At 43.2% G+C, this 121,896-nt stretch overlaps 3 protein-coding genes across 7 annotated transcripts; all 3 read left to right on the top strand.

The window, feature by feature from the left end:
• Window positions 1–13,860: 13,860 nt before the first annotated feature.
• BCL7A (BAF chromatin remodeling complex subunit BCL7A) lies at window positions 13,861–27,798 on the top strand. Of its 4 annotated transcripts, none has more exons than XM_072143711.1 (7): window positions 13,861–14,114; window positions 16,559–16,640; window positions 18,184–18,246; window positions 21,389–21,485; window positions 22,241–22,405; window positions 23,275–23,393; window positions 24,213–27,798. In XM_072143711.1, the coding sequence occupies exons 1-7, from the start codon at window positions 14,023–14,025 to the stop codon at window positions 24,285–24,287; spliced, it is 693 nt and encodes a 230-aa protein (XP_071999812.1). In that variant the 5' UTR covers window positions 13,861–14,022; the 3' UTR covers window positions 24,288–27,798. The 4 variants fall into 4 exon arrangements, with proteins under 4 accessions (XP_071999812.1, XP_071999820.1, XP_071999839.1 ...); XM_072143719.1 differs by having other exon boundaries at window positions 21,392–21,485; XM_072143738.1 differs by lacking the exon at window positions 18,184–18,246 and having other exon boundaries at window positions 13,864–14,114; window positions 21,392–21,485.
• Window positions 27,799–40,200: 12,402 nt separating this feature from the next.
• On the top strand, window positions 40,201–82,207 carry MLXIP (MLX interacting protein). Its single transcript, XM_072143750.1, has 17 exons — window positions 40,201–40,984; window positions 60,179–60,285; window positions 62,040–62,125; window positions 63,313–63,402; window positions 63,855–63,896; window positions 65,585–65,744; window positions 65,929–66,018; window positions 66,774–66,883; window positions 68,407–68,995; window positions 71,392–71,513; window positions 71,716–71,896; window positions 72,731–72,843; window positions 73,916–74,017; window positions 74,505–74,632; window positions 74,815–74,938; window positions 78,212–78,341; window positions 78,433–82,207. Exons 1-17 carry the CDS (start codon window positions 40,557–40,559, stop codon window positions 78,540–78,542), a joined length of 2,712 nt encoding a protein of 903 aa, XP_071999851.1. The 5' UTR covers window positions 40,201–40,556; the 3' UTR covers window positions 78,543–82,207.
• A 6,287-nt stretch (window positions 82,208–88,494) lies between these two features.
• LRRC43 (leucine rich repeat containing 43) lies at window positions 88,495–120,410 on the top strand. Of its 2 annotated transcripts, none has more exons than XM_072143769.1 (12): window positions 88,495–88,649; window positions 89,004–89,252; window positions 93,921–94,031; window positions 94,122–94,261; window positions 101,159–101,397; window positions 103,254–103,429; window positions 104,562–104,622; window positions 105,818–105,954; window positions 108,024–108,113; window positions 109,399–109,596; window positions 110,994–111,084; window positions 119,486–120,410. In XM_072143769.1, exons 1-12 carry the CDS (start codon window positions 88,563–88,565, stop codon window positions 119,587–119,589), a joined length of 1,683 nt encoding a protein of 560 aa, XP_071999870.1. In that variant the 5' UTR covers window positions 88,495–88,562; the 3' UTR covers window positions 119,590–120,410. The 2 variants fall into 2 exon arrangements, with proteins under 2 accessions (XP_071999870.1, XP_071999863.1); XM_072143762.1 differs by having other exon boundaries at window positions 108,024–108,131; window positions 119,486–120,409.
• Window positions 120,411–121,896: the final 1,486 nt, after the last annotated feature.

Genomic DNA, 121,896 nt, shown 5'->3' on the forward strand with positions numbered 1-121,896 from the left:
TGTTCCCGCTCCTGAGTCCTGTGTTACCTGAGTTCCTCCGTGTTGCTGTGTTCCGTGTGCCTGTGTTCTCGTTCCCACCTGCCTGGACCTCCTGTTGCTGACCCCGGACTTGGACCTGACGTTGCATCTCTGCCGCCTGCCCTGACCCTGTGCCTGGACCTGTCTACGAGATTGTCATCCGCTAAGGTACCTCGACCTCGGCTGCCACCGTGGGCTAGTCACACCTGGGAACGACCTAGTGGTATCCTGCCGCAGCAAGTCCAACCCGCTTTGCGGCGGGCTCTGGTGAATACCAGGTGCCGCTTGGCTCCGGTTCCGGGTGTTGGCTAGTTACATCTCCCGCGGTGGCCCAGAGGATCCACTGATCCTAACAGTAAGATCCGGCCATGGATCCCACCGAGGTTCCGCTTCCCACTCGACCAAACTTTGCCGCCATAGTGGTCCAGCAATCCCGGGAGATTGCCGCTCAACGCGAACAGCTGGATCAAGTCACCACCATGCTGCAACAGCTGCTAGCCGCCCAGCAACAGCAACAGGTTCCCGTGTCTGCTCCCGTGGCTCCTGCAACCCCGGTCTGCCTTCCTGCTGCTGAACCACGACTACGGCTGTCTATGCCCAGCAAATTTGACGGAGACGCCAAACAGTGCAGGGGTTTTATTACTCAATGCTCCCTACAAATAGAACTTATGCCTTCGCAATTTGTCACGGAGCGTTCCAAGGTGGCATTTTTCGTCAGTCTTCTCTCTGGGAAGGCCCTGGCCTGGGCCACTCCTCTTTGGGACAGAGGCGACCTGGTCACGGCTACTCTTGCGGCTTTTCTGGCGGAGTTCCGGGCCGTTTTTGAGGAACCAGCACGGGCTTCTTCTGCCGAGACTGCGTTGTTGAACCTGCGCCAAGGCAACTCATCTGTTGGAGAGTATGCTGTTCAGTTCCGCACCCTGGCCTCTGAACTTGCCTGGAACGATGCAGCTCTCATCGCCACCTTTAAGAAAGGACTCTCGCCGCAGGTCAAAGATGCGCTGGCGGCTCGGGATCTACCGTCAACTCTGGGTGGTCTCATCACACTGGCCACTCGGATAGATGTCCAGTTTAAGGAACGCGCCGAGGAACTTCGCTCTGAGCATCCTCAAGCTCAGGTAAGACGTTTTCCTCGCCTCGCACCTGCCTTCCAAAGACCGCTCCAGCCTCCGCCTGTATCGTCTGCAGAGGAACCCATGCAGGTGGACAGAATCCGGCTCTCTCTACAAGAGCGTTCCAGAAGACGAAAGGAGAACCTTTGTCTGTATTGTGCCAGTCCAGGGCACTTCATCGGGACTTGCCCTGTTCGCCCCCAACGTCCGGGAAACGCCAGCACCTAGGGCTCTTGGGAGAAGCGTCCCTAGGTGTGTGCCAAGCTTCTCCACGTCTGATTATTCCTGTGCTCCTCAGCGTAGACACCGGCACCCAGATTCAAGTTTCTGCTTTCCTGGATTCAGGCTCTACAGCGAGCTTTATGGACGCAGCCCTGGTCTTCCGGCATCACTTCCCAGTGGTTCGTCTTGAGAAACCATTGTCCATTGCCTCAGTCAGTGGCCAGATTCTTACGGTGCCCATCCGGTTTCGCACGGAACCCCTGCTTCTGCAAGTTGGAGTCTTGCATAAAGAAAGACTTTCTTTTTTTGTATTACCCCAAAGCACTTCCACCCTCCTGTTGGGTCTCCCCTGGTTGCAGCAACATGCCGCTGTGCTGGACTGGTCCTCTGGGGAGATTCTCCGTTGGGGCCCGGCTTGTTCTTCTCATTGTATGGATGTCCCTCATCCGCTCCCTGTCTGGACTTCCACCTTGTCTCCCAAGCCCCTGGAGGGGCTCCCCGCTCCATACTTGGATTTCGCAGATGTGTTCTCCAAAAAACAGGCAGAGACTCTTCCTCCACATCGTCCCTATGATTGCCCCATCGACTTGCTGCCCGGCTCTTCTCCTCCACGGGGTCGGGTGTACCCGCTCTCAGTACCCGAAACAGCCGCCATGTCTGAATATATTAAGGAAAATCTGCAAAGAGGTTTCATACGTAAATCCTCCTCTCCAGCTGGCACAGGTTTCTTTTTTGTCACCAAGAAAGATGGCTTTATTCGCCCCTGTATAGACTATCGCGGTCTTAACAAAGTCACTGTTAAGAATCGCTACCCCTTGCCGCTGATCACGGAGTTGTTTGATCGTCTATGGGGCGCGAGAGTCTTTACCAAGTTGGATCTTCGTGGTGCCTACAATCTTATTCGCATCAGGAAGGGTGACGAGTGGAAGACTGCCTTTAACACCCGTGATGGGCATTTTGAATATTTAGTTATGCCCTTTGGACTTTGCAATGCACCAGCCGTTTTCCAGGAATTTGTTAATGATATCTTCAGGGACTTATTGTACAGCTGTGTTGTGGTTTACCTGGATGACATCCTCATGTTTTCTGCTGATCTCGAGTCCCATCAGTCCCATGTACGGCAAATGCTCAGTCGCCTCAGGACTAACCATCTCTATGCCAAACTGGAAAAATGCCACTTTCATCAAAGGAACCTTCCATTCCTTGGCTACATTATTTCCGACAGAGGCCTGCAGATGGATCCGGCTAAACTATCTGCAGTTCTTCAGTGGCCACGCCCAGTGGGACTGCGTGCTATCCAAAGATTCCTGGGCTTTGCCAATTATTATAGGCAATTCATTCCACATTTTTCATCCCTGGTAGCTCCACTGGTGGCACTAACAAAGAAAGGTGTCAATTCTCGTCTCTGGCCCCCTGCGGCTGAGGAGGCCTTCACGAGATTAAAGACTGCGTTTTCCTCTGCATCTGTTCTTACCAGACCTGATACCGAGAAGCCATTCTTTCTGGAAGTCGATGCCTCTTCCGTAGGAGCTGGAGCGGTTCTTATCCAGAAGGGGCCTAGGGGCCGAACTCTCTCCTGTGGCTTCTTCTCCAAAACATTTTCCTCCGCAGAGAGGTATTATTCTATAGGGGATCGTGACTATCAAGCTTGCCTTGGAGGAATGGCGTCATCTGCTGGAGGGAGCTCGATTTCCAGTCAGTATTTTCACGGACCACAAGAACCTCCAGTACCTGCAGACAGCTCAACGGTTGAACCCACGTCAAGCCCGGTGGTCACTATTCTTTTCCCGTTTTGACTTCCAGATCCATTTTCGCCCAGCCGAGAAAAACATTAAGGCTGACGCCCTGTCACGTGCTTCCGATGTTATGGGGGAGGACTATGCTCCGAGACACATCATTCCTCCAGAGAGGCTTGCGCTGGCAGCGCCGGTGGACCTTCGGCAATTACCTCCCGGCAAGACTTATGGACTTCGAAAGAGGATCCTGACCTGGGGACATTCTTCTCGAGTGGCTGGGCACCCTGGGGTGCAGCGCTCTGTGGCCCTGATTTCCCGTTTCTATTGGTGGCCTGATTTGGTCAAGGACGTTCGGGATTTTGTGCGGTCTTGTGCCTCTTGTGCTCGCAATAAGCCCTCACGACAAAAACCAGCTGGTCTTCTGTTGCCGTTACCCGTGCCTACCTGTCTGTGGTCTCACGTGGCTATGGACTTCATTACTGATCTGCCGCCATCATCTGGCAATACCGTTATCTGGGTGGTAACAGACCGCTTCTCTAAGATGTCCCATTTTGTCCCTCTACCAGGTTTGCCTTCAGCCCCACGTCTTGCCAGTCTCTTCTTCCAGCACATCTTCCGGCTTCATGGCCTTCCCCGGCACATCGTTTCTGATCGAGGTGTTCAGTTCGTGTCCAAGTTCTGGAGATCTCTGTGCAATCAGCTGCAAGTGAAATTGGACTTTTCCTCTGCCTATCATCCTCAGTCCAACGGCCAAGTAGAGAGGGTGAATCAGACTTTGGGGTGCTATCTCCGCCACTTTGTGTCCGCTCGTCAGGATGACTGGGCTTCTCTTTTACCATGGGCGGAGTTTTCCTACAATTCCCTGGACTCCACTTCTGCTGGTTCTGCTCCCTTCTTTATTAATTACGGACTGCACCCACGGCCTCCTCTTCCGTTACCTGTGTCTGCAGATATTCCTGCTGTGGAGGACTTGGTACAGGATCTAAAAGCCATCTGGGAACAAGTCCGTACCTCATTGCTCCAAACCTCTGCCAAGACCAAGCATCAAGCGGACAAGAAACTTCGGCCTTTTCCAGTCTTAGCTCCTGGTGACAGGGTCTGGTTATCCTCAAGGTACATCCGACTGAAGATCCCTGGCTACAAATTGGGACCCCGGTTCTTGGGTCCATTTGAAATCCTCAGTCGCATCAACCCGGTGGCCTACAAATTGCGGCTGCCTTCTAGCATGCGCATACCCAACTCCTTCCACGTTTCCCTCCTCAAGCCAGTCATCTTAAACCGCTTCACCCGACAAGTTCCTCTCCCTCCGGCCCCACAAGCGGACTCTACTGATGTCTTCGAGGTGAAGGAGATCCTGGATACTAAGACAGTGAGAGGTAGGCGGTTGTTTCTGGTAGACTGGAAGGGATTTGGTCCTGAGGAAAGATCTTGGGAGCCAGAGGATAACATCTTGGACAAGAGCCTGCTCCAATGTTTTCTCAGGCCCAAGAAGAGAGGGAGGCTGAAGGGGGGGGGGGTACTGTCACGGGTGCTCCCGCGATCCCTGTCTCGGATCACGGGCGCATCCGTGCTCCCCCGTTTGCCCCCACTGCAGGCCGGTCTCTTCACTCACCTCTCCCGGCTCCTGCTCTTCCCCGGACTGCCGTGCGCGCGCGTCCCCGCCTCCTAGGGCGCGCGCGGCTCCTGCCGAAAATTTAAAGGGCCAGCGCACCGCTAATTGGTGCACTGGCTGAACCTCACCTTTAAGAATCCTGCCTCTTCCTGTGTCCCCTGCCGGATCTTTGTGCCTCATAGCCTTAGAGAAAGCTTCCAAGCGAGTATTCCTGCGTTCCTGTTTATTTCTGCGTATTCCTGAATTCCTGTGTGTTCCCGCTACTGAGTCCTGTGTTGCCGTGTTACCTGAGTTCCTCCGTGTTGCTGTGTTCCGTGTGCCTGTGTTCCCATTCCCACCTGCCTGGACCTCCTGTTGCTTACCCCGGACTTGGACCTGACGTTGCCCTGCCCTGACCCTGTGCCTGGACCTGTCTACGAGATTGTCATCCGCTAAGGTACCTCAACCTCGGCTGCCACCGTGGGTTAGTCACACCTGGGAACGACCTAGTGGTATCCTGCCTCAGCAAGTCCAACCTGCTTTGCGGCGGGCTCTGGTGAATACCACATACAGGATGCATATGGTGATCAGCCTGGCAGCTTCCATGACATGAAGAAGCAGGGGACATGCACAGGACACATTCAGGATGTTTATGGTGACAGCCTGGCAGCTTCCATCACATGAAGGAGCAGGGAACATGTAATAAGTGGTAGAAATCATTAGTACATGAAGTCTACGCCTCTGCTGTGAAAATTTGTATACTCCAGTCACACTGTTAGTGTTGCAAATTGTGATTTTTATTGTACAAACTTTCAAACATGATGTTTCGGTCAGACAATTGAGTGACTGGAGTATACAATGGAGTATATAGGGTGACTGGAGTATAAAAATTTTCCATACACTAAGGGAATGGGACCCTCTCCAGGGCACCTGTGATACTCTACTTAACCAGTGTGCAGCAGAAATCCTTCCTTTACGCCTGTGCTCTGTGACCACTACGGGTTAATAGCTTATCTACACAGAGCTGATACTGCCGATGACAAAGTGGGGAAAGTGAGAAGCATAAGGAGAGGAGAGAGACAGACAAAGTTCTCTTGAATCACAGACTTGGAGAACAGAAACAGGGAGATCTTGTACCTCACTATTCTGTGCAGGAGACATTTGCATTCACAGATCCAGCTATGCTTCATATACTGTCACATGACCTCCTCCCCTCCCATGAAATTGACTCAGAAACAAAGTGTAAACAAAGTACGGATTCATAGGTCTTATCAGCACATGGAGAGGAAGCAGACATTGCAGCTCTGAGGTAATCTGAGGGCTATAGCAAAGAAACTACTGGATATAGCTAACAAAGATAATAGGCAAAGTTGATTACTACTTAAATGCATCATAAAAAGACCTCCAGTTTCACAATAAAATTCTTCAAGAAATGTGTAATGCATGCTCCCCTAGAAGTGAGTAAGACTAAAAGCAGGTGACAGGTCCCCTTTGAATTATCATAAGTCATGTTACACATGGTGCATACATTTCTCTGCATGTACAATTATAGCTACAGTGGCCTGATGTATGATGGAAGCCCCGTCCCTCCAAATACATCAAGAGACTTAGGCCTCCTGATGTTCCTGAGGATGGGGGGTGGGGGCCAAAGCAGCTGCTATAGTTTTGCATGAAAACCATGCAAACGTTCAAGGTGAGTATTATTATTTTACCTAGGGCTGTATATAGTTAAAGGGGGCTGTATATAGTTATAGCTGGGGTGTATATAGTTTTTATAGGAAGGCTGTATATAGTTATTATATGGGGCTGTATGTAGTTATTATGGGGGGGTTGTATATAGTTATAAGGGGCTGGGTATATTTATCACAGTGGGCAGTATATAGTTATCATTGGGGGGTGTATATATATTTCTTATAGGGAGGCTGTATATATTTATTATTGTAAGGTTAAAGTTATTATGGGGGGAGCTGTATATAGTTATTATAGTGGGCTGTATATAGTTACTAAAGGCAGATGTATATAGTTATATGGGGGGCTGGATATAGTTACCACAATGGGCAGTATATAGTTATCATTGGGGGGTGTATATATTTCTTATAGGGAGGCTGTATATATTTATTATTATAAGGGGCTGCATATAGTTATAAGGGGGCTGTAGAAAGCTATTATAAGGGGGCTATATAAAGTTATGGGGGGGCTGTATATAGTTACTATAGGGAGATGTATATAGTTATATGGGGGACTGGATATAGTTATTATGGGGGCTTGGATATAGTTACCACAGTGGGCTGTATATTAATATATATACACTCACCGACTTTATTAGGTACACCATGCTAGTAACGGGTTGGACCCCCTTTTGCCTTCAGAACTGCCTCAATTCTTCGTGGCATAGATTCAACAAGGTGCTGGAAGCATTCCTCAGAGATTTTGGTCCACATTGACATGATGGCATCACACAGTTGCCGCAGATTTGTCAGCTGCACATCCATGATGTGAATCTCCCGTTCCACCACATCCCAAAGATGCTCTATTGGATTGAGATCTGGTGACTGTGGAGGCCATTTGAGTCCAGTGACCTCATTGTCATGTTCAAGAAACCAGTCTGAGATGATTCCAGCTTTATGAGATGGCGCATTATCCTGCTGAAAGTAGCCATCAGATGTTGGGTACATTGTGGTCATAAAGGGATGGACATGGTCAGCAACAATACTCAGGTAGGCTGTGGCGTTCCAACGATGCTCAATTGGTACCAAGGGGCCCAAAGAGTGCCAAGAAAATATTCCCCACACCATGACACCACCCCCACCCGCCTGAACCGTTGATACAAGGCAGGATGGATCCATGCTTTCATGTTGTTGACGCCAGATTCTGACCCTACCATCCGAATGTCGCAGCAGAAATCGAGACTCATCAGACCAGGCAACGTTTTTCCAATCTTCTACTATCCAATTTCGATGAGCTTGTGCAAATTGTAGCCTCAGTTTCCTGTTCTTAGCTGAAAGGAGTGGCACCCGGTGTGGTCTTCTGCTGCTGAAGCCCATCTGCCTCAAAGTTCGACGTACTGTGCGTTCAGAGATGCTCTTCTGCCTACCTTGGTTGTAATGGGTGGCGAGTCACTGTTGCCTTTCTATCAGCTCGAACCAGTCTGCCCATTCTCCTCTGACCTCTGCCATCAACAAGGCATTTCCGCCCACAGAACTGCCGCTCACTGGATGTTTTTTCTTTTTCGGACCATTCTCTGTAAACCCTAGAGATGGTTGTGCGTGAAAATCCCAGTAGATCAGCAGTTTTTGAAATACTCAGACCAGCCCTTCTGGCACCAACAACCATGCCACGTTCAAAGGCACTCAAATCACCTTTCTTCCCCATACTGATGCTCGGTTTGAACTGCAGGAGATTGTCTTGACCATGTCTACATTCCTAAATGCACTTAGTTTCCGCCATGTGATTGGCTGATTAGAAATTAAGTGTTAACGAGCAGTTGGACAGGTGTACCTAATAAAGTGGCCGGTGAGTGTATGTATATATATTTTACAGGGACGGCTGTATATACTTATTACTAGAAACATTTACTGTAATGTGGGAAGGGTCCCTATTGGTTAGCGCCCAGGGGGCACCCAGGGACCCTTAATCCGGCCCAGAGTGCTGTCATAGTCAGTGGTAATGGGCCCACTGAACAACCGTGAGCGATGACGTAAGCCAACACCTGGGAGTGGAGTCTAAGTGGCACCTAATTTTCAGCAGAGACCGCCACGAGGCAGGTTGGACTTGCTGCAGCGGGATACCGCTAGGTCACCCCACAAGTGTGAAATTGCCCATGGCAGTGGCCAAGGCAAAGTGCTGAATCGTAAGGCAGAGACTGAGTCAAGGCAGGAGGGCTGGCGGCAGAGAATTGAAGTCAGGAACAAGATTCAAGGTCACAATGAGAAATCCCAATAAACGCAGGAATATCACAGGGAAGCTTACTCTGAGGCACAAAGCACAAAGATCAGGTAGGCGACACAGGAAGTGTACGGCAATTTATCAGGGCAGGCGGCTGACCAGTGACAATCATCGGCGGGCTGGCCCTTTAAATCTTACAAATCCGGTGCACGTGCTGGAGCACGGGGACCACCACTGGAGCGAGGGCAGGTGAGTGAGGCTGCGGCTGTGCTCCAGTAGGACAGAGGCACAAGGGTGCGCCTCGACCAGGGACATGGGTCACAGGAGCATCCGTGATAGTACCCCCCTTCAATCTGCCCCTCTTCTTGGCCTGAAGGAAACTCTGCAGGAGACCACGGTCCAGTATGTTGTTTTCGAGGTCCCAAGACCTCTCCTCCGGCCAGAACATCTTACAGTCGACAAGAAAGAAATGCTTTCCTCTGAGCGGTTTCATACCCAGGAACTCTTTTACTTCAGACATTGGAATCAGCCTCAGCAGAAGGAGGATGACAGGCTTCAGGTGGTAGCAGGTCGAGACGTGCCCTGCAACAGGTCTATAGGGCAATCGTAGGGGTAGTGCGGTAGCAGAGTTTCCGCTTGCTTCTCTGAGAAGACATCAGCACAGTCCTAGTAAGAAGGGAGGAAGCCGGAAGACTCTGAAGAAGTCGTATGAGATATGGGATGAGGTACCACCAAACAGCGTCACTGGCACTCAGGTCCCCAGTGAAGAACATCCCTGTCTGCCAGTAGAGCACGTGTGCGTGGTGCTGAAGACCCAGAAGGACGGAAGACGTGGACCGAGGTAGCACATAAAATGACAGTCTTTCTTTGTACAATGCCTCAAATTGCAGACATAGAGGCTTGGTGCGGTAACGGACTGGATCTCAGAGGATCTGCCCACTGATGGATAAGATGACCAGCGGCTTCTCAAGACAAATTACAGGAAGATGATGCTGGGAGACCAGGACAGCATCTACGAAGTTTCTTGCAAAGCCGGAATCCAGGAAGGCTGAAGCACAAAACTGGATGCTTGTTCCTGAGCTAAGTAGGACTGGAATATTCAGGCGAGGGGAAGCTTTATTCTCACCTAGGGACGCCACTTCTAGAAATTCTAGGTGCGTGCATTTCCCAAACGCTGTGGACGGAGTCCCGAGAAAGTGCTCCAGGCCGGCACATAAGAGACACAAATTCGCTTGTCGTTGTCTGGAGCATTCTTGGGGAGTCAGACGCGCTTATCCACCTGCATGGCCTGCTCTGGAACAGACAAGGAGGACAGCTGTGGTGACCTTTGAAAGACTGGTTCCAAGCAGGGCAGTCGACGGGTCTTGAAATGTTCTTGTTCGAGATGCTGCTCCTCCAGATGCTCTGAGAATCGGATATCGATCCGAGTGGCCAGGGAGATGAGGTCACTCAAAGAAGATGGCAGGTCTCATGCAGACAGGGCGTCTTTGATACGACCAGACAGTCCTTTTTTAAAGGTGGCGACCACGGCAGCTTCATTCCAAGCAAGCTCAGAAGCTAGAGTGTGGAATTGAACTGCATAGTCACCCACAGACAAGTCCCCTTGGCACAAGTTCAGCAGGGAGGTTTCAGCAGATGACGTAGGGGCTGGCATCTCAAATATGGACCGGAACTGAGCAAGAAATGTTGTGAGGTTAGCCGTGACCAGATCTTTACTGCAGAGGGAAGTGGCCCAAGCCAGGGCTTTCCTGGAGAGAAAAAGGATTATGAAAGCCACCTTGGACCATTCTGTGGAAAATTGCGAAGGCATCGATTCAATGTGCAAGGAGCACTGAGTGATGAGTGACAAATGTGTGTAGAGCTCATGTAAAGGAGATAATAATGACAATGCCAGGCAGTTCGCAAGCCATTGCAACTATTTCAATGCTTCTACACCAGTGTGATGATGTAGAAGCACTGATAAACGGCCCTGGGAGATTCTATTTGGAAAATTCTATGGATTTTGGTAGGTCTCTACCACAACAGAATTGCCCTTGGGTCATTGAAAAAATAAAAGTTTCTTAAGTAGTTTTTCAGCCATATAAAGCTATAGAAGAAGTATTCTTACTGGAGTTATTCCTAGATTTGGCTAAACAAATGACATATATCAGAAACAGCATCACACTATAGGCTTTGTCTGGTATTACAACACAGCTCCACTGACATCCTGATGGCCTTCTATAACCTACCTACCTACACATTGTGCCATTGCATTTTAACTGATTTTAAATTGTGGAAAGATATCTCCACTAATTTTACATACCACAAGCTTAGTTTTCAAAGATTTGTTTGTTCAAACAACAAAATACACATTTTAGAAGACATCAGATGTTATTTTTTTGTTATCATAAAACTTGTGGTAGAAATCCAAAGAATGAACCTCCGGTTTCTGCAGCGGGTCAGTGCACCGATTAGCCCCATTTAATGTGTGGCCACCACTGCAGCTGCAGCACTGTAACCATGGCAACACAAGCCAGGATGCTGAAAAGAGAAGCTGCCGTCTCCGACTTCCATTGAAATTAATAAAGGACAGATTCTAGGAGTTTTTCCATGCATATTTTCTGTGCAAAAGCTGTGTGAACATGTCCTTAGATTGTGTTCTTATCTGTGTTAAGGATACCATTTTTAAGGGTTTTTTTTGTTATATCATCAGTAACATCTTTATTTACATACACATAACATCACCACTGCCTTACTGCAGAACATCAGTGATGGTCTGCCTGCTGTCTCTAACATCATGTCCTCTCTCTTCATGAAACTTTCCAAATTGACTAAACCCTGACCTCCAGAAAGGGAGAGGGAAAGACAGCAATCCTAGGTAATCAGGATTTGAGTGGTGCTCGCAGCTGGGGATCCAGTGCTCAGAGTCCCATAATCAGCATAAGGAATGGAGAGAGCCACAAAAAGTCTTTATTGTAACATCATCCAAGCATAAAAATTGCAACGTTTCGATTCCAGTTGAATCTTTCCTTAAACCCTGACCTTTTCATTTGGATTAATGGTATCACCATAACTCCGAGGCATAAAGCCACCGTCTTGGATTAGTGCTCGACTGCAACCTCTCCTCTGATGGTACCTACAATCACTTGCATGCTCTAGCCAGATGGACGTCAAAAAAATTTCCAGAATCAGCCCCTTTCTGACCACAGAAACTGCCAAAACACTACATGTGGCTCTGATTCACTCTCGTCTCAGTCGTCCCTACAAAACTTTCTCCTTTGCAATCTATACTTAATGCAGCAGCCAGCCTGGTCCTTCAATCCTCCTCCAGTATGTGCCAGTCACTGCACTGATTTCAATCAACTTCAGAATTCAATTCAAAAGAATCCCTCTCATCCACAAAGCTCTGCACCTACCTCTATACTCTCATCTCAGTCTAGACCCTGCTGTCTGGTCTGACAGCGAGCTAATATTATTGTCTGCTTTAATTTGACTTTCACTATTGTCTCCAGAACTTCTCGCAAACGGCGCTAATTCTCAGACAAATGGCCAACATGAATGCCTAACTACCAAAGCTTCAATCGTGTTCTAAAATATCTCTCTCTTCAGACAGAAATCTTACACTTTGTGACTATCACCTTGTGTGTAACTTTTACTTTCACTAACCAATAAGTACCCCATCTATGTAATCCCTCAGCACTTGATACCATTAACCCGTCCATGCTCTGTGCCGTAGATGTACGTCACAGGGGTGTATGAAGAGGGCTTGTGGGATGAGCATATTGCAGTGAACACCCACCGAAAATACCCACGGTCGGTGCTTGCACCGATCACGGGTATTAACTCTTCTGATGCCGCCGGCAAAGCAGCCAGCTGCATTTAAAGGACGTAGGAGCGTGGGCGGCGCCATCTTGGTTCCGATAGGGCCCCCCCCGAACGTAATAAAACCTACATAAATTTGGTATCACCATGATTGTACCAAACCAAAAAATAAAGCGCAGGTGTTATTTGGAGCGCACAGTGAAAGTCGGAAAAACTGACCCCCACAAGAATGTGAAGCAAACGCTTTTTTTTCAATTTTTACCAAATTTGGAAATTTTTTCCCCGACTTCCCAGTACACGGCATGGAATAATAAATGACACCACAAAGAAGTTAAATATGTTCTGCACAAAATAAGCCATCACACAGCTCTGTACATGGAAAAATGAAAACTTTATGGATTTTTGAAGGTGGAGAGCGACAAATGAGCGAAAAAACCCTGCGTCCTTAAGGGATTAAAGAAAACCTGTCAGGTCAATTTGGAACCTTAAATAAATTACGGGTCTTTATGAATGTAGAATCCATATCCAATGTGGAAATAAAATGCAGTGCATTGGTTAGTTGAGTATGAATTACACCTTTGTATCCGTCTACCACCGCTTGCTGAAATTACAATATTGTGGTGGCCTTATTTGGCATTTGTATATTGATATTGGGGAGTTCCTCGATATGAGGAATCAGAGTAAAAGTTATGTTTTAGAAATCTTATTTCTACCTTGCTTATAATATACTATAAGGCCCCATTCACACAACCATCTGGGGGATGTATTTGCAGCTGTATATACGCCTGCATAGAGTGCAATGGCAGCCCGTCGGCGGTGTGGCAATGTTCCGCGACGTACATGGGGAAAGACGGTGCATGCTCTATCTTTCCCTGTGTGCACATCCGTATGGGGCTGTTTTCTATGGATAGGTGGAAATACGTATGCGGTCAGGTCAAGGCCCACCCCGGGCGCCTGTGTTTGTAATTGCAACGCACGTGCCACATGTCACCACACCTTAGGTCTACGTTTACACTATATTGTGAGGGTGTGGAGGTTTACTTTTGTGACTGCCTGAGCCAAAAACACTGACAGGAATAGGACCTGCTACAAAATTTGTGGCCCTGCAGCCGCAGACCAAATCCCCAAACTCCCCTGTTGTGGCTTTTTGAGCTTCAATGGTGGCTCCAATATAAATATGTGATAACCTGCCATCTACGACCACACACAGTGGAAACGCTATCACCCTGTATGAATGTGGCTTCTCTATTGCCCTGACGAACATTGGACATTAAAGACATATCCATTTTTCTGGACCAAGTGAAAACTTTTCATGTCCATTCGCCGACAGCTGCTTGTGTGAGGTGACCCACAGCCACAGTCTATGCCAAGAAGACATTACACACGTTCTACGTTGTGGTGTAAGCCGTTTTTCTCTGGTAATAAGTGTGAATAGCCGGCTAGAGAAGTGATGCATTGTGATTGTGGGTGTGCAATGCTTCTGCCTTCCTTTCCCATCCCCCCGCTGCGAGTCCCGGCAGGCAGAGGACTGCGCCTGCGCGTTGTGCCTGAGCTCGGCCGTATGTGTGGATGTGAGTGTGTGTGAGAGCAAAGAAAGCTACAAGTAACCGGCGGCGACTCTCCCTCCTCTCCCCCTCCCTGAGAACCCGCTGCAGCCATGTCGGGACGTTCAGTCAGAGCCGAGACCCGGAGCCGAGCTAAAGATGATATCAAACGGGTTATGGCCGCCATCGAAAAAGTACGGAAATGGTAAGAAAAAAGGACAACAAAGGAGAGGAATGGAGGGAGGTGGCGGCGCCGGGGACGGACGGGAAGCGGCGGTGAGAGGAGCCCCGAGCCTCCCCGCGCCGGACACAAGGCACAGCCGCTCCCGCCAAAGCCGGCAGCCATGTCAGCAGCTCCGTGCGAGCCCGGGAGCCGAGGCAGGAGCGGAGCCCATTGTGGCGCCTGGCCGCAGCCTCCTCCCCCGGTCACTGCGGAGCTGCTCTTATTGATGTCCCTGATCAGGGGCTCATAGGTTTCTTTTAAATTTAGCGCTTTGGCCCTGCGGCTCTGAGCTCCCTCCTCCCCCGAAGAAACATGGGGCTGGAGGAGGAAGTGCGGCTTCATGGCTCCCGTCACGGCGTGGCCCGCACGGTCCGTGTTTACACTCGGTCGCCGCACGTGCGCTCCGGCGGCGGTTGCGGATGAGCGCGATCACACGGAGACGTCTCTTCACACTCTGACTTCCTTTGTCTTCCCGCACACGGACGCCTCGGCCAGAATCGCACCAAACCTTTAGATCTTTCTAAGGTCACGGCGGGGACGCCCGTGCGACACTTCTAACGCCGATCTTACAAAGTTTTATCAATGGTGTTTTCCTGCGCTATTTATTGTGAAACGGACACCTCGGTCAGACTTACAGGAGCCAATGGGAAGCGGCTGTCTTATTGTGGGATGACCTGAGCTGCTTATTGGACAGGCGTTTAAATGCCCAAGAAGTTTCTGTGCCAAGAAGGCATCTGATTATAAAATACACGAGGAAGACACATCTGATCAGAAAAACGCACAAGAAAGATGCATCTGCTTATGAAACACGCTTCTGATTATGAGATAAATGAGAAAGAAGAGTGATGCAGCTAGTTTGAGGCAAAGTTCACATGTTGTGTATGGGGTGATTTTTATTTTGGAATACAATGGATGCACAGCTGCGAGGAGTGTATTTCTGCGTTCACATGCGTTTAGACCTAAACGCTTGCAATAAGGAGCTAGTAACATATGTTTTGCATTGGGAACTGGCAAAACACGTGTTGCCTATTCTCCGTGGCAAGCAGATAGACCATGTTTTTGATGCGTTTTGAAATTCACCGCAAGTACTGCAAGTGGGAACTAGCCCGATGACAGGTGCGTTTCTAGTGAAATGCTTGTGATTGATAACAATTGGCATGGTTTCCAAACAAATACATATGCTGCGTGTGCACGTGGCCTTTGCATTTTGATTCCGTTTTCTATCGGAATCAAAATGCGCTGGGCTGCAGCCAATCATATGCCTCTGCATACAAATGTATATGCGATCTGCCCAGCCCATGATGAAACTCTTGACGTACCGGCTACCAGTGCAAGATGTGCCTTGTATACTAAGAGGCTCAGGATGAATTCTATGCCAGGTCCTGCCCAGAGGTGTATTAAGACTGCCATGGTCCCTGGGCTGTATTTAATTAAACCCCTTACAAGTCTCAAATTCACTTCCTGCATATTGTACTAGAATCAGCTTCTTGAGGAATGGAGCATGCGTCCCTACTGTCTGCTTTCAATGTACGGTTTCATGGCATTTGGAGGACTTTTAAAGGTTCTGAAATGGTACATGTGTGTTGAGAGGAGGAACTGACGTATGAGTATTTCATGGGTGATTTCAGTCTAAACTTTGGGTGGCCATTGGCCCCCTAGAAGGCTAGTTCCCCAGGCTGCCGTCCACCTATATTATATTCCACTACTGGTCCTGCCTGGTGTAGAATTTGCTTTACTATGCCTTAATGCATCCAAGATTAGGGTCTCAAACCTTTTTACCTTATCAGTGTTGGTAAGTACATTCCTGAGATTCAAGGTGGTAAAGGCATAAGGGTTGCTTTGGAGCCCCAGCACATGCACACTAAAGCCGAAGTCAATAAACCTTGCTTAACCACACATATAACATTTAATGGGATTTTCGTGAAAGACCTCATTATAAAGAAAACTAAACAAGCTTCTTGTTTCTTTGTACTACATTTTAAGACTGTTACATATCCTAAATAATAAAATTATAATTAAAAAATGATATAAAATGATGAACAGTTGTCTGGTGGTGGATCCCATCCTGCCCGACTCAGCATTAATGCCAGCCTGCAGCTCCTTCTATTTTGGACCATTTATAAAGCCATCATTTTGATTGTGCTGGCAGTGTCTTGGCATATACAGTATATACTGATGTCTCCACTCCACGGGCCGTTGACATAACTTCACTGCTGCAGCCAAGGACACCAGAAATGAGAGTGAAAATACAGGAAACTATAGGAATTTTGCTTTATTTTATGGCCTCACATGCTTTTGGTCACAAAATGGTCCATCCAGGAAGCCCCTTTTATGAAGAAATAGTCAATCCAATGACAAATTCTAGAACATATGTGATGTGGACAATAAATGTGTAGATGTAAAAATTGTTATATTTTATGTTTCAGGGAAAAGAAATGGGTAACTGTTGGAGATACCTCTCTTAGGATTTACAAGTGGGTGCCAGTGGCAGAGCCGAAAGGGGATGATGTAAGCTTTTATTAGTTTATCATTTTAAAAAATGTTTTATTCAGAACTGAAAATGTAGTCATTACAAGTTGTATGAGAGGGTTACCAGCAAGCCATTCTTTATAGTGACTTTCTACAAGTGGTAGCTCTAGTTGCAGCAAATACTAAATCTGAGATGTGTTATTGTAACAGGAAGGCTTATCTGTAGGTTATATTTGTAATTGCACCTGACCTTCAGGCCATGTTGACATGTTGTGTTTTTTGCGCATTGGAAAAGAGGCATCAGTTTCTCTTCCATTTAAACGCATGTCTTTTCGGCACTTCTGTCTTGTATGTTGCATTTTTGCTTTTGTTTTGCATTTTTTGAAAAGAGCACAAACTTCTAATTGCGTTGCACAGCGTTTCGTTGTGTGATACGTTTTAACATTTCGTTTTGCCGGAAGCAGTTGTCCTTAATTCAAAGTCCCTACTTTTAATGCTTTTTTTCCAAGGGTGGAGAAGACAATTGCTTTCAGCTGATTAGGATTATGAAGCGCATTTGCAAACTTTGGCTGCATTGAAAACGCAACAAAACCGCAATGTGTGAACACGGCCTTACTCTCTGAATGGAGAGGTGGCTACATGTGTGCACTGCTCTACTTCCAAGGAAGCTCTAAAAATTGGCTTAGCGGAACTAGCAGTTGTTAGAGTAAAAATCCAGCATATTATTGTGTTATGACCTTTTGAGATAAGTTAATTATTAAAGGATTTTAACACTAATGTATTTACATTGGTATACACAGACAACCCATTGTTTTCAATATACATTTTGATATTCATGTGCGGCACTGCCGGAAAATTTGACAGGTACCAGATTAAGACAACAATACTGCAATTGAATATTTATTTGTCTCCTTAAAAGGAACCTGTCATCAAAATTTGCCTGCTATACCACTACCAGTATGTTGCTGAGCAGCTTCTAGATGATGTTTCTTTCACATCCCAATGTGGTGGCATCCAGAGAATCAACTTTGAAGTGAGATGTGAATTGGTTTTATGAAATCAAGGAGGCGCAGAGTTTAACACTTAAGTCAAGCGTTCCCTTCCTTAGAAAGCCCCCTCTGCTGCAAATATGGTCCTGCATCCAGGGACATCATCAACCAGATCTTCAGAAGTCCAGAGCATGTTGTTAATCACAGGTAGGTAGAGCTTGACTTCAGTGTTCTCCCTACCTCACTGACAATTAAGATCTCAATCCAAAGTTGTTTTTCTGGATGATGTCACCAAGCTGGAACATGAAAGAAACGTGATCTAGAAGCTGTTCAGCTGCTTGACAACATACAAACATACAGGCAGTGGTTTATTAGGCCCATTTCTGATGACAGGTTTCCTTTTAAGTATTTAAAGAGACTGTGTATTATAATAGCATAGGTGGAGAAGAGAAAAGTGCTTTAACATTTGGACATTATATGCAGGATGTTTTTGTTTTTGGTGAAATAAATTACTTTTATTTTTTTACACAAATCCATTGCACTGCAAATGTGCATCCAGTCATTTTATTTCTGTACATTTTTTTTCCCTTTAGATTGAGTTGAAAGTGACAGATGAGAATTCGGGACTTCTGAGGCGACCAAAACCTTGTGGAAAAGTCAGATCCTGTCTTTTCTACTATTTGATTTTACTGTTGCAGGGAGTGGGTTCAATACTAACAAACAAGCATGATAGTTTCTACACTACGCTAACATTAACTCTGGATTTGTTTCCTTTTAATGATGAAAGCTGAAGTGCTAGTGAAATGTAAAGTTCAAGTACGTTTTTTTGTACGATTTGTAGCAATGGCCTGCAGGGGACCTAGAATCTTAAGCTTTATGCACATGAACATGTATTTTGTGTAGCTGGTATTTCAAGGTCTTTATATCCATGGATTCAAGCGCCCGGCTGAGGCTTCCATGTCCCTGTGTATAAGCCAACTGCCTGAACTGAAAAGTAGGAGCAGGTCCTGTTCCCTGGACCATCCTTTTCTATTTTCTTAGCGAGTGAGTGTACTTCACATGCTGATGACTCGTCTTTCAGCTTTCATCACGTTCTTCATTGATGTATTTCATTAAAGGGTTTCTAGACTGCCCATAGGCAGTCAGCAGTCAGGTTCCAGATCATTAATCAAAACTTTCATGGGATATTACATATACCTAGTACCCTAGGTGCAAGGAGCTAGAACCTTGACAGAAGTCATTTTGGGAAGTGGCATCTGTCTTGAATGCTGTCTTAAAGTGCAGTTCTTGGTACATGTCCACTTGCGCTTACAGCATCAGATAAGGGTCTCTATACCTTCATTAGTGACCAAACCAGTTATTTCTCCTGAATTCTCCTTATTTCTCCTGCACATTAACCTCTACGCGCACCTAGACAGTATAGTATGTTCCCTACAGCCTGCCCCCAGTAGTATACAGCACTGCCCAGCCGGCCCCCAGTAGTATACAGCACTGCCCAGCCGGCCCCCAGTAGTATACAGCACTGCCCAGCCGGCCCCCAGTAGTATACAGCACTGCCCAGCCGGCCCCCAGTAGTATACAGCACTGCCCAGCCGGCCCCCAGTAGTATACAGCACTGCCCAGCCGGCCCCCAGTAGTATACAGCACTGCCCAGCCGGCCCCTAGTAGTATACAGCACTGCCCCGCCGGCCCCCAGTAGTATACAGCACTGCCCCGCCGGCCCCCAGTAGTATACACCACTGCCCCGCCGGCCCCCAGTAGTATACACCACTGCCCCGCCGGCCCCCAGTAGTATACACCACTGCCCCGCCGGCCCCCAGTAGTATACACCACTGCCCCGCCGGCCCCCAGTAGTATACACCACTGCCCCGCCGGCCCCCAGTAGTATACACCACTGCCCCGCCGGCCCCCAGTAGTATACAGCACAGCCCAGCATTAAAAAAACAATAAACTTATATACTCACCCTCCGGTGGCCCCGATGTGCAGCGCTGCTACCCCGATGTCCGCGCGGGTCCTCTTCTGGCTTCCGCGCCGTCTTCTACCTGCTGTACATCGCGCTGGGTGCCGCCATTGCTCTCTCCCGGCTGCTGACGTCATACTAGTGGCAAAAAAAATAAATAAAAAAATAAGCCCCTATATGTCCACATTAAATAAAGGAAAAAAAATAAATATAGCCTGTACAATGTGACATAGCAAATCTGATCTGGATGGCGCCTCCTTCCCTTCTATGCCCGGCCGTGCGCCCATACAGCAGGTTGCCACCACATATAGGGTATCAGTGTACTCGGGAGAAATTGGGTATCAAACTTTGTGGAGCCTTTTTTCATTTAGTCCATTGCAAATGTTTAATTTTCCACCCAAAATGAACGTATTGTTAAAAAATATTACAATTTGTAGAACAAACGTCCATTTTTTTTTTATCCCCTATAAAGCACCAAAGGGTTAACAAACTTCTTAAAAGTGGTTTTTCATACGTTGGGGGGTGTAGTTTCCATAATGCGGTAATTACGAGTCTAGCTATTATTTAAGCCTCTAACAGTCAAGTAGAAGTTGAGCAGGTCCATCTAAATACAGGTTTTGGTGATTTTTCCCAAAAATGTTAAAAATGGCACCCAAATTCTGAGCCTCACAACATTCTAGTAAAATATGTGGAATCTTAAAAAAACCATCCAACATAAAGCAGACATTTAGGAAATGTAAGTTATGAATTTATTTGGGTGCTGTGACCATCTGCATCAAAAGAAGATAATTTTTCCAAATTTTTTCCAAATGTTTTTTTTCATAACTAAACACAAAAGATATCAGCCAAATTTTTATACTAATTTGGAGTACAATCTCAAAATCCCTTAAATATATTATAGCGTTCCAAAGCTATAACCACTTATAGTGACACAGGGCTGCGTCCTAAATGCCAAAATATGCTGAGTCCCGAGGGTTACTACTCGGACTGGCTGTGTATATTTGCGGTTTGAATGAAGAGTGGCACAAACTTCTACCAGACAACTTTAGGGTCGCTCAACTCTAGGTAGTATTGGTTGTTGAAACTTCTCATTGTTGACCCTTTTTTTTTTCCCCCGTGCATCAGTTTTTGGGATGTCTGCTATAGTTGCTGAAAACTATGTGTTTGTTTGGCCTTTTAGATGATTATCATTTGCACAAATTAGAATATTAAAGTGTTTACTGCTCCAAAATTATATTAAAATAATAAATTAGAAGCCTGAATGTTAGGAATGTTGTATATACAACTGTGGTATTTAGAAGGGTTTTCCCACAAAACAAGTCAGGCCCTAGCCACAGGATAGGATGCAACAATGTGGGTTTCACTGTTGAACCCCTTTGTTGCTCCCCAAATTGAGCAGAGCAGCCGGTCGCACATGCCTGGGCTGCCCAGTTCATCTCTAAGGAGCTGACAGAGATTGCCGAGTACAGTGGATCGGACCCACGATCAGCAAGTTGGGCCTTTGCTTTGTATAGGGCCTAACTTGTTTTGTGTGAAAACCCCTTTACTACGTTTTTCAACATTAAGAATATTTTCTTTGTTGGGGTAATATTTTTTTTTTTTTTATAACTGTATCGTCCTTAGAAGCGACTTCACATACTAACCTCCACTTGTTTGTGCACAGGGTGATCTGTCTATGGATTGTTTCTTATAATTGCCTTTGTCTTGTTAATTTCCCTTTGAACATTCTACCGTTGCGATTTGAGGTGCAGTGCTGGTTGACATAGAGGTGTTTTTTTATTTTTGTTAAATTTTGCTGTTTTTTCTCTTTTATGTCTCCCCTCTGCTTGTTATTCAGAAGACTAAGAACAAAAAGAAAGCAAAAGATGAGAAATGTGGTTCAGAACTGACAACCCCAGAAAATAGTTCTTCCCCAGGAATGATGGACATGCATGGTGGGTATGAGGAGAGAGCTACAAATAATGTATTTAGACACCGTTGATATCAGCAACATGGCTGGAGGAGTAAAAAGAAAACCCCTCGGAGATGTCAACTGGCGACTGGCAGGACAAGATCATGGCACAAGTTTTAAACTCCAGAACCCTTATCAGTAATGCAATAATCTTGAGGCAATATGAAATGCAATTTAAAAAGACTCCGTTCCCACTGTGCATTTTCATAGAACTTCGAAACTGCATTTTCCAAATGTTTCATTTAACTTGTGTTTTAATATGTGTTTTTTATTATCAATTTATTATGCTTCGATTACTTGGAACACTGTAGTGCCAGACATGCAAAAGTCCACATTTGTGGAGCACTAGAAATTACCTTTTTTGAGGGGAAAGAAGGGACTTTCCTCATATATCACTGTGATCACCACAGTTCTCGGGCACAGTGTTGGGTCTTTGGAAATCTAGTCAGTGCATGGTCCGTGATTCATGGATCGACCATGCCTGTCTGCTTCTAGCCTGAAGTCATTAGAGACGAACGTGGAAAAAGAGGGACCTGGAGCATTTTCTTCAATTAAGGATATTACAATTACGAGTTTACAATTCTCAACTGCTGTATTTAAGGGGAAAAGCAGCATCTCAGATTGTGTCATTTTCTAGATTTTATTTTAAATAGAGCCTGTTAAAAGTAGCATAAAAACAAAGTAAACACATTGTATGTTTTGGGCACAGAAATAAATGATGTCTTTCTACCTTTTCAGATGATAATAGCAACCAGAGTTCAATAGCTGACGCATCCCCAGTAAAACAGGAGAACAGCAGCAATTGTAGCCCTGCCCCTGACAACCTGAACATACAGGCAGACAGTACTGAGATAAAGTCTGAGGAAGCCCACTCCAATAACAGTGAACATCAGGATTCTGAAGGTATTGTTTTTATCATATAATATAGCTTAAGGTGCCTACTATTACTTAATCAAATACTTTTCTAGAACCATTTGACTGAAATAAAGGGAAGAGGAATAGTTAAAGATGTCTAGGTTGTATTTGCATATTTACATTGTACAAGTGTCACTCATTTACATATAAAATTGTGATTTTTTTAACATTTTTGAAAAAGACATAACAATAAAGGGGAAACAGACCCTCAAGCTCCCATTCCTCCACCCTCTCCCACCTAAACAGGTTTCTGAAGGTGATGGGACTTACAGTACTTCAGGCAGTAAATCCTCACTATCAAGCTATAGCGTACTTCTACATATGCCATGAAGAAGAGATAATCATACAGTCCCATGGGAAGAGAGAGGACCCAAGGAGACACCATTCCCCTTCTGCTATGATACTCGCACCAGACCCAGTGTGCCCCTCAAACTTTTGGTCAAATACAATACTGTCATTGTGAAAGGTTTCATCAATTGCGTCCTCTCCTCTTGAGACATACAGTGACTAATAAACATACCCCACTTCTTAAAGAAATTTGAGGCTAGTTTACTTTAGTTCCAGCCATTCTGTATGTAATATCAATCAATAATATGTTTGATTGTGAGCAGACGAGGCTACAACCAATTCTGCAGAATGCATTGTTTTGTAACCAGACTGGTGTCAGTCATTTTATTGGGACTTCTAAAAATGTTGTACGCATGCTGAAGAAACCACTTTCCAAAATCTGCATACCTGTCACTATATTATGTTGAATTCCTAGAGGTTCCAACAGAATGATGGAGATTTCCAAGCTGGAGTTTATTGAATAGTCATGAAAATTAAGAGAATTATTATTTTCTTTCTCTCCATTTTAGCAACTTCAGGGCAAAACTCTCAGTCCTCTGTTGAAAGCTCGCTCAACAATTCAGACAAAACGGAAACGCAAAGCTCTGCTGATAAAGAGATCGCTACAGAGACCTCCAAAAATTCTCAGGTAACAACTCTGCTTAGCCTACTGATATTGAAAGGCACTGGTGGAAATATGTGTGCAGTTTTAAATGCTGTAGAAATTTAGGAAAACAAGGCTATAAAGGGATTTTCCAATTTCTGGTTTTGTAACTCCCATACAAGTACAGCGCTCTATCTCCTGCGCTTGTATGCAGTGAATGGGAGTGCCGGAAATAGCAGAACGCTGTGCTCTGCAATTTCTGATAATACTATACATTTGAATGGAATCGCAGGACTCGTGCTTGTCATGCTACTCCACTAATAAAAATGGCACCTTTTTATCCTCTGGATTGCTGAGCGTCCGATTCTCAGTAACGATAAGAGGGGTTCCCAGCAGTCAGACCTTGACCATTTAGCTTGTTTTTCCCCATATACTGTACATGAGGGATAACTTAAATAATTGGCACAACCCCTTTAGATTGTGTTCTGCAGATAGGAGAGCCCTCAATCGGTAAGACATTTATTCCAAACACGTACTTGTCCTTAATGTTTTCATCCCTCCCGATAAAATGAGACCTGGGGAGTAATCACTGAGTAATTGCAGCTATAGTTGCAGCAGAAACCAGTCGTGTTTGATTATTTTTTTCTGGTCTGGATTCACTGCCCCCTTATGTGGTTCATGCTCAATGTTGTTTGTGGCATAGGAAATGTAATTATTCATTAAAAGAGACCGACACATGCAATCTTCGTTCAGAGTGCAAAGAGGAGGACAGAGCTCAGTGGTGTGGTATTCTCTTCTATTTGATTCAGAGATCCTGTGAAATCTTACAGCCTGTTGTATTGTCTTTTTTATATTCCACTTTAGGATTCTGATGATGGTGCCCCTCCTTCCAAAAAGGCAAAAGGTGACAGTTCGCAACAGAACACTGAAGCTATGTAGACTATCCAACGTGGTTTCTTTTCATTTTATTTGGGTTCTGTTTACTGTAAGGTACATTGGTTATTGCAACAATAGGACAGCCTTACTTAAAACCATCTTTATCTCCTTGATGAGAATAGGACTCTACTTTTTCAACCTGCAAAAATCTGACAATGCCTGGATAAGGCCAGAAAGGTGAATTTTTTTTTTTTTTTTTGAGGACTCGGAGTACCAATGACAGTCTTTTCCAGTGGTTGATGTGAACACTCAGGAGGGTCTACGCACTGTTTTCTGTAGTCATTTTTACATTTGTGTTGCTGCTGTATATATATATTTTTTTTCCATTTTGCTATTTAACATGTAAAATATTTAAGGATGGTACCTTTTCATTTTTATGCCACCATGTAAATTTACTTTCTGGTTCTGTTGTTGTGCCTTTTTTATCTATTGGTTTCTGTTTTTAACTGATCTTCATGCAAGTGGATGAAGCTATGTAGACAAAAACTAACAAATTACAAGCCATTTTCACATGTGGAGTGGTCTATTCCTATTGTCTCCTGACTATTAGAATGCCTTCAACCCTCTGATACCATTCATTCCAGTGTTTTTTATGTTGTAACACACATTTTCATAACTTTGTTAACATAAATATTTGCTTTCTGTGTTGCAGGCAGCTAAACTATCATTTGCTGTAGATTACAGTTCGTTTAATTTTCTTTTAGTTTATTGTCATTTTCTTTGTGCTTTTGTGTTTATTTTGGTTTTATAGACTTACAAGATCAAGTGTTTTAATTAAAGCAGTATTGCTGATTTTATGTTTTTATCTACATGGGATGTTAGGCACTACAGAATAGCTAGATTGGATAAAATGTAAATTTGGACAGCTGCTAAATAATACAGTGTGTCCCGATGCCATTCCATGAACGGTAGTACTACACTATATTTGGCTTATCAGATAAAACTGCAAATATAGCTTCATGCAGACGTTCCATCAGTAGCTTTTTAGGATTTCTGGATTTTTATTTTTTTTTTTAGTTCTAATGAGAATGTTCTCATCTTCTTATATAACACTTCACACAAGAAATGGCAGAACTATTGTGTCATTATGTTGTGGATACTAACAGACTTCAAACGATTAATTTATTGCGTGTATTGACATTTTATGCAGTCACTTTTACTTTCTAGACAATAAACAATCCAATGAAAATTAAAAATTCCTTGACGACTTTTTTTTTTTGCTCTCTTGATACTGAGCGGGAGACATTTTATTCTGTGACACCATAGCTGCTGAAAGGAGTTTGACGTGTGCGGCGTTCTTTTTATATTTCTCTCGTTTTGTGTTCCATAAGTGAAAATGGCTTACAAAAACAATTATAGAAGCAGACACTTCCTATCACCACATGTAAGACTTGAGATCTGCCAGTTCTGGGAGTGACCTTAATATTCGGGGCTGGAATTTCTATTATTAATCCTGCTACATTCCCTATAAAGAGAATCTTGCATATGGCAGTTTTATGTGTCTTATTCTTAATCAATTGAATGGTATCTGCCACTGTATTATCTTCCATGTAACTATTAGATGCTGGAAAAAAGTCTTCATGACTGCTGGTCGGCCTAAGAGTGTTTGATTTATCCTACATAAACCTTTATCTGTCTGCAAGAAGTGTGAATACTTATTCCCAGTTTATTATATAATGTTTTTTCGTTTTTGAACTTTTTTTTTAACCAGAAGTGGTTTAATGCGGAAACCTGTGGAGCTGTCAAGTTATGGTTACCTTTGGTAGTAATATACCTCAATACATTACAATAAAATGTACATTTTATAATTACTATGTGCAGTTGATTCCCTGTAGTGATTTTTGCATCAGTAGTAATTCATTTCAGGACTTGTCGTATGTGCATGCCTTAAGTCGGTCATTTTAACGTGTCAGCCAGAACAAAGGTGAATTGAGTGAGTGCTCCTCCTTTGTCACTATAACGGCGCCATAATGTGGATTATAGCGTTGAAAGTTTTGTTTGTCCATTTTTAATACAAAAAATTTTTGGGAAAGAGCTCTAAAAATATCAACCATAGCTAATTATCTCTGCATGCGGTCCTCAGTGTTTTAGTAATCCATCAAGTGAAAAATATAAAATGCCTTTTAAGAACCGTGCTACCTTTTTCTTCTGAAATCAACAGTGAAATTAGGTTTTTACTCTTCCAGTGACTACCCACAGTCTTTGAAAGCAGTCAGTGCAGGTCCAAGGTGCTATTTGCATTGGTGCTTTAAATCGCCTGCAGTTTTCGCAGGAGGTTCTCATATGGAGGAGGAAAAAAAATATATATTTTAATGACTATATATCCTACCTGGAAAAACTTGCAGATTATTTTCTTTCATTTCAATCCACTTATGAACCAATGCATACGCTGGATGGATCAATACTGCCTATTAAGAGGGCAGGCATACATAGATTCATGGGCAGTAGCATTACAAATTCTATATATATATTGGAAGAAACTTTTACAAGGAAATAGTACTATTAAATACATTCCAAAAACGAATACAATAAGAATTCCTAACCAGCTTATGCTCTCAACTGAAAATGCATATGTATGACATTGATGTGTCCTGGCATGACACCTATGTGGCAATACAATTTACACCCCTAAACCTGCTATAATATATTATTTTATACTATAATGTTAGTTTTGCAAACTTAAGTCAAATTTTTGTCCATATTACATTGAAACACTGTGGTTATAGGGTTAAGAAATATTCAATGAATTACAAAGTCCGAAAGCTGTATAAGGCTGGTGCTGCTGTTTTGCAGGGAAGAAGTGACTCCTTGTATCACTGTGATGCACAGACTCCCATTCTCTGCACGGTCGAAAAATCTGGTGAGTGCAGGATATCTTAGAAGAAGGGACTGATCCTTACCTGCTTCTTGCCCTTCACATGCTGATGGGAGTCATGCACAATAACAGCTCCACTACCTGTAGGCATGTCAGAAAATGAAATTTAGCCTGTCATGTTATGGGACTAACATGTACTGATGTGTACAGACAACAGTATATGACAGGCTATTCATAACCAAGCCGGTGTATAATATGTTAGCAGGCAGGCCTGCATAAAAATATGCACACATTTTTCCCCATATGATATAAAAGTGAAGAATAAAAATGGTTCAGTGAGTCTTCTGTAGTATGTGTAAGGTATGGTACATACACATGATTCTTGAAGCCTCCCACTTCTCATGTCTAAAGTAAAACACTTTTCTGTGAAAACCATCTCCTGGACAGTTGATCTTTTATTTTTCTAATATTTTTGTTAACATAGAGCATCTCTTGTCTGTGCACGGGAAGTACAACATCAATGTCTGTGACCACTAACATATGTACATTTCTCACCAGTGCATCATGTTCTGGACATTTCTCTGATAACATCCTACAAACTGTAACATTGTCTATTAATTTTCCCTCTATTTATTTTATTGGTAGTTATGGGTTTGTACAATGTACAAGAATTTCTTTTCAAATAAACTGATTACAGAAGCTTTTTTGTGTCTTTGCATTAACTCTGCACTATAATAAAGCAGGCATTAACACCATAAGAATGCTGGTTTTTGTGGGATTAAAGGGAACCTGTTTCCAGCTTTTATTCCACTAATCTACTTGTCCTCACAGGTAGATTGTGAACCGAAGATATCAGGGTAGAAGGAGAAAAGAGGCTACTGGGGCGTGGAGTAGCCTCATGTCCGGCTACTCCACACCTCAGTAGCCGCTTAAGAAAATTTACATGTTAGGGTATTAAAGTTTTAAAAAGATAGCAGGGACATGAGGATTGGCTCTAAAAAAAAAAGGGCTATCCTCATGTCCCATACATCCACCTACCACCTGTTCTACCTTTATAGGTAAAATTGTGGTGGTAGGTTCCCTTTTAAGGGTCTCCCTAGTGTATCTGTTCTTATATTCAGTTTCATCATTGAAGGAGTACCCACCGTGTAAGTTAGGCAGAGGCTGGGGATGGATGCCATACAGTCGTATCCATCTCTCGTAGGATATTAGAAGCTCAGCTAAACATACTTTTTTTTTTTTTCTTCTGAAGGATGAAATGGCACAGTCTACTCTGCTATTTTTTTTCTGACTGTATGGTGGTAATCACTGATCAGACGGAGGCCATAGATGCCTTTTTGGAATATGTCTGGCAGTGTAAGTCTGAACACATTTGGTGTGTAGGTTGGGAGCAGAGCACTGCTGGTGTAGATGCTGAATGTCTTCACGAAAACAAGATGCAGCACTATAAATGCTACAAGAGGATTATATAATAATTCTCTGCTTTTCCTAATAACCAATTCAGATCGTGTTGTGGAAATCGAAGGGTTCCTATTTAGCTGAATGAATGGAGCAACAGGTTTAGTTTAGTCTAGTACAGCGAGACCGAGTGCCCAAACTACAACCAAAAACGTATTGTACATTGCCAACAATGGTGTCCCAGAGGTATTCTGTTCCCCCGGGCCTGCAGAGACCATGCTACAAGCCTCCTGTGACTCCCTGCCCTGACCATGCATCATCCAAGCAACCTCCCAGGACAGAATGGAGGAAATCATTCAATCCTGCATGGATAGAGTCCTCAAAGGTGAGCTGCACAAACTGGGCTCTAAATTATCTGAGGTCCGTCAAGACCTGCACAGAGTGGATGACAATATTGCTGCCACTGAGGCCAAATTGGAGGGCACTATTAAGCCTGTTAATCAAAATACAAGTGGCAGATATCCAGGCCCAGCTAGACTCTGCAAACACTTGCATAGAAGATTTGGACATTTAGATTATTGCTGAAATGTCAATTCACGCAATAAGAAAGCTGATAAGGCAACTTATCCCTGATGTTTTGGGGGCACATTTGGAGATCGATAGGGCACACCGGGCCTTGGTGGCAGCAAGGTCTGATGGTCTACCGAAGGACATTAGTGAAACCCAATTTCTACTCTATCAAAGAAGTGGAGATGGATGTGGCTAGGAAGCTCCTGAAAATCTTTATCTTTATCTGAGATACAAATTTATGTAGACATAACCCCCTTTACAATACAGAAGAGACGCACACTACTTTTTAACAAATACAAAACATTGATTGCATAATTTTTAGTTAGTACAATTATATTGGAAATATACATATAGAATATCTCATGGTTTTACTAAGACAATCAAGTATCGGGTCAGAAGTTTCAATGCTGACAAAAGGAGAGTCCATTGGTGCTAATCATGGCAGTCCTTGTCTCCTACAAGACTCCAGGTATGTAAGTTTGCATTCTCTGTGTTTCTTTGGTTGTGAGTTTGAATCGCATAAGTTACTAGACCCGAGTGTATGCCATATATAGAGGTATTTATCAACTAACCAAGGATAACTAAGAACAACCAACCCAATGGTCAGGATGAAAAAGAGGTATAAAAACATCAAGAAGGAGATGATAATTTTTGAAAAAAAGATTTATAGTTTATAATCACAATGGAATATTTTCTCCGACGTCGTCCCAACTAGACCACCCTTTATAAAAGTGTTCCGATCAGGAATGGAGTAAGGCTGACGTGGACTCCATCATTCTCTTATGCCAAATACAAGAGTATAAGTCCTGCTGTGATAGGGGAGCGGGGCGTTTCCAAAACACAGAGATCATGGTTTTGGCTGCAGTCACTAAATGGAGGAATAATTTAGATTTAGCTTTTCCCAGACTTTGTGGGTGGAGTCCCAGAAAGAATGTCATTGGGTCTACACCTATAGTGACTTGTAACACTGCTTCTAGGATCCGGTTGACCATTGCCAATAAGTTTGTATAATCATGCAGTCCCTGAAATATGAAATAGGGAGGCCCCAGAGGCGTTACAACTTCAGCAGGTGTTGCGGATGTGTGGGGATGTGTGATTTGTTTGTTTCCAGAACTCCACGAACTCTAGTCAGACTTTTAGGTAAATGTGTATACAAAAAGGGAGTAAGGGGGCACTTATGTGCGTCCAGATTGAACGAAAGCTGCGCCACATGCCCATATGAGTACACTGGGTTGCATTGGAGCTAGCCAAACTTTTTCAATCTCTGTCCACCTGTTAGATGTCCAGGAAACTATGTGTCGTAAGTGATTCATGTAGTAGTAGAGAGCATTCTCAGGTCCCCCTTAGATTTAGGAGCTATTAGGACTGATTTCGAAATCCTATGCCTCCTTGAGTTCCACAGGAAGTCGAGAAACATCGACTGTATAAGCCGTAGTGTCTTCACTGGCACTCTAACTGGGAGAGTTTCAAAAAGGTAGAGGAACCTGGGGAGAACCTACATTTTGATTGCAGTGATATCACCTCCCCCTTAAACACTTATTTATGTGCCTCTCATAGTATCGGAGTCGAGGGAACTGTGGGTGTGTTTTCCCTTAAGTAATTTATGAAAAACAATTTTAAGGACTCCCTAGAGGTCAAGGATGTCAAGAGAGTTTCATTTAAGTTCCAGTGGGGTGTCCGGGGTAGGAATTCCTGTCGCTGCAATTCCAGAATTATCGGGGCATGATCAGACCAAGTAAAGGGCCCTATAGTTGCCCATGTAGATACTCTCGGTGTCGGCACATTGCCAAAAAAGTAGTCGATCCTGGCATGGGTTCTATGTGGAGGTGAGTAGAATGTGTATTCTCTTGCATTAGGTTACCTTATAAGGCATGTTTCTGGATCAGCCGTAGGAAGCCTAATGCCAGTGACTGCGCCGCTTGGGGGGGCGACACGGGTAGGTAATGACATGCGGTCTATTGTTTCCGAGAACGCTGCGTTAAAGTTCCCTCAAAGTTCCCTATCAAAGTAAGATAGCTTAGTCAGTACTTTAGTAAGGAAAGGAAGTTGACCTGTGTTAGGGGCATATATGTTACTTGGTGTGATATTAACTCCCAGTATGGATTCTAAGGTAGCGACCATAGGGATCTACATCAGATTCTGATATTTTCAAGGGGCACTTGCTAGATATCAAAATTGCCACCCCTGCTTTCTTGGTAGGGGCATTGGACAGGAGGGCAGTTGGGTACCAATGTTTTGCAAAGTGGAAGGACCCTGTAGCCGTGAAGTGCGTCTCCTGTATAAATGCTATGTCAGCTTTAGATTTACGTAGTTCCTTCAGTAGGCGCCTACTGTTACTGGTCTTTTGCTATATGGAATGGTTGATGGGCAGACAGAAACACGGACACAGGGTCCCCCAGAATGGACCCCGCCATTAATTATTCCCGTCAGGTTTGTGGGAGACTCGAAGACAACCTTGTACATTGACCCATGGGTTAACAACCATAACAGAGTTAAATGTAATGTAAATAGAATAGAAACATAAAACATAAGAATACCATCAAATTGAGATTTTTCTCCCCGTGAATCCCATTGAGGATAGATACTAGAAGGACCCAATGCGTCTGCCTTAACGCAAACGAGTGAGCGCATTCTTGGTGGCATTGTGTAACAAGATACTATGATGATGCATGAGTACCAAAAATAGTAGAGAAAACTAGATTGATGATACATATTGTCAACAACTCAGTACGAGTCCCCATAGAAAATTTATTCTGCATAATATCACTCCTAATACCTATTGTATGGACGAGGGGATTCTTCGTTCCAGGTCAGGGGTTCTTTGTCTCTTTTTTGAGGAGCGAACCGGCTGCCAAGTGGTTGGCAAGTCCACTGATGTTGGTAGCTTCAACCAGTCTGGCAACTCGCACCCGCTGCACCCGCTTGCTCGACCACAAAGCCATAAATACACACCAAAAACAGGCGAGAGTACAACAGAATTCACAATCCATAAGTCAATGCTTTAATACATCATAATAATACATAGATATAAATACAAAAGGCATATCATAAGGAGAGACAATCAGAAATATAGCAACCAAATCACTGACTAAAAAACAGTGGGTAGATACCTAAGCAACCACCGCGTGGATATGTCACTGACAGGTGGCCAAAGCCCAGATCAATGGGGACAATACCAGTTATAACATGTTTCCACAGAAAATAACTTATTCCAAAGTAGTGCTATAAGTGAGCTAAATACCTGAGAATGACTATATGGAATATACATAGGAAATATATGATGATAGGGATCATATAATGACCAGCATCTACAATGCCTGTGTGTGATACAATGGCATACAGGAGACAAAAGTTTCTCCTAAATGAACATATTCACAAATAATAAAGTCCTATGTATAGCTTGCGTCATCTATATACTACAGGGGGCTGGAAGGCTATATACTACAGGGGGCTGGCTATATGCTACAGGGACTGGCAGGCTATATACTACTGGGGGCTGGCTGTATACTACAGGTGGCTGGCAGGCTATATACTACATGAGCTGCCAAGTTATATACTACAGGGGGCTGGCAGGCTATATACTACAGGGGGCTGGCAGGCTGTATACAACAGGGGATGCCAGGCTATATACTACAGGGGCTGTCAGGCTATATACTACAGGGGGCTGGCTATGTACTACAGGGGCTGGCTGGCTGTATACTACAGGGGGCTGGCCGGCTATATACTACAGGTGGCTGGCAGGCTATATACTACATGGGCTGCCAAGTTAAATACTACAGGGGGCTGGCAGGCTGTATACAACAGGGGATGGCGGGCTATATACTACAGGGGCTGTCAGGCTATATACTACAGGGGGCTGGCTATGTACTACAGGGGCTGGCTGGCTGTATACTACAGGGGGCTGGCAGGCTATATACTACAGGGGGCTGGCAGGCTCTATACTATATGGGCTGCAAAGTTATATACTACAGGGGGCTGGCAGGCTGTATACAACAGGGGATGGCAGGCTATATACTACAGGGGCTGTCAGGCTATATACTACAGGGGGCTGGCTATGTACTACAGGGGCTGGCTGGCTGTATACTACAGGGGGCTGGCAGGCTATATACTACAGGGGGCTGGCTGGCTATATACTACAGGGGCTGGCAAGCTATATACCACTGGTGGCTGGCTGTATACTACAGGGGCTGGCAGGCTATATACTGGGGAGGCTGTGACCAATGCATTTCCCACCTTCGGCTTATACTCAAGTCAATAGATTTTTCCAGTTTTTGTGTTAAAATTAGGGCTCTGGTCGTCACGTCTGTGACGTGACAGATCACATCATGTGGAGGACCGTTGGCTTTTGGCCTGAGTGCTGTATACCCCATGTCCATTTTAATTGGGATCTCTGGTGGTCTATCCAATATCAAGTTGAACAGCCGCTGCAGATATCTCTGGACATCTTCCCCCTGTTTTTTTGGGATACCACGAACTCTAATGTTATGGCGACGGCCCCTATTGTCCAGGTCCTCAATATGGCAGTTTAGATCTCTAATGGTTGAGGCTCTGCAGGTCACATTCCATTACAGGGGACTTCTGCAGGAGACATTACATTAAAGGGGTGCTCTACAGGGGACGTTACATTAAGGGGGGCTCTGCAGGGGGCAATACATTAAAGGGGGGCTCTGCAGGGGACATAACATTAATTGGTGGTTCTGCAGTGGAGATTTCATTAAAGGGGGTTCTGCAGCAGACATTACATTAAAGGGGGACTCTGCTGCGGACATTGCATTGAAGGGGGTTACTGCTGTGGATATTTCATTAAATGGAGCTCTGCTAGGACATTACATTACATTAATGAGTAGCGGCAGTATTTTCCTCACTAGGCTTATACTCCAGTCAATAAGTTTTCCCATTTTTCTTGAGGTATAATTAGGCGCTTCGGCTCATACTTACGGTATGTACAGTATGTATCATTTTTTCATCATAGTGAAAAGGCCAAAGACCAGGGGACATTATAGATGTGTGGGGCTATAGAAATAGACGTATTATAGTGTCCCTTTTTCTGTAGACCCTTCTTTTAAGACAAACCAAAAAAAAAATTATCAGGAGGGACTACAGAAAAGGGGACAGCTGCAGGATAGGGGGCTTTTTGGACTGAGAGCTGCTGAAATGCCACATTATGTGGCAGGGAGCATGTATGACCGGCTTCTCTATCAGTTCTGTGATCCATGGGTTCTCCAATTCATTATTACCACTAAGCACAGTATATAACTCTTTGACCGCTCAGTGGGGGTGATTTGGGGGTGGGCGTCTTTCTATAATTTGCCTCAGGCAGCAGAGAGGCTGGGTACACCCCTGGGCAGATGTCCTATCCCTTAAGGAGACGGCACACAGGTGAATCATCATTCACCTAGTCCTTGCTGCTCTCTCCACTATTGTCAATTCTGCAGCGCCACCAGGTCCCGGGCCGCCGCTGTAAGATTGTCCCATCTAATGGCCGTGGTGCTGCAGCGCTGTGCCCTTTAATGGCCACACTGATGCCCCCACCCATATTTCAGATACAACCAGCAGTACCAGGGCAGAATGAGCCTTTGTTATTGACCCTACCTGGCCTAGTACCCGGTTCTTCCCGACACCCCTGGTGACGGTGGGTGCCAGGGTAATTATTTGGGGCTTGGTGGTAACACTAATCCCCAGCCTTAGTAATGGTCGCCGTCTATAAGATAGCGGATATTACTAAGTCTTCAATGTTGTAAAATAACTCACACACAAATGAAAAAATATTTTATTGAAATAAAAACTACCCCAGATCCCTGATTGACCATTTTATTAGATGTTATAAAATCTTCTTCTTGAAAAATAATCCAAAGGGTCCCGAAACCTGTGAAAAAAAATAGAAAACATGAATGTGTATAATAAAAATGAGAGTTATAATTCTACTTATTTGTCCTCCAATACAATGATACCCTCCTGCATGGAAACTTAGAATGGAGTCTCTGCTTTCTTTACATGCGCCACCCAGTGACCATGCAGTGTAAATGCATCCTTTTTACTATAAATAACATCTACCAGATTTACTGATGTTAGACTTTCCAAACTTACATGTTCGTTGTTTAGCAAAGTTACTGGTTAATTTAATTGTGGATGACAAATGAGGACTTTTGTGGGGGGGAGGGGCCATGTTTCAATTTTTTACCTCAGGTGGCAAAAAGGCCAGAATCGTCCCTGTTCATACCACACCATACATGCGCAGAGTTTCCAAACACAAACGATAGAGGTAAGCTAGGATCAGGAATAATAAAACTTTTTTATTTTGTTTGAGGGACCATTTTTTAAATCAAATATGGGTTGCCTACTTCAAAGGGTGCATTCACACGTACGCTGGAGAGAAGGAGAAGGTGACCCCTCCCCGCTCCATAGGAAACTGCGACTGTGGTGCCCGTACCATTGCGGTTCCACCATTGCCATCTATAGGGACGTGTATGCGGGCGCAAACTTGCGGCAGCATATACGTCCCCATACACGGGCGTCTAAATGTAACCAAAGGGTTTTACTGTATTTTCACAGTAGTATGTCAATATTATTTAGTAGAGTCTAGAACAGCGGTTTTCAACCTGTGGGTCATTTGGAGGTTGGAAATATGTTTTTCGATGCTCTTTGGGACTGAGACACCACTCACCTATTGAATAATTAAATGTATGTGCATCTTTAAGACTATGTACATTTGATCCAAAAGGTACTGCACAGTTACACCTGTACATGCCATCTACCAGACACCGACAACATAATGAAGCACCCGGCTGCCAGCGTCCTTAGGCTACATATTCACACTGCTGTTGCCCGCCGTATCACAGCACGGCGGCCACACCGCAGTGCCGGGGAGAGGAGGAGGGGGAGAGAGATGCTCACCCCCGCCCCTCTCCATAGGAATATGTGGCGCACGGCGCCGTATTCCAGAGAAAGATAGGACATGTCCTATCTTTCTACAGGGTACGGAGCAGTACAGTACCACACGCGTCCGGCACTGTACCACTCCCGTTGGGCACCACTGTACCACTCCTGTTGGGCGCCGTGCGCCCATTGTCATCTATGGGGGACGTATATCGGCCGTATATACGCCCCCCATACGGCAATGTGAATGTTGCCTTACAGAGGAGAGCCACAGAAGACCGGAAAGGCTACAGGAGCGCAGGTAGGTAATTGCTTTTGACTTCTGAGAGGCATCACTGTGACTGCTGGCTACTGGGAGCATCCCTGCTGTGGATGCTGGGGGCATCCCTTCTGTGGCTATTGGGAGCATCCCTGCTGTGGATGCTGGGGGCATCCCTGCTGTGGCTGCTGGGGACATGCCCAGTATGGCTACTCGGGGAATCCCTGCTGTGGCTGTTGGCGGCATCCCTGCTGTGGCTGCTGGGGACATCCCTGCTGTGGCTGCTGGGGACATCCCTGCTGTGGCTGCTGGGGACAGCCCTGCTGTGGCTGCTGGGGACAGCCCTGTCGTGGCTGCTGGGGACATCCCTGCTGTGGCTGCTGGGGACATCCCTGTTGTGGCTGCTGGGGACAGCCCTGTTGTGGCTGCTGGGGACATCCCTGTTGTGGCTGCTGGGGACAGCCCTGTTGTGGCTGCTGGGGACAGCCCTGCTGTGGCTGCTGGGGACAGCCCTGCTGTGGCTGCTGGGGACATGCCTGCTGTGGCTGCTGGGGACATGCCCAGTATGGCTACTGGGGGAATCCCTGCTGTGGCTGCTAGTGGCATCCCTGCTGTGGCTGCTGGGGACATCCCTGCTGTGGCTGCTGGCGGCATCCCTACTGTGGCTGCTGGGGACAGCCCTGCTGTGGCTGCTGGGGACAGCCCTGCTGTGGCTGCTGGGGACAGCCCTGTTGTGGCTGCTGGGAACATCCCTGCTGTGGCTGCTGGGGACATCCCTACTGTGGCTGCTGGGGACAGCCCTGCTGTGGCTGCTGGGGACAGCCCTGTTGTGGCTGCTGGGGACATCCCTGCTGTGGCTGCTGGGGACATCCCTGTTGTGGCTGCTGGGGACATTCCAGCTGTGGCTGCTGGGGACATCCCTGCTGTGGCTACTGGGGGAATCCCTGTTGTGGCTGCTGGAGGCATCCCTGCTGTGGCTGCTGGGGACAGCCCTGCTGTGGCTGCTGGGGACATCCCTGCTGTGGCTGCTGGGGACAGCCCTGCTGTGGCTGCTGGGGACAGCCCTGCTGTGGCTGCTGGGGACATCCCTGCTGTGGCTGCTGGGGACATCCCTGCTGTGGCTGCTGGGGACATCCCTGTTGTGGCTGCTGGGGACAGCCCTGTTGTGGCTGCTGGGGACAGCCCTGTTGTGGCTGCTGGGGACATCCCTGTTGTGGCTGCTGGGGACAGCCCTGTTGTGGCTGCTGGGGACATTCCAGCTGTGGCTGCTGGGGACATCCCTGCTGTGGCTACTGGGGACATGCCTGCTGTGGCTGCTGGGGACATGCCCAGTATGGCTACTGGGGGAATCCCTGCTGTGGCTGCTAGTGGCATCCCTGCTGTGGCTGCTGGGGACATCCCTGCTGTGGCTGCTGGGGACAGCAGTGCTGTGGCTGCTGGGGACATGCCTGCTGTGGCTGCTGGGGACATGCCCAGTATGGCTACTGGGGGAATCCCTGCTGTGGCTGCTAGTGGCATCCCTGCTGTGGTTGCTGGGGACATCCCTGCTGTGGCTGCTGGCGGCATCCCTACTGTGGCTGCTGGGGACAGCCCTGCTGTGGCTGCTGGGGACAGCCCTGCTGTGGCTGCTGGGGACAGCCCTGCTGTGGCTGCTGGGAACATCCCTGCTTTGGCTGCTGGGGACATCCCTACTGTGGCTGCTGGGGACAGCCCTGCTGTGGCTGCTGGGGACAGCCCTGTTGTGGCTGCTGGGGACATCCCTGCTGTGGCTGCTGGGGACATCCCTGTTGTGGCTGCTGGGGACATTCCAGCTGTGGCTGCTGGGGACATCCCTGCTGTGGCTACTGGGGGAATCCCTGTTGTGGCTGCTGGAGGCATCCCTGCTGTGGCTGCTGGGGACAGCCCTGCTGTGGCTGCTGGGGACATCCCTGCTGTGGCTGCTGGGGACAGCCCTGCTGTGGCTGCTGGGGACATCCCTGCTGTGGCTGCTGGGGACATCCCTGCTGTGGCTGCTGGGGACATCCCTGTTGTGGCTGCTGGGGACAGCCCTGTTGTGGCTGCTGGGGACATCCCTGTTGTGGCTGCTGGGGACAGCCCTGTTGTGGCTGCTGGGGACAGCCCTGTTGTGGCTGCTGGGGACAGCCCTGTTGTGGCTGCTGGGGACATTCCAGCTGTGGCTGCTGGGGACATCCCTGCTGTGGCTACTGGCGGAATCCCTGTTGTGGCTGCAGGAGGCATCCATGCTGTGGCTGCTGGGGACAGCCCTGCTGTGGCTGCTGGGGACATGCCTGCTGTGGCTGCTGGGGACATGCCCAGTATGGCTACTGGGGGAATCCCTGCTGTGGCTGCTAGTGGCATCCCTGCTGTGGCTGCTGGGAACATCCCTGCTTTGGCTGCTGGGGACATCCCTACTGTGGCTGCTGGGGACAGCCCTGCTGTGGCTGCTGGGGACAGCCCTGTTGTGGCTGCTGGGGACATCCCTGCTGTGGCTGCTGGGGACATCCCTGTTGTGGCTGCTGGGGACATTCCAGCTGTGGCTGCTGGGGACATCCCTGCTGTGGCTACTGGGGGAATCCCTGTTGTGGCTGCTGGAGGCATCCCTGCTGTGGCTGCTGGGGACAGCCCTGCTGTGGCTGCTGGGGACATCCCTGCTGTGGCTGCTGGGGACAGCCCTGCTGTGGCTGCTGGGGACATCCCTGCTGTGGCTGCTGGGGACATCCCTGCTGTGGCTGCTGGGGACATCCCTGTTGTGGCTGCTGGGGACAGCCCTGTTGTGGCTGCTGGGGACATCCCTGTTGTGGCTGCTGGGGACAGCCCTGTTGTGGCTGCTGGGGACAGCCCTGTTGTGGCTGCTGGGGACAGCCCTGTTGTGGCTGCTGGGGACATTCCAGCTGTGGCTGCTGGGGACATCCCTGCTGTGGCTACTGGCGGAATCCCTGTTGTGGCTGCAGGAGGCATCCATGCTGTGGCTGCTGGGGACAGCCCTGCTGTGGCTGCTGGGGACATGCCTGCTGTGGCTGCTGGGGACATGCCCAGTATGGCTACTGGGGGAATCCCTGCTGTGGCTGCTAGTGGCATCCCTGCTGTGGCTGCTGGGGACATCCCTGCTGTGGCTGCTGGGGACAGCCCTGCTGTGGCTGCTGGGGACAGCCCTGCTGTGGCTGCTGGGGACATGCCCAGTATGGCTACTGGGGGAATCCCTGCTGTGGCTGCTAGTGGCATCCCTGCTGTGGCTGCTGGGGACATCCCTGCTGTGGCTGCTGGCGGCATCCCTACTGTGGCTGCTGGGGACAGCCCTGCTGTGGCTGCTGGGGACAGCCCTGTTGTGGCTGCTGGGAACATCCCTGCTTTGGCTGCTGGGGGCATCCCTACTGTGGCTGCTGGGGACAGCCCTGCTGTGGCTGCTGGGGACAGCCCTGTTGTGGCTGCTGGGGACAGCCCTGCTGTGGCTGCTGGGGACAGCCCTGTTGTGGCTGCTGGGGACATTCCAGCTGTGGCTGCTGGGGACATCCCTGCTGTGGCTACTGGGGGAATCCCTGTTGTGGCTGCTGGAGGCATCCCTGCTGTGGCTGCTGGGGACAGCCCTGCTGTGGCTGCTGGGGACATGCCTGCTGTGGCTGCTGGGGACATGCCCAGTATGGCTACTGGGGGAATCCCTGTTGTGGCTGCTGGGAACATCCCTGCTGTGGCTGCTGGCGGCATCCCTACTGTGGCTGCTGGGGACAGCCCTGCTGTGGCTGCTGGGGACAGCCCTGTTGTGGCTGCTGGGGACAGCCCTGTTGTGGCTGCTGGGGGCATCCTTGCTGTGGCTGCATTTATGATTCATAACAGTAACAAAATTACAGTTATGGAGTAGCAACGAAAAATATTTTATAGTTGGGGGTCACCACAATATAATGAACTGTATAAAAGGGTTGTGGCATTAGGACGGTTGAGAACCGCTGCCTTTAAGTAAAGCTACAGGCGACAGGCTCATAAGCCACAGATACTTTAGAATTGGGCCTGTCTCTAGCTGCCACTATACATACAGTGTCCCACGTGGAGGATTCTGGTGGTGACCTTACAGCGATCCGCCTCCCCCTAGTGACACATAAAGGACATGTCCTGATGGGGGAGCTCCAGAGGACTGGCGCCTCCTGGCGGTTCCTCCGCAGACCTTCGTACATGAAACAATAGAAAGTGGAAGCTGTGGCCCTGATCCTGCGATCTCCAGCACAACACACACCCTAGAACCATCCGTCTACGTCACTGTGTGGGCGTTGTCGAGGGCCGGTCATCTAGGCGGCCAATCACGCACAAGACCCCTCCCCACTTGCCATATTTTGGTGTAGAGCAGGTTGCGATAGGGTGGAAGATGCGTGACGTCAGTGAGGCCCCCGTGAGCCCGGCCTCGCCAGTGACAATAACGCAGCGAGAAATCGGTTCGGTGGACGGGGATGTCCCGGTGCTGGGCGCCGGAAGGATGATGATGGCTAAGGCGCTGCCCATGCGCTTGGCGCATGCTGCTGTCATGGTGAAGCAGGAACAGGACGATGACTCGGACCTGGACGAACCCAACTTACTGCTCAAGAAGCTGGACAGCACCGAGGCGCAGATTATCCACAGCGGCCACTTCATGGTGTCCTCCCCGCACAGCGAGCACCCGCCCAAGAAGGGATACGACTTCGACACGGTGAATGAGAAGGCCTGCCAGACGTACAGCTTCGGCAAGACCAGCACATGCCATCTGTCAATAGACGCGTCCCTCACCAAACTTCTGGAGTGCATGACACTGGCGTACAGGTAAGTGGACACAGAGCCAGGGGTCTGCCCAGTGCAGGGTGGTCCATAACTATTACATTAATGGTGGCCAGGTGTAGTGCAGCATTGAACTATTGTATTCCCTGTACCATCACCGACCTATTGTATTCCCTGTCTGGACCCATGTATGATCACCAACCCATTGTATTCCCTGTCCGGACCCCCACACACCCGCCAACCCATTGTATTCCCTGTCCGGACCCCCACACACCCGCCGACCCATTGTATTCCCTGTCCGGACCCCCACACACCCGCCGACCCATTGTATTCCCTGTCCGGACCCCCACACACCCGCCGACCCATTGTATTCCCTGTCCGGACCCCCACACACCCGCCGACCCATTGTATTCCCTATACTCTTTTATACAGGGCAGATTCTGCTATAAAATTCCAAAATTTCCAGCCATGTCAATTTCTATTCTGGTTTTTACCTTTTGTAATGCATAGTATGAATTCTATTTCTATCCTAACACAAGCAATAGATGAGAATGCTTTAGATTTGCACGCAACAAATTGTCCTAGGTGTATGTTCAACTTTTGCATTGATTTCAGTCTGTCCAGAAAAAGTGGCCAGCACATGGACGGCTGTGGCAGAACGGAGACCTGTGTGAAACTAGAATTGGGTCATGAAGAATACTGCCAAAACCGATCAGTGTGGTTAGAGCAGGAAAGGCTTACTCTTAGAATGATGCTATATAAAGATTATTCTATTTTGTAACCCTTTACAAAACATGGGGTACAGCTATAATAATGGGTGTACATTACAGAGCAATATAATGCAGTTTAAACATTCTGTCCCTGCTCACAATTGCTTACAATCTGAGGTTTCCTTGTGCAGATATTTAGTCATGTCCTGCCCCTGCGCCCATAGAAGTCCGTTCAGTTTTTGACTGGTTGCTTTTATCAAAGGGAACTAAATAAGAGGATGAGATTGACCAGTGGCCATGACCTAGCTTTACACGGACCTAATATTGTGCTCAGCACATAGTTCTGATGACCCATATCAAATTGTGTCTGAAGCCGTGCGTTTGAATTAATCCACTCACACTGACACATGTAACTGTAGTAAAAGCTCCTATAAACTATACACTTGTCTTCCTTATTACTTTCTACCAGCATGACCGTCCCTCTGTCGGACAACGTATGGAAACATTGCTCCATATAAACCGGAGATCAAAATAACATAGTTTATATCTTATGGATATGGGGAAATTTACATGTAGCTATACAATTTACTGCTTCCAGTGTCCTTCATCTCATTGTTGGTGGTATAGACAATGTCCCGTTCATGTTCTGGGTATGTTGAGACTGAAATTTCAGTAGCCTTCATAGGCTAGCCGATGGACGGCTGTTTGTTTTCAATGGTGAAATCTCAAATTCACCAGAAAAATAGTGCAGCTGTTGGCCAGCAGACAGTTTTGTTGTGTGCAGTTACCGCACATTTATACAAAGCAGATTTGTGCGGTCCTATCATCGAGACTGGCTTACTGTGTATTGTGCAATATTGGTCCACTGTGTGAGATTCGGTAGAATAGGACCTGCTCTATAATTTGCGGTTTGGCCAGTCTGCTCACATGGCACATTGGAAACCACAAGCATGTGACTAGCTGTTGAAGCAATGGCTTGCACTTGTCCCAAATACGTGTTAGTGTGCATATAACCTAACCAAGGTAATCCTCAAAATACAAAATCAAAAACCTACCACACCTCACAATATTTAACACTTCCCTTGTACACTGTTTTTCTTTCAGTGTTTTGTTTCTATTCCTCCCCCAAGACAATTTAGTTGGAGGTATTTATCATTTGGGACTTTTTAGTCTTTGTCTTTGTTTCTCTGTTTCCTGTACTCTAGTATTTGTCTGGGAAAAACTAAAAGTGGGGCCCCAAAATAAAATCCTGAATGTGACTGTTCATAAAATTAAGTGTCTCCTTTTTAGCCCTGCACACTTTGTAGTTTGCCTTACCATACTACTGTTTGTAATCTGTAATATGGGACTGTAGGAGAAATTTATAGGAGATAGAAAGATGATCGTATATATATGATAGATGATAAATGCATAAATATAAAGTCCAGTTCATTATAGATCGATTAATAGATGGATAGATATTCGATCGGAGATGAGTAGATATTCTAAGCATCTTCACCCGGGCATTCAACAAAGGGGTATTAAAAGAGCAATACATCCTCTGCCCACAAAAATCCACATGCAGGGGCCCCTTTATGACAGGGGACCCTGGGCAAATGCCCAGTTTCTGACCCTGGCTGGTTTTCTCAAAAGAAACAGTGTACTGATCAATCTTGCACAAAATTTTATGCATAAATCTGCAGAATTTCGCACACATTTCACCCCGATGTGCAGCATATAGCTCTTTACTCATCATATACATTGCTATAATATAGGTAGCTTATGTAACGAGCTCTACAGTTACTAGAGATCTAGATGCTGGGTCTAGCCACCTTCTTAATCGCCATTATCTTGTGGCTAAATAAAATCCTGACTCTAAGAGCTATGAAGGCTTAAGTTGAAGTGAAGAACCAGTCAGTAAGTTACTGACCACAATCCCAGGTCCATAACCATTCAAGGTAATGGCTATGGATTGAGTTACTATCAAAAGAAATTTGTGAATATAATTTAGAATTGGGGTTTGAGTGTTGGATATTATTTTCACGTCTGGTATGTAAACTGTTACAAAATTTGATGGCACCATAAAGCTTAAATGGCTATATAGTGGGCCTCATTGCTCTAGTTTCCAGTTTTACACTGCCCTCGGGTTACCCCTTTTATGGTTGCTGCATCTGAAAATCTGTGTGAAGTCATCCTAAATGGTTTTTATTTTGCTCTCTGTACGTCTGTAAAACTATTGTCTTGGACTCTTTAAGGTGTCTGTAATTTTCTTAATATAGCAACATGATGACTCGGTGGTTAGTAATGTTGCCTTGCAGCTCTTGGATCCTACGTTGTTTAGAGCGACACTCCGACCAATTTTTTTTTTTTCCTTTTAAGTATTGCGTCATTTTCTAAACTGCGGTAATCTGAGTTCACTCACCCCACACTTCTTTTGTGCAATACACACTATACTTAGGTTCCCAATATGATCAGCTAAAGGACTTGCATAGAAAAAAAGGGACTAGTTTTACATCTAGAGGTTACAATTGGTTTGTGTCTGAGAAGTGGATACAGTTTCAGACCATATGTATAACATGAATCTCATAATGGACTACATCTGTTGGTATTTTATAGTTTCCCTTAAGTCTTTTCTAAACTTTCCTATGCGTTACCCTGACTGACTAGAACAAAGAAAGTTCTTTTGTGGTTTTGTATGATCTCCAGTATAACCCAAAGTGCTGCAATTTCCTGCAGCTAAACCCCAAATTATAGGAGTCCGTACGCTATAAAGTTCACAAACCCTACAAGTCTAGTTTTATGCTGCAGTAACTGTTCAGTACCTATAAAATGGTGACCACATGGTTATATCCACTCAGAATATGGAGACCTTGACCTGTCCTGACTCTGGTTACCGTGGAGAACAGCTGAGGATTTCTACACTTTGTGTATGTTTAGTATATTTACTGGCAAACGCTGAGCTCAGGGTTTTATCCTGCTTTCACCTGATCTAATCTCGTTGTGATCATGTTAACATACCATGTAAGTAAGAATGGAGGTCCCTCTCCAATTTTATAAATATGTCAGCAATCGCTTGTGTGTACTGCTGTTCAATTTCATCTCTAAAACCCAGGTCTATCTTGAGAACCGAGGACCTCCAGCCATGTCCAGGGTTCATCAAGGGAGACATTTTCTAGTTGTGTAATTCTTTTTTCTATCCAGGTATAGAGATTTTCTCAGATTGTTGCTTCTTTGTAGGTCTACCTGAATAATTTAGGCCTTTTTGTGCAGTAGTCTTGGATAACTAGGATGCAATTGCACTTGTCTAATAGCAGGGGCGGATTAAGATTGCCATGGGCTCTTGGCTGTATGAATATTATAGTCCTTACAAGACTTGAATTCACTTCCTACTTATGGTGCTAGAATCGATGTTCTTTGGTAATGGAGGGTGCATCCCTTCTACCTAATTTCAATCTGCAGTTTCAGGACCTCTGGAGGTCCTTTAAAGGTCCTGAAATGGCTCGAGAGCAGGAACAGATGTACAAGGAATTCATGGGTGAAGGCCATGGGTGGTTTGGGCTTCCATGGGCCCTGGGCTGTGCCTGTTATAATCCACTACTGGGCTATAGTGCAGTAATAATGCAGTGGACATTGTTTGTTGTGTATTTGGCATTAAAGGCTAAATCCCTGGTTGTGTTTTTTAAGGTCCCCTTCACGAATTGGTCCATTAAATCTAGATATAAAAAATCCACCTGATTGGATACTATATTTTATTAATATTATTAAAAACTGGACTCTGTATCCAAATAGTTCTCAAGTTTTAACAAGCTAACCCTGATGGGGGGTGGGGACAGGTTCTGAAATTGGGCTATAGTACATGTGACATCTTGACACTACTCCTATTATCATAACCAGCCGGAAAGTGTTGTTCTGATAACCCACCTATCTCCACCTGACTGGTTTATGAATCCGTGGGATGCAATCTCAGACGCTGGAGCGTAACTAGTAGAGTCGGGCCCCATAGCAGACTTCTGGAGTGGGCCCCCCTACCTCCTCAGAAAATATATATTTTGTATATTCACACATTTGTACACTAAGACACACACACATTCATGCACTAATATTTACATTTATAAACAGATCTGTCCCAGTAGCTGATGACAACATGGGGGAAGTACAAGGCAGGAATTAAAGATAATAGGTCCCTAGTCCCGTCATTCTGCTGTCAATGCCACATTTCTTATCTGAGCTGCAGCTTCATGTTGTGTTCTGTGGAGGATATGTGTCAGGTCGAATGCTGGGGCCCCCTAACACTGTGGACCCCATAGCAGCTGCTATGGATGCTACCGCTGTAGTCGCGCCCCTGCTCAGAGGTGGACAGGTAGGCACACAGTGTAATTAATACTTGCCTACCTGTGCTCCCAACTGCCAGCTCCTCGACGCTCCGGCGCCCTTCTCCATGACCCAGGCACCGTCGTCATTGCGCAGGTGACTGTGCCTGGGTCATAGAGAGGTGAGGCCATATCTCGCTCCTGAGCCATATGTTCGCTACCCCTGGAGGTTAATGAATATTAATAAAGATCTATACTTTTAGTTTTTCCATCAGGCAATTTTACTATTAAGACATTTGACATTGGGAGCCTATACCACACTTTACTAACATTTTAATTTGTTTTCTAGAGCAAAATATGGACCAATAACAAACCTATTTCCCAGACTGTCCATTGCCCTGGGACACACATTCATAGATTCATAGATGACTATTATTCCTGCAGTTGTCCTCACCCCACATACAACTATCTTGTACATAACATTTGATTACATTATAGGACAGTATTCATACAGAGCCTGGGTTGCAGTGCTTACATCTTTACACTTTATACATTTTTAGAGTTGTGTTTATCCATTTAATTGCAGGGGAAATGTTTTTGTTTTTTTTTTTTTTTTCAGATTTTCTTTTTGTTGCATAACTTTTGTTGTTGCAAAATACTTTAGTGTATTTCTATTGTGCAATGCTCGGCAGAGAGTTTCAGACATTTTATGGAAAAATGTAGTGATGGATGTTTCCACTAAGATTTCTGTTGCTAAAGTCATGTTTTTTTTTTTTTTACGGTCCTATATTTGCATGATTTAAAGTGGTAACTACAGGACTAGTTAAAGCTTCTGTTGCCACCTCCATATGACTAGGTAAAGTACATTTGCATATGCCAAGCTTGTAACATAAATATTCAGCTTGGTGATGAACACCATAGGAAAGAGCGTTACCTGGTGCCGGATATTATTCGGACATGTTGGGGGGAGATATTTCATAACTTGGCACAATGTGCAAGATTCATGTTTTTCCCCCGCCACGCAGTATATCAATGTAAGATTGTAGGACCTGTAGTAGAATTGTTCTATAATCTGCGCCGGGATCTGGGCAGAGGCTAATGCGACAGGCCGGAGCTGCTTTGCCCACCAAGTACAATGAATGGAGAAATGCTTTCAATTCTGGGTGATGCACAAAGTATGAAAAATGCCACCCATTTTAATGAAGTGGCTTGAACCGCGCTCACACACTGCATTTGATTTGTGTCTTCAAACTTAATGCAAGCGCTATGAGGAGGAGCTCTTCCCAATGCGGAATTTAATTAGACTTAAATGCTTGTGATCTGTTTCTTTGTATTGTTTACCAGCAAAACATGTGTTACTTGTTCCCGAACAAATGCAACATCTAAACGTGGCCTAAGGCCGGCAGCACACGTGGCGTTTTCTAGCCGTTTTTGACCTGTTAATTGGTAAAACCGGTCAAAAATGGATGCGTTTTCAAAAAACTGCCGCAAAACGGGTTCAAAACGCCACATGTGCCGCCGACCTAAGGGTGATGCGTTTTCAGTCTGTTTAAAAACACATGCGTTTTTTTTTTTTTTTTTTTTTTTACCTTTTACCATGTGTTTGGCTGCTTACAACCTGTTTATTTTAATGGATAAACCGGTTCAAAGCAGCCAAAAGCATGTTAAACAGTAAAAAACAGATGCTTTAAAATGGTCCAAAAATGGAACATGTGGCATCATCCTTAGATGAAGCCTAAGGTACTTGGCCCCACAGCTAAAAGCCTAAGCTTTTTTTAATTTTTTAAATTTATTTTTACCAATTCTTGGTGCCTGCTTACCACATGAACACTGGGACTCATTGCTTTCTGTTATAGAGGCACACTGGAGTTTCTCTTGTACTGATTGTCCCAACCACCTAAAATACAGTGTTAAAACTTGCTATCATACTCTTGTGTATTATGAGAAAAGAGAAAATCCCAATATTTTGTGTGTTTAGGATGCCTATGTGATAAGGGGGTTGTCCAGTTTTTGGAAATGTGAGCTCATATTCTGGGCTGGGGTTTGTTGATAATCTGTGTGATCTCTGTACCGATCACTGGCCTTAGTGTTGTAGTATCATTTGTACACGGACCTCATTTATTTAGAGCTGATCTGAATATTTGCTGATGAATGCAAACTCTAGAACCCCAATTGATCATGAGAATTGGTTTCGTTTTCAGTGTTCTGTTCAAGTTCTATGGTCTTGATAAGGATGGCCGATAATAACCTTGGGCGAGCTTTGGTTGTCTAATAGCCAGTGAAAATGCATGGGGGAGCCTGGTTCCTTGTTTTGTGATCAGTGTTATATTTGGATAGGTATATTTTTCCTAAACAATAAGATATTTATGTAAATGTATGGCTTAAATTTATTTTCTCTGGGTTAAATTGGAGGGGAAGCTTGTCTACTTTATCTTACTTGAGTTGCAGGCATGCTTTGTGAACATGTACATGACCTGATTTCTGCATGGGTTTATTCTGGACAGATTATTTCTTATTTATGGTTTATTATAATTCGGTTGCTGTCTGTGGCGTCAGGAAAATCTTTCTGTTTGTGCAGGATGAGTGAATAAGCAGGACTTGTGAGCCGGATAATTCTGTCTTTCTTCTAAAGTGCCCAGCAACAGCTGTTTTAAGTTCCTGTATTAGGTGGCGTGTTGTTTTCTGTGGGTTTAGCACAAACAAGCCGCGTGTGCCAGGCATGTCTTCAGGGATTAGTGCTCTGTCACTCCGGCTCTTCTATTAAATGGGTCTTCCCATATCTGTGACTGCATAAATCCTCACCCCAGGGGAGATCAGCACTACCTCTACCCCTTGTGGCCTGTCTGCCTGCTGTATTCCCATCCTGGCTTTTTCAGGTCATGACCTCTGCAGACCGTTTTGCAAAAGTTTTTTTTTTTTTTTTTTTTTTTTTTTTTTTTTGGAGATTCCGTAAATGTTCCGTAAATCAAATATCTGTCTTTTCTAGGCACTAGGACAGTACGTGACTGCTGGAGAAATGTTTCAAGGAAGTTGAATAAATAGTTAAATAAATGTATTTTAGTGAAATCTGGCCATGTAACATGTATTTAACAAGTGTCTGAGACACATTTGTGGTGCACACTGCACTATACCTGACGCAACACAAATTTCGCCACTAAAATGGGCGTTCTGGTGTCGGTCCGCGAGTTACATTAGGGGCGGCACGGTGGCTGAGTGAGTAGCACATCTGCCTTGCAGCACTGGGGTCCTGGGTTCGAATCCCACTCAGGTCAACATCTGCAAAGAGTTTGTATGTTCTCTCCGTGTTTGCGTGGGTTTCCTCCGGGTACTCCGGTTTCCTCCCACACTTCAAAACATACTGTTAGGTTGTTTAGATTGTGAGCCCCATGGGGACAGGGACCAATTTGACATGCCTGTGCAGCGCTGCGTAATCTGTGTGCGCTATATAAATAAAGAATTATTTAAAAAAAAAAAAAAAAAAAAAAAGAATTATTTATTTACATTCAACATGCAAAGTCCGACAGAAGTTTGTTGTACATCCCATGTTAAAGGTGCACCCAAAAAAATGGTACTCTGTCGGAGCAGTGCCAGTATTATAAGGGCTTATTCGGACGTTTTATTCAGTGTTATATTTAACTTTATTTACACTTGTGCTGTTCTGTATATGTTAAAAGGTGCCAATATTCAGTCTTTTGTAGTAGAGAGAACAAGGAGGAAGCGCTAATGCTGTTACGTCATTAGAGCCAAAAGGTTAAGTGAGGGTGAAAACGTGCTCACCTTCTGCGGTGATGCTGTGGATCGGCACAATGCTATTTTGAACTTCAATAAGGTGCTGACTGGTGCTGCCATCAGATAGGGGACACCTGTTTACAGTAGCCAAACTGAACAGGATAGTTCAAAAAAATATCTGGTTGTGGACTAATCGAATGGCACACTCATAGGTTTAGTGATGGGACTTTATAGTCATTTTTTTTTTCTCTAAATCCTGGTATGTTTCCTAAAATATCTACTCTAGAACATCTTTACTTAGAGCTGTGTGTTCTGCACAACAATATGTAACCAAATTGAAAACTGAATGTTTTCCAGTTTTTTTTTGTTTTTTTTTTCCATTCACGATCTGACCCTGACACCACTGTAGGGATAATACTCTTCAACTGGTAATGCCCAGATGTCAATCTATTTAGAACTTTCTGAGAGAATAAATAGGAATGGCAAAAATGAAAGTTCTTGATAATTATAGCTCATTTATTTTGTTCAATGGGTAGTAGAAATATTTACTAAAGCGAACCTATAAGTATAGGTGAAAGGAGTTGTATCCTGTTCCTTCAGGTCAACATCTGCAAAGATTTTTTATGTTTTCTCCGTGTTTGCGTGGGTTTCCTCTGGGCCCTCCGGTTTCCTCCTACACTCCAAAACATACTGGTAGGTTGTTTAAATTGTGATCCCCATGGAGACGGGGAACAATTTGTCATGCTTTGCGCTGCGTAATCTGTGTGCGTTATATAAATTAAGAATTATTATTATTTATTTTGGGGTATATGAGCAGCTTGTGATCCCCTCTGAGACACCGTAGAGAACCACTTGTGAGAGAAATGAGTGCAGATATTACATTGCCTTCATTTTCACTGGCCACAATGCTACACAACAAACCTGAAAGGACTGAGAATGGGGGGAAAACCTATTTTGTGCCGTTTTAAAATCCTCCCCACAACTAGGACTCTCTACTACCACTTGATATGTTGTCTTCTAAGTTGTCCAACTATCCGGTTCATTTGTGACTCACGTTTTGTGCAGCCTGACTTTTGTGACTTCTAGTGGGTGTTACCAGAACAGATCTATAGATTGTGCACACAGATATAAAATGGGTGGAAGCAATGAATTCATGCAAGTTTCAACAGCTGAAAAAATAAAAAATAATCTCCTTATCTGCTGATGGCAGATGCTCTACTCCATGTAAGATCAGTATTTATAACTCAAGATTTTGTAACACAACTTTAAAAACCTTGGCAAAGGAATGATCTCCGTGTGTCCACGTTGTATACCTATATATTACGTTCTATCTGCTGACTGTAGTTGTTTAGAGTTAACCGGAGCGTCCCAAACATTTTCCGCACTGTGAACATGTGCTGAGATGGACTCAGCAGTTTCATGGTGGGACATGGGAACCTATTGAAGGCCGCTGAGTCGGACGTGTAATTGGTTGTGACTACTGACCTTCTGACTACTTCTACAATGATGTACAACTACTGGGACTGTATTTCTAATCTGTTAACATGGTTTTATTATGTACTAGTGAAGTAGTTGTGCACATGACATATTTTTATCTTATGCTGTGTTTACAACGAAAACAATCCTGTTTGCAAGGATCTGGATTTTTTATATTTTGCTGATTTTTATTTCTTTTCTTTGTGCCAGCATGACATAAGGTGTGAGAACCACAGTGGTGCGGAAAATACAGTGACACTTCTAAATAAAATTGTTCCTAAAACATGTCCTTAATATTACAGTTTTGTTGAAGTATAGTCTGTATAGCAGTTCACATTCCAGCTTGTCATGTCAAAATGTGTGTATATCATGAGTTTCTGCTCTTTCTGTTACAGTTCTTGAATGTGGATTTTCTGTGTGCAGTTTTCCAACCTCTTTTCACCTCCAATATAACCTCGTTCTCTTGATAAATCCATATCAAAACCTAGGTCGTTGCAGATTTCTTGTAGATTTTCATTTGTCAGTAGACTGTCCCAACTTATAAAACTATTCCCAATCCTCTGGGTGGTTAATGGCTATTTATTTTAGGACTCCCCCAGCAACAAGGAGTCTCGCTGTTGGGTGGTACAGCAGGCTGAACATGCACCTTGCCACCCTATTGATGACCAGCCGATCCCAGAATGGTATACAGGCGGTCCCCTACTTAAGGACAACCGACTTAAAGACTACCGCAAGTTAAAGACGGACCCCTCTGCCCCTTGTGACCTCTGGTGAAGCTCTCTGCATGCTATTACTATAGTCTCAGATTGCAATGATCAGCTGTAAAGTGTCTGTAATGAATCTTCATTTATAATCCTTGGTCCAATTACAGCAAACAATTCTGAAACTCCAATTGTCACTGGGGCAAAAAAAAAAATTGTCTAGAACTAAAATAATAAAATATGCAGTTTCTACTTGCATACAAATTCAACTTAAGAACAAACCCAGGGACTGCCTGTATACGGTAAATGCTGAGTACTTTATTTTCCACATTGCACTGCAGTGTCCTCCTTTATACATTTTATAGATTACTTTGGTAAATCTATACAGTAACATTCAAGTGAATGTGAATTTGCCAATGACTTTCTAAATCGGCCACAATTTTTGTATTTTTAATTAAACATTAAAAAGGGGATCACTGTGACGTCATGTGTCATGAGGTCCCCCTGCAGAATGAGCGCTGTACTTGAGGGCTGCTGTGTCTAGCGGCTGATGATCAGTCTGACCGCCTGATCCTGTGACGTCACTGTTTGCATTCAGGTCTACGCACAGCCATAAGAAGTTGTGAGACGGGAGAATATCAGAAGCCTATACTGAAATACTGACCTTCTATTGGGGCGGCACAATGTGGATTTGTTGCTTGTACAGGCCTTAATGTGACCTCTGAACACATCCAAATGTTGACATGTAATTTGTACCAATGATTACAAGTAACATTCTAGTATTTTTGTATTCTAGCTTCATTTCAGATCATGACAACCTTGATGTATGTGTTTGTTTCCGCACTCCGGTAAAGCTTTATCACTTGTGGGTTTAGTACAGGCTGTGATTTCTTGCCAATCCCTGTTAGTGGTGAGTGACAAGTAATTGTTCCATGAAGTGTTCACACTGGAGGCGCGCTGTGATCTCTATGAGGCCACTTGAGCGTTCATCAGTTGTTGTTGTTGTGAAGACAATCCGCACAGTCCTAGTCCCTTGTGACCATATCCGAGGAGATCCAATGTTCTTTATATAATAAAGTGCATAAACGAATGAATACAATATTGATTCCAGCCTGATATTGGGTAAGGGAGAAGAGCCAAAGATACAACTCCGATGACAAGTGGTATTCTGGCCGAGCCATTATTTCTAGGAGGAAATTATAACTGAGATGATGACTTCTTTTTCCACAGACCAGGGCATGCGTGCCAGTTAAACTGGTGATGTGTACCAGTTGTTTGCTATTCTCTTTATTTGCTTGGCTCAGTGGTTAGGATTGTTGCCTTGCAGCACTGGCATCCTGATGGCGAATTTACATTGTATTCCCAACCAGGAACTGTAACTAATGACAGTCTGTAAAGCCCTGCGAATATGATGGCAGTAAATGAGAAATAATATTAGTGTCCCTCTATTTCTTGGTCTTGTGGGACATCATTGTGTAAATACAACCTGAATCATTAACCAAAGCAAAGTTAAAACCTTTGAGCCATCCTGGTCTGGGAGAAGTAGAAGGTGAAGTCCTTTTATAATGGAAATGTGTATGACTTGACCTGTGGTAAAACATTAGCAGAGGGCCTACTATCTAAAGGAGGTCATGTTCAGAGCTTTCAGCATGTCCCGTGCTGTTCTTGTAGTAACTGTTGAGTTATACATTATCAATTTTATTTACTCACTATAAATGTAAAATCTGCAGATTGAATCAATATGCATCTGATTTAATGTGTAGAGCAAGTTTGTTCACAGCATGTGAATGGAAATAGTTTTTTGTTTAAAAAAAGGGGAAATGGGGAAACTGCTCAAAGATTGATAAATATATTTGCATACTACAGAAAACTATTCTATTTCTAAGGGTTTTCTAAAATGTAGGGCCTATTATGATGGCCTTTTTGGTTTAACACTTGACTCTTTACCCCTGCCTAATTAGGTCTACTTGTCCAAAACCTATTAGGAAGTAAAAAGGCAGTGCTCAATTCAACCCAGGATAGCCATCGTCTCCTAACAGTCTCCTTGCCCTCTAAGGCTGGTCACTAGGAGGTTAATGAGTTATGTTCAGAGGTGTTAAGGTTTTTAGGCAGTACCACTTGTAATCTTGTGTCTACATGTATTGTCCTTGCAATGTCTTCTTAAGTAGAAATTACACTGCGTCTTGCATTCCTATCACCAAGGACAGATATCTGTGCCCACAGTTTGCCTACAAGGCATTTGCTGATACTAAACAGCAGGTCAAACATGTATAAGATTTAACCCTGTAAGTGATCGGATAGTTCTCTGTATACCCAATTGTTCTATGGGAATATTTTAGCTCCTATATGGTGGGTGTCCTATATATTGGATATACAATCTGAATTATGCAGGGACTTTGTTTTCGGAGATCCCTCTAGGATATTTTTAGACCTGGGCAGAAGGTTTGAAGAATATGATCCTAAGGGAAGAGCAGCAGGGAAGATGATAGTGTCAATTCCTAAATTTAGATTGAGACTTCTCCCCTTGTTTCTAACACTGTGTTACCTTTGATATTTTCATAGCTGTACTTATGTCATATATAGGTTGCTGGCATTTACTCACAAACGTGACATAACTGGATGGGCCTGGATAAACATAGATCCCCTTCTTCCTAGTTGGACTACATAAGATTATATGGTCTACAGCTTGCCATTGCTGTTGTCAGCCATAATCCACAACTTTCAATTATATTACATGTAGAAGACAGAAATGTCCTTGTCCCTTTTATTTCTTAATGTAGTTTACCAAGAGTTTTTGTTTACCTACATTAAGGATAGATGATCAATGATGAAATAGATGGTTCTGGCACCCCCAACAATTTAGCAGTTTGAAGCCGAAGTACCGATTGTGCTTTCTAGACCTGTGACTTCATGTTCATTGGGCACACGGCCTGATTGTAGTTCAGTCCTATTAGAGTGAATTGGATTGAGTCGCAATACCAAGCACAGCCACTATAAAATGTAATGCATTGTGCTCTATACTGAGTGAGCAGACCACAGCACAGCTCGTTTTCTGGGTCTTGCAGCAGTACCCGGGACCTGAGCCCCACTGATCTGATATTGATCATCTTTTCTAAGGTTAGGTTATAAGTAATGAAAACTAATACGGTTTTCCCAGTCCTAGACTACTTTTACATATTCATGTAACTTGAGAGATCTGATTACCATTCAGGAACAATTTTACTGAATATTGAGTTGGGTTTCTGATGTGTAAGCTCACAGACCACAAACAGTCCAGTGGACCTTTGTAACGCGTGTGTCAATCAATGACTATATTACTAAGACTTCCTGGGCCTGTAACATGGGCTAGGAAAAGAACCTCCTCCATAATTCGTGGCCTGGGCAGTCGTCTGATGCCTGGGCCATGGAAACAACGGTAGTGTTTATGAGCCCTAAAGATGTTGCTGTGGAAGAATCATGAAAACTACTGGAAATATAACATTTGTTGCCCATTAACATCTAAACGGCAAAGCTGTAATTTTTTTGAGGACCAAGTGCAAAATGTGAGCTGCCCTGTGATAGGTTGCTTTGTACATCTAAGCAGCTCTTGCGTTTGGAGGAGTCTCTGGTGTTCCTGATATGAGCTTATTCTTTGTATGTGAAGGGGTTTCATGACTTTGTTCTAGGATTGGAGTGGATTGTGGCTACGTTGATGTTATGAATGTGAAGGGCCGTGGGAGCGCAGTTTTGCTTATTGAGTGTCTGTCCAACTTGGATAAAGGTTAAGCCAGATCTGTCCTAGCTGGATAAGTTCACTGGATAGTTTTTGTTTGATCAAAGGTTAGATCGATTAGTCAATAGCTCTGCTTCCTCCAGATTGCAGCACACTTTCATTACAACAGGTTTGTTTTAGTATTGGTAACTTTGATTTGTCACCATTGATTTAGGTTCAGGTGATTCCAGTGTCCTTTATACTTTGGCAGGACTGGATGTAATGATAATATTGACTCTTTCAGCTATCTCCCCTATGACCTTAAAAGAAACCTACCATGAGGAATCTATCAGAAGTAGATTTGGTAGATTCCTCCTGCCTGCGTCTGTTCTAATCCGTAATTCAATAATCCTCAAACCTAACTTGTTAAAAAAACCAAAACTTTATTTTGGTAATATGTAAATTAAATTCAGAGGCTACTGGGGCATGTGTATACTAGCCTGAAGGTGGTGTTCTACTCTCCAGTAGCCTCTGCAGTTAATTGACATATTACTAAAATTAGTTTTTTTTTTTGTTTTTCTACTTAAGTTCCAGGATTTTAAATTACAGATTAGGGCAGAGGCCGGTAGAAGGAATCTACCATCATATCTACTTCTGATAGTAGATTCCTCATGGTAGGTTTCCTTTAAAGACCAGGGGACTTGGTTTATGTGAAGTACCGTATTTTCCTGATTATAAGGCGCATCGGACTACAAGGCGCATTATGAATAAAGGCCGGGTACCATGAATAGTTCCATATATAAGGCGCACCGGACTATAAGGCGCAATGTTAGGAGGAGGTCCGGGGTTGTGGTTTGAAAGCCGAGTGGAGAGGTCGCAACCAGCGACTCTCCACAGACCCGGCAAGAGGTGAGCGGTCACACAGGGAGATGGGGAAGGGGGTCCGTTCAGGTGCAGGAGGGCAGTGGACCCTACTTACATAGGTCCCCGCTACCGGAGACAGCAGATCTCCAGCAGGAACTGCAGACGCGGCAGAAGTTGGTTCGCGCTATGGCGCCTGTTGTTCGTGCCGCGTGGTCTGCAGTTCCCACTGGAGATCTGCTGTCTCCGGTAGCGGGGACCTAAGTAAGTAGGGTCTGCTGTCCTCCTCCAGTCACTGCCCTCCTCCATGCATAAGGCGCACTTTGGATTTAAAAGGAAATCTTAGGTTTTTATGTGCACCTTATAGTCCGGAAAATACGGTATCTGAAGTTTGACAATTGTTGGAGCCTATTTGAAAAATCTGGATTTATCAATGGTTGAATTCACTATGAAGGAGCCCACTTGGTGTTTAGCTATAAAAATGTGTGATTAATTGGTGTCTATTGCGTATAATTTGTCATTACCTCATCCTCAATGATTGAATTCTTGTGTAGTGCTGGAGAGCTGTTTTTGTGACAAAAGTATATTTTTACGTTAGTGTGTGCGTGTCATAAACAGGTTTCCTTTTTGCTTTACCAGCTGCTTCCTGTCATTGGTTGCTACCAAATAGCCTGCCATTATCCTTATGGTCCCCCTCCTCCATGTTGTTATACCCTGTCTTCCCAATGAAGTGCTGTATTGGTGACATTATTAGTAATAAGGAAAAAATCTGCCCTAGACCTAAAGTCCTCGTGTTTCCTTGGATGTTGTTGGATTTTTATTTGATCCAACAACTTCCAGTTCATTGTCATCTTCCATTCCCAAATTGTGGCTCATTTTTTTTTCCCGTTTGCTTGTACAATTAAATTTTTTTTTTTTTTTTTTATCATGTGATATTAGATATTTTGTTTCCTCCATAACCACATGTTTTCATCATTAATGTTGTGTGAGTTTTGTTTGGGATGAAAGACTGCTGTGTTCTCCATAAACTGGAGTCATCTGCCGGAGATCACATGATACATACAGGATGCAGGATTACGTGGATATGGCTGGCTTACTTTCACGCAGACAATTTTTTTTTTTTTTTTAATGTGGGTGTAATCCCCAGTTGACTTATAAATCTCTTATGTTTTAAGTGACAGAATAATCTGTCGGTTTAATACATTGTAACAAAAATTTGGATCATTAGATTTAAGAGCTCTGCAACTGCATTAAGTGCTATGGATAAATCTTGATGAATGCCAAATCATTGGGCCATTGCACCTTTATGTATATATGACGTTGCTGTCTACATACAAATAGTGTAGCATTGTGTAATGTTCTAGTATATTGTTGTAAGAAGTTGAATCATGATTGCTGTGGTGAAGCCAGTCCTGTGCCACACTGTGTTTTATACAGCTGTTGCTCTACAAGACCCACAATCCCATACACTTAACCTCTTAAATGCCAGCTGGTTCAAACCACAACATCTGTGGCATCTTAGGCATTTACTGTAATCGTGGTTTTGGCACCATATACCTTAACTAATGGGCAGCCAATAGGATTTAAGCAGGATGCAATAGGATGTCCCCAGGTACAAAACACGGCTATATCCAGGTTTCGCAGTTTATTATGCAAGGGATCATATGTTCGATTTCCCCCTATAGAGTTTTACAGTAAATAGCATTAAATGTTTGTTTTTATTTTATTATTTTTTTCAAAGCAGCATGTTCTTTTACTTCACTTGAAAAAAAACATAAAATGAAATTCGCTCTTGTGAAATACACAGGAGACTTTTCTAAAGAAGATTTACCACTGGTTTATAGTTATATTCACCATTAAAGCATTTGTCTTTTTTTTTTTAAACTATTTTTTGTAATGTGTGTGTATTAGTTATTTTACCAATATACATCTATTAAAATTTCACCACTGCTTTCTTGATAAAGTGCAGCCTCATCAGTCAGACATTCCTGGCCATAAAATGGCTGCAGATGGAGGGTCATGTGATCTCTGTCCATAAACAATCGCCCTGCCAGGAACTAAACGGTATTCTTGAATAGAAGATCTAGGTCCTGGCAGGGTGATTGCTTATGCTCAGAGATCACATGACCCTCCATCTGCAGCTATCTTATGGTTAGGAATCTGACTTATGAGCTAAGACAGGAGGCTTCATTTCACATATTCTTAAAGCAGAGCAGAACTATTAACAGATGTATATTGGTAAATTACCTAATATCCTGCCCCACACACTTTCACATTATAAAAAATCATGACTTAAAGTGGCACAGTAGGTAGAGGGAGGGGAAAAGTACAAATGGAGCAGGGATAAGTGGTAGACACCGGAGGGGTGCTAATTTTTAACCAACTTACAGAAGCAGAATTCCTAATATACTTTTAGTGGTATTTACCCTGTAGTGATCTACACAGCAACATTAAACATGTATTCCCATTTCGGCAAATTAATGTTATTGTGTGTGTGATAAAGTTATACAATTTTCCATTGTACTTTCTGCATCAATTCCTCATTGTTCTTTAAATCTGTGCTAACTGTCATTCTTTAGCAAGCTTCTATGTTTACTTCCCAATGGACAGAAATCTCACCATGGTCACACAGGTGCACGGCTCATTATCACAGAGCGTAATCAGCGCTGTGCCAAATAATGATCTGTGCACCTGTGTGATCATGGTTTATGTCCACTGAAAATAAACATAGAAGCTTTCTATAGAGCGACAGCAAGCAGAGTACTGTATACAGGACATGTATTGGAAAATGACAACTTTTTATTATTCAAACCTTTAACATTTCTTTGCTGAATTGGGGTTACCCCTTTAAGGTGAATACAGTTATTAACCAGTGGTAGATTTCCTTCAAGCAGGATTAGTTTCACAAGGATGAGGAGTGTTGCTGGTATTTGTCAGTGCCCCTGTGTAAGTCTATTCCCACATTAATGGTAGCTCATCCTGCTTGCTCTTCATTCCCACACAGCATCTGTGCATTGATCTGAGGGCTGCCGTTCTCTTGTTGGGGGTTACTGTAACATAACACTATGATGAAAACGCCTGTTATCTGGCACAGTTTGGCACCAGCGCCTGTCTGTGTTCTCTGTTCTGAGAAATGGTGTCTAGGCTTTGAGCCAAGGTCGGAACAGCAAATACCCATATTTCTATACACAATGCAACCAGGGAATCTTGGTATTATGGAGGTTTTCTTTATCAGTACATGCTGAAAAGTTCTAATATGCTAATTCCACTCCTTTTATCTTCATTCTGTGAACAGATTGGAACATTCTTGTTTTTTGCCAGAGGCTGGAAACTTGTACAGACCTAACAGGACTAGCTGAGAAATGAATACATGTATCTAATTCTAATGGTAGAAATTATTTATAAAACACATTTTAGAGGAAATCTATGACCAGGCAAACCCTATCAACAAACCTATAAAGAATATAATTTAATTAGTGCAGTGGTAGTCGCAGAAACGTATATGCATTTTCATTGCGCTTAATTCAAATTAGTACGTGTGACTGCGCTGTTAGAGGTACCAGATTGCTATGGCTACATCTCTCTTGGTGCTGAAAATTTGCCTAGTTGCAACCACATGGCGCCTTCCAATCCTTTGGGCTAGGTGGTGGTATATGGTACAGGTAATTTGAGGGAATTGCATGCTGTTCAGTATGGTAGAGGGTTTCAAAAAATTATTTTCCAAATATACAGTAACAATTTACAACATTCTTAATTCATAGTGCTTTGTCTTTCTCTTTTAGTGGGAAGTTGGTGTCTCCTAAATGGAAGAACTTCAAAGGCCTAAAGCTTCAGTGGAGAGATAAAATCCGTCTAAACAATGCTATCTGGCGTGCTTGGTACATGCAGTGTGAGTACACACCACAGCCCAGAAATGTCATAAGACATCTATCCTTTCCAGGTGTCTCTGCATATTGGAATTTAGGCTTGCACAACCACATCAGAAGTTGTTTTTGGTTTTTGTTTTTTTTCCATTCCTGTCTACTCTCTGTATAGTCCAACCTTTGTTACTTTTCATTCCTTGTTTTTACAGTGAAAGGGAACCTGCCATGTAAATAAACCCACCCATAATAATAATTATTAAAAACTGATTATAAAGCATTGTCCTTATCCCTAAATGGTCCCTTTCCACGGCTGCAATGTGAAAAAAAAAAATCAGTTTGTAAACTTATATTAGGTGAGCTGCATATGAGTCCAGTGAAGCCCTGCATATTGTGGTCACGTGCATTGCCCTGCCTCCTTGTTCCTAATTGACAGGTCTCGGTGTTACAGAACATGCTGCTATGTGGAACGTTGAGAGAGAGCTCTGATCCACATCATTTGACACTTGTCATGTGACCAGGGTGATGTAATCTCAGGTCCTGTTACATTCACACAGTCTACCCCAGTGGTGGCGAACCTATGGCACGGGTGCCAGAGGTGGCACGCAGAGCCCTCTCTATGGGCACCTGCGCCGTTGGCCCAACGCAGAGTTCTCCAGACAGGACTCAAGGCCTCCTGCAGTCCCAGGCAGCCCAGAACTCTAGAAGCTACAATGATAATCCAAACTTCTTCTCCTTCTTTCTACTGTGTTGGTGTCCTCAGGTGCCTATACAACTTAAACCTGTAACAGAGCAGGGAGTAATAAAGGTTTGCCATCACTGGTCTACCCCATGTATGTACATGATCACATTAAATCACAGCATGCCTCGATGGAGAATGTGGAGGAGTAGAAGTCCATGGAGGCAGCTGTGATCATGCCATGATACTGCCATATGATCTGATACATACATGGGGTAGATGTTGCAAAAGTAACTGGATAAAGGACCTTGGATGACATCGCCATGATCAGATGACATTCTAAAAAGAGACTAGGGCAATTCTGGAAAGATGTTTTAAATCTTATTTTGGATGGTTCTGCCGTCCACTCCTATGGTTTGAGTTTTGGGAAACATAAATGGCGATAACACAGCAGATGGAACACATTGTTCGGGATGAGTAGAATGTCAAGCTAGGGAACTTATAGCCATGTATTGGTTGTGTCCTGATGCTCCAGACATATAGTGTTTATTATAAACAGAAAGCAAATACAAAATTTGAACATATATGTGGTCCCTGGATAGATACTCCCGGACTGCCATCAATTCATCTGCGCCGTAATCCTGTTTCAGTATTTCTTGAAAACCTGCTGTATACGGTTACAACAAAATTTGTATAAGATATATATATCTCTTTGTAATATATCAGTATTCTTACATATTCTTTGCAACCTGTCCGGATTGTTTGGGATGGGGGGGTGGGGTGTCTGGCTGCTAGCGGGGGTCACTTAATCGGGTGCACTGTAATATTTTATTTCTGTTGCAGATTTTCCTCTGTTACTGGAATACGAGTTATTTAGTCCCAGTGACATGTAAAATACAACCCTTTTAAGCACATACTTGATCCGCTGACCTGGGTCTGCTCAAATCATCATCTTTCTTGTTTTGGGTTGTTTCCCTCAGTAGGTAGGAGACTGTGAAAATATAGGTTTAATATAAGCAGATAAAGGGCCTCTTTCTATATATTTGCAGTCTGTAAGAAATATCCACCCACTGTACTAATACAGATTGTTTTTGTGCTTACCAGATATAGAGAAGCGACAGAACCCAGTGTGTCATTTTGTGACCCCATTGGATGCATCTGTAGACTTTGATGAGCATAGAAGGCCAGAGGTATGAATGTCTGCTTTCTCTAATGATTCTGTGACCCTGATACTTTTCAGTATTTGATAACACGGCTAAATAACTGTTTGTAATGGCTACAACTATTGAAAGTGAAGGACTTCTTTTTAAATGACTTTTAAAGAGGTTGCCCTACTTTTTGAAAAACCTTAGTAGATGGGCTAGGGATGGCTTTAAAACCTTTACTCATCTCCTCTGGCACCCACCCATCCCCATGTCCTAGTGCTGTATCAGGCGCTGGGTAGTCGTGCCAGGAGTCAGAGCGAAGGTGCCGTGCTCATGTAAACAAACGGGCACGACTCTGACGGACCGCGGCATCAGAGACCGGGAGCGCCAGAAGAGGCAAGTAAATGTTTTAAAAAAATAAAATAATTTTAAAAAAGACCTCCCCTAGCCCACCTTCTAACTTTTTCAAATGATTGGACAACCTCACAGCATTTGACTCAAATCAATATTGAAAGTAATCAAAATGGCAGGATACCAAATTCAAGTATTAAAAGAAAAAAATAGTAATAATTCCGCCATTTACTGTCCGACTACGATTGGTGTGAGATGTACAGGTTATAGTAGGAGAGCAGGGGCCAGAATGAACTATGACAGTTGAGTGATGCTCTTAATTCCATAGCCATTCTAATGAAAGATGGGGAGCTTAAAGGGCTCATATAGTTTAGACTCAACTGAATAGGTGTTGTCATTTAAAAATCCTTTGCCTGCGGGATATTGTAGCATAATGTTATGGGAGATGATCTGTTACCAGAGGTGTATGGCATCTGCCTTCTTCTGCCCCCCCCTCCATTTAGCACATATGTGCTGCTCAGCTATGTCTGTGTATGCAGAGTTCATCAGAAATGCTAGACTATTCAAGGGGTATTCCAAAAATGTTCAAATGTTGGAAGAAGACAACCTTGGAAGCATATACATCGGCACCCTAAGGTGCATGGATGGCAATCACTTTCCTCAGCAGTCACTTACCATTCCATGAGGCCAGTAATTGGCCTCATGGTCCTTTGAACAATAGACTTGTCTTAATTAATTTTGGGTCCAGCTCGATTTAGTCTAGATTTGGGAAAAATCTGCACTTGGTGTTGTAGTATTTTATTATATGTACATATTTTGGTTTTATATGCTACAATTCAGTCAATCGCTGTTTAAAACCCAGTATCCTGCCTTTCTTATAGGCTATTGCAACAGAAGGAAAGTACTGGAAAAGAAGAATTGAGATAGTGGTGAGAGAATATCATAAGTGGAGAACCTACTTCAAGAAAAGGGTAAAATTTGTATTTCTTTTTCAATAGTATTTTTCTTAGCCTGTAAACAACATGGTTGGGCAATATTTAAACCCTTTCCTATACTCTTCTTGGGGCTTTTAGACAATCAAATTAAGTTTTTGTATTCCACCTAAGTGGTCCATTTTGTAACTACTATATGCCGTGATCACTGCTTTTTATATCCCTTGTAATATTTTTCATCTGGAGCTGTCACGGGCAAAGGAAGGTGCTGGCGATACTCGTCAGTGCCAGAGATACATGTTACAAGATAATGATGAATTTTGCCACAGGAGCTTTCCTTATTACTTTAGCATGCCCCGAGCAGTAACTGTTTTTTTTTCCCCTCACAATGGGATACCTGTTTGCGTGCCAAGGAACTGCTTATGCCATGAATAGTGCCAGGGGATTACAGGGAGTTGATGACCAAATATGAATTTCTTTTTATTTCACAGTTACAAAAGCACAAAGATGAAGATCTCTCCAGTCTGGTTAAAGTGAGTAACTCTTCCCATTCAAAACAATCTGGTTAGAGCAGAATGTGAGGACTGTGCACATCGCCAGGAACATATTGCCACATCCATTACACAACGGGTCTTCTTTTCACGATTGATACAAAAACCGTTGACTTTTAAGAAGTGTTTAGTAGCTGGATGGCAGCAGTCTGTTTTCGGCCGAGCCACAAAGTTCTTCAGAAATTCTGTGTTATCTTACAGGCTAAAAATATCATTTATAAAAAGAATATTCCTGTGTCCTGCAAATTCATAGGATAAATGAATTGTAAGATTTTATACAAGAAGCTGTTGTAGATATTATTTGTCAAAGGCATCATTATCCATTGTTCATAATGACAATCATGATCATATGTTTACGGCACCATTCACGAAATCGAATTTGGGGGGCCATGAGCTATCCGCACAAATTATGGCTAGCTCATGGCCCCAGGGACAAATCAAAATTTTGTCTGACCACAAAATCTGGTAGAGGCACCAAAAGAATGAAGCCCAGACAAGGTACTCGGTTAGTGACCATGTAATAGGGTCCCCCCCTTAGGCCTCATGCACAAAAATTAAAAAAATAAAGTAACAATTTGTGGCCAGAAGAAGGTTCCTAGATTTCTAAAATTAATTATAGTAATTAATATACAACCCCCTCAGTAATTAATAAATGTACAGCCTACAGTAATAAATATACAGCCCCCCCAGCAACTTGTATACAGACCCCAGTAATTAATATATACAACCCCCTCAGTAATTAATAAATGTACAGCCTACAGTTATAAGTAGGCAGCCACCCAGCAACTAATATACAGACCCTGGTAATTAATATATACAGGTCCTAATTAATTAATAAATATGCAGCCCCCCAGCAACTAATATACAGACCCCAGTAACTAATATATACAACCCTCTCAGTAATTAATAAATGTACAGCCTACAGTAATAAGTAGGCAGCCCCCCCCAACAACTAATATACAGACCCCAGTAATTAATATATACAACCCCCTCAGTAATTAATAAATATGCAGCCCCCCAGCAACTAATATACAGACCCCAGTTATTAATATATACAGCCCCATCAGTAATTAATAAATAGTCAGCCCCCAATGTACAATGGACCAGCCGCCCAGTAACTAATATACTAGTTACTAGGGGGCTGTATTTTCTACACTGTATACAACCCACAGTATACAATATACAGTCATTTGATGGCCCAAATTGCCCACACCTGGTGGGGGCCCATTTAATGGCAAAATAAATACATTTATTGTGAATTTATGATTTCGCAATAAAAGTTTGCATCAAAGCTCCATACATTGCTAAGAATTGGGTTTTTACAAGACTTAATACAAATGTGCCAGATTGTATCTTGATCACTGCCGTAGATTTCACACTTTGTAAAGCAGTGACAACGGTATGTATTCTAAAGTACACTGCAAATTTGGCATATAATACAGTGGGGGAGATTTGGCAGAAGTGTCTGGGATAAAAAAAAAAAAGTCTTAGTTGCTCTTGGCAACCAATAAGAGCTCAGCTTTCATTTTCCCTCAGCAGTTTTAAACTTCAAGAAGAGCTCTGATTGGGGGAAAAACACTTCCAGTTGCTCATGGCAACCACACACTTCTGAGAAATCTCCCCTAATGACTCTATAATACATAGTAAATGGATTTTGCTTTTTTTTGAAGGACGATGATGTTGTTCCTTGGCATACCAGTGTGGATGGCAGAGAAACCCCTGTGCCAATGGAAGAGGAGCCTCTTCTGGACATGGAGATGCTTATGGCAGAATTCAGTGACACTTTATTTTCTACTATTTATTCACATCAGCACAACCCAAAAGAGATTGGTGAGTATATTTCCCTAAAGTACTGCGGCCCCTTTTAGTGTAATCCATTAAACCAATGTGCTACTAACTTCCAAATTATACCAATGTATAGAAAAGTATTTTTTCTGTGCCTTTATTATTGTAAATGAAATGTGGAATGTCATTTACTAGGGGATATGTGCTAATCCTCTTCTATCAATTACAGCACATTCAGGAAATGCAGATATGATCCAGCCAGAGCTTTTTCCACTGCAGCCCAACCTAGACTTGATGGATACATTTGAATCCTTTCAAGGTTAGTAACTCTGCTGTATTTGTACATCTCTCTAACAACCATTGTATAAGTGTTCATGACATGTGAGTCAGTCGGCGTCTGTAACCTGGTATAAGGAAATAAAACTCTTCACTGCCTCATAATAGGAGGAAATGGCATTTGAGCTTTAAGGGTAAATAAACAAACAAGTTTAGCAGGGAAAAATAATCTTTTATATAGCACCATCCTATTCCGTAGCGCTTTACAACTCAATGGTGACATTGCCTAAAGAACTTCCTTTTCACATGGACTGGTAGCAGTGAGTAAGACCTCCACATGTCCTGGAGCATCTACTATGCTTCTGTTATTCCTCTTGGAAATGTTTGTTTTAATTGACCATACTGTGTGTAATTATATGTTGGCAGTGTTGGGACAGTGCCCAATGTGTGTAGGAACAATCCCCATTAAGGGGAATAGAAGCAGCACATTGTGGATGTATTGATACCATTCCAGGGACAATAGCAGGAAGGGCTTGATTCCACACCGTTATTTTACAAATAATACAATGTTAAGATACATAGGACATAGTTTGGATTTGATCCTCAAATTTTACAAAAACTTGACCATTACTGCAGGGACTTCACACTACAGTAATACTTATACCACCCGGGGTGTGCCATGATTTTGAAGTGAGATATTGTCCCCAAAGAAAAATGTGTCTAGAAGCTGTCCATAAGGCTAATTATTACAGTTTAGCTCAAACAAATCTAAAATATATATTTTTTTTTTCTTCACAGATATTTTCTCTTCCAAGTCTCTCTCATCCACTTTATTTAATTCTTCCCCTTCTGTAACTGCCGTCCCGATGCCTGACCCCTCTTTGCGTTCCTGTAATCAGTCATTGGCGGTGAGATTTTTTTTATCTGTACTTTAGTTCTTCATGATTTTAAGCAGGGCCGCGAAGTCAGTCGGTGACAATTTTGATGGAGTTGGAGCTGTTATAAAATGGATCGACTCAAACTCCTCAAAGATGTAATAAATCTTAAAAATGTTTAAATTTCCTTTAAAGTAAACCTACCATGAGCATTCTACTATCTACTTCTGCTTCCCTCTGCCCCAATCTGTAATTTAATAATACTGGAACCTAACCTAACTTGTTAAAAACTTTTATTTTAGTAATATGTAAATTAACTGCAGAGGCTACTGGGCTATGTACTATCCTTAGCTCCCAGTGCTTGGCCCTGCTAGTACACGCCCCAGTAGCCTCTGCAGTTAATTTACATATTACTAAAATAACGTTTTCAACAAGTTGGGTTAGGTTCCAGGATTATTAAATTACAGATTAGGGCAGAGGCAGACAGTTGGAATCTACCATCAGATCTACTTCCGATGGTAGATTTCCTTTAAATATCTGTTTTATTCCTGATCTAAGGCTACATTCACACTGACGTATGGAGGACTTATATACGGCCGATATGCGTCCTCCATAGACGTCAATGGGCGCCGTACTGCTCCGTACCCGGAAAAAGTTAGGACCTGTCGTATCTTTCTCCGTAGTATAGCGCTGTGCGCCATATGTTCCTATGGAGAGGGGCGGGGGTGAGCTGCGCTCGCCTCCTCCTCCTCTCCCCGTACACTGCCGTTGCCCGCTATGGTATGGTACATGCTGACAACGGCAGTGTGAATATAGCCTAAGAGTGAGCAACATTTATATTGGTCGAAGGGCCATACTGCCAAGCTGAACTTGCAGCGATGTACCAACAACCATAGTCAAGTACACAATTCCAACCGCAAAATTATAAATGCCACAGTACAGCAATAAATACCACCCCAGAAACCAAATACTGCATTCAGAGCATACAAGAACAGTGCAGACTCCAGAGCAGATGATAACAGTACTGGAGACCACATTGCAGGCTTAAAATACTGGAGACCCCCATAGAAGACAAATCCTCTCCTTTCCTGGCTCCTCTTCCCTGCACCACTCTGCAGATTCTTTACTCCCCTGCTTTCTGTCTTATGTGGCGGCATCGGGGACCAGTGGCAGAACTTTGCCGGGAGCAGGAGAGATCACAGGAGCTGACAAGTAGTTACCACGCCTGCGGGTGCTCTTCTCTGGGTCCTGACACATAAAACCAGTGTCGGTAGTCGGGATAAGCGAAGCAGCAGGAGAGGATCTGGGAGCAGTGAGAATTTTTGTTGCGTTGCACACTACCCTGCCTTCAGCACAAATAATCTGCCATCAATTATGTTAATCTGAGAGATTTTTATCTTCTGAGCCTAGAATCATGGAGACTTCTAGTAAAACCTGGTGTGATTATCTTCTCCTAAATATTGAGTTATTGTTTTGATTCTGCATGATATTGGTGTGGTATTGTAATAGTTTTGTAATAAATGACGTTCTTAACCCAACCTTTTTTTCTGTTGTAGCCTCCTGCTTTGCCATCAAGCACACTAGCACAAGTCAATCTTGATGAGGAGTTAATCCCGTCCCCAGGTCCTCCTTCCATCCTCCCTCGAGTACCTGATGTGAGAAGGGAGCGAGCATCCAGTCTAGGCAGCATTTCTGCTGTGCATGGGCCAGTCAAGTTTAACTCGGAGACTGCAATAAGCAGCCAGCACGGTTTTGTCCCAGTTTTCCCCCCTCCAGTGACGATCTTCCAGACCCCCTCTGCACCACCAGCCGTGCCTCCAAATCCTCGCCTGGCACCCCAGCCTTCCTTTATTAGCCAAGACGGTGATAAATTCCCAGTGTGTAGCTCCTCAGTTATCACGCACACTGCCTCCGCTACACTTACCCATAATCCTTCTGCAACTACCTTCAGCCGGAGCCAGAACCTCATTCTTGCTACTCAGCAACAAGTGCCTTGCAACATTTCACTGCAACCTGCAGGGGTTGCCCAACAAAACGCCCCTAACACGTTCTTTGCAATCTCCAACTCTGGAGCCAAGAAAAGGCAGCCTCAGAAAATTGTGCCTGCTCCACAGCCAGATACCGTGTCTTTGCTTTTTACTCCTGGTAAGATCATTTATAGCACTAAAGCAATAACTGTAAATGTGATGACCAATTGCAATATGAACATGCATATGAACAGGTTTGTATATCAAACACTACCATCAGGAACCCCCTTTTTTTGATTTTTAGTTCATAGTTCCAAAGGTAGATTTCCAAAGTGTGGCTCATCCGTTCACATCTTTTATAATGTATTAGAATGCAGGCTATAACCGTTATAATATAGATCTGCAAAGTCTACTCTGGCATTCTGGGGCATCTGCTCTCCTTCTGTAAGTTCTCCTAGAAATGTTTAGTTTTACCATTCTGTGTGTGATTATAAATTGGCAGTGTTGGTACAGTGCCCAATGTGTGTTAGAACAATCCCCATTACTCTTGGCGTTCCCTGCCACCTTCACAGTGGCTCCCGGGCTCACCACGAGTCCCTGCACTGCAGAGGCTAATCGGGAAGTGGAGTAGCCATAGCCCCCGAGGCTCACAAACTGCCTCCAGTAGGCTATACAACTGATTTGTATATCTGGATTATAACATTTATAACTTGATGGGCAGCATTGTAACAAATTATAAGAGGTGCAGGGATGAGCTACACTTCAGAAATCTACCTATGGAATTACATAAAGTAGTTTCCCAACATTAGATTTCACTTTAAAATATTTAGTTGGCTAAAGTCGTTGCATAGCATCAGGATAACCAAACCGAGAAGGATACTTTATTGTGTTTGTCTTGCATTTGAGGAAAAAAAGAGTTTGTCAGTGTTTTCATGATGCCCTGTGGCTCCCAGATTTAAATGAGATGAAGTCTGAATGTGTTCTTGCTAGATGCAGGTGTGATATGTAAACAGCAGCAGGGTAATTGTTACCCCAATAATAGTTATGCCAAAATAGAATTTAGATCCTTGACTCAAAATTAAAGAGCAGCATAGATCTTTTTTCATTGTATTTATTAAAGGAAACCTACCACTGCTCGCATGATTTCATCATGGTGGTAAGTTGTTTCAGATTAAATCAAATGAAAAGACGAGGGGGCACTGTCTCCGTTTGGAGAAATCAAGGTTTAATCACCGGGGACGACAGGGCTTTTTTACTATGAGAACGGTCAATCTGTGGAATAGCCTGCCTCGGGCGCTGGTCACAGCAGGGACAGTAGAGCGCTTCAAGAAGGGTCTAGATGCCTTTTTAAACCTAAATAACATTGATGGTTATGTTCTATAGAATTGTTTCCCCTAAATCCCTTCCTCATCCAATCCCTTCACTTCCTTGGTTGAACTTGATGGACAAGTGTCTTTTTTCAACCGTATAAACTATGAGCAGACCACCCAGTAGGCTACTTAATGCTGATGCCGGCACATAGTGTAGTTAGGCTCGGCGAACTTTAGTTTTGCTAAAAAAACTATTTTCTTACATATGTAAATGAGCCCTCCAGTGCTACCCTACGTCATCTTTGGCTGGCGATGGCTTCTGATGTTTAGTTATTCACGCCTTCTTCATATTACCCATCCTCCTTCAGGTGCCGAGAGCCGTGACGTCACCAAGCTCTCGGCACCTATCGCCGGCCGGCTTTGCAAGACTTAGTGCTTGCGCATGCGCGATAAGTGCCGGGAGCACGGTTAATATGAAGGAGGCGGGAATAATTAAACATCGGAAGCCATCGACAGATGACGTAGGGTAGCACCGGAGGGCTCATTTACATATGTAAGAAAATCGTTTTTTGGTTTTTTTTTTGCAAAACTAAAGTTCGCCAAGCCTAACTACACTATGTGCCGGCATCAGCATTACGTAGCCTACAGGGTGGTCTGCTTGCATGATGAAATCATGCAAGCAGTGGTAGGTTTCCTTTAAATATAAATATGGGTAAATGGGGACACCTAGTGGTAGATACCTGGTACAGCAGTGTGTTAAGGCAGTAGCATTTGACTTCCTTGGATCTGCAGATATAGCCTTTATTGCCAGCGTGGTCCTCAATCTTTCCTTACCTCACATGCAATACCATTTAGTTTTATGCCTTATTATCCCCTTTAGTGCATTTGGATGGCAACCACATGTCGCTGCTCATGTTACTTGGCCAGGACAGGAAAAGGGGCTTGATAGATAAAAAAAAAATTATTCCAAAATATCTGAAATACAAATGGATACTATACAAAATACATAGATCCAAATACTTACGTAGACACAACTAGCACAAACAGAAAAGTATAAAAGATATGCATAGAAAGGAAGAGTTATACTATGTTGGTCCCGTTAGGAGGCTTATGTACACCTTCCATGTGCAAATCTTGGTGTACATTGAGCTGCAGGACACTACTATCTATACATTACTTTACTCTATTACTAACTATTAGACAGCATTATTGAATCTGCGTCTTTGTAAATATGAATTATTACATGGGCTTCTGTCTCTCTCAGCACACTTTTCAGGTCAGACTCAAGCTGTGATCGTATCTCCTGCCTCCCTCAAGACAGATACCATGCTAGCTCCAAGGATTACACAGTCCAATGTTGTCATCACACCAGCTGGACTCCAAGGAGTAAGAGGCTGTCCATTATTTTCTGTATACTCTTACACCATTGCTTGCATGATTAAGGAATTAAATGTTATATGGACTAACTTCACTGGTGGGAGAAATATTTACTGTATTTTTGTATTGTATGTCCTGTTACAAGTGATCAATGTTTTTATATGTAGCTGCATGTAGAGCCCACATAAACTACTACATCTCCTTCTGCCAGGCCTCTGGAATGTCGGAGTTCCATGGAAGTATTCTTGTCGGGCCAGCTAAGCAAACTCAGGGCAACCAGAAGTCCCCGTCTGCTGTTTCTCGAATCTTTTCCAGTCCACCTCAAGAAAACGTGGTGAAGAGAGAGATGACCCCATTACACAACTGCAGCACGGTGCCCTCACCTTCATCCTGTGAGCTCAGGAGAATACACCATGCTATGATGTATTTAATGGCAGTATATAAGTTATTCTTCTGTATGTAGGTTGTCCATTTGGTTATAGACTTCCTTATGCAGCTAGTGATGGATTGTCTAGTGCTGGATTGTTGGTTGAGTAAAATATATATACACCTTAGCCATAGCTGTGTGCACTCTCCCAGTCCTATGAGAATTTGCTATGTTGAATGATATTTTGAGTGTGTGTTTGATGGTATCCTCCTCTACCAATGCTCTTCATTTAAGGGGATTCCACCATAATTTTTAGGCCTCATGCACTTAAAAAAAAAAATTGTGCTGTATTTTTTTTTTCCATAAGCTGGCTGCAAAAACATTGGTCAGCTCCCGATCCCCAGAGCCTTCTATTGTGCACAGTCATGGTGCAGTGAGGCACATGGTTGATTTATAGGCCAAAGAAAAGAATCTATATCTTTCTATACTAAGAAGGTCATAAGGCTGACCCTAAGCCCACCATATGTGCCAGCTATTTGGAGTGTATATACAAAACACTGTTGACTAATGGCACCACCATTCTGTAATCTTGATTTGTTGAGCTGAAACCTTTGCCTTTGTTTGTTTGTTGAGCCTGGCCGGAGCCTGGAGTATGACTTTATTTGCTCACAAAATACCTATATTTTCTCTTCCCTGTTGACACAAAAGATGGATTGGCACATGTTTTAGTCCCTCACTGGGTGCTATGAGTTTGTTGTTAAGCAGAAAGCATTTTTGAAGATGGGCTTTAATATATTTTATTATTATTTCTTGCTGTACATGAATTTCTTTTTGTCACATTTTGTATTTTTTGTTTAAGACCGAGATTGTCAGAGCTCGAGACAAGGATCGCCATGTGCATCTGAACACAGCCTCAGTCCACCGCATAGCTCAGGAAAAAACCCTGCTGACCATCAAAGCTCTACCCTCAAGGTATAGAAGCAGCGCTTCAGCTATCAGAGATTTCATCAGCAGCATACTTGTCAAAGTGCTTTGTAAAACCTTGATTTTACACAGAATACTTCCAGCTAGCGCCATTGCAACTGTGTGCTGCCTTTTACACTGTGTTGAAAACTTCAAGGACAGTTTTCAGTGGTCCTTTAAAGAGGGGAAGGTAGATCCTTTAAATAAGTATAAGTTGTTTAAAAAGGGGGGAAATAAGATTTGTTAGACCAGGTCGTCCTTCCGTTTCTCTGCAGCTTACTTGCTCATCGGTTGAATCTTCAGTGGTAGAAAGTCATTGGCATCTTGGCTGATCTGCGACCATGGCCACTCCATTCCATCATAAGTGGCTGTATTGTAGCACCTGTTTTAACTATTTCTCATCATAGCCAGCAGGAATTTTTCCACTATTTTATGACTCAGTAGTTGCTGTTGGGATCATAACCAGACAAACTAGCCTTTTCTTCCTTGCATTGAGTTTTGGAGTCTTTCTGGTGTTGCTGCAATTGCATATCTGAAAAACCCCACAAGAACTTCCATTTTGGAGACTCTTACCCAGTCATATAGCCATCACAATCTGCCTTTTAGTCCTTCAGTTCTTTACGATTTCCCATTTTTTATGTGAGACTGTGAACTTGCAGCCTCATGCAGTATATCCATCCCCATTGTACAAGGCAGTGAATGTTATTCTCTTTACCTATCAGTGATCTTAAGGTTTTAGGCAGATTTGTATCAAAGTGAAACTAGTTTTGGGAAAAGAATGCAGAGAATTTGGGCAAACGACACACAACGAACCGAGATAAATGCACCATGCTGATTGTGTAAAAGACCAATAACATAACTTCGTCACTTTCTGATTGAGATCAAATGTTGCATGCAATGGCGGGTGAGCCACTTTCCTAAAAAAGGCACAGTTATTGCCATTTTCCCTGTAACAGAAGTGACATTTAATAAGAGTTCCTAAACCTGATGTTGAGTGTTCCTGTCTTGTAAACACCAATGCGAAAAAAAAATTAAAGGGATCCCAAGTGTTCATACTTCCAAACCAATTGCTTTCTTACAGACGCAAAGGTTGAAGCATATTTCTGCAGAACAGAAGAGGAGATTTAATATAAAACTTGCCTTCAACACACTAAACAGCTTTGTGTCCTCAAGCAACAAACCGGTAAATGTCCATGTGTTTAACCATGGAATACATTGTGAATTGTGATGTATTATGTGTTTCACATGAAATATACCCTAGTAAGTTTACCTAGATGTTTACCATAAAATCGTGAAAGGACAATTGTCATGCAAATATTCTGGAAAATGCTACTATATTTATACAAATAAGATCTTGCTATTCAAAATATTCTAATACCAAAAGCCAAATACCCCGGTTCTATAATGAACCAAGATGAAAACGAATGTTGCAGATGTGACGGGCCCAAGAGGCTTAAGGGGCCCATAAGGGGTTGTTTTCCCATATGAGAAGACTAGTGCTATAAACCATACATTATAGTGGGGGGCCTGGACCAGACTTTGTACTGGGGCCCATCAGCTGCAAGTTGCTCCAGTGAATGTTGGTACATCGCCTACTCCCACCCATGTGGTCTTTTAACAGTTAGGGGATGACACCTAGCTCCCCTTGATCGTTCCTTGTTCTCTAACAGATCAGCCATGCAATTACGCTACAGAAAACAGTGGAGTATATTGCCAAACTTCAGCAAGAGAGAACTCATGTGTTAGAAGAAACCAGACGACTCAGGGAAGAGGTGGAAGAGTTGCATCATGCAATAAGGTATGTGTGTCCCTGTCCCTAAACAAAATATCTTATGGAATGAAACTGCCAAAAATATTTTTAAGTCTTGTAGTAAAATCTCCTAAAACCTGTGACAAATTAATGAAATTCAATATCCATAAATATATCTTGTTTTTACCTGGGCATCTGAGGACACATTGATTACACTTGCTCTTTTTTAGTTGTTGTCAAGAACAGCTTCCAGCCACTGGGGTACCAGTCACTCCTCAGAGGGTTGAGCACACAAGGGATCTGTTTGACAAGTATGTGAAAAGCAGAACACTTGAAAACTGGAAGTTCTGGATTGTATCCTTTTTTCCTTGTTGTGTGTTTCTCAAAATTTACAAGATCATATTGCACAGTCTAAGCTACAATGCTTCGGCTTGATATGTAAACATTACCTCTCCAATTATGTCTTTATGATCTTTGTGGGGTACACGATGTAGAGAACCAGTCACCATTGGCAAAATGTTTACTGACCTCATTTCACTGCTGCTGAGTTCCAAGGGGATGGTAATCTGTTATTTGGGAGGGGGGTGTCTCAGTGAAAATTAATCTTTATATAGTGCACAAACGAAAAGTTGCAGAGGCCCATTACAGCTGGATTGCAAAGATGTCTTTCTGCCGTTTTTGAGCATTTGCATTACCATATGTTTGTGTGTTTTAACCCCTTAAGGACGCAGGGTATTTTCGCTAATTTCTCGCTCTCCATCTTCAAAAATCCATAACTTTTTCATTTTTCCGTGTATAGAGCTGTGTGAGGGCTTCTTTTGTGCGTAACAAATTTTACTTTCCCATGATGTTATTTATTATTCCATGCCATGTAGTGGGAAGCCGCAAAAAAATTCCAAATGTGGAAAAATTTAAAAAAACTGCATGTGCGTCATGTTCTTGTGGACTCAGTTTTTACGACTTTCACTCTGCGCTCCAAATAACACCTCTACTTTATTCTTTGGTTCGGTACGATCGCGGTGATACCAAATTTATACAGGTTTTATTGCGTTTTAATACATTTTCAAAAATTAAACGAATGTGTACAAAAAAGAAAAAAAAAATTTGCCATCTTCTGACGCGAATAACTTTTTCATACTTTGGCACATGGAGCTGTGTGAGGTGTCATTTTTTGTGAAATGAGCCGACGTTCTCATTGCTACCGTTTTGAGGACTGTGCGACATTTTGATCATTTTTTATTACATTTTTTTATGTCATCTAAAAAGGTGTAAAAGTCGCGTTTTGGACATTTGGGCGCCATTTGCCGTTCCAGAGGTCACCGCCGGCAATAACCGTTTTTATATTTTGATAGATCGGGCATTTTGGGACGCGGCGATACCTAATGTGTCTGTGATTTTTACTATTTATTTTATATTATAAATTATATTATATTTTATATTTTATATCAGTTCTAGGGAAAGGTGGGTGATTTGAACTTTTTTTTTTATTATTTTTTTTTACATTTTTTAAACTTTTTTTTTTTTTCTTTTCTTTTTTTCCCCACTATTTCTTAGACCCTCTAGGGTACATTAACCCTAGATGGTCTGATCGCTCCTGCCATATACTGCAATACTACTGTATCGCAGTATATGGCATTTCTGCTCACTATACATTACAATGAGCCACAGGCTCATTGTAATGCATGTGCAGAAGCCATGTATCCTTGGGTCAAACGAAGACCCGAGGCTACCATAGCAACCGATCGCCGCTCGGGGGAGCGGCGATCGGAGGTAAGATGGCGGCGCCCATGCGCCACCAAATTTAAAGTGCCGCCGGCGACTTTGCCGGCGGCAAAGAAAAGGTTAGCACCCGCGATCGGTGCAAGCACCGACCGCGGGTGATAGCGATGGGTCTTTGCTGCGATATGCAGCAAAGCCCATCTCTGTATGAAGAAGGCTCAGCCCGTGAGCCTTCTTCACACAACCTTCACAGCTCCATGGCGGATATATCCGTCACGGAGCGTGAAGGGGTTAAAGGAAATTTACCATTTGTTTTTATGCATTGTGAACATACCTTGAGAAGGTTGTAGGGACACTGATGCAGAAACATGTCGTCTTTAATCCCTGAATTGAGTGGTTATGGTCAAAAAACAATTAGAAAATCCAGGACCTTGGAAAAACTGGGTGCCCTGGCTGCCGTACATAAACAAATTACTTCTACATACACAGGAGCTGCCTGAACTGTCCAGGCGAGACTAATCAACCCGTAGCTGGATGAGTCATATACAACAGCGACTGATTACTTCTGCCTGTCAGGGACAACACAGTGATGACCTATTCTCTGCTGGGAGGGACCATTGCTGGAGCAAGGCACAATTGGGGTAAAAGGAGAGCGCTAGGGCAGCCACAGGAGTGACAGAGCCTTATTATCATAACTTTATAATTGTTTTTTGAACAAAACTACTCTGATCAGGGATTAAACAAGCTGTGTTTCTGCATCAGTGTAGCTACATAATTCTCAAGGTATGTTTGCTTCATATTGCATAAAAGCAAATGGTAGATTTCCTTTAACTTACAACATGATTCTGTCATGCATTGATAATAGACTTGTTCTTTGTGCTGGTCACTTACAAGAGCACAAAGGAGGGGACTGAGAGTTGACAAGGAACGTCTTTCTTTTTTTTGTTTTTCAATGCATCCAAACCAAAGCAAACCCTGGTACTTAGAACAGAATTCTGTTAAGGTGCAGGGTAACTTAAAACATACATTTATATTGTAATGCAAATGCTCAGAAATGTCAGAAAGACCTATTTGCAAACCAGCTGTTACGGACTACTTCAACCGGTCTTTAGTGAAAATTAGGTCTCTGGTGACAGGTTCTCTTTAGCTTCCACTTGACTAGAATTGCTTAGCTTTTGAATATTTTGAATGGTGGATAGAAATAAAAACCCATAACATTGCATAGGGAACCACTCACCTGCAAGTGATGTTGTGGTATCTAATAGATTAAAGGGCCTGCAGTCAGGAGAGTCCACACTTCTTGTGTTTTCGATAATTTTAGAGAAGTCAAATGCCAAATTGGCAAATGTACTTAAATGGCGTGTGCCGCTAAAGGTGATGTTGTCCATGGCAGGAATCTTTCAGCTGCAAATCTACATCACAATCTGTGTGTTTTTATGTACAGATTCATTGCAGGTTTGTCTTTTACATAAAATGTATGAATTTCACAGATTTTCTGTAACATAAACATGAAAATGGCTAAAGCTCTAATGACAGGATCAGGCATGTACTATGGTAGAGGAGTGTAAATTGCCTCTTAGAACCACGGAAAGAAATTTAGAGATTGCAGAGACCATGTTATGTTTGATCCCTTTTAAAGGGTTTTCTCAAGTATTTTAGTTAGCCCCTATCTACAGTATAGGGGGCTGATTAGTGAGGGTCTCACTGCAGCGACTCCCAGTGATCACAAGACTGGTGCCCCAAGCCCTCTTCAGAACAGTATCTTGAAGCTCTTCAGAACATTTTGTCCATAACTAAATCTCATTGGTTATACTATAATACCATCACTTTAAAGAACTTTTGTCTATATGTAGTGGCATAGAATTGTCTAATGTCCACAAGGAATTCGCCTTAACCCCATCAATCCAGTTCAGCATAATCATTAAGCCATTGTTTGACTCCTTCAATGACATGGTATCGACAAGCAACCTGGAGGAGTTGTACAGTACGACCCTCGAATGGCTAGATCAGCATTGCTCCCTCCCATCTTTGAGGCCCAGTAAGTGCAATGTACCTTGAATAATACTGTGTCTTTCTAAAGTTTTCTAGTCTAGATTACCAATGCCTTTTTATCTTTAATCTTCTCCAAGTGGTCCTGAAGACATTGCGCTATCTGAGTACTACAACATCCATCTTATCTGATCCATTAAGTTTGCCGGAGCAAGCCAAGCAGGCTGTCACGAAGAACAGTAAGACTTGATGAATGATGGACTTATCCATACATGGAGAGAAAGCTTGTGCTGTTACCCTGCATTGCTCACTGTGAGACAACTTTCAGCACCCTGTCTGAGCATCCACGCTGAAGCAACCAGTGATTGGACATAATGCATTCAGGGAATCCCTGTCTTGGTGATTTTATTCCGGCATCTCTTCAAAGGGCAGAAGCGGCTGGAAACTTCCTGCACCGTTTACTACAGCAAAAAAAGATGAAGCTGATGCCAGAAATTCAGAAACCGTCAAAGGGAATACATTATTGTGATGTAATTTATAAAGATTTTTGTTTCATAGAACCCTGACCGCCTATAAATTTTAAGTGTTTTGTTCTTTAAAGCTTTAGCAGTCCTAATATAGTATCGGAGATGAAAGGAGAACTCCCACAAGTTTTATAACTTATCCCCTTATTCAGGTTCAGATTAAATGGAATGTGAAGGGTTCGAAAATCATGGCTGCTTCCTTCCCAAACCAGTACTGCATATGTCCTTTGGTTGTTTGTAATACTATTATCCAGTACCATTCAGGTCACTTCTTGTGGACAGGTGTGATGCTGTTTTTGAGAAAAGCGGCTAAGTTTTTCCTTTTTGCAACCCATCACTAGGGGCTAAAAAGTCTGTCCCTGGATCCTAATGGCAGTACTGTTCCATATTCTCATGGGGTCTCACTGGACCTTACAGTATGCAACCAGATCTTTTTCTTATATTGTCATACCTTTGCTAGTACCTCTGCTTGCTTGCTGAACAACCCAGCGCTCATGTTGTTTAACCCTGAGCTGCCAAATAACCGTGCCATAGACATCTGCATCGATGTTCTTCTTGCACTAATAATTTAGGTGTCACTTTTTTTTTTTTTTTTATAGAACTTGTTGGTGTTTTCCTTTACTGCATTTCAGTAACTAAGAACGAACGTCTTTCAGTATTATTGAGAAATGCCCTTTAAGCTTTTATGTTACTTCTTAATTGACTCAGGTTTTGCCTGTTTAGGTTTTAGAATCAATTTTTGTTGACATATTATACTGCAAAATTGTATTCTTGCTGAACTTTGTGGTATAGAAGCTGTTCGGCATTCACACTGATGCTGGAAACTGAAGACTTGCAGAGGTTTCTATCAAGGCATAAGAAGAGTTGGTTTCATGTTACAGAACATTATTATAGATGTTTTCACACCAGGCAAGTGAGAACAGACTTTTTTTGGAGAAACTTTTGCCAAATGTTTCCCTGGTGAAAGTACAGCTTCTTTAATTGTATTCAAAATCAAAAAAAGTCTTGTAATGTTTTTTAAGATATCGGGCACCTAACTCCCCCAATATCCAGTACATTGGTAGGCATGTCAGACCCTGGTTCACTTCAGCCTTCATTCTATTAGACCATGACTGCTGGATGTGGTAAACCTACCTCCTGTACTGGTCTAAATTTGCTTTTACAGTAAGAGACTACTGAAATACAGAACAAACCCCTAAGGTCCTTTTAGGGTCTTTTTAATGAACATCTACCACCATGATCAAGGATTGTAAACCAAGCACTCTGACATACTAGTGTGTGCCCCCTCTGCCAGGATCTGCTCTTCTTTTAGTTGCTTCTGCCCTGGTTTTTAACAAAAAAAAGCTGTAAATTATGCAAATGAGCCCGAGGGACTCCAGGCTCCATAAACACCTATGGAGCCTGAAGCGCCTCAGCCTCATTTGCATAATTTTAAAGCCCCTTTTATTAAAACAAGGGAATAATTAGCTTAAAGAGTGGATTCTGCCAGGAGGTGCTCAAACACTAGTATGTAAGTGTGCTTGGTTTACGATCCTTCATCCTGCTGGTGGATGTCCTTTTAAGTTGTCATAGCTAAAAACAATTGTCACAAATGTTTGTTCCATTTAAAAAGAACTCATAAGTCTTCCCTGTAAAACGTGGAATATTCTCTCAAAGAGCGTGCATTTCATTGCACAATGCAAGAATATTTTCAAGACCAGGTTGTTTAAGTTCCTGGTGCTCCAATTCTATGTGACCTTTTTAGATTTGTCCATTTTGAGCTTTGTTTCATTCAAAACCCAATTCATAATTTATGTAAATTAAAGGAAGATTTTATTTAAACTTCCTCTTTTTGTACTTTGCAGTGTTTCAAAGGATAAAGCAACTGTCTGAATGGCCCTTGGTCTTTAATAAAAACAAAACTTTTCATTATACAGTATAGTTTGAAGAACTCAGTGTTACACCTATTTAAAGGGGTTATCTGGGTTTTAAAAATTTCTTATGGCCGGGCCGGGGAGGGCTATTTAAACATAATAAACATGTACTTACCTCGTCCGGTGCTGCCAATGTCCCGTGCTGCGGCCGGTCTTCTCTGCGCGCCGGTCTCATTACAAGGGTGCACAGGGAGCTTCCGGACGGCCGGAAGCTCCCATCTGACACCATCTCCCAGCGCTTACAACGCTGAGAGATAGGGATGGATAGGAGGAGCCGTCCACATCGCGGACCGGAAGCTCCCTGTGCGCGGCTTCCGTGCCCCTGTAAACAAACAGGGGCACGGATTGAAGGGACCGCGGCGCGGCCATAAGAAATTTTTAAAACCCGGATAACCCCTTTAAGGGCTTGTATGAGATTGAAAAAAGGTGGGTTTATTTTTGTTTTTCTTAATGTTTCAGCTTCTTGCCTGTGTCTCGTATTTCGCCCCTTTCTAAAAACAATAGATGGCGGCATACATGAGAATTATATTACTAGTCAAGCGGAAGAGGATTTTCGGCACTGTGATTTAATATTCCTAATTTTTGACGTCCATTAAAAAATACAAGATCTATGACAAGTTACAGGAAAATACTCACTCTTGGTCTAGGAATGAGAATTACATTCCTAATATTTTTCCACTTTAAAGAGAATTTCCCACCTACAGTGCTTATCTTTTTCTTTTGCAGTATAGGGGATGAATGATTTCTGGTGGTTTGACCACTGGGGTTCACAGTAGTAATGTTTATCTCTAGGAGCCCTATGAGAATGTAGTGGTAATATCCCTTGTGTGAACGTCTCCCAATTCAATAACATTATAGTTATGGAGCTTCCAAAATCAGTCAATCCCAGGGTAGTTTACTCAGTGGTAGACATGGGCATCAACTGCTTTATTCACATGGGGCACTGTGCCTTCCCCTCCTTCATTGTTTTATTACTGGTGTTATATAAGCTCAAGTTTAAATGAGTTCTCCAGACTTGGCTTTTACAACTTGCCCTTTTTTGTTATATACCATAAACTTGCACATGATCATTTTCTTTGCCTCCAGCCTTGGTATAACATGTGTTGGTTTTAATTTTGTGCAACAAATATTAAACCAACACCTTTTTTTTGTTTATTTTTTTAAAATAAACTTTGCTAATAATTGTGAGTGTCTCTGTGTTGTATGTGTGGATCATATCCGTAAGTGTAAAATATGTAGATTTACTAGCCACCCAATTTAAGAGATTGGCTTCAGAAAAGCCATTTTCCTTTTTTTTACAATACATTTTTTTTTTATGGGAATTCCCAATCCTAATGTCATGTTTTATAAGTCTTGGCACAGGGTCCTAAAGGTGTACACAATCATAAGCAGGCTATTACTTACTGATGGAAATTCTAGTCCAATGCATGGTTTAAATGTTTGACAGCAACAATAAAGCAATAAACATTTGACATTGAGTTGTTGTGTTGCATTCCATTTATCTAAATATTTGATAGTAGGGGGGGGGGTGAAGAGTTAAAATGACACACTGTTGATTTCATATGGTCAAAATATTCCAAAAGAGCCAAATCGACAACACTCAACTGTTGACCTGATGTCATAATAATAAAATAATAGGGCTCTAGAGAACTTGAGCCCGCAGCCCATGTTCATTGCCGAAGGCCAGTTACATGTGAGCCTGTGCACGTGCCGTGCTGATTCCTGTGGCACAGATACTGCTGGGGACAGAACTCCTTACATGATGCCGATCTATGGTATGTGGAGATTTTTTACTAAACTGCAGCACCAACATCCACCCAGCCATCTGCAGCACTGTTCTAGAACAGTGATTTTCAACCAGTGTGCCGTGGCACACTACTGTGCCGCGACACATGGTCGGGTGTGCCGCGGGGAAAGTTCCCCAAACTATGTTGCCCCCCTGTGTTTTGTTTCCCAGCAATGCGCAGCGATGCGCAGTCACGGCTTCTTACAATGTAGGAGACGTGTACAATAACACATGCTCAAGCTTTGAACCTCGCACGACAAAATGACTTCACCGAGGCTGGCGCATCATCCTGAGAGCGGAGAGACTCTCGCATTTGCCCACCGCCAAGGTAATGCCCGCCAATAATGCTGACTATATGAGCTTTTGCCTGAGTATATGAACTGTTGGCAGAATACTCAGCATATGAGCTGGTACTTTTAGTACTCCAGCAGTATACTGCATATAACAATGAGAAATGTAAAATGAGAAATACTAAAGTCTTGAGGCTCATATGCTCATATGCTGAGTATATGAGCTTGCACTTGTACTCTGGCCTCATGGCCATAGTACTTCTCATTGTACCCCTTTATTTTGCAGTGTATGAGCCACATAATAATCAGCACCTGAGGTAGAAGAAAAAGCAGCAGCACTCCGTTTTCCTGGTTCAGGAAATATTTATTCACATGTGCTGAACCAGGAAAACGTAGAAGAGAAAGCAGCAGCACTCCCTCTAAGCAACTGTGTCTTGGGTCAGACCAACGCAGTCGGTACCCACACGGATTGAATCCCCTTTGTTCCCCACAGTGCTGCCTACCTGTTCTACGCTTGCTAATAATCAGCACCATATACTAAAAACAGGGAGAAACTGCGAACTGTTGAGGAAGAGCTTCGTGTGTGTCTTTCCACCATTCCTGCCAGGATATCCCTTTTGTGTTTATCGAAACAGGCCCAGGTTTCACAATAAGTGAGTAAAATAAATTTAGAATCTATATTATTAACTATATGTATAATATGGCTGTTTTAGTGTCATTTTGTGCTATTTTGGTTGGTGGTGTGCCCCAGGATTTTCTAAGTATAAAAAGTGTGCCGCGGCTCAAAAAAGGTTGAAAATCACTGTTCTAGAAGATCGCACAAGTGCTGTAGAAACCCAACTCTCTGTTTATCAATTTCCAAAACTCCTACTATATTAAATGGAGTAGCAGTACACATGTGTGAGCTAGCACTCCATTCATTCGTGAGAATTGGCCCTAGCATTCAGCACCCATGAATCAGCTATCATATGGAAAACAGCCTATAGTTTTGGGTCTTTTGCATTCTGCTCATACATACATCGCCCTTTGAAGACTGAGACTGCTTCATTGTGTTGATGGCACGTATTCACCGCAGATAAACTAAAGCTAGTAGTAAATGGAGGTCCAACTTAAAGGGGGACAAATAATAAATACTTCCCCCCCTTTGGCTCCTGCTTCCCATACTACTAATACTTCTGGTTTCAGGACCTGTGTGTAAACGGAAATTTTGTGGAGGTTACTGTGTCTGCTTCATCTAACGAGTGGCCTCCTCTGACAAGAGGACAACAAGAAAATTCCCTTGGACAATTGAATTGACATTCCATCCATGGAGGCCATTCATGGGATGTAGCTGGTTTTGTGACCCTATGAATTTTCCAGTCGGGCCTAGGATCCAAAAAAAGTATAGAGTGATGCAGGGGGTTGCCTTGGCCCACTGGAGGTTTTATGAATGAAAACACTTTTAAGATAATAAAGCTGGCGTGGCATATATAAAGATTTCAACGTTTAGGTGTATTCTATTTCTTTCATAATACCAACATCCAACACGTTAACAACCTAAAGTATGTATATGTGTGTATATATATATACACACACACACACACACACACTCGCCACTTTATTAGGTACACCATGCTAGTAACGGGTTGGACCCCCTTTTGCCTTCAGAAGTGCCCCAATTCTTTGTGGCATAGATTCAACGAGGTGCTGGAAGCATTCCTCAGAGATTTTGGTCCATATTGACATGATGGCATCACACAGTTGCCGCAGATTTGTCGGCTGCACATCCTTAATGCGAATCTCCCGTTCCACCACATCCCAAAGATGCTCTATTGGATTGAGATCTGGTGACTGTGGAGGCCATTTGAGTACACTGAACTCATTGTCATGTTCAAGAAACCAGTCTGAGATGATTCCAGCTTTATGACATGGCGCATTATCCTGCTGAAAGTAGCCATCAGATGTTGGGTACATTGTGGTCATAAAGGGATGGACATGGTCAGCAACAATACTCAGGTAGGCTGTGGCGTTGCAACGATGCTCAGTTGGTACCAAGGGGCCCAAAGAGTGCCAAGAAAACATTCCCCACACCATGACACCACCACCACCAGCCTGAATCGTTGATACAAGGCAGGATGGATCCATGTTTTCATGTTGTTGACGCCAAATTCTGACCCTACCATCCGAATGTCGCAGCAGAAATCGAGACTCATCAGACCAGGCAACGGTTTTCCAATCTTCTGTCCAATTTCAATGAGCTTGTGCAAATTGTAGCCTCAGTTTCCTGTTCTTAGCTGAAAGGAGTGGCACCCGGTGTGGTCTTCTGCTGCTGTAGCCCATCTGCCTCAAAGTTCGACATACTGTGCGTTCAGAGATGCTCTTCTGCCTACCTTGGTTGTAACGGGTGGCGATTTGAGTCACTGTTGCCTTTCTATCAGCTCGAACCAGTCTGCCCATTCTCCTCTGGCAACAGCAAGGCATTTCCGCCCACAGAACTGCTGCTCACTGGATGTTTTTTCTTTTTCGGACCATTCTCTGTAAACCCTGGAGATGGTTGTGCGTGAAAATCCCAGTAGATCAGCAGTTTCTGAAATACTCAGACCAGCCCTTCTGGCACCAACAACCATGCCACGTTCAAAGACACTCAAATCACCTTTCTTCCCCATACTGATGCTCAGTTTGAACTGCAGGAGATTGTCTTGACCGTGTCTACATGCCTAAATGCACTGAGTTGCCGCCATGTGATTGGCTGATTAGAAATTAAGTGTTAACGAGCAGTTGGACAGTTGTACCTAATAAAGTGGCCGTTGAGTGTATATATATATATATATATATATATATATATATATATATATATATATATATATATATATATATACAGGCTCCAGTCAGGCCAGCTCTGTAGTTAACTAACTAGTATAGTGACAGCTCATTTCTAGTCTTTTTTTTTTATTTTTTTTTTTATACATATATATTTACAATAATAAACTACAATAGTAATGCTATACTGAACACACACCACACACACACATTTATGTGCATGAGGACTATCACGCAAACTAAAACTTAATAATGCAACAACTAATGCTTGTTATTATATACCAGATTTTCCACCGCATAATTTTATTCCCAACTTTTCCTGTTAAAATATAGAGTTTGGGGTAGTCTTATATGGCAAGTATATCCCAATGTATTTGTATACAAATCCTTCTTGGATTGGCCAGCATTCCCTGTCTCCATCCCTCTGACCCATCCTTGTATCCTACTATACCTAATTCTATGCAGATCTTCTGTGCAGTGAGTGGGTGCCTGACCAGTAAGATGTCCCATTATTGAAGCAAGATGCAGGCGTCAGAGATGTAAAAAACATCTGTGATCAGATAGTCACGCCTCTTCACCCAGTAAACAGCTCTCCACATCACTGCTCATCAGTTTGAAAATCCGGCACACCCAACAGCCAGCGATAGCTGTCGTGCACTTACGCATGCACCTATAAAGAGGTTGGGGGGGGGGGGCGTGCAGGCTGAGGAGCTCTGGGCCATGCGGACAGGTTGGTTGGCCCACCAGAGTGGCTAGGGAGAGCTTGACAGGATCCTAGAGCTCTCCCACCTCCTTGACTAGAAATCTATAAGGAATAAAAGTCATTTTTTAAAAATGCAGCAGCACAGAAAACCCCCCAGAAAAAAAATTATGGCACCATAATGTACAAAGTATGTACAAAAAAAACAAAAACAAAAATTGTTCTGATGTAGGTACACACCTCTTAGGAGTAATATCAAAGACCAAGCAAAAATCAGATGTGTACAAAAAAAAATATTTTATTAAATTTATGCAAGATGTGTACAGGATTAAAAACATCTTAAAAGGAAAGGATGATGAACCAAACAACCCGTTGAAGAATGACACATAAAACCGGAATGAATAACAATAGGCAACAATAATCAGTACAAAGTGGCAGCAGAAAATTTACACTAGTAAAGATCACACCAGGTCCAGACCACTAAGGGAATACATTTTCCCTCCAGAATTACCATAACCGGGGAGAACCAGATCCTTATGAGTTATGGGAAATTGTGAGATCGCTAAATATTATAGGTCCATTAAACGTCCTTCCCAGTAATGGAAAATAGACAGCTCCTGTAGAACAGGATAAAACCCATGACTGTGGAGGACCCGATCCCTCTGAGTTATGGAATTTAGTCACAACTATAGATGAGCGAAGCCAAAGTGTAGGGTGTCCCCTAGTCAATCATAGCCTTGGCTAGTTGTTAGGGACATTCATTTGCCGGATTGGTAGGCAATTCAGCAATATGTCTGTTTCAGGAAGCACCCTGAAACAGAAATGCTGAACCTGAACCTATTCTTCAGGTCCACTCATCTCTCTGCTGCTGGTATAGTTGGATCATCTAAGAGAAACCAGCACTGATTGGCTGAGGCTCAGTTACGATTATGCTTCTGTACACCTCTGCTGGGCTCTCAAATAGCATGGAGATCCTGAAGTGTGGGGGAATAAATCTGGCACCTGCGGAGCATGGAAGCTGTCTGCACAGAAGTTACTGGCAGCTTCCATATATCAGTGAAGAGCCAGCTCCGTTTCCTAGGGACACAGAGTTAAAATATGGATAGTGATCTAACCAGCACACAGGTCTGTTTCCAAAGATCAAGAATGTCTGTGTCTGGGGGTGCAACACCCCTGCCGATGCAATCAATGAGTCTGATCACCTCAGTGAGACCTCCAGTGTGTATAAATGGTAACTCAGCTTGTAAATATCTGCCTAGGAAGCAATGCTGTTTATTGTTGACAGTTGACCAATAACATGCGCTGTTGATAACTTGTAATTGTATATGTCACAAAGGTGACAAAGGTGACAAAGGTGAGGTATCAGGAAACATGGCCTGCAGCCACCAAACCCCTGCAGGACTCTGAGCTATCAACCAAAGCCTGCCTAGGAATACTGCATAGCAGGTCCCCATCTCCAGCCTGAAGCTATCTATACCAGGCTGCGAGCATCCTGCCCCAAACATCTGACCAGCAACCTTGAACCAGCTGTTATCTGCAGTTGTGGCAGTTGCCGTGTTCTGGAATAAAGAAAGTGTAAGTTCATGGTTGACGTCCCAACGTTAGCAGCGTGATCCCTGCTTAAAGCTGCATAACATCAAGGGTGCCCCATTTACTATCACCCTACACCTATATCAGGAGTGCCACAGGGCCAACTATCACACATCTGCAGCATCTCCCTCTTTTCTTGCAAATCTACCTGCCGGATACCTGCCCGGCATGGATGTTCCCAGCGACCATGACCCAGGCAAGCGCCAGGTCGCGCTCTACCAGTCACTCTGGTACCAAAGGGAATTCAGCTACCCCCAAGCCCAAAAAGACTTTGCCCCGGTGAGGAATATTGCAGGGGCTAAGACTGAGACAATTTTTTCGAAACCACGCTTACTTTCCAGCCTCATGTAGCAAAAACATATCTGCTGTGTTTCATTATACTGTTCTTCATAGCTCTAGCAAAAAGTGTGTAATCATTGTCACTCTGGTGTTTCTACAAATGCTTCTAACATCATCCACAATTTAGGCTGTGTAGATTATAAGGTGTGGCTATGGTCACACGTGACAAGAAAGCTGCAGATACAAAAGAGCTTTTAAAACTGGCTAAACAGGATATTATGTGGTTACCAAGCAACAGAATGCCATCTCCAAGCACCAAAGAATCCCAGACATGTGTTCTCCATTCCAGCAGTGTTGTAATGGTGGCTACACTGGGCTGAGTTGTCATCATGGATCATATCACTGTATCTGAGGTTCTGAGGCAGCAGCTGGAAGCACTGTGCTTGCAATCATTCCCCTGTGGTAGTGGAAGATGGGTAAAACCTTTATTTGTGATGTCTTTATGATTGATTTTTTTTTTATCAGGCTATGGCTTGTTTTTACCTTTTCATGCAAACAGACAATGTTGATACATGTAAAGAAATACTGGAAATGCTATAGAAGCCAGATACTCAAAGGGTCTTTTAAGGTAGAAGAATACATCAAGGACTTTTTGATGTATGTTTTTACATGCAGTTTTTTAACACCATGAGTAGGCATGGATCATAAAAGATGACAAAGCATTGATGAGAGATGGTATAGATGTTTTTTAAATTCCATTCATAATTTGGGCTTCAAAAGTTGCATGTAAAAACCCTATTAGATTAACCATGTGTTATACTTTGGCTTAGAATAAGTCGCACTTGGCAGCTGCGAAGAGAAGTCATCCAAATACATATTGGGAGGACAGTGATCCAGAAGAGGAGAGCCAGGACACTCTACAAGATCTCCTAAACCAGCAGAACTCACCATGGGAACATGAAGACAAGAACAATTCTGAATTTCAAAACTTGAGGGTACTAGCAGTCAGATGTCCAGAAAACATAACTGAAGAGTTCATCTTCTCTTACTTCAAACAGCTCAGAGTAGTTGATAAAGAGGTAGGTGGAAATGTGGCTGATGTTTCCTAAACACAAAGATTTTATTTTATGACCTCTAGACTGTTTGGGGTTTTTTTTTGTTTTTTTTTTTACGTTGTTTGTGTAGGTGGGACTTTCCGCCTTTAGAAACATATATATGGAAATCAAGGTCTAAACATGGATATTTTCTTTAAAGAAGGCCTATTACTAAATCCACCAACTACATTCTTCTAAAGAAACTGGCACAGTTAAAGTTTTTTTTCTATATCCCCCCACAGCTTCTGAGCAATCTGTGTTGTTCATTTTTCTACCTTCTACATTAATTAGGTTCTATACAGTTAGGTGGGATGTTCCTGTGTGAAGCTTATATCCTGTTACATGTCAGTGTAACAGTAGAGTCTTCAGAGCGTGGAGGGTCATAGAAAAAAATCTGCAACTGAATCAGTGGATGCAAAGAGTTGGTGGAGGTGGTCAAAGCTCCTCATTAACTAACTCATTTTTACTAACTGTTGGTTGTTTCTACCTAATTTACTTCACCTGTATTTAGCTGTCCACTGCTCCATTGTGAGTGGAGGTGGACTCCTTTAGTCTCCTGCACCCAGTAGAATATTTTGTGCCACCATGATAGTTTGGCCTTTGGTCTGTTTCATTGCAATGTAGAGATGGAGCATGAGGAGAACTCTTTCAAGTAGTGGCAACTGTGGCCCAAAAGATCTTGTGTAACAAAAAGAGGGCTACAGAGTTCAATATGTGTCCTGGAAAGGATGAATTAATTATTTTCATGTGTTTACAAGCTGTCAATTGGAGAGAGTTTACATCAGATAGCATACATCTCATCTGGCAAGGTTTGTAAATATAAGCATGTTAGCACCAGTTCTCATTCGAGATCATACTAGACCTCATTATTAGTTGTCATTCTAGACCTTTTATTGTTGCTATTTTCTGTTTAACAAAGTGTATTGGGCAGACTACCGCTCTTGGTTTCCATAAATCAGCAGCCTTTGAACCCAGGATGCTTTCTATGTATTGGGGATCGTTTTGATAGGGATATTTGGGAGCCTCAAAAAAACTTACATGGGCTGTTTTCTCCGTTTCCGACACAAATTGTCAAGTAAACAGAATTTAAATCACTGTGGAGATATTTTGCATGAAATATTATTTGAGATCGGGATCACAATCTTATGACATGAGTTCTCAATGCATGCCTGTAAGTTACTTGTCTGATGAAGGAGAATTTCACAGAAACACTGCAAGAGATGATAGTATTACAGTAAATTTAGATAAACATTGAGATTCCTCAGTTGTTGATACTTGTTATTAAAATTGATGATAATTGCAAGCTTTTGAGATTACTCAGGACTCTTCATCAGACATGGTATAAGACACGATCTGAATAGAACACAAATTCTTACACAAATGGACACCGTATTGCCAAAGTTAATGGAAGAAAAAAAGTAAACACTAACGGCAGTAAATATTTTAGCACTTGGGTAAGATGGTTTTATTGTACCTTGAAATAGATCTGGTCCATGGCAGTGATGACCCAACCAAGTCTGTATTCATAATAATAATAATAATAATAATAATAAAATGCTAACTGTTGCTTTGATTCACTCTCGTCTAGACTACTATAACTCTCTACTAATCGGTCTTCGACTCACCAAACTCTCTCCTCTCCAATCGATTCTTAATGCAGCAGCCAGGCTCGTCTTTCAGACTAAACGCTTTACAGATGCCTCCAGTTCATGCCAGTCACTGCACTAGCTGTCTGTCTCCTTTCGAATACAGTTCAAAATAATAACCCTCATCCACAAAGCGTCTGTATAATGCTGCACCCCCCTACCTCTCCTCTCTTATCTCAGTCTATCACCCATCTTGTGCTCTTAGATCCGCCAGTGATCTTAGATTAACCTCTACCCTAGTCCGGACCTCCCACTTGCGTCTCCAAGACTTCTCTAGAGCTGCACCCATTCTATGGAAGGCTCTGCCCCGGACTATCAGACTAACACCTAGCCTCCAAAGTTTCAAACGTGCTTTTAAAACCCATTTCTTTAGGCAAGCCTATAACACTCGTTAACTGCATGAAGTTTTAACTCTTTTTTTTTACTAACCCGTTCTGTGTCCTCCTTCCATCTGTTATCCAGCAACCAGCAGGCACCAGGCTTCGCTGGAGTCCCATTCACCCTTGACTTTGTATATAAGATGACGGCTGATGACTGGGTCAATCGACAGTACAGGCGGTCCCCTACTTAAGGACACCCGACTTACAGACAACCCATAGTTACAGACGGACCCCTCTGCCCACTGTGACCTCTGGTGAAGCTCTCTGGATGCTTTACTATAGTCCCAGACTGCAATGATCAGCTGTAAGATGCCTGTAATGAAGCTTTATTGATCATTCTTGGTCCAATTACACCAAAAATTTTGAAACTCCAATTGTCACTGGGGCAAAAAAAAAAAATTGTCTAGAACTTCCATTATAAAATATACAGTTTCGACTTACATACAAATTCAACTTAAGAACAAACCTCCAGACCCTATCTTGTATGTAACCCGGGGACTGCCTGTACTTCTATGTATTATATTTTGTTCTATTCCCTTATGAAGAATGGCTGAACCATTATATATTATTTTACCTCTTGTGTCACCCCACTATTCTTGTGAGCAGGGCCCTCACTCCTATTGTTCCATACGAATGTTTGTGCTCTGTCATGTTTTATTATATTTGTATTTGTCCCTTATGATTTGTAAAGCGCTACGGAATATGATGGCGCTATATAAATAAAGATTATTGTAGTAGGGTAGTCCAGTCACTTCTCTCTATAATATATATATATATATATATATATATATATATATATATATGCACATATATATATATATATATATATATATATATATATATATATATATATTAACCAGGCCCAGAAGAGGAGCACTACAGAAACTATATATATGTGTAGTGCTGCATTTTTTTGGAATATATAAATATAATATATATTATAGAAGATCTTATAATATTTCATTATTACAAATGCTGTCTGAGTACCAATAGTATTATTATTGACTCAAACTAAGTGGACTATATTTACTAATTGACTAAGATGACTGGAGGTGGTTTTTTGAGGTACACATCTCTATTATGAGACCTTATTGCACGTCTCTTTTGTGTCTCTAATATGGTAAAGTTAGTTTTTGGATGCATAAATTATTTGGTTGCATAAATATAGGTTCATTTATAACCTTTATATTTCCTTTTTATAGTATATTAATACTCATTATACTTAGCAGCCAACCTATGTTCGTATGTATATAGTAGTATATAATAATTTAATTAGCACCTTACCTGGGCATTTATATAGACAGAATCTTGTCTTTATAAGACACTTTGCTCCTAAAGGGGCTCGCACCAACCAATGGTGGATTATAGTGTGCAGTCATGATCACGGCACTTCTGATTTGGCTGTTAATACAGCAGCCGGCTCAGAGGACCAGGGAGACAGAGCTGCATCCCCTCCCACATACTTGTGTCCATAGCAGTGCCCAAAAAACAATACGCTACCTTCTCTGCTTGCACATTGGAGAGTGGGAGAAGGTGAGGTAAGTAAAGTTTTATTATTTTACTGTAATAATATAGTAATTACTGGGAAAGCTATAGATATATTCATTACTGCGGGAAGCTGGACATACAGCAATTACTGTGGTAGCTGTGTATATATATATATATAGTCACTACTGCGGGTATATTTATTGTTGGTTCATTGTTGTCTAGGTATACTTTATATGAACAGGGGGTGATTTCACTTCTACACATTTTTTTATGTATTTTTAAAGGTTTTGAATTACCCCACATACTCATGTAAAAGCCGGGTTTTTGAGCACAAAAAAATCTGCTGAAAAACCTCACCTCGGCTTATACACGAGTCAATTAAAAAATAAAAACTTAATACTCACCCTCCGGTGTCCGGATCCTTGGCATGGCTCCTGATCTTCAGTGTGGTTCCCAGCGGCTCCTCCTCTATCTTCTTTCTTCTCTAGCCGGCAAAGTCGCGTCCATGCGATCTGCCGGCGGGCGCACACTATGATGCATCATAGTGTGCGCCCGCAGGTCGAATGGACACGACTCTGCCGTCTGGAGAAGAAAGAAGCCGCCGGGAGCCGCCACCTGGGATCGGGAGCCGCGCAGAGGATCGGGGGTGAGTATTAAGTTTTTTATTTTTTATGCGCTTGGTAGGGGGCTGGCTGTATACTACTTGGGGCTGGCTATATACTACATGGGGCAGACTGTATACTACTTGGGGCTGACTGTATACTACATGGGGCTGGCTGGCTGTATACTACATGGGGGCTGGCTAGCTGTATACTACACCCTCGGCTTATACTCGAGTCAATAGGTTTTCCCAGTTTTTGGTGGTAAAATTAGGGGTCTCGGCTTATACTCGGGTCGGCTTATACTCGAGTATATAAGGTATGTGTTTGAGCTTCTTCTCTTCCTGTGTACTATATAAGGTAAAACCTTTGATGTTTGGACCACCAATTAAAATTATTTTTTTTTTACAAAGTAAGCAAGTATAAAAAAAATTACAAAAAAAGGTAAAAAAAGTATCAATCTTAGAAATCTCAGCTGCATGACTAATGCTTCACATTCTTGATCATGATTTATCTCAAGAATAATTACTCTTTACATAGGTAACTGAAGTAGATGCACAGATAACCAAATTTCAGAACCTTGAAGAACTTGTGTTAAGTGCAAATAAGCTAAAAACAGTGCAATCAAGCAATCTTCCAAGAAAACTAAAGGTGAATATGCTGATCTCTGTGTTTTCTCTAGCCAGAGTGTTTCAGCAGAATGGACTATCTTCATGTATACAGTGATATTTTTGTTTCTAGAATTTGGAGCTATGTGCTAACCACATCTCAAGCTTGAAAGATCTAAGCATAAATCCACCTCCATTGTTACAGCATTTGGGCCTTGCTTATAACAGAATCCAGTCCTCTTCAGAAAGTATATTCCTGACTGCAGATATCTGGTAGGGCATTTTGGTTATAGATAAATATTGGTGCATTGCAAATACACATAGGTGTGACTCTTAGTAATGCTCACTATTTTTCATGTCAACAAAGCAATGTTTGATATCAATGTAGGGTACATTGTTCTTGCAAATGCTACTTTGCAGGTTGGGAATATTTTTTTGCCCCCAGGAAGACTAATCTGTCGCTACAGAGTTTAGGATATTGGGGCACATTTACCAAGGGCTTTGCGCCGGTTTTCTTTTAGGTGCAAACTACTTGCAAAGGTATATAAGAAGTGTCTGAACCACAAGCACGCAACCGTTTTGTAGTCCAGCTGCACTTGGCATCACAGATTAGGGGGCATTAGACGCCATATTTTCATGAAACGTCTGTGGCGTGCCCTATATTACAGGAACACTACAAAAATGTTGGTGCACTCTGTCAGGGCAGTTCTGGGGGCACCAGATTCATGAAGAACGGGCACCAGAACTCATGAATCTGGCGCCCTCTGCAATCTACGCAGTTTGCAGGTGCCCCATTGAGTATTGTTCTTTACCTTGGGATAATTGCTTTGTACTTGTTAGGATCAGTGGATCCTCTGGACCACCGCGGGAGATGTAACTAGCCAACACCCGGAACCGGAGCCCAGCGGCACCTGGTATTCACCAGAGCCCGCCGCAAAGCGGGTTGGACTTGCTGCGGCAGGATACCACTAGGTCGTTCCCAGGTGTGACTAGCCCACGGTGGCAGCCGAGGTCGAGGTACCTTAGCGGATGACAATCTCGTAGACAGGTCCAGGCACAGGGTCAGGGCAGGCGGCAGAGATGCAACGTCAGGTCCAAGTCCGGGGTCAGCAACAGGAGGTCCAGGCAGGTGGGAACGGGAACACAGGCACACGGAACACAGCAACACGGAGGAACTCGGGTAACACAGGAGCGGGAACACACAGGAATACACGGGAACACAGGAATACACGGGAACGCAGGAATACACAGGAACGCAGGAATAATCGCTAGTAAGCTTTCTCTAAGGCTATGAGGCACAAAGATCCGGCAAGGGTAACAGGAAGAGGCAGGCTTATGAAGAATTGGGCAATATGGCCAGCGCCAATTAATGGCGCGCTGGCCCTTTAAATTTGGAGAAGGTGCCTAGCAGTCGGGGACGCGCGCGCACAGCGGAGGGGAGCGAGCCAGGAGCCGGGACGGGTGAGATGCGCTGGCGGCGCGCTGGCGGGGGCAGGGCGGCACGGGTGAGCCCGCGACCCGCGATGTGGGTCGCGGGACCACCCGTGACAGTACCCCCCCCCCTTCGGCCTCCCCCTCCTCCTAGGCTGGAGGAACCTCTGCAGAAGACTACGATCCAATATGTTGTCCTCTGGCTCCCACGACCTTTCTTCAGGCCCGAACCCCCTCCAGTCAACCAAGAAGAACCGCTTCCCCCTCACCGTCTTCATGTCCAAGATCTCTTTTACCTCATAGGTGTTGGTAGAGTCCGCCACTGGAGTAGGAGGAGGATCTTGCTGGGAGAAGCGATTCAAGATGACAGGCTTGAGCAGGGAGACATGAAAGGAGTTCGGGATGCGCATGGTGGGAGGAAGGCGCAGCTTATAGGCCACAGGATTAATACGCTTCAGCACCTCAAATGGACCCAGATAGCGAGGGCCAAGCTTGTAGCTGGGAATCTTCAACCGGACATATTTTGAAAACAGCCACACTTTATCCCCTGGAGAGAAGATGGGAGGAGACCTGCGTTTTTTATCGGCCTGAGTCTTGGTGCGGGCAGAGGCCTGAAGCAGGGACTGACGAGTCTGTTCCCAAATAGCTTTAAGGTCCGTTACCAACTCTTCCACAGCAGGAACATCAGCAGACACGGAGAGAGGTAGGGGTGGACGTGGATGTCTTCCATATAGAACAAAGAAGGGTGATGCACCAGCAGACTCCGAATCCAGGGAGTTATAAGAGAACTCTGCCCAAGGTAGCAAAGTGGACCAGTTATCCTGACGGGCAGAGACAAAGTGACGCAGGTAACAGCCCAAAGTCTGGTTAACTCTTTCAACCTGTCCATTAGATTGAGGATGGTACGCAGAAGAGAAGTCCAGTTTTATCTGCAGTTGATTACACAGGGCTCGCCAGAAGCGGGAGACAAACTGGACCCCTCGGTCCGAGACGATGTGCAACGGAAGTCCATGTAGGCGAAAGATGTGGGTGAAGAACTGGCTGGCAAGGTGTGGAGCAGACGGCAGGCCTGGCAGAGGAACAAAATGAGACATTTTGGAAAAGCGGTCGGTTACCACCCAGATAACGGTATTGCCAGATGATGGTGGCAGATCTGTAATAAAGTCCATAGCCACGTGAGAGCACGGGCAGGTAGGCACGGGTAACGGCAACAGAAGACCAGCTGGTTTTTGTCGTGAGGGCTTATTACGAGCACAAGAGGTACAGGACCGCACAAAATCCCGAACGTCCTTGACCAAATCAGGCCACCAATAGAATCGGGAAATTAGGGCCACAGAGCGCTGCACCCCAGGGTGCCCAGCCACACGAGAGGAATGTCCCCAGGTCAGAATCCTCTTTCGAAGACCAGGTCGCACATAAGTCTTGCCGGGAGGTAATTGCCGGAGGTCCACCGGCGCTGCCAGCACAAGTCTCTCAGGAGGAACGATGTATCCCGGGGCACAGTCCTCCCCCATAACATCCGAAGCACGGGACAAGGCGTCAGCCTTGATGTTTTTCTCGGCAGGGCGAAAATGGATTTGGAAGTCAAAACGGGAAAAGAAGAGAGACCACAGGGCTTGACGCGGGTTCAACCGCTGAGCCGACTGTAGGTATTGGAGGTTCTTGTGGTCAGTGTAGATGCTGACTGGAAATCTGTCTCCCTCCAACAGATGACGCCACTCCTCCAAGGCAAGCTTGATGGCCAGAAGCTCACAATCTCCAATAGAATAATTCCTCTCTGCAGGGGAGAAAATTTTGGAGAAGAAGCCGCAAGATAGAGTACGGCCCCTAGGCCCCTTCTGAGTAAGGACCGCTCCAGCTCCTACGGAGGAGGCATCAACCTCCACAAAAAATGGCTTCTCGGTATCTGGTCTGGTAAGGACAGATGCAGAAGAAAAAGCAGACTTTAGTCTCGTGAAGGCCTGGTCAGCCGCTGGGGGCCAGGCACGAGAATTGACACCTTTCTTCGTTAGCGCCACCATAGGAGCTACCAGAGTCGAGAAGTGAGGAATGAATTGTCTATAATAATTTGCGAAGCCCAGGAATCTTTGAATAGCCCGTAGTCCCACTGGGCGTGGCCACTGAAGAACCGCAGATAACTTATCAGGATCCATTTGCAAGCCTTTATCGGAAATAATGTAGCCGAGGAATGGAAGGCTTTTTTGATGAAACAGGCACTTCTCCAGTTTGGCGTAGAGATGGTTGGCCCTGAGGCGGCTGAGCACTTGCCGTACATGGGAATGGTGGGACTCGAGGTCAGCAGAATACACAAGGATGTCATCCAGGTAAACCACAACACAGCGGTACAATAAGTCCCTGAAGATATCGTTGACAAACTCTTGGAAAACGGCTGGCGCATTACAGAGTCCGAAAGGCATAACTAAATATTCAAAATGCCCATCACGGGTGTTAAAGGCGGTCTTCCACTCGTCGCCGCTCCTGATGCGGATAAGATTGTAGGCCCCACGAAGATCCAGCTTGGTAAAGACTCTCGCACCCCGTAGGCGATCAAACAGCTCCGTGATCAGCGGCAGAGGATAGCGATTCTTAACGGTGACTTTGTTAAGACCGCGATAGTCAATACAGGGGCGGAGAGAGCCATCTTTCTTGGTGACAAAAAAGAAGCCGGCGCCTGCCGGAGAGGAGGATTTACGAATAAAGCCTCTTTGTAGATTCTCCTGGACATACTCGGACATGGCGGCTGTTTCAGGTACCGTGAGCGGGTACACCCGACCCCGAGGAGGAGAAGATCCAGGCAGCAGGTCGATGGGGCAATCGTAGGGACGATGTGGAGGAAGGGTCTCAGCTTGTTTCTTGGAGAACACATCCGCGAAGTCCTGGTATGGAGCGGGAAGCCCCCCCAAAGGCTTAGGAGACAAGGTAGAAGTCCCGACAGGGAGCGGATGTAGAACCTTCATACAGTGTGATGAACAATCCGGACCCCAGCGGAGAATCTCCCCAGAAGACCAGTCCAGAACAGGGGCATGATGTTGCAACCAGGGGAGGCCCAGCAGGAGAGTGGAAGTGCACTGGGGCAGCACAAAAAAGGACAGTCTTTCTCTATGTAATGCTCCAACTTGCAGGAGCAGGGGTTCTGTGCGAAACCGGATGGGCACGGAGAGAATTTGGCCACTGACCGAGGCAATGGACAATGGCTTCCTGAGACGAACCACCGGGAAGTGATGCTGGGAGACCAGGGCAGCATCCATAAAGTTCGCTGTAGAGCCCGAATCCAGGAAGGCGGAAACTTGGATCTGGGTGCCAGTGCCAACGCTGAGGAGTACGGGGAGAGTCAAGCGTGGAGAAGCTTTATTCTCACCTAGGGACGCTTCTCCTGAGAAGCCTAGGTGCTGGCGTTTCCCGGACGTTGGGGGCGGACAGGACAAGCCCCGACGAAGTGCCCTGGGCTGGCACAATACATGCACAGGTTCTCCTGACGTCGCCTGGAACGCTCTTGTAGAGAAAGCCGGACTCGGTCCACCTGCATAGGTTCATCAGCAGAAGATTCAGCCGGGGGCTGAAGCGGCTTTTGGAATACAGGTGCCAGGCGAGGAAGACGTCTAACACGGCCTTGGGGGTACTCGGAGCGTAGTTCCTCAGCGCGCTCCTTAAACCGCACATCAATTCGAGTGGCCAGGGTGATCAGACCACTCAGAGTTGACGGCAGGTCCCGTGCTGCCAGCGCGTCCTTGACCTGCGCAGAAAGTCCTTTCTTGAAGGTAGCAATGAGGGCCGCATCGTTCCAGGCAAGTTCAGAAGCCAGGGTGCGGAACTGAACTGCGTACTCTCCCACAGATGAGTTACCCTGGCGCAGGTTCAATAATGCAGACTCCGCAGAGGAAGCTCGGGCCGGTTCCTCGAAGACTGACCGGAACTCTGCCAGAAATTCCGAGAGGGTAGCGACAACCGGGTCATCCCTGTCCCAAAGAGGAGTAGCCCAGGCCAGGGCCTTCCCGGAAAGGAGGCTGAGGACAAATGCCACCTTGGACCGCTCTGTGGAAAATTGCGACGGCATAAGTTCTATGTGCAGGGAGCACTGGGTGATGAAGCCCCTGCACATCTTGGGATCCCCGTCATACTTGCCGGGCAAAGAGAGACGTAGCCTGGGTTCAGCAGCAGGGAGATAAGCCGGGGTAGCAGGAGTCGCAGCGGCCACCTCAGGAGACTGTTGCTGATGCTGGGTAGCTAGCAGCTGTTGCAGCATGGCGGTGACTTGCTCCAGTTGATTCCGTTGTGCAGCAATCTGCCGGGACTGGTGGATCACGATGGTGGTGAGATCAGGCTGACTGGGAGAAGGAGCCTCGGCGGGATCCATGACCGGATCTTACTGTTAGGATCAGTGGATCCTCTGGACCACCGCGGGAGATGTAACTAGCCAACACCCGGAACCGGAGCCCAGCGGCACCTGGTATTCACCAGAGCCCGCCGCAAAGCGGGTTGGACTTGCTGCGGCAGGATACCACTAGGTCGTTCCCAGGTGTGACTAGCCCACGGTGGCAGCCGAGGTCGAGGTACCTTAGCGGATGACAATCTCGTAGACAGGTCCAGGCACAGGGTCAGGGCAGGCGGCAGAGATGCAACGTCAGGTCCAAGTCCGGGGTCAGCAACAGGAGGTCCAGGCAGGTGGGAACGGGAACACAGGCACACGGAACACAGCAACACGGAGGAACTCGGGTAACACAGGAGCGGGAACACACAGGAATACACGGGAACACAGGAATACACGGGAACGCAGGAATACACAGGAACGCAGGAATAATCGCTAGTAAGCTTTCTCTAAGGCTATGAGGCACAAAGATCCGGCAAGGGTAACAGGAAGAGGCAGGCTTATGAAGAATTGGGCAATATGGCCAGCGCCAATTAATGGCGCGCTGACCCTTTAAATTTGGAGAAGGTGCCGCGCGCGCGCCCTAGCAGTCGGGGACGCGCGCGCACAGCGGAGGGGAGCGAGCCAGGAGCCGGGACGGGTGAGATGCGCTGGCGGCGCGCTGGCGGGGGCAGGGCGGCACGGGTGAGCCCGCGACCCGCGATGTGGGTCGCGGGACCACCCGTGACAGTACTATAGCATCCTACCACTGTCTGAGGCCTGCACTCACTCCTCAAAGTCAGATTGTCATTGGCTTCCTATAATAATAAATCATAAAATAAATCAAACAAGACAAGAGTAATAACATAAACATAAAAATATGATTTGATTTAGAAAAATTAAGAATGGATTTAGAATGGATTAAGCCATTCATGACCAGCCAATTATGTTTAGTTTGTATATTACCGTATATAACTTTTAGACAACAAAATCCATTTTTAAAGAAATATCAATCGGTGTCTCTTCTTTCTAAGTGCCAAAGGGGTGGGTATTAGCTATTAGTCACTCTAGTGAAGAGGGAGTCACAAGAGACACTATTAAATACCTTTGTCAAATGGGGCACAAAAAGCTCACTTAGGTTCTTAAAGAAACATAAGATCTCATATGTTGGGGCTGGCAGATTTACCAGTCTTTAGAGATCCAGTCCAGAGCATGATAATTTGCCAATATGAGGTCTAGAGTTGTCACATTAAGTGAATCAATATGATGTTATAGAAAATCATTCGAGCCAGAGCAAAGGGTTTCCTTAAAAAAAATAAACGGTCAAGTATCTGATGTTTGCAATATCATTGTTTAAATATTTACTGACACTGACACTTTGTTTTTTGTTTTAGGCCGAATTTGGTTTCTCTTGACCTTAGTTTCAATGACCTTACTGATCTCTTTAACCTAGTGTCTAAAATCTCTACTTTACAAAATCTCCGTATTCTAATGCTGCAGGGAAATCCGCTTACATTCATCACCACATATAGAGGCTACACTATAGATTGCCTGCCAAAGCTTTGTGTTTTGGATGGTATCTTAATTTTACCTGATGAAAAATATAAATTTGTTGGATTGTCGAAAAAGAAAGGTAAGATTACGGCTAATGACCTGCATATTGATAATAATTCCCTTGCTTAAGATTCGTTTTTGAAGCCAAGAAGTGACGATCATGAAGAGAGAAAACATCCAAAACACGGATTGAATTTCTTTCTTTTTCTTTTTTTAATCACTCTAGTTAATGGGTTAAAATGCTGCATAAACAACTGTCCATAAAGTACATCCTAGTGGGGGTGCAAAAAGTGAACATTAATTGATGAATTCACACATAATTATCAATTTTCTCATAACTATGTATAAGCACATGCATTCCAACAGGGATCAATGGGAAGAATCCAATTTTGTTATTAGTATTTCCATAATAAAAGCTGTTCATATAATGCCTTATAATTACCTATATATGCAATACTATGATCTTATATCAAGCTTGACCCTTGTTGACCCTTGTATATCCCCCTCTTTTTCTAACCCACTCTAATCTCCCCCTATCTTGTTGCCTCCCCTCATCTTCTGTTCCCCCTCTAATTTGTGTTTTTCTCATCTCCCGCCTCTTAATGTTGCCCCCTTGTATGTACTGCTCTTATTATGGGCCCCCTTTAATCTCTCTACACTCTCCATTTATAGCCCCTTCATCTCCCCCTCTTACTGTGGGCCTCCTGGTATCCCCTCCTCTCATTATGGGCCCCCTAATCTTCTGAACCTCCTTTCACCCCCTCATTTATGGCTCCTCTCACATCCCTCCTCTTAATATTGTCCCCTTGCACCTCCCCCTCTTATTGTGAGGGCCCTGGTTTCTCCCTCTCTCATCTCCGCCTCTTTTTCTGAATCACTCTCAACTCCACCTCTCATTGTGCCCCTCCCCCATCTTTGGCCCCCCCATTTTCTGGGCCCCCTCATATTTTTCCCCTTTTTTGTGTCCCCTCTCATCTCCCTCTTTTTAATGTGGCCTTCTCCCCATCTCCCTCTTTTTAATCTCTTCATATTTTTGTGGGCCCCCCTCATCTTCCCCCTCTTAGTGTGGCCCCCTTTCCTCTTTGTAACATAGTTAAAAAAACAAATCCCACATACCTCACCTTTCCACGTTCCCAAGCAGCTCCTCTTCTTCTCTACTGCTGTGTATAGAGAAGAAGCACCGGTGGGTCCAACAGTTGCTGGCCCACTCCTTGCCATGCCGACTCTGCCCCATCGCAACGGCGACTCACCTCCTTTTTTCCGTCTGGGACATAAACTGTACCTGATGGAGTCAAAAGCAATGATGAGCTCTCCACATCATCATTGTGCTTTTCTGCTGCTATGTGCGGCATTTCGTCAGGCGCGATATGATGACGTCATCGCCTGTTGTACACAGCAGCAGAAAAGAAGAGGAGCTGCTGGGGAACGTGGAAAGGTGAGGTATGTTGTGTTTTTTTTTCGGTCAGCCTTCACTTTTAGCTTGATCCTTGAAAATAATGCTCATAGCATACTACAGCCAGGGTGAGAGCAGAGAGTGTTAACATTCAGAGCTGTGCAACAAGCATAAGAGTAGAGAGAGACCCATCTTCAATCCTATAGACAGATTTGCAACAGATAGCAATGTAGATTTGTAGACAGACAGCAATGTAGATATAACGTTGTAACTAAGGCGCAATTTGCAGTCTGTTTATTTACAAACTAAGGAGAATTTCTTAATGAAGTATATTAGAAATATGTTCACAACACTCCCCCACACAGTAAAATTAAGCCTTTATGCAAACAGGTCATCTGTTGTGTACAAATGGAAAATGTGATGAATAAGCAAGCCTATTCAGATATATGGAGGTAATGTTTAGCTGCAGAAACTTCTGCCCTAATAATGTAAAAAATGATTAATAAAAGACCCGTCATAGGATGAAACTTTTTGTTTTACAGGAGCACAAGAAAGTAAAGCTAAGCTTCTAGTGCGTATAGGAAAAGTACAAGGCATTGCAAATACAGGTGCACACACAGAACAGCAGAACGCAGTGGACTATCCAGTAACTACAGTCACTTACCATGTATGCTATGAATTCATTGATGATATGCCCAGCAATGAACTGGAGAGTCAGGTAGGCTGGGAAATCTAAGCATCTTAAAAACATACACAATACTGGATGGCTGGGGAGGCAAATTTAGTTAATTTTTGCTAAACAAGGTGAGAAAAGTTTTTTTATGCAACCCCTTCATGCCACCTCGCCATTTTTTTTTTTTTTTACTCACACTCGAACAACCCCTTTTAGGGTATCAGATTACAGAGAGCTGAATACATTATATACACTCCACTTCAGTTAATTTTCAAAGATTTGGTATTCTCCTATCACATACATGATCAATAGAATACATTTAAGTTGGTGGCTGTAATATTTACAAATGAGGACAAGTTCAAGGGGTATGAATACTTTTGGAACCCCCTGTGAATTAGGCTCCCATATACTGTATATATAAGTTGGAAGAAGAGCACTTGGATGAAAGACATTAACTGAACAGGTGAATGACATTTGGGGAGCAGGTTTCCCCTTCAAAATAAAATTCACCTGTTTAGTTCAGTTCATGTCTTTCACCTGTTCAATTGACAAAACTACACCTAAAACCACCTCAAAGCTGATTGCGATGCAGCTTTAACTGCAACGTCTGGACGCACCCTGAAGATCACAAATCACTGCAGGCGCCACCCTGAGGGTGCAGTCACACGGTTTGGGTTTGGGTTTAGGTGCAGTTTTGTCAATTTCACAGGTGAAAGACATGAACTGAATGGGTGAATTTGATTTTGAAGGACAAAACTGTTGCACAAATTTCATTCACCTGTTGATTTGGTGACTTTTACTTGTTAAAATAAGTAATACCACCTAAAACCAACCAAAAACTAATTGTGATGCAGTTTTAACTGCAACGTGTGACCGCACCCTCACAGAAGTGCAAGGGAGAAGTGCCTGCAGGGATTAGGGTCAGCCATTTCACTATGGACGGAGCGGTGTTCTTCAAGTCCTGCCATAGTAAATGATTGGTTTTGAGGCACTGGAAACAGCTTTAATCACAATTAGATATGTGTGTGATACAGAACAAAGCTAACAGCAGTATTCACAGAAGTCTCAGTAATAAATAAATAGAGTTACAGGATGTATTACAAAGAAATCAATTGCTATAATTTACAAGACATGTAAATTTAATTGTATTTTATTTCACATTTCCATGTACAACAAGCCTAAACAGATTACCACAGAAGAGGATGGACAACAATGTTACCCACTAGATCTTCACATTGGTAACTTGTTAATCTGTTTTTTTGATGATGTATATAATACCAATGTGGTTGTTTTACCTTTATTTATAGGTTGCTTCACAAGAAACCAGCACAGCCGGCACAAAGTGGGCCTGTATACCCAATGCCACAAATTGCACACCTTGTACAGAAGGGGAGTCCTTGCATTATACCAAAATATGATGCAAGGACTCCCCATTTGCCAGCCAGACTTCAGTGCATTTGCCAGCCAGACTTCAGTGCTGGTGCAGGCACCGGCTGCAGCTCTTGCATCAAATTTTATAATTTGTTATATTTAATAAGCCCATGGGATCAGGCCGACAAACATGTGAAGGCGGCATAATGCTCATACTGAAATCACATGCTTCAGTAATACCTCAAAATTAACCAAGCTGTAATATTAGACATTACATTATGCTCCTTTGAGTTACTCAGTAAAATTACTTATTTTAGCTGAAGCAACCACTTATTTTTATTTCTTACTAGAATTTATTGCCATGGATTATAAGGGAAAATGATATACATATACACATTGCTGTATATGAAAGCAAAAATTACCTGTGTAACAGCATAGGAAACCTGCAGAAAAAATAGTTGTGGTTCTTGCTAAATCATACAGCAGGATATTTCCTGTCCCTCTGGCACTGCCGGGTACATCAAGAGGTTTAGGCCTCCTGATGTATTCAGCAGTTGGCTGCGTCGGCAGCCAAAAATACACCAGCTGCTATGTGGGGTAGTTTGGCACAAAGTTTTGGTACGTGGAAGCCCTGATAAATGTTCCCAATGTGTTTTTGCATAAGAAAAAAAATTAAGGCCTACTCTATGTTCTGTGTTATGAAAGCTTCTTATCTTCATGGATGAACGTCAACTGAACCCAGCATCTCAGAAGGACTCATCATCTAATACGTGTGGGGGTTGCCTGACCTTGCTCTGACCACATGACTTATAGATAATAGGCTCTGCATTTCTCAGAGAATAGAAAAAGGGATATGATTACTTCACAGTTTCTGATTTCCTTGTCCATTCATACTTCACATTGGCCAATCTGTTTCTCCAGTCATGTATAATTGAGCTTCTCTATGCCCCTCATAGTAACTGTTATTTTATTAAATGGTTGATGTACATATTTCAAAGAGAATGCAATATGTTGTCTTATATGTCCTTCTATTTTTGTAACAGTTTTATTATTCTATCTCAGGTTTCTACAAAACTGCTGGGGCTTCTTGGAATGAATGCATAGATTATGAGTATGTGAAAGAACATGTATCTTCAGATTTATTGGCTTTAAAGTCTTTTCTTGTTGCTGGAATGAAGGTGACGGTCAAAGAAGAAAAGGTAAAGTTTTTTTTGGTGGTGGATGCGCAAAAAAGTCTGAGGCCCCTTCCACACTCGCGTTGCTGATCACGTCAGAGTCTGATCATGGTGTGATCAGGGTTTGGTCAGTGAAAAACTGACATTTTGCATCTCAGTGCAATCATTTTTCAGTCAGAGTTTGTTCAGTGTCTCAGTTTTTCATATGCGTTTTCAATGCAATTTCAATGCAATTCCAATGCGTTTTTCAATTCCAATGCGTGAAATGGACTCAGGACTGAGCTCTATCTTTTCTATGGCAATTGATGCGTGAAAAACGCATTGCACTTGCTTGTGTCTCAGAGTGCAATGTGTTTTTGATGCACCTCTATAGACTAGTATGGTAAGTTTTTCATGTAAGTAGAGCATGTTGAGATAATAACGTGCATGTGTGCGTGAAAAAAAATGCTAATCTGAAAAAGCCCGTTGACTACAATGGGTCAGAGGGCAATGCAAGTCAAAAGCATGCGCAGAACACGCGCATGAAAAACGCAAGTGTAGAAGGGGCCTTACTGTTTTTTAAGGTTTTTTTTTTACGCCATTAACCATGCTGGACAAATAACGTAATAGCTGAATTAGTTAGGTTGTTACAGATGCATTTATACCTAAGTGTAGTTTTTTTTACTTTTTCATTTAAAAAAAAATAAATTTTGAATAGGCAAACCTTAATTTTAATTTAAACTGTTTTGATATTTTTGTTCCTTTTATTGTTTTAGTCCCACTATGAGACAGGCGATTGTTTGATTGGGTGCATAATGCATGTACTTTTCATAACAGTGTATTATACACTGGCAGGGAGTCTATTAGACACCTCATCTGAATGGGGCTTAATAAGCCTAACAGCATGGCAGACCGAGAGGCCACAGGAAGGCCTATAGTCGCCATAACACTTACAGACACTCCCACAATTTGATCTCATTTTGCGTGCCAGTGTCTTAAAGGAGATGTCCAGGTATATAAAAATGTTTTATATATGGTGGGGGGGAGGGGCTCTAAAAATAATAAACCTCTCCCTCTCCTCTTCAACCAAAAGTGCTGTCACAACTACAGCCACATGGTTGCTACAGACTGAAGCTAACACTGTAGCAGCCACGCAGCTGTGGTCAGGATGGCACTGCTGGCCTCTATGAACAAACAGAGACCTGGCATTGATTTCTGCCGCGGCCGCAGTGTGCGAAGAGAGCAAAGTATATGCTGTTTATTATTTTTAAAGCCCCCCAGGCCTTATGTAAAGCTTTTTATATAACCCTGAACAACCCATTTGAGACAGCATGAGTGACCCGTACAGACTGAGCTGATGGATTGCTCTATCTGCACAGCCTTAGTCCCCTTAGTGACTAATATTAAATGTGTACAGCCTTCACATTACCAGATTATGCCTCTACAGGCTCTTTCTTGAATTCTCCGTTATCCCTGAGAAGAAAGGTTGATATCAGCTGCTGTGTGTCTGCTTTAGACAAATCACATACAAAAATTAAAAATAAAATATGTGCTGCTCACTCCTCCACCTTTCCTCTCCATAATTTTTTTAATGTACTATCATAACACCTCCTGTCCATCTATAGCAAGAAAGAATGAAGAATGCTAGAAAAAGCATGAAAAAAGCGGATGTGAGGAAAGTAGCCAGCAAGGGGGAAGGGGGGATTTTGGAAGGTTATGCAGTTTTCTTTGCTTCCACCTCTACTTGTAAAGGTCCAAATTAGATGCATTGTTCCTTGGGTACAAACTGTTTTATCAACTATTACTTGGGGCAATTCATTTGAACTATTCAACATAACCACTATTACTTTGGGCAAATTAATTTGAAGTTATAGTGCTCTATAAGTAAATCAATATAGAGCGTTACCATTGCTGAGATTCATAATTGCTGAAACTAATGCTTACACATATCATATTAATTATTTGTATCAGCATAGAATGATGTCATCAGAAAATGACCATTAAAATGTCTACCAACCTCTTTAATAAATGAATAGTATGTATCAAAAATTACTCTGTCTGTTTTGTTACTTCCATAATATTAATAGTTATGCATAAATCCACATTTTCATTAGACCCTCTCATGGCCCAAAGATTCAGATGATAATGCTACTGTAACAAAACGTGAAAAAAGCGGTGTTGGAAAGGACAAGGAAAAGGACAAGGTCAGAAGTAGCTCTCGGGTAGGTTTGATTTAGATTTGACTTATTGAATAGTTAAAGTGAACCTGTCACCTGAAATGTCATTTTTAGCTGGTTACAGCTATGCTATAGCCTAGCTAGCCTATGCTTTCCTGATTTTAAAAAATGCCTTTGTCAGCATTCTGAATCATTTCAGAAGTTTATAATATTTTGATTTACATCACTTTGCTCCCTGCCAGCAACGTGTAGTGAGTCCCAGGGAGGGGCAGCTTCACCCTGTATGATTCTGTGTCTCCTCATGCACTCTGTCTGTAACTTTTCAGTCAAGGTACTTAAAGGAAACCTGTCTGCAGAAATTGACCCAATAAACCACTAGCAGTATGTTGCAAAGCAGTTTATCACCTCCCAGATCTTTCTTTTATCAACTATTTTGGTGCCATCATCCACAGAATCAACTTTGAAGTGAGATATAAATTGGTTGTATAAAGTCAGAGGCGGAGCTTTAAACACTGAAGTAAAGCTCTCTCTTCCTCAGAAAACCCTTTTCATTTTAAGTGATGGTCCTGCATCCAAAGACATAACTAACCAGATCTTCTATAGTCCCATGCATGATGTCAAGCACAGAGGTGTTCAGAGTTCCCCACCTTGACTTGAGTGTTCAACTCTCCACCTCCTTGACTTCATACAATCAATTTTTATCTCACTTCAAAGTTGATTTACTGGTTGAAACCACCTCCATGGGTCATGAAAGAAACAAAAACTAAAAGGTGTTACACTGTTTGACAACATAGTGGTAGCGGTTTATTAGACCAATTGTTAATGAAAGGTTCCCTTTAATGTTGGACTGGCCCATAGAATAACAGAGAATTTGGTGGGACCAGGTTGGGACACATAATAATGGGTTATTGTTTTAAATAGACAATTAACAAGAAATACAGTATGCATTCTCATTAATAACACATAAAGTATTTGGCAATACATAGTAAGGCTACATTCACATGACCATTGGGAGATGTATATACATCCCCCATAGGCCGGCAATGCACCGATGTGTGGCGGTAGGCACACGTTAGTGTGAATGTAGCCTAACATAGTAACATCCCCTTTAGGGTACTAGTAAAAATACAAAGAAAGTAGTAAACGTAATAACATAAATGTGAGGGCTTTAGTAAATTGTGGTGGATAGATAACAGCATATTTGTGGTATCCACTATAGTCCACTTATTCCATTATACCTCTTACATACATTAATACCAAAATTTAGAACCAGACTGATTACTATTTCAGAAATAACTTTATTTTTTTCTAGGGAAGTAAAATGGATAACAAGAGTAAGAAAAAGAAAGTAAATATACCTGAACTCCGTCATGATCCCCCCATTGTGAAGACTCTTGGATCTGCTGTAATGTCCCTTAAAAACCTTGTCTCAGGAGAGATGAGAGCATTTTCCGTCTGTAACTTGGAACTATTTAACAAAAATCTGGAGCAGCAGCATGACATCGACAAGGTGATACAATAATATACAGTATGTGGAAATGCACAAATTGCTTTAAGTTAAGTTATGCTTTAAAGCGTAAATAACATTTTTTAACTTTTTTCAGACGTGAACAGTGCGGGTGAAAACAGTAGACTTTTTATTATTCTTCATTAACCCTTGTACAACCAGCCAACATAAATATACGGACCGAGCCCTCTCCATAGACGGCGGGTATTACACAGCTAACACCTGCTGTTAACCTGTAAGGGTGATGCCACACATGGCGTTTTGAACGCATTTTTGGCCAGTTTTTAAGCAGTCCATCAAAAAACACATGTGTTAAAAAACACATGCGTTTGTGACCAGTTTGAATTAAGATAATTGGTCAAACCTGTCAAAAACTGATGCTTTTTCAAAAAAATGCAGGCGTTTTTTGACGGACTGCTTAAAAACGGGCCAAAAACGCAGTCAAAACCACCATATGTGGATCACCCTTAGGTTTGACGCCAACATCTATTTCAACCGCAAAACAGCTCTGCTTGTGGGCGCTGCCATGTTTAAAGAAGATCTGTCACCTGTAAAAACTGCACTAGGAGTAGCTTACTAAAGTACTGACTGACTTGTAGCTCCTAGTATGTATACCAGGGGGCCACTGAAAGTGAGCTGGCGATCCTGTGTTTTTAATTGTTAGTAATGTTGTCAGCATTTTTTAATCATGTTTTTTTTTTTAATTTGTCTGTAAATGTAATGGGCCTAATGTAGCAGGGGATCAGAGACTGTCTGGCAGGGGAAGGGGGCAGCATTTATATTTTCGCCTCAGGCAGCAAAAAGGCTAGAAACGGCCCTGCTGGGCAGGACAAGGCTGGAGCAGTGCATAATTAGGGTGAGGAGAAGCGCTGAGCCAGCCACAGGAGCGACAGAGCCCCATTATCATTATTTTATAATAGTTTTTTCAGCAAACCCACTCAGCTCAGGAATTAAACAAGATGTGTGCCTGCATGAATGTAGCTTCATGTTTGGTTCCTAATGCATAAAACAAATGGTAGATTTCCTTTTAGAACTGTGAATGTAGGGAATAGCCCTCATCAGGAATGGACATGCTCATAGGACTGTACATGCTCGGTAGTGAAGCTCCTCTGATACAGATATGAGGAATTAGTCACTGGAAAAGAAAGCCTGCATTTATCTCAGCACTTCTAGAGTGACCAGGAAAAATAGGATTGTGGAGTCGGAGTCACTGACCATTTTGGTCACTGGAGTGGGGAGTTGGAGTCGAGGTTAGGGAACCTGAGGGGTCGGAAGCTTGGCTTGCTGACTGCATAGCCCTGATTATAATATAGAATTATTCCCTTACATCCCTTCCTCTCATCCTCTTCCATTGCCTATGTAAAATCTTAGAATTGTGAAAACAACTGTTTTTTTTTCAGAGCCCTCAAAACAGCAACAAATCAAAGGAGCGCAAGTTGAAAAGTGATAAAGAAAATTTGGAAACTCTAAAGACATCTCCATCTTTATTAGGTAATCTGTGATAGATTTATATTAGATGTGCAATCTATATAATGGTATGTGTCAGAAAATGACCTACAGTAAATCTCTTTTTGTATTTCTTGATTTTTTCTCTTTCTTAATCATATGAAGTTATACAATATTTGCTTTGATCCGCAGGTCAAACTGTAATGTTCTTCTTTTTGTACTCAAGATATTGTGAACAAAAAAAAAATCAGTACATATCTATATGGAAAAAAACGAAAAACTGCTTAACAGTATTCAATAGGCAACATCTAATCCGTGCCAAATTTGTGAGGGTGCCATGCCCCTGCCACACCCCACAATATCTGAGACTGATTTAAAGATTGTTGTAAATGAGACTTAAAGGGTATGTTCAAATCAAATTCCAGGCCAAAATACATTGTCAGATCTTTTCAACACAGATTTTTTACTGACATGCCCTATATTTTTAGTGGAATTGAGTGTTGCGAGGAGACAAAAAAAACAGAGCCAGAAGCCCCCATTGATTTTATTGAGAATAATCATTGTTTTACTTTACTTTGTGCTTTCTTCCTACTCTACCCTGCTAATCTAAGAAAGACAACCAGGCAACTTCTACAACATCAGTGGCCACTAAGTCCCTAAGCCCCTTAGTAAACAACAGAGAAATCTGTATTGGCGGTCACTAAGGGGTTAACCATCATATACAGGACCCATTGTCTGCTGCTGCTACTGTGGTAGTTAGAAGCTGAGCCGTGATTGGTTGCTATTCCGCCACAGGTCATTTATATGAGGTCTGAGCTTTGATTGGTTACTACAGGCAATAAGTATAAGATGCTTAAATGTGAGGTAACATGTATAGGGATACAGAGATAGGGGGAAATTTATCAGAAAAGTCTGAGGTAAAACTGTTCCAGTTGCCCATGGAAACCAATCAGAGATCAGCTGTAATTTTGTAAACATTTGTGCAAAAAATTAAACTTGAGCTCTGTTTGCCATGGCCAAGTAGAGCAGTTCTCAGACAGCCGAAAGAGACGGCCAGAGACAGCCGCCGAAAGAGACGGCCAGAGACAGCCGCCGAAAGAGACGGCCAGAGACAGCCGCCGAAAGAGACGGCCAGAGACAGCCGCCGAAAGAGACGGCCAGAGACAGCCGCCGAAAGAGACGGCCAGAGACAGCCGCCGAAAGAGATCATCTGTAATTTTATAAACATTTGTGCAAAAAAAGAAACTTGAGCTCTGTTTGCCATGGCCAAGTAGAGCAGTTTTCAGACACTCTCAGACACTTCTGATAAATCTCCCCAGACAAAGTGAGAGTCAGAGACAGAGACAGCCTCTGAAAGAGATGGTCAGAGACAGAGGCAGAGGCAGTCAATTTTGTTATAGCTAAGAGCAGTTATTTCCTAAATAAATCATAGTAAACCAGTATAGAGGTATGGAAGGTATAGTCCTCAAAACAAGTCAAGGTTACAAACAAGTATTGTGCTTTACCCAGAGGAATAACAGAGGACAAGCGACACATTCAAAATACATATACAGGCATAAATAGACCACAGGTGGACAACACCCGCACGTGTTTTGCTTCACTTTACATATTTATTCAGCAGGATGCGGTCCAGCGTTTTTGTGGTGCCTAGGTGTCCCCCGTCACATGCGTATGTACTCCAGTACCATTTGCTGATAAGCCTGGGGTATCAGTAATTTCTTCCAGGTCATTAAAGTGCATCCCATCAACTCAATACAATAATTACTACTTGAAAACCATGCAGGGAATCAAGTGATCAGAGCCTGGGTGCTGGGGTACCCCATTCATTTCAATTGCATTATCCCTGGCCTAGGCCATAGTGTTAGAGTTGTGCAATGCCGAAATTATCATTGGATAACTAAAAAACTGACTGTTGCCCAATCCCTATGTCCTCCATTGCTTCTCCATTGAATGTAGGGGAAATGCCAAACAACAGATCTACAGATACCTATCATCCTAAATTACACCCCACACTTTTTCACATATAAAGCAGAAAGCAGCACTGGCTCAGGAATAGATAAGATCTATCAAATGAATAACAAGCAAAAAAAAACCCAGCAACACTCCAAGGATTTCAGTGACAAAAGTTAAGGTTGTCTATTTACCCAGTGTCCACGGGAACGCTTCAGCTACGAGGGACAGAAGCCAATGTTTGAGAAAGACTCTTGTCCTTTTTAGCCAAAATGTTGCTGTGGACACTGGGTGAATAAAGCACCTTAACTTTTGACACTGAAATCCTTGGAGTCCTGCTGTTTTTTATATTTTGCTATATATTACTACATGCAATATAAAAATAATTGTAATATACCCATAAATAATGGTACTAAAGGGAATTTGTCATCAGATATTGGCCTAATGAAACACTACCAATATGTTGTGAAGCAAATGACCAGGTTCTATATCATGTTTCTTTCATGGCCTTGTGTTTTGGCATCATCTAAAAAAAATAAACTTTGAAGTGAGATGTAAATTGGTTTTATTAAGTCAAGGAGGTGGAGAGTTTAACACTAAAGTCAAGCTTTCCCTGCCTCAGAAAGCCCCTTCATTGTAATTGATGGTCCTACGTCCGGGGACTTCATTGGCCAGATCTCCTTAAGTCTAGCGCAAGATGTCACAGGGAGGTGTTTAGGACTTAGCGACGCTAGGTTTTTAAACCAGGGAACGAGACCAGCCGACCAGTGAACCAGCCTGGTTTTAGATTAAGAGGACCAGAAGAAACACAGATTCCAAAGGGAATAGAGGAGGCAAAAAAAAGGGGGGAATGGGTGAATTGGTGGAATGAATGATGTGAACTACCCTACCCCAATCCTAAATCTTCCCCAACCCTATAAAAATCCCATGTCAGACTGCTGAATGTGTGCCTATATGCCAAATTGAGCAATAGAGGATAGCACCAATTAAGACAGCTTGAACTGACAGAAGAAAGATAGACTTATCAATAGGCTGATCCCAGACCCCTAATAACTTTAAAATAAATACCGAGTCAACAGAAGAGCACATAGTTTATTTAATTTTAGATAAGAAATTAAAAGTTATATTTTAACAAGCATTAAAGGGTTAAAAATGGCCCTTGGGCCTATTGTAGAAATGTTTTGAAGAAATATTAACCCAGCTAACCACAAGTTCCATAAGCAAAGTACACCCTGGTCACATGACATTAGGCCATGCCCCTCGACTCACTCTATAGATCCCTAGATACCAAGCAAGTTTATAACTCTGATTTTATGGGTAAAAGATTTTTTAGCTAAAAGAAGAGTGTCAGATTCTATGAGAATCGGCCACTAGCTGTATTTCTGAAAAATGTGGTCACAGGTTCCCTTTAAATGCTCCACTTCTCTGACTTTATACAACCAATTAACATTGCACTTTAACACCTTGCCGACTGAGGACGAACTATATCGTCCTCGCGCGACAAGGGGTGTATGGAGAGAGCTCACGAGCTGAGCTCTCTCCATACACAGCGGGTAATGGCTGTGTAAAACAGCTAACACCCGCCTGTCACTGCCGCGGTCGGTGCTGGCACCGATAGCGGCAGTTAACCTGCCTTTAACTTGCAGTTAACCAGTAACCTAACTTACCTTTACATGGGCGCCGCCATCTTGGATGGCCGATCGCCGCCCCCTGGAATGTCATCGGAGGGCGGCCATCGGTTGCTATGGCAGCCTAGAGTCTCATTGAGACTCGTAGGCTTGCCAGGTGCAATGATTTTTAATAGCCACCAGAGGGCAGGCTATTAAAAATCATTGTAAAATAGCTATATACTGCAATACTGTAGTATTGCAGTATATAGTATTAGCAATCGGACGCTGCAGGGTTAAATTACCCTGGAGGATCTAAAATAATGGTAAAAAAATTTGAAAAAATAGTAAAAAAAGTAAAAGTTTAAATCACCCCCCTTTCCCTAGAACTGATATAAATATAAATAAACAGTAAAAATCAGAAATACATTAGGTATCATCGCGTCCCAAAATGTCCGATCTATCAAAATATATTAGCGATTTTTCCCAGCATTTAACCCTGTAATGGAAATTGGCGAAAGTCGAAAATGCCACTTTTTTGCCATTTTGAAAAATATAAAAAATTCTATAAAAAGTGATCAAAAGCCCATACAGTCCTAAAAATAAAAGCATTGAAAACGTCATCAAAAGTCGCAAAAAATAACACAACCCACAGCTCCGTACACTGAAGTATGAAAAAGTTATTAGTGCCAGAACATGGAAAAATGAAGAATTTTTTTTTGTACAGAAGGTTTTAATCTTTTTAAATGTATGAAAACATTATAAAACCTGTACAAATTTGGTATCCTCGTGATCCTACCGAACCAAAGAATAAAATAGACATGTGATTTGGGGCGCTCAGTGAAAGATGTAAAATCCGAGCCCACAAGAAAACGAATTTTTTTCCCGCTTCCCAGTATACGGCATGGAATCATAAATACCATCACTGTGAAGTTAAATTTTTTACCCAGAAAACAAGCCCAAACAGAGCTCTTTACATGGAAAAATAAAAAAAGTTACAGATTTTTGAAGTTGGGGAGTGAAAAATGAAAATGCAAAAACGAAAAAGGGCCACGTCCCTTAGGGGTTAAAGTTGAGTTTCTGGATGATGGCACCAAACTCAGCCATGAAAGAAACATGATCTAGAAACTGTTTATCTGCTTGACAGCATACTGGTAGTGGTTTATGAGGCCCATTTCTGAAAACAGGAAGCGTTGTGTACCCTTAACCGCTTCACGCAGTAGATCTTTGCGGGAATAGACTACCCACACTGCAACATGCTATTAAGTCCAGCTTCTGGCACTGGCTCAAGAACGCTGTATATCACATCGTCAGCAAAACCCAAGTTTGTACAAAGTAAAAAAAAACAAAACAAAAATAAGTTTAAAATATTAAAATAAATAAAATTTAAGCCCCTAAAAGGGCACATTCCCATAAAAAGTATAAAAAAACACAAATAAACAAAATAAAAATCTACATATTTGGTATCGCTGGGTCTGTAACAATATGTATAATAAAACATTGGACCCACATGGTGAACACTGTAAAAAAAACTGAAAAAGATTATTAATTGCTTTAAAAAGTGCTAAAGCAATGTTATACACTCCAAAACAAGACCACTAAACTCTTCTCACAAAAAATAAGCCTATAACCAGATTTTTCAGGCGTAAAAGTTTTTCTCCAAATTAGTTTTTATTCAGAAAAATTGGAAAAAAATCCATATAAATGAGGTATTTTCGTAATTGTAGTGAGCCATAAAATAAAAATAACGCATTATTTTTATGGCATGGCTAACGGGCAAAAAAAAAAAAACGTACCAAAAATTTTGAATTTTCATTTCCTCCACAAACAGAGTTAATAAAATCTCATCAATTAGCTATAGATGCCCCAAAATGATGTACCAGAAAAGTGTATCTCATGTGGCAAAAAAAAGCCCCTGTATATCGACATTAAAATAATTATAACCTGTACAATTTGACAAGGCAAATCTTCTCTGGATGGCACCTCCTTCCATTCTATGCCTGCCCGTGCGCCCATACAGCAGTTTACCGCCACAAATGGGGTATCAGTACACTCTGGCTATCAAACTTTGTGGAGCCTTTTGTCATTAAAATGTTTAATTTTCCACCCAAAATGAATGTATTGTCCAAAAATATTCTAATTTGTAGACCACCATTTGGTTTTGACCTATAAAACACATTTTTCATACATTGAAGGGTGTACTTTTTATAATTGGGTTGTTGACAAGTCTTGCTATGATTTAGACCTCTCATAGCAAATTAAAAGTTGAGCCTGTCCCTCTAAATAATGCGAAAAATGGGGCACATTTAGTTACCTGTCCCATTGACGCCGCTGATCCGGAATGTCCGACGAGGATCCGGAGCTGCCGTGATTCAATAAGATTGTGCATCCAATTTCCTGCATCTGTCGCTTCCCCGCTGAGGTCTGCCGGAGTTCAACTTCTTCACCCCGGTGCATCTGAGTGCTGATCTTGCGCCACAATTTGGTTTTTAAATTCTGCGTTTTTTCCGTTTATCAGCCGGGTTATCCGATGTCCACGCCCTCCGATTTGTGTTGCATGCAAGCCGACAATTCAGGGCAAATAGAAAAATTTTGAAAACCAACGGAAATGCGACCGACGGACCCGTAGTAAATGTGCCCCAATGTGTCACAAGAAAACAGTCTAAAAATCCCCTGGATCTGTTATAGCGCTCGTAAGCTATAAGCACTTATAGCGACACAGGGCAGATTTGATTTGCTGTGTCCTTGTCCAAAATAGGTCCTGAAGGGATTGTAGTAAATCTACCACCAGAACAGTGGCGTAACTAGGAGAGGTTGGGCCCCATAGCAGATTTCTGCATGGGGCCCCCCTTCCCCTTAAAAAATATATATACATATCACACTAAAATATAAACTCATATACAGCATATACAGACATACATACAGTGTATACATATCATACATACACACATACATATAGTATACACACACTATACATCATATATACACACGCATATACAGACACACATACAGTATATACACACCATACACACATATATATATAATATATACACACCATACATAGTATACACACACATGTACAGCACATACAGACATACATACAGTGTATACACATCATACACACATACATATAATATATACACACCATACACACATATATACTCACATATACAGTATATACAGACACGCATACAGTATATACACACCATACACACATATATATAATATATACACACCATACATAGTATACACACACATATACAGCACATACAGACATACATACAGTGTATACACATCATACACACATACATACAATATATACATGCCATACATCATATATACTCACATATACAGCATATACAGACACACATACAGTATATACACACCATATATCATATATTCACACAAATATACAGCATATACAGACACACATACAGTATATGCACATGATACACAAATACATATAATATATATACACCATACATCATATATAAACACACATATACAGACACACATACAGTATATACACACCATACACACATACATATAATATATACACACCATACATCATATACACACACATATACAGCATTCACAGACATACATACAGTGTATATACATCATACACATACATATAGTATATACACACCATACATCATATACACACACATTTACAGCATATACAGACATACATACAGTGTATACACATCATACACACATACATATAGTATGTACACACCATACATCATATGTACACACCATACATCATATATACACACACATATACAGCATATACAGACATACATACAGTATATACACATCATACACACATACATATAGTATATATACACCATACATCATATACACACACATATACACTCAGACAGCATATACATAAACACACACACATAAATATGTATATACTTACCAGAAGATGTATCCTCTCTGCAGCCGATGATCGTGTCTTGGGATCTTCCTTCTCCTCTGGCCTAGTCCGTCTGTTCCTTGGTCCCCGGGACTAGGTGTCTGCTGCTGCTGCCATTCCCCGTCGGCTCAGCATCGCCGTATCAAGACCAGACAGCAGGGAGCAGTCCGGACCTCACTGCCTCTGTGTGAATGGTGCCCCGAGAACACAGTGCATATCCGGCGAGTCCCCTACCCTGGGGAGGAGCGGCGGCTGCAGAAACTCCAGCGTGTGGACTGCCGGATCTGTGCCTCCTCTGCTGCTCCCCACAGTAAAATATATGCGGCCCGAAAGGGGAACATCACTGCCTCTGCCTGGGGCTAGAGGTTCCGCGGAGACCCGTAACACACTCCTTTCTCTTCTCTGTAGTGGATCTCTAAAGCGAAGTGGTGCCACAGTCTGCTCGGGAGCGCGGGCCCCTAGACCTCCCGGGCCCCGTAGCAGCTGCTACGGCTGCTACGGCTGTAGTTACGCCACTGCACCAGAATCAAGGATTGTAAACCAAGAGCACTTACATGCAGGTGTGTGCCCCCCTCTGACAGGATCTGCTCTTCTTTTAGCTCTTTATGCCCTTGTTTTAACAAAAAGATTTACAAATTATGCAAATCAGTCTTAGGGGCTCTGGGCTCTCTGGCTCATTTGCATAATTGTCAACTGTTTTGTAAAACAAGGGCTTAGAAAGCTAAAGAGTGGATTCTGCCATAAGGGGCACACAATCCTTGATCCTGCTGGTAGATGTCTTTTCATTCATACTTTTTAAAAACAGCTACTTCAATGGAATTTTTTTTTAAAAAGTTAGAGGTTGATGCCATTGGATATTCTTCAAATTCTATTTTTTTTCTTTAATAATAAATCTGTAGTTACCCCATATTTGGGGCCCTTATCCTGTGTTTATTGTAATCTGCTTCCTTTTTGTGCTGAACAGGAAAAGAAAAAACAAAAGATACAGAAAATAAGCCGACAGAAGAGGAGCTCCCTCCCCCTATAGCAGCACTCACCGTAGAGATAGAAGTTCAGCTCATGTGCTAACAGTCGTCTTGTCGTTTCCCAGCAATGGGTCTTCTGGCAAGAAATGCTTATTGACTCAGAGGAGGTGTTATTGTGTTTGATTTGCAGAATGGCCAAAAAGCCTGCACTATTTTGCAGGACTAGTGTGTTTGTATATCATCATCTTCAGCAGTAGTGAGCTGTACATTGTTCTTTTTCACTATATGTCATATATAACAAGTTCCGTAATGTTCACTATACAATTACAGAAAAAAAAATTAAGAAATTAATTAACAATTCCACAATACAACTGATAGGCCATCTGCAGTTGGAAGTCTGGTGTTATCATGCCACAAACAATATGCCCGTGGTCCCTTGTTCGTGACTGCCACTCACATGCCCTTGACAATAGGAAAAGACTGCTACAAAGATGAGGGGGAATAGGGCCTGCTCTATAATTTGCAGCCTGGGCTGTAGCCTCATGGAAGCAACTTTTGTGGAAGGGAGACCATAGAAATAAATGGGGATGTAAGAAACAACAACTGAGGGTGATGCCACACATGGCGTTTGAACATGGTTTTTGTCCGTTTTTAAGCAGTCCGTTAAAAAACGCATCCCTTTTTGACCAGTTTTAATTAAGGTCATTGGTAAAACCTGTCAAAAACAGATGTGTTTTTCAAAAACACATGCGTTTTTTAATGGATTGCTTAAAAAAACCGATTCAAAGCGCCATGTGTGGCATCACCCTAACACACAACCCCATGCGGCCGTATACTGTAAAGATTCTAGTATTCATTTTATGGGGTTAGAGCTATGATTTTAAGGAAACATAAACTTGTATGGAGTCAAAAAAAGTATAATATAGCAATGTTTATTGTACATAAGGTGCTATTGTGTAAGTGTTTATTTATTTCCGTCAATAACATTGGATAATAGAGTATTCATATCAACTTACTGAAGTGTAAAAGGCTATTCTTAAAAAAATTATTATTTTGTACTGATATTACATGCTATTACTTATGTTCCCCAGAAATCTGGGGTCAAAGCACACGTGGCATTTTGAACGTGTTTTGGCCCGTTTTTAAGCATGCGTTTTTTGACGGACTGCTTAAAAACGGTCCAAAAACGTGTTCAAAATGCCACGTGTGCCATCACCCTTAGTGTTTTACTGGTTCTTCTAGTACCCAGCTTTGCTGGCCATTGCAGTGTGGCTCCATTCACTTCAACTGAGCATTGCTGCAGATCCCCTGCAAAGTCGGTTTTTGGTGCTTACACTGCTTTATTCTCAGAACTGAAGCAGAATCCTTGCAGAAGACCTCCATGATCATGAAATGATGACATATCTTGGCATAGAAATAAACTAACTGACTTACACTTATAATCATGTAGAAATAGTGAGCTCCATACATAAATACCAATACCTAAGGAGAGAGATGATATGAGGGGGCACTTTATTTTCAGACTATCCTTGTATGTGTGTACACAAGGAAACCATAAGGATGTGATTTTTGTGGACTGGACAAATTAATCAGAAAGAGCCCAATATCAAAGTTTTCATTTTAGGGTGTTGCTTCTAAGTGTAAATTACCATTGTTTCCTGTTTGCACAAGAACAGTAACAGCTGTTTTGCCAAGTAAACATACACAATCCCAAAGTATACAGAGAAACCTGATAAGGATTGTGAGGAAATGCAGTAAAAACAGGAAAACAGGGACATTGAAGGACATAAGAGGATGGAAGGCATATGATAAGGCAAGATCATCCATGACCAGGAAGATAATCTCCAGTTACCTGATGCTAGGCAGATTAATGAGAGGTGACGCACTTCTGCAATTCAGAAGTAGCTGTTAAAATACATTTTTATTTGCTTTTAATTACATCAGTCTTGTAGTATTATGGAAGGTCTTATGAATTGTATTGTTCTTATTGGCAACTATACCATCATCAAGAAGCCACAGTCATGAACAAATGTCTTTTAGAAAGATAGTTATGGATATGTTTTCTATATTTTATCCAGGCCACCAAATATATATATATATTGATTTATAACCCTCAGAAAATGTTTTGGGCATACTTTAATAGCTGAAAGAGAACCGGTAATCAGGAAGGTAATTTTTATATGGTGACAGGTTCCAATAGACTCTGTTATGTTGATTTCATAAAAACCATCTTCAAACATGTTGGGTGTTGGCTTCATTATGCAGTCAACAGCCATTGCTGCATCAGGCGCATGGGTGCCTGATGGATAGTTAAGCACTTCTAGTGCTTGTGCTTTATCTGCTGACATGCTTTCTCCTCCCATACAGGGTCGGACTGGGCCACCGGAGTACCGGTGGATCCTCCGGTGGA

The sequence above is a fragment of the Engystomops pustulosus genome, chromosome 1 (genome assembly GCF_040894005.1).
Source record: "Engystomops pustulosus chromosome 1, aEngPut4.maternal, whole genome shotgun sequence".
Classification (NCBI taxonomy): Eukaryota; Metazoa; Chordata; class Amphibia; order Anura; family Leptodactylidae; genus Engystomops; species Engystomops pustulosus.

What these genes read in the sequence shown, in the direction of transcription:
- BCL7A (XM_072143711.1), top strand. Translation starts at nt 14,023, where the DNA reads ATGTCGGGACGTTCAGTCAGAGCCGAGACCCGGAGCCGAGCTAAAGAT. An exon ending in CAGAGCCGAAAGGGGATGAT is followed by an intron (nt 16,641 to 18,183) that starts GTAAGCTTTTAT and finishes TTTTCCCTTTAG; the next exon opens with ATTGAGTTGAAAGTGACAGA. An exon ending in AGGAATGATGGACATGCATG is followed by an intron (nt 21,486 to 22,240) that starts GTGGGTATGAGG and finishes CTACCTTTTCAG; the next exon opens with ATGATAATAGCAACCAGAGT.
- MLXIP (XM_072143750.1), top strand. Translation starts at nt 40,557, where the DNA reads ATGCGTGACGTCAGTGAGGCCCCCGTGAGCCCGGCCTCGCCAGTGACA. An exon ending in CACCAGCTGGACTCCAAGGA is followed by an intron (nt 71,514 to 71,715) that starts GTAAGAGGCTGT and finishes TCCTTCTGCCAG; the next exon opens with GCCTCTGGAATGTCGGAGTT. An exon ending in CCTCCCATCTTTGAGGCCCA is followed by an intron (nt 78,342 to 78,432) that starts GTAAGTGCAATG and finishes ATCTTCTCCAAG; the next exon opens with TGGTCCTGAAGACATTGCGC.
- LRRC43 (XM_072143762.1), top strand. Translation starts at nt 88,563, where the DNA reads ATGGATCATATCACTGTATCTGAGGTTCTGAGGCAGCAGCTGGAAGCA. An exon ending in CCTGTGGTAGTGGAAGATGG is followed by an intron (nt 88,650 to 89,003) that starts GTAAAACCTTTA and finishes ACTTTGGCTTAG; the next exon opens with AATAAGTCGCACTTGGCAGC. An exon ending in AGGTCAGAAGTAGCTCTCGG is followed by an intron (nt 108,132 to 109,398) that starts GTAGGTTTGATT and finishes ATTTTTTTCTAG; the next exon opens with GGAAGTAAAATGGATAACAA.